At 38.7% G+C, this 144179-nt stretch overlaps 2 protein-coding genes across 2 annotated transcripts; both read left to right on the top strand.

The window, feature by feature from the left end:
* Positions 1 to 3707: 3707 nt before the first annotated feature.
* On the top strand, positions 3708 to 8272 carry SOSTDC1 (sclerostin domain containing 1). Its single transcript, XM_081343058.1, has 2 exons — positions 3708 to 4095; positions 7108 to 8272. The coding sequence occupies exons 1-2, from the start codon at positions 3903 to 3905 to the stop codon at positions 7521 to 7523; spliced, it is 609 nt and encodes a 202-aa protein (XP_081199184.1). The 5' UTR covers positions 3708 to 3902; the 3' UTR covers positions 7524 to 8272.
* Positions 8273 to 33208: 24936 nt separating this feature from the next.
* CRPPA (CDP-L-ribitol pyrophosphorylase A) lies at positions 33209 to 95286 on the top strand. Its single transcript, XM_081345459.1, has 10 exons — positions 33209 to 33549; positions 48552 to 48831; positions 69248 to 69397; positions 77205 to 77309; positions 78691 to 78736; positions 83145 to 83242; positions 83657 to 83746; positions 88591 to 88683; positions 89169 to 89291; positions 95056 to 95286. The coding sequence occupies exons 1-10, from the start codon at positions 33341 to 33343 to the stop codon at positions 95158 to 95160; spliced, it is 1299 nt and encodes a 432-aa protein (XP_081201585.1). The 5' UTR covers positions 33209 to 33340; the 3' UTR covers positions 95161 to 95286.
* The last annotated feature ends 48893 nt before the right edge of the window (positions 95287 to 144179 follow it).

The following is a 144179-nucleotide window of genomic DNA, read 5'->3' on the forward strand; positions in this document are numbered from 1 at the left end:
TCTTGGACCATAAGAAGAGCTAAGAAGGATTAGATCAAAGGTTTATAATGTCTAGCATTCTGTTTAAGCAGCGGCAACTTCATCATCTAGAATGAGCACAATTTGGAGATATCTCCTCAAGATCCTCAACAGCTGATATTAATATTCTACATTGAAATTAATATATAACACCATATATAACACCATAATATTTGTTTCCCACTTGTTGATACACAGAAAAATGAATGTCTCCCTGATTGTATATAACCAAAATGTGGGGAAAGTGCTAAAACCCAATTTCCTATGTAAAGTTCTGATACAGAGTGGATCAGCTGTATCTCTATTATAAGCTGCTGGTCTGTGATTATAATAAAAATTGATTGATTGATTGATATATTTTATTAGACTTTTAGACAATTGCTACCATTGTCTTGAATCCCATTAATCCATCTAGGTATGCATAGACCAGGAAAAGAGTTTCTGTGGGAACGTTTTATTTTATTTTATTTATTTTATTTTTATTTTATTTTATTACATTTTTATTTTATTTTATTACATTTATATACCGCCCTTTCCCGAAGGACTCAGGGCAGTTTACAGGGTGATTAAAAACAAAACTACAAAAGTTAAAAACAATTTTAAAAATTATATCCGTCCCTGAACAAATAAAACCCCAGTTAAAATTAAAATTAAAATTAAAATTAAGATTAAAATTCTCAGCCTGGGCCAGAGAGCTCGAAGAGCCAGGTCTTCAGGTCCCGGCGGAATGAACGGAGGTCGGGGGCAGTCCTAAGCTCCACTGGCAGCTGGTTCCAAAGGGCAGGCGCACCCACTGAGAAGGCCCTATCCCTGGGTGTCGTCCGCCGGCAATCTCTTACCGGTGGCACCCTGAGAAGACCCTCCCTGTGGGAGCGCACTGGACGAAGGGAGCAGGTGTTCCCTCAGATATCCCGGACCCAAGCCATTTAGGGCTTTATAGGTCATCACCAGCAACTTGAATCTCACCTGGAGGGCAACCGTGAGCCAATGCAGCTCGCAGAGTAGAGGTGTTACATGGGAGTATTGTGAGACCCCCATCACAACTCGCGCGGCCACATTCTGCACCAGCTGAAGCCTCCGAGTGGTCCTCAAGGGCAGCCCCATGTAGAGAGCGTTGCAGTAGTCTAAACGGGAGGTCACGAGCGCGTGAGTGACTGTGCGTAGGGCATCTCGGTCCAGATAGGGTCGCAACTGGTGCACCAGGCGAACCTGGGCAAAAGCCCCCCTGGTCACAGCTCCTATATGGTCTTCAAAATTGAGTCGTGAATCCAGGAGAACTTTTAAAATTCTGAAAAGACTGACAACATCTTTATTTGAGCTTCCTCTCAGAGAATGCTGTAAAGCACAATGGAATGATATATAAGTCTAAGTGGTATTGCTATTTAACTTTAGGATCAGAATCCACCTGTTGACTTAGTAGTTATGAATTGTGATAATAACTTACAGCCTTTAAAAGAGAACCCATAATTTTGATGCAAATACAATCAAGCAGGCAGACCATTCCAGAGTGGGGAATAATTTTATAGCAATTGCACTGGCATTTTTGCTTCTCAAACTAAGAAGACAGGAGAAAATTAAAAAACAAAACAAAACACTTTGAATGCAGTGGTGATGACTCCACTGTTGGAAGATCTAAAGGATCAGACTGAGGACTAATCAGCATAGAGAAAACTTTTCTATCACTAAGAGTCAACAGTGACTTAATGACACATAATCAACCACTGAGTTATTGTCAAAAATCAGCTTCCTTCTTTGGCAGGTTGCCACGTTGAAGAAACAGTACATATATTACACTTGCTGTGGAAATTATGTAAACTAGCCTCTGCCAAACATGTAGAAAAGTTACATTGTGGAAGTTGTTGTCAGGAAAGCACTTGGTTAGAAAGAGTTGGTACCCTAGATCAGGGATGTCAAACTCGCAACATCATGTGACATGTCGTGACATATCATGCTTTTTTTCCATTGCTGGCAATGGGGTGGGAGGGGTTCCAGCATGACACATTTGGCCCGTGGGCCGGCAGTTTGATACCACTGCCCTAGATATATTGGTGTCTAAATTTTTTGTTGATGAATCTCATTAACATTTGTGGAAGAGGAAAGTGTGTCCGCAAGCTGTGTTTTCTGACCTTTATTCTCATTGTGCATTTGAAATATACATTAAAATGTGCTGGTTCAAATATTAGCTTGGGCTGCCTTTCTGCAAACAGTTTTCCTCAGCCTGCTTTGTATCCTCAGCCTGCTTTGAGTGATAACAGACTGCAAGTCTGCACATTTGCTTTAAGGATGATATTCCATTTTGACATTTGAATTGACAACTGTAATGGAAACTGCTGTTACCTGGAAACTACTGTGGGAAAGTTAGTCAAGAATCTTTTCCTAAAGTCAATAGTAAATGCCATTCCCAAGGTATACTGGATCTTGAATGGAAAAAATGATATAAAGAATTGGTGTAGACATTCTGTGTCAATATATTTTTTTTTAATTTTAATTCCATTTATATCCCGCCCTTCTCCGAAGACTCAGGGAGGCTTACAAGCTTAGCAGTAGCCTTCATTCTATGTATATGCCTGCTTATTAGGGCTTTCACACACACCCCAAGCGGCATTATTACAAAGTCAGCTTATTGCCCCCAACAATCTGGGTCCTCATTTTACCTACCTCAGAAGGATGGAAGGCTGAGTCAACCTTGAGCCTGGTGGGATGTGAACCTGCACTAATTGCAGGCAGCTGGTGTTACTTAAGGAGGCATTAGCCCACTGCTCTACCAAGGCAGTGTTGTTTATGGTATGTTTAACATGGGATGTGGCAGAAACTTCATTTGTGGAATTGCACAAATACGAAATTACATTGCTATTGTAGTGAATTCACTGGAACCAAGGGAAATGATTCTGATATTAATGCTTAATATATGTAACTTCACTAGTTAAAATAATTCCTCTTCCTTTGTTAAACAGCTTATGGCTACTAAACTCATTATGTGAACTATATTGTAATACTCTTCAAATCTGCAAAAGCAGTTCATGAAGTTTTGGCATGAAGTCAGGCAGCAGCTACCCTAAATATCACTGGATTTCAAATAAAGGTTCTTAGACTGCCAAAGTTGCTCAGCAGGAGAAGCACACAGATATTCTGCATTTTAAAAGGAGTCAGTTCCAACACAAACATTGCTGACAGAATGATGTGTTGATCAAAGCTACATTAGTAACACCTTTCCCAAGGCATTTCTTAAATTAGTTAGAGCAGTAAGCTCTAAATGTCTCCAGTTCCTCCTGTATTCAGAGGAAAAAGCTCAGAAGAAATAAAAAGGGGGAAAAAGACGGAGATATCAGGAAGCAATGGAGATAAAAAAAGAAGGCAGAGAGGAAGATATTTCCTTAGTACATATATATATATGTACTAAGGAAATATGTATATAATACAGCACTGCCTAACTATTTCCAGGTAACTTTCCATCCTCTTTGCCTGCAAATGTATTAGTAAGGGACGCAGCAAAGCAGCTAGGCCTTAGAAGAGTTCCAATCAGACGATGCCTCCCCCCCCCCCATGCAAAGCCGGGCGGGCATTGCTGCCGCCTAGAGCAAAGAGAAGTCATCGCTGTTTTACTTCCAGCCAAAGTTCCTGCGGGAGGTCGCAACTGGCTTGCTCGCTCCTCCTTCTGCTCCTCCTACACCCCTGCAGGCTTCCATTGGTAAAGCGGACCCCATTCCTGTTCCAGGGGATCCCACCCTCGCCTGAGCGGTGCTGTCATCTGGAACTTCACACCTGAATGAGCGCCAAACCCCTGGGACGATATAAAGGCGCTCCGCAAGCACTGGGCGGCACTTGCAGAAGAAGTGGCCGCAGAGAAGCACTACGTTCCAAGAGGCCCCGCGATTGCTCTTACTATGCTTGCTGCCTCTTTGCACCTCCCGAGTTTTCTGCTGGCCTGCGCGCTACTTAAAAGCTGCGTGGCATTCAAAAACGATGCGACCGAGATACTTTATTCCCACGTTGTCAAAACCGTCCCGGCCAGCAGCCACAACAACACCATGAATCAAGCGAGGCACGGAGGCAGGCATGCAGGTTTCGATCGGAACAGTAAGTATATGTATATATATATATAGAGAGAGAGAGAGAGAAAGAGAGAGAGAGAGATAACCTTGCTTTCAACATATGCCCATTAAGACCCTGCAGTGAAGAATAATAAACACATCTTTTCTGATTTCCCAGTAAGGCAGACTGAGTTTCATCTTAGCAATAGGTACAAATGTTTACCTTTGATTCCTTCATCCCTTGAGACCCAAGTCTGAATTCAGACCCGAGGTCAGTTGTGTCACAAAGAATAGCTTTATTAAAGCTATTTAATAATTGATACGGCTACCAAAACTAAGCATTGGGGACTAGCTATACATCCGTTTCTTTATTTTGGAAATAGAAATGCTGGGCGCTTTTTGAGACAAGTATTTGTCTCTAGCTACTTCATAAAGCTAACATTAACCTTCTGCCACAGAGCTTTGGTTTTCTTCCAGTGCCACCCCCTTTTAATTAAAAATCCTGATTTAGCACTGAGTGCTTCTCAACCTAAGCAAGTCTAAGATGTTTGAATTTCAACTCCCCAAATCCCCCAGCCTAAACTTGCTGAAGTTGAGGAAACACTGATCTAGCAGGTGTGCAAACATTTTGGCTCCAACTTGCCTTTAAAAATTATATATTTTTATTTATTTATTTGCTTTATTTATTTAAAGCTTTTATATAGCCATCTATCAACCAACCTTGGGGAGCTGAAAAGTATCTTCTGTTCACCCTCCATCCCAAGGCCCAGCAGACTTGCTTGGTTCTTGCTCAGAGAGAGAAGCATAAGCAGCCAGAATTTTTTTTGTCTGTCTTGAGCCTCACCCTACATCTAAAAATATAAAAGGAACATGCTATGAACACCTTGATCTTTAAAGGAAATAGTTTCCTTTTTCAGTGACAGAAAGGCTTAACTACCTTTTCTAGAAAGGTGACTGGAAGGAAGATACAGGAACTATCATGTCAATGCAAGATTACCGAAATAGCTCAGTAGAGTTGTTCAGTTAGTAAGCTGTCCCAGGAACAAGAAAGAAAGAAATACTAGGAAAGCTTATCATGTAGGCATATATTCAAAAGAACAGTGGTGGAGCAGAATTCTTCAGGCAGGAGTTAAGCATGCAGAAGTCCTCTGAAAACAATCAAGTTGGTATCTTCTTGAAAACTACTTAGGGTATCTGATGCCTTATTTTATCCAGTGATAATCTACTCCTCTCTGCTTAAGAGAAAAAATAATGTTAAATCACTCAGGTTGGCACTTTAGATAAATCCAGTGCATATTTAAGTTTTATTTCAGTAGGTTTTACATAGAAAAACTTCCACATTGAACAAACCTCAATATACACATGCTGATTCTCAAAGTATGATATTGATAGAAGAATCTAAGGACTCAATTTTAACAAATTCAAAAAATAAATTTTGCATATTTGATTTGATTTTCCCCCCCTCACAAATAAGATAGTAGTCCAGAAGGCTGGTGACCTCTTAAGTGTGCTACATATTGATAATAATATCCCTGAATGTTAGCAGATCCAGGAATTTAGAGTTGTAATTCAGCTAATCAAAAAAGTTCCTATTATAAGATAATTATTTCACTTTCTTGTTTCTGTGATAACATTTACTTTAAGAATATGTAAGACTGAAAGATGATGTGTGATGGAATTCATGATGTACATTCCTTTCAAAGGGATAATTATGAAAATAAGGACCGGTCTTGTTTCTATGAGAATATATACAGAGGGAAGCAAGCACAAACATGTCTGCATTTGCTGCTATTTCAGCACCTTGGTACAATGTCAGTTGCCTTTAAAAATGAAATAACATTGCCTCAGGTTGTGCAGGGTACTCAAGTCTTAAGAGAGACACTTGCAAGCAGTGGTATAATTCTATATCGCTGCACTCTAAAGAAAGCTCTCTACATATAAGAATATGTATGAAGAATATTGAATTATAAGAATTGTCCTCAAAGTAGAATCAGGTTCCTTTATAGATAACATGCAAGATTTTAGTTATCATGATTAGATTCATCTCAATATAATGTATTAAACTAAACTAACATGCAGGATAAGATCACACAAAATTTTAAACTAGCATTTTGGAGAAAATCCAGCTTGAAGTGAGATCCAGGATTATTTTCTATGAAAGGCAGAAAGATGAAAGGGAATCTTACAACATAAAGTTATTTCTGATAGTATCAGTAGCTAAGGCAGTACTAACAGCAATCTCCTTAGCTTGGGAGAAAACTACATATATTTCTATATTGTTTCTCTGGGATGGTTTCCTCCAGTCTCAGAAATTCAAATTAGGATTGCAGTGCAAGCAGAACTCCAATTTTCCAAACATGAGTTTTATTGGGTTATTAAAATAAACCCTACCATATGCTTCAGAAATGATAAGGTGGGCTTCAAATGTCAAGTGTATGGTAAAGGCATACCTAGAAGACACCAGAATGTAATATACCTGTATCATGTATAAGGAAAACATGATTATACATCCATGACATTCAGAAATATCTATTGATTGTGGTAACAGATTGGAATTAGCATCCTTATCCACCCTGCCATTCTTCCAAAATGTAGTGTAACATGAACTGGGTGATTTATGTTTTACTCTCAGTTTGAATTCCTTACTCTAGAAAAACGATGCTGAAGGTATAGCATAGCTGTCCAATGTGTGTGCAGTGTGATATGTGATGTGAGAAATCATAGATTTTGCTCTAAATTCTTTTGTAACTGAAGTATCATACAATAAGAATGATTAATTAATGACTAAAAAGACATTGGAAGTGAAATTGATATGGATCTTCTGACATCTATACAGTAATCTAGGGAGGAGGCAACTGTTATACCCAGGGCTTTTTTTGTCATAGAATGCTCAGAACGGAGTTCCGGCACCTTTTTTGGATGGAATCTTGTAGGGTAGGCAAGGCAGATTGTATGACGTGTGAGTTCCGGCACCTATGACTTCAATAAACATGGATGCTATGTCTGTTGCTATCTCTGATACAAAACTTTAAGAAAGGGTTTGTTTTGTTTTTGACAGGTCGAGTTCAAGTTGGCTGTCGGGAACTGAGATCAACAAAATATATTTCAGATGGTCAATGTACTAGCATAAACCCTTTGAAAGAGTTAGTATGTGCTGGGGAATGCCTTCCTTTGCCAGTGCTACCTAATTGGATTGGGGGAGGGTATGGATCCAAGTACTGGAGCAGAAGAAGCTCACAGGAATGGAGATGTGTCAATGACAAAACTCGCACCCAGAGGATTCAGCTGCAGTGTCAAGATGGAAGCACAAGAACCTACAAAGTAACTGTGGTTACAGCTTGTAAGTGTAAACGATACACAAGACAACACAATGAATCAAGTCATAATTTTGAAGGAGCAACTCAAGCCAAGCCAAACCAACATCATAAAGAAAGAAAAAAAAACAGTAAATCCACAAAGCAGTCTCCAAGTTAGAGCTTAATGTATATGTGGGATGTATGTATGTGCGTGTGTGTGTATGTGTGTGCGTGCACATGGATGTATATACACACACAATCCTTATTAATGACTCTCTGTTTTACAGATGTCACTAACTAACACAGGGGTCTTCAAACTTGGCCCTTTTATGACTTGTGGACTTCAGCTCCAAGAATTCCTCAGCCACCCGTGCCTGGCTGATAAATTCTGGGTGTGGAAGTCCACAAGTCATAAAAGGGCCAAGTTTGAGGACCCCAGAACTTATACAACCCCTTTTATGTTGTGGTATATCTACATTTGGGTATATATACATTTGTGATTTTGACCAAACTCAGAAGGGCATTCTTTTCTGAAGGATGTTTTAGATGTGACCCTTCATATTTTAAAGCTGGCCTATAAGTCTACACTTTATTGGTTTATATATACATATCTAAATAAATAAAATGAATATTTGTTGCCATGGGAAGTCAAACATTTTACAGTGCAGACAGCAGCTATTCTGAATTTTTTAGGGGCACTTTCCAGATCACATATTTTATTGGCAGCAGACATCTTGTTTAAAATAAATGTTTTAATTAGATTTTATCAGAGTGAAATTAAGACATTTTTAAAAAGATGTCATTTTCCTGAGATTATTTTTTCTCCATAATATAACTATATAAACAAATTGCTCAACAACAACAACAACAAATAATAAAGCAGGAAAAATGAAATTTGAATAAAACCTATTTATTTGACATTGTAATTATTTAATGAATTTTAATGTGCTTTATATTTTTAAGATGGTTTTCTGATATCTTTACCATTCTTTCAAACATCAAAATATTTTCCTATGATTTGTTACCAAATTAGAATATATCTGTAAATAATGTAAATATTTTAACCTTTATACTTTTTCTTAAAAAAAGAAACAGTTCAAGTAAGAAATTCTAAAAATGTTTTGTAAATACTTTGTAAAATACATTTTTTGCAGTCCATAATTAAATAATTCCAATAACTATGTATTTGTTTTTTTATGATGTAATAAAATAATTGATATGAAGAATTATAGGTTGATAGTATTGATAGCAAAAGAGAACATGTAAGATTCACTCTCTGGTAATGCATAGCCAATGTACTGAGCTACATAATCAATTATTTCATTCATACAATAATCTGGCAATAATTTTTCTTGCATCCTTCCTACATCAGGAGACTTAGGTAGTATGAAAAATGAGCTTTGCCCAACAGAGAAAACATATACTGAACTTCACTTGCCAGCCTTTTTTATGGGATGATGTGCTCAGTGGTAGGAAAAATACATTTAGGAAGATACATCAATAGCCTTCCAGGTCATATGCCCATACACATATGGAAGACAATTGTGCTGGCATTGGCATACCAACAAGTGAACTGAACTGATTCATTGAATGACTGCATGGCCTTAAATCTGACATTCACTCTTGCATTTGTACCTCATTGGAAAGGAACTCAAGCATTCCTGCTTAAAAATAAAGCTATTTTGTCCTGGTAGCAAGTTTAGAGAGAGAGAGAGTCAAGAGAAAGACTGATTTTGAATAATAATTCAGTAACCACTAGATGTATGGATTTCTATACCATTTGGAGTTTTCAACCTGCTGACAATACAAAACATGCCATTTTCTTGGTTTCTTTGTTCAAATTCTTGGGTATGGCCAACATAGTTTTTCTTTTTATTCCCCTCAGTCTCACTACAAAAAACCAGAACTGTATTCCCTGTTTATTCCAATACATTTTTGCATCATTCACCACATATTCTAAGATTTGTGCACACTAAATTTTTAAAAAGGAACATTGCCATTTCTATAGCTGCAAAACAGTTGTGCATTTTAATTATAAACATGATTACCAAAATGACTTGAATCTTAAACAATTACCGTATTTCTCTGTACAAGATACTTCTCAAAGTTACAATGGCAAAAGGTTTTTCACCCTTATGACTGTTGAAGTATTCCCGTGGTCATGTAATCAAAATTCAGAAGCTTGGCAACTGGGATATACTTATGATGTTTGCAGTGTTCCAAGGTCATGTGATCACCTTATGTGACCTACTGACAAGCAAAGTCAATGGAGAAACTAAATTCACAATTTAAATTCACAATTGTGTTACTAACTTAAGAACTGCCATGATTCACATAACTGGCAAGAAAGTTGGTAAAATGGGGTAAAACTCATTTAACAACTGTTTTGCTTAGCAATGGAAATTTGGGGTTCAATTGTGCTCATGGGTTGTAGACTACCTGTAATCCCATTTTCAATAGATTACAAATTGGTTATTTTTACCCACTTAACTGATATTTGGGTGGACCATTCTTAAAAAGTGTACAGAGATTGTCAAGAAATCTGTGTTCTCAAAAAACCTGTTAACATTTTTTTTTAGTTTGTCTTACCTTAATTTTCCAAATATATTTTTTTAAAAAAGAAATTGGCTAAACTACCTCTTTGAACTAGGACAGGAAAGCCTGGAGGAACATTGTCCATAGGGTCGCGATGGGTCGGACACGACTTCGCAACTAACAACAACAAACCTCTTTGAACTAGAAATTTGGCAATAATGTTTAGTATAAAGTAAATATCCAGGCAATTGCTTTGACTTCAAAAAGGTTTTGTAATTCTTTTTTTATTTTTTTATTAAAGAGTTTTACAAAAACAAGATTTTACAATATATCCCCAAATCCCCCCCACCCCAAACCCGCCCACCTCCCCCCCCCCACTTCCCAGAGCTAAATACAGGATTATAGTTATAATAATCTTATTCTAAATAAAAATTATGCATAATATACAATTAACCAAATTCATAATGTGCTTTAACTCCCCTTTAACATAACTACATACAAAGTACCAATAACAATATCCCTCTAAAATCTACTCATAAGCTAAATGGAACTTTTTAATCCCATATTTATTCTGAATATAATCTATCCATCTCCTCCAAACTGAAATATATCTTTCCTGTGAATGATCTTTCAAGTAAGCAAAAATCTTAGACATTTCTGCAAGATTCGAAACTTTAAACACCCATTCTTCTATAGTAGGCAAACTATCCTTCTTCCAATATTGTCCCACCAGTAACCGTGCTGCTGGTATCATATTCAACATCAAATTAGTTTCTTTAACATCACAATCTACAACAATACCCAATAAAATCAATTGTGGAGAAAACTTTATCTTTCTCTTAAAAATCTTTTGAATGTTCCACCAAATTTTAATCCAAAAAGCTTTTATATTTCTACAAGTCCACCACATATGAAAATAGGTGGCTTCTAAACTACCACATCTCCAACATTTAGACTGTAAATTAGGATACATGTTAGACAACGTCTTGGGATCCAGATGCCATCTATAAAACATTTTATAAAAATTTTCTCTTAAGTTTTGAGCCTGAGTAAATTTAACATTTCTAACCCAAATTATCTCCCAAGTGTCCAACGAAATTGGTTCCTGAATATTTTGTGCCCACTTTATCATACAATCTTTAACTAATTCCGTTTCCGAATCCAATTCAATTAAAGCATTATATATCCTCTTTATATGCGCACAATTTAAATCTCTAATTTTTTTACTAAATTTTGATCTATAATTGTGATGCCAACCTTTTGATCAAACTTCCACCTAGCTTTCAATTGGGTATATTGAAACCAAGAGTAACTTATGTTTTCTTGTCTTAACTCATCTAATGATTTAAGTTGCCAATCATTCCCTTGCAATCTAAGTAAATCCTTATAAGAAACCATATCCAAACTCATTCCCATAGATACGCCCTCTATCGCGTGTCCAGGAATTCCCCAAATCAGTATTTTATAATTTAACTTATAATAATACTTTTTCCAGACATGCAATAAAGCACTTCTAAGAATATGGGATTTAAAAGCCCTGTCCACCTTCTTATCGTAAAGCAAATATGCATGCCATCCATATACCAAACCCTCAAGATGAAGTATTCTCTTATTAGTTAAATTAAGCCAATTACTAACCCACGTCAAGGCAACCGCATCATAATACAATTTCAAATTCGACGCCTTGAGTCCCACTCTTTCCCTGGCATCTTGTAAAATCTTAAATTTAACTCTTGGTTTTTTCCCCGCCCAAATAAATTTATTAATACCCTTCTGCCATTGATCAAGGTTGGCATCCTTTTTCAATATAGGTATCATTTGAAACAAAAAGAGAAACTTTGGCAGAACATTCATTTTAACAACTGCAATTCTTCCCAGTAATGATAATTGTAATTTTTTCCAATTATTTAAATCCCTTTGTACCTTCAACCATAGTGTTTCATAATTATTCTTATACAATTTTACATTTGAAGCTGCAATATATACTCCTAAATATTTAACCTTTTTCACTATTTCAAAACCTGTTAATTTAAATAACATATCCCTTTCACTCATAGATAAATTCTTAGATAATATCTTAGTCTTATTACTATTCACCTTGAACCCAGAAACCTTACCATACTGAGTTATAATTTCCATCAAGTCTATAACCGACTGTAACGGTTGAGATACTGACACAACCAAGTCATCAGCAAAAGCTCTCAATCTATAATCATTCTGTTTTAATTTATCATAGAAGACTCTCAAATTTTAATTAATAAAATCTCTAATGTTAAAACAAAAAATAATGGTGATAGGGGACATCCCTGTCTTGTACCTTTTTCAATTTTAAAGGTCTCTGTTAGCCCCCCATTAACTATAATTTGTGCAGTTTGTTGTTGATATATAGCTTTAATGGCATGTAAAAAACCTTCTCCAAAATTCATCTCCTCAACAACTCTCAATAAAAATTGCCAATTCAATTGGTCAAAGGCTTTCTCTGCATCCAAAAATATCAATGCTGCGGAGACTTGGTTGTTCTTATCCAAATATTCAAGCAAGTTTACAATTTGTCTTACATTATATTTCATATACCTCCCAGATATAAATCCTGATTGATCACTATGAATCATTTGTTTCAAAACTTGCATTAATCTATTAGCCAATACTTTAGCAAAAATCTTATAATCTGTATTCAAAAGCGATATAGGTCTATAATTTTTAGGTTGAGTAAGGTCTTGATCCTCCTTTGGAATCAATGATACAAAAGCTGTCCTCCATGATGGAGGAATTGCACCTCCAGTCTGAATTTCATTAAACAAAATCTTTAAGGGTTCAATCATTTCGAGCAACAACTTTTTATAGTAAATTGCTGTTAATCCATCTGTTCCCAGAGCCTTGCCCAATTTCAACTGTTTAATAGCTAAAGAAATTTCTTCTGATGTAATTGGGCAAATCATCTCAACTTGTTGTTCTTTTGAGAGTCTCGGAAAATGAGCTCCCTGTAAATACTTGTCTATATCTAAAGCTTGTATATTTTCTTTAGTATATAATTTCGAATAAAAATCTAAAAAACTCCTTTTAATCAAATTTTGTTGGTAGACTTCTTTTCCTTTATATTCTATTTTGTCTATAGTACGTGATTTCTGTTTCTTCCTTAATTGATAAGCCAACCATCTACCAGGCTTATTAGCGTTACAAAAAGTATTGTGTTTAGCATAGCGCAAATTAGTTGCTACTTGATCAGCCACTATCATGTTAAATTGTTCTTTCAGTAAATGTATTGAAATCCTTAAATTATTATCCAATGGATTCAAAATAAGCTTTTTCTCCTTAGATTTAATCTCTTCCTCAAGATCTAAACTTTTTTGCATTTGCTTACGCCTGTAAGCATTGTTCATATAAATCAAAACCCCTCTCATATAAGCTTTACTAGCATCTCAAACCATTTCCATCGATGTGCCTTTATGCATATTTGTAACAAAAAATTCTTTCATATGTTCTCTACATTTCTGCAAGAACAAGTCATTTGTAAATAAATTCTCATTCAGCCTCCAGGATCTTCTACTACCATCTTCAGCAAAAAACTCCAACCAAACAGGACTATGATCAGACATTGTCCTAGGAAAAATCTTAATGTTCTTAACCGAAGAAAAAAGATCAGTAGTAATCAAAATAAAGTCAATCCTGGAGAAAGATTTATGTCTATCAAAAAAAAAGTAAAATCTCTGTCTCTCATATTCCTTTCCCGCCATACATCTCTTAATTCCAGATCTTCCTTCAAATCAAAAAAAGCTTTAGGCAATTTCGAATTAAAAAAGTTTTTGGATGATCCCTTCTTGTCTTCAGATGGCACCAAAACTCCATTCCAGTCCCCCATCATAATAACAGATTTATAATCCAATTCGATTAGTCTCTGATGTAAAAATTTGAAGAATTTTTGCTGTTGTTGATTTGGAGCATATAATCCAATAAGAAGAACTTTCTTTCCTTGTAGTATTAATTCAATACTAACATATCTCCCTTGTTTATCCGATTCAATCAATCTTGCCAAAAAGTCTTTTCTTAAATAAATGGCCACTCCAGCCTTCTTGTCCGGAGCAAAGGATGCAAAATGTGTTCCCAATCGGGAATTAACCAGATACTTTTGGTCTTTTAATGCAATATGTGTCTCTTGTAAGCAAACAATGTCATTTTTATGTTGTTTCAGATAAAAAAATACTTTCTTTCTTTTCTGTGGTAAATTTAAGCCATTAACATTCCATGTCAGGAACTTCACCATCTCTGGTGACCATGAGCCTTTGGATCATGGCCTGAAGATCAGCTGTTGCTCTCTTCGGACGTGCTCCTCCCACAGGCTCTGAGACAGCCGGGTCTTGCGTAGTTGGACCAGATACAGGCTTTTGTTTTTGCTCTTTTTCCATACGCTTATATGCAACTCTTTTCATCCTCTGTTCTTTTCGGTCTTCCTTTAATGCCAAACTCTCCTCCGTAACCTGCGCCTGCCGCATCTCCTCAAGAGGCAATGACATTGCCCCTTCACTCAATTGTTTATCTTCTTGTTTTGCTTCTGTTCTTTTGATTCGAGGAGACAGTGGTGAGCCTGCTTTCAGGACCTTAGTGTAGAAATCTTTTGCTTTTAAAATTGTATCCAATCTGTATCTGGTCCCTGCGTAATTTACCACAATTCCATTAGGTATTTCCCATCTGAACTGGATTTGTCGCTTCTTAAGCTCATCGGACAGAAAGGCAAAATCTTTCCTTTTTCTAAGAATTTTTGGAGGTATCTCCTTTAAAATCATAATGTCTTGGCCTGCAATTTGAAATTTTTCCCGATAAAAGGCCTGGATAATAGAATTTCTGGTTGATCTCCTGGAAAAATAAATCACTACATATCTAGGTAATTTTTTTTGCCTAGCAATCCAGGAGTTAACCCTAAATGTCTTGTCCATTTCTTTAAGTAATTCTTCAGGTTCACATTTCAAAACAGGAGCCACTGCTCGTGCTACTTCCCATTCCAAATCTTCTTTAGGATTCTCTTTAAGGCCTCTGATATGCAAAGCAAACTCCATGTTCTTATATTGTGATATAGTAACTTCGTCCTCTGTTCTGTCAATCTTAGCCTCTGCTCTGTCAATCTTCTGTTCAGCATCAATGATTTTATTTTCCAAATTCTCCACATACTCCATAACTGAGTCCACACGAACATCCAGGCGTTCCATATGTGCAGCCAAACCCTGGAGTGCAAGCACTATATCTTCCCTCATCTGGTTGTTTTGGTTAACAAATTCTTCCCTTGTTTCCTTTATTTCCTGCTGCAAAACATGTGTTGACTGCATCACAACTCGCTGAATGTCTGTCAGTGTAAATGCAGAAGGTGGGGGGGAGGGTGGTTGTACTGTAGGTTTCATCGAAGTCTGCCCTACAGCTTGTGGTAAAGGTGAAGAAATAACATTCTTGGAAATTGGAGGCCCTCCCCCATGTCTTGCAGCCATCTCTTAAGTTTCGATTTCCTCTTTCACCCAGCAGAATCAAAATTCAAAAAAAAGGAAAAAGAAAAAGAAAAAAAGAAGGGAAAGGAAAGGAAAGAAAAAATAAAAATTCTCCCAATGTTCAATAAACAAAATCCGGTACTGGGTAAAGTCAGTTGCAAATTGTATCTCTTGCTATATAGATTAATCCATTTTCAATAGATTACAAATTGGTTATTTTTACCCACTTAACTGGTATTTGTGTGGACCATTCTTAAAAAGTGTACAGAGATTGTCAAGAAATCTGTGTTCTCAAAAAACCTGTAAACATTTTTTTTGAGTTTGTGTCTTACCTCAATTTTCCAAATATATTTTTTTTAAAAAAGAAATTGGCTAAACTACCTCTTTGAACTAGAAATTTGGCAATAATGTTTAGTATAAAGTAAATATCCAGGCAATTGCTTTGACTTCAAAAAGGTTTTGTAATTCTTAATAGATAATAGTTTAATTAATAGTTCAAGCCATTTATTGTTTATTATTTCTGTCCATGCCCAGTATTTTGTTACTGAACTTTTTCTTTTCTTTTAGTAAATAAAGTAATAACTACAATTTCTTGTAAAGATAATATGGTGGATAATCTCTGTTTATCAGAAGCTAACTATAATCTGCTCTTTGTGGTAGTCCAGACAACAAATCAAATCTGTGAGTATTAACACTACCTTCTTTGTAACGATACAATAATGAAATTCTGAAAATCTGAAAGCATTTCCCTTCTTCCTTGCCTTTATTTTTAGAGAACGAGGAAGAGTCCCTTCTGAGACGATTTCTGTAACTCCATTCTTTCTGTGAGCTGAGATATCATTTGTCTAACTATTGTCTAGCCCAGGGCTTTTCAACCTTTTCACCCATTGTACCAGTTTTAGGATATGGCAACATCCGAGTACCACCAGTCACCTAGCAAGCTGTCAAAAACTTGATCAAAAAAAAAGAAAAGGAAAAAAGTGATCAAGTACAGGTAGTCCTCAACTTACAACAGTTCGCTTAGTGACTGTTCAAAGTTACAATGGCACTGAAAAAAGTGCCCCCCCCAAGCCACAGCCAAGCAAGACACCTGTCCGGCGGCGCTCTTCATCCTGTCCAAGGTTTTCATTGTTGTGAGCATTTCTGCTGAGGATTGGCAGCGGGGGTGGGGGGGGTGTGTTGGTTTTTATTTTCCCCTCCTCTGCTGGGTGTTTGCAGCAGGTTTTGGTCACTTCACATGACCCTGGGACACTGTGACCGTCATAAATATGAATCAGTTGCCAAGCATCTGAATGTAAATCACAACATTCCAGTTGATTGGCGCTTCTTCTGGAGCCTGGCGCTGATCCTGGCGCTTCCACTGAGCCCTGAAGAAGCGCTGATCCTGGCGCATTCACTGAGCCCTGACAGCCCTGCAGCTCCAGCCATCTCTCGCTCAGGCTTATGCGGTGCTGCCACCGGTTCAGCCCATTCCCCTCCCCCACTATCACTTTTCTAGGATGGTCACGTACCACCTGCCAGGTGCCAATGTACCAGAGCTGGTACCCGTACCACTGATTGAAAAGCCCTGGTCTAGCCTGAGGTTCCTCTTCATCCTATTTTCCAAAGTTATTCTGACAGTCCCTTACTACTGTAGTATTGCAAAGGTCACTTAAAGGCTGTCACTTTTTGCTACTTTTTTCCTTCTACATACTGGGAAAAAAGCAGCAAAAAGTGACAACCTTTAAGCAAGCTTTGCAATTGGTGGGAGGTAATCAGATGACTGATCCCCATTTCACAAAGTCATGTGCTGCCATGTATACCTACTGATATATAAAGAGCATTTCTACTTGGAGAATCACACTGGGTCAATCACCCTGTTTGAACGTAGACACTATGTGTCACATGAAAGAGCCCCATATTGTGTTAGAAATGGGAATGAGCCAATAGCAAAAAGGAAAGCTGGATAAATTGTGATTAAATATCTGAAAGGGCTCTTGCTCACTTACATGGTCTGGATCCAACACAGCATTTCTGTTCTTGATTTAATCTTGTGCTTCACTTTTGAGCTTAGCACAGTACCAGAATTATTTATGTCGAGAATTAGTGACTTTACCTTCTGAATCTCAGCTATGTTCTGATTAAAGTAAAATGAGCATTTAAAAAGACATCTTGACATATTAAGTATATTACCTACTGAAAAATACTAGCTTTTATCTGATACATATTTCATTTTTTAATAAAATATCTGGAATATTTGAATGGGTGAGTGGTTTTATAATGTTAACAGATCTGTCTGCAGTAATAGATAAAAAAGTCATGATTAGGCTGCTGTACTGTTTTGAAATAGAAAGTGTGCATTGAAAAGTATTAGTTACATTTAAAGGAAGGAATGATCATTCTTAATTGTTAAAAATCCAGTACTGAAATAAAATTAGGAATTAATGCTGAAAAAACAATGTCATTCTTATTAGTAAGCTATTTTTGTTGATAAAAATGTCCTCTGCTAAATATTGAAAAAAAATCATATATTTTCCTGTGTACAGAAGTTAATCTGACAGCACTATGAAATACAAATATTCAGTGATTTTAACAGGTATATTAGGAATGCATGAAAATATTCTGCATTTAAAACATGATCTTCATGCTATTTTGTTGCACAAAAATTATGAGGTTTTTTCCCCTCTGTTCTGCTTTGTCTCTTTAAAATAATAATAATCATATTGGTAAAAATTGCAACACCTAAAATTCCTTCATTTATAATGATCTGGCAATCTTGGAATGTCAAATCAAGTTCAGTACAGGTAATAGAATAATGCTGACTTTTTAAATAATACTATTGGAAATACCTAAAAGGTTTCTGTTTCATAAATATCATCTCCCTAAACTTGATCTTTGCATCCTTCCTTAAAGAGTGCCATATTAATTGTGTGAGTTCAACACATTCCACTCTGGAATTTTTGTGGCTAATGTGCTAACTTGGAAGGTTTTGAGAAATTAGAAGAATTGGTGAGTGCTGAGAAACATTCTCTTTTCATGATGCATTTCCTTTCCTGCAGGCCAGGCAAGAAAGCTTTGATTTTAATTTTACTGACATACTTATAAATGTAGCTTCGGGTTAAAACTTAAATTTGTCTGCAGATTTATGAGCCAGGCAGACATTCTGTCACGGGGCTTATTCCTTTTGCTTCGGCAGTATCCCTGCAACTAAACCTGCCTGAGTGTTTTCCTGAAAGAGAGCCAACTTTTCAAATAATTTCATATTTCAACTTTGCTTTTTAGCCAACCATCTTCATTACATCAGAAAGCAGCCACGATTCTATGCAAACTTACTAGGGATTGATTCAATCACTCATTCATTCATTCAAATTTATTTGCCGTCCAACTTGTGTATAGTAACTCCATGAAACACAATGGATCTTAGTTTTGAGGAAAAAATTACAATAGGAATGCATTGTCATCTCTTTTTCCTTCCTAAATTCAAAGTTATTTCCTATTTAACATATATAAATGCAAAATGTTTTCAAAATAAAAACAGATGGAACACAAGGCAGTGCACCCTGCATTGTTATTAAAATGCTGTTATGCTTCTCACTTTCCAGTTTCTAAAATGAAAAGCAAAGGATACCCAGATTTTGGAAGATAAAATCATAAAATGCACAATGTAGTTGGGGGTATCTATGCATATTGAATACATGCACATTTTGCACTATAAATCTGGATTTATAGGACTGAGTTTTAAGTTCTACTGATATCAGACATAAGAGGTACAAATAAATTGTTTCACAAATTATTCACATATCTGCCTTATGTGTGGTGCATTCTGAGACACTTGCTGATGCTACTGATTTTTACTTCAAAAAGCACTGCTTCCACATCACTAGTACTTCATGCAATTAAGACATATGTAAAGTTCAGATTTTACAACAGGATTAAAATTAAGAAAAGATTTACCCCAAGAATGCCTTAAGGCTTATAATTTAGAGTTAGAATTTGTGTATACCTACAATTACCTGTGTATCATTTGCCTAGGTTTTCTTGAACCTTGATTTGTGGCCTAATCTACAATTAATTTGATTCAAATTTTGCAGTAAGTCATTGTATTAGAAAAAGAATATGCTATCAGAGAGCTCCATTATTCAATGTAATAGTATCATGTAAAACAGGTTTTGTTTTTTTCTCTGTCCTTGCTTCTATTATTATATTATTGTAGATAGCAGTTTATATTTTTGCAGCAACTATTTATATTTTGATACTTCCAACAACCTGAAATACAGATGGGCAAAAATTAAGATGGCAACTATAACAGTGCACCAAAGCCCTTCTTTTGGGGAAGGGCATGGTAGGCTGGGGAGCTGATTACAGGAACTGTCTTGATGTACCTGATTAAATTACTGTTTTTCCCCTTTAATAGAAATGTTTTCTGGTAATAAATATATGAAAGTGACAGAAAAACACAGAAAGGTGACAAACTAAGACATAGTCATCTGGATGTCCCAAAACTGAGAAAGCATAATTGAATGATAAACACTTATCTAAAATAATTTCTTTTCTTCTAAATATAAAGTTATGTTCATTCTGGATCTTTGAGTCTCTTATTGGTCATAACACCTCAAAAATATTTTGCCACACAAAATATCTACTGAATATGATGGAGATTGTGGGAAAACACATGGAAAATTCATTATTAAACAAAGGTGACAACACAAATATTTCTGCAGTTTACAAACCCTTTTTCCAGACTCCTTTGCCTGTCTGGAGAAAGGTTGATATAAAAAAATAAAAGTACACTTTATCACTTTACCAAAAGAAGTTGCAGATTTGACAAAGATAAAGAATTACAGACTGATATCGTTACTGAATGTGGATTATAAAATCTTTACTTCAATAATGGCAAAGAGACTGAAACAATACTTAACTGAATTTATACATTCAGATCAGAATGGTTTTCCACCAAAGAGACAAATTAAAAACAATCTAAGAGTGATAATGGATGTATTAGAATACTATGAATTACATCCAGGAAAACAAATGGCATTAGTATTTCTGGATGCCCAAAAGGCATTTGATAATGTTTCCTGGCAATTTATGATTCAACAATTACAAATAATGAACTTTGGACAGAATTTTATAAATATGATAAAAGTGATATATAATAAATAAACAGCGAAAGTGATTGTGAATGGAGACTATACAGAGAACTTTGAGATAAGGAAAGGCACAAGGCAAGGATGTTCACTATCCCCGCTGTTATTCATCTTCACTTTGGAAGTTTTGAATAGAAATATTAGACAAAATATAGAAATTAAAGGATTAGAAATAAAAGGTGAAATATATAAATTACAAGCATTTGCTGATGATTTGGTGTTTATTTTAGAAGAACCTTTGGAGATGATTCCCAAACTATTGGGAAAAGATAGAACAGTATGGAGAAATGGCAGGACTGAAAATAAATAGAGAAAAAAACTAAAGTAATAGTTAAAAACCTTACAGATAAGCAAAAAAATATACATATCAGAAAAGACAGAATTGCAGATAGTTAAAAGGTTAAATATCTGGGAATACAGTTAACGGCAAGATGTTAAACAATAAAAGAAGATAATTAAACAAAATTATTGACTCAAATAAAACTGGATTTGAAAAAATAGAAAAACTTGCAACTGTCAATATTAGGAAGAATTGCCACAATGAAAATGAATTTACTACTGAAAATATTATTTCTATTTCAAACAATACCTATAAAATTGGAGATTTTTTTTTGAAGATTTGAACTCACTAATTTTGAAATTTATTTCACAAGGAAAGAAAGCTAGAATTAAGTGGAAATTGTTACAAGATGCCAAGGAAAATGGAGGATTTGGCCTATCAGAGTGGGTTCTATACTATCAAGTATCTGTATTAACATGAGTAAAAGAATGGATAATTCTTAAAAACAAAAGGTTGTTATATCTGGAGGGCATGATTTACAATTGGGGTGGCACGCTTTTTTATGGTATGGAGAAAATAGTTCATAAATATTTCCAAAATCATTATATAATAAATTCACTGTTAACAACATGGGGAAAAAATAAAAAGTAAAATATATTTAAAAATTCCAGGGTGGTTGTCAACAATGGAAGCATTTGTACACCCAAATTTAGTGGACTTTGAAAAAAATCTGGACATATAGAGATATTCTAAATTCTGAAGGAAATTTAAAATCTAAACAAGAAATGGAAAATCAGTGTGTCAACCTAATGTGGTGGACATATGTACAAATACAAATTAGATATGATAGAGATGTTAAAATGTATGGATTTTATAAGGAACAAACTGTTTGATAAGACATTGTTAACTTCAGATGAAAAACTAATTAACAAATTGTATATTTTTTATTAACTTTAGAAATGGAAAGTGAACAAGTTAAAGAATGATAAGATGGGGGAAAAATTTGGCTATAATATAAAGCTAGAAAAATGGCAAAATTTATGGGAAAGAAACTATAAATCGACAATGTTGACTTCCTATAAAGAAAACTTATACAAAATGGTTTATGGATGGCACTTGCCACCAGCAAGATTAGCAAAAATGTTTAAAAATATGTAAATGTAAATATAAGTCAGGCATGTATTATCATGTTTGGTGTACATGTGATAAAGTAAAGAATTATTGGAAAAAGATACATACTTGGCTAGAATAGATGTTAGGAGAACATGTTGATTTTAATTAGGTATAATGCCAGAAAAGACTAATAAACAAAGCTTATATTTGACTTTGCATGTCACAACAGTGGCAAGAATTATATTTGCGCAACACTGGAAAAATGAAGGAATACCACCAGATGAAGAAATAATTAAAAAATACCAGAATGCGCAGAGATGGACAGATTGACTATGAGACTGAAAGAAAAAGAAGAAACAGACTATTATCAAACTTGGATTTATTTTACCACTGGTTGGAGGAAAGAAGGATAAGGAATTAAATATGGATTAGCATGTAAACTAAGATAGCACGTTGGTTGAAAAATTACTATTGTATGTATGGAAAAAATGAATATAAAAAATAAAAATAAATAGAAGTACAATCTACCAATGATGATAATGTGCATGATACAAGGTACAATGAACACCCCTTTCATATCATTTATTTTTTTAAAAACATACAGCTATGTGATGGTAAATGAAATGGAGTCATATAGATACCCATTTATTGTGGTTGCTTGGTCACAAACGTAGCTATTAATTTGAATTAAAACATTCTATTTATTAAATTTCCACATCACTCATCTTGCTTAAGTGATTCTTAGGAGTCATAGGTAGTCAAAGACTTATTTGGTAAATTAATATCAAACATTCCTATATTACTTATCTAAACTTTATCATAGTGATAGCTAACATTTTGACCCTGAGCTTGAGGAAAAAATGCTAGGAAGAAAAAAAAATAAAAAGAGAGAAGGAAGAAATGAAAGAGATAATTAAAAAAGTACTTCAGTGACAAAAATGGGGAAATCAAGTATTCACACATAATGTAAACCAAGCTGCAATATCATTTAATATGTCCCATCAACTTGAACCAGTGGTTTACAATAACCAGTAAACCAAACTGCAAATTTGCTTTGAAAAAAAGTCCCAATTACAATGCTGCTTGAAGAACTATTACGTACCATGTATGGGGGTGGGGGAGCTTTGTAACACATGGTATATTAATTAACAATAGGTTTTTCAATCAATCTTTCTTATGGTCCCAGATCAGAATAGAATAGAATAGAGCTGGAAGAGACCATGGAAATCTTCTAGTCCAGCCTCCTACTCAAGCAGGAGAACTATACCATTTCAGAAAAGTGACTGTCTAGTCTTTTCTTAAAAACCTCCAGTGGTGGAGCACCCACCATTTCTGAAGGCAAGCTATTCCACTGATTAATGTTCCTCACTGTTAGGAAGTTTCTCCTTAATTCCAGGTTGCTTCTCTCTTTGGTTAGTTTCCAACCATTGTTTCTTGCCCTGCCCTCTGATGCTTTGGAGAATAGTTTGTGGCAGCCCCTAAAATACTGGAATACTGCTATCATGTCAGCTCTTTTTCTTTTTTTCTTTAAACTAGCCAAACCCAGGTCCTGCAGCTGTTCTTCATATGTTTTAGTGTCCAGACCTTTGATCATTTTAGTTGCTCTTTTTTGAACTTTTTCCAAAGTCTCAACATATTTTTTGTAGCATGGTGACCAAAATTGGTTGCTGTATCCCAGGTGTGGTCTAACTAGGGTTTTATAAAGCAGTACTAATACTTCGCGTGATCTTGATTCTATGCCTGTTTATACAATCCAGGATTGTATTATTTTTTGGCTGCTGCTGCACACTGCTGGCTCATAGCCAAGCCATCGTCTACTAGCACTCTAAGGTCCCTCTCAAAGTTACTGTTTTTGAGCCAGGTCTCCCCTAATCTCTATTTATACTTTTGATTTTTCCTGCCTAAATGTAAAACTTTGCTTTTCTCCACATTAAAATTCATTTTGTTGGATAGGGCCAGGGCTTTTTTTTGGAAAAAAAAAAAACAACCCAGCTCCCTTATTGGTTTTCCTAAGCCTATTGCAGGGCTAGCAATCTTGGCTCTTTTTTATGACTCGTGGACTTCAACTCCCAGAAATCCTGAGCCAGCCATGCTGAGGGGAAAGGGAGAGGTTTCCAAGCTGAGCCATGCTGGCTCAGGAATTCTGGGAGTTGAAGTCCACGAGTCATAAAAGAGCCTGCACTAAAGGAGGACATTAAAATTATTTACAGGATTACTTATTTAGGAACTAAACTTTTAGAATCTAAAACAGCTAATTCAGAAAAGCCAACAGGAAAGAACCTCACATTTTTCATCTGCTTCTGTCTTTTGGAAGGTAAAATTAGATAACAAAATAATCTATTTCTTATGTTAACATCTCTGCAATGAAATCAAAGGTAACAGGAAAGAAATGAGAAACATTTTTCTCAATGTAATATGTCTAATTTAGCTGATTCTAGAAAAAAAGTATCTTTTGTACACTCTTGAAAACTATTTTGAATCTAAACAATTCTTAAGAATGAAATATTCTTAATTTGGACTTTACTTTTACTGTTTGGGTGGGACGCAGCGGCTCAGCGGGTTAGGACGCTGAGCTTGTCAATCAGAAGGTCGGCAGTTTGGCGGGTCGAATCCAGAGTGCCGTGTAGCAGAGTGAGCGCCTGTTACTTGTCCCAGCTTCTGCCAACCTAGCAGTTCGAAAGCACGTAAAAATGCAAGTAGAAAAATGGGGACCACTACGGTGGGAAGGTAACAGCGCTCTGTGCGCCTTTGGTGTCTAGTCATGCCGGCCACATGACCACGGAGACGTCCTCGGACAAGCACTGGCTCTTCGGCTTTGAAATGGAGATGAGCACCAGCCCCTAGAGTCGGAAACGACTAGCACCTTTACCTTTACCTTTACTGTTTGGACTGTTGTGTGTTTTGAATAATATATTATTTAGAATCTAGTTATGTTGCATTTCAGTCTTTAAATAATTAACCTAGTATATACATAACAATATATGATGTTTTCCCTGGTGAGCTTAACATCAATAATAACATTTATTAAAAAGGCTAAAATAATTTCTGGGGGTATTATCTGTATAGTAAAATTTTGGACAAGCAGTGATCATGTTACATATGTGCATAAGTGTGACAGGAGGGCAGAGATCCGCCCTGAGGCCTCTCATTTGTGGAGTTCCTCAGGGGTCGGTTCTCTCGCCCCTCCTGTTCAACATCTATATGAAGCCGCTGGGCGAGATCATTCGTGGTTTCGGGGTGGGGTATCATCAGTATGCTGATGATACCCAACTTTTTCTTTCCACCCCGAACCAACCCAGTGATGCCCTTGCCGTGATGTCCCGGTGCCTGGAGGCAGTCCAGGTCTGGATGGGGAGAAACAGGCTTCGTCTCAATCCTGCCAAGACTGAGTGGCTGTGCATATCGGCATCTCGGGTCAACCAGACTATTCCATCTCTAACGATGGGGGGTGAGGTGTTACCCCCCGTTGATAGGGCTCGCAACTTGGGCGTCCTCCTGGATTCACGACTCAATTTTGAAGACCACATAGGAGCCGTGACCAGGGGGGCTTTTGCCCAGGTTTGCCTGGTGCGCCAGTTGCGTCCCTATCTGGACCGAGATGCCCTACGCACAGTTACTCATGCGCTCATGACCTCCCGTTTGGACTACTGCAACGCTCTCTACATGGGGCTGCCCTTGAGGACCACTTGGAGGCTTCAACTGGTGCAGAATGCAGCCGCGCGAGTTGTAATGGGGGTCTCCCGATACTCCCATGTAACACCGCTACTCTGCGAGCTGCATTGGCTTCCGGTTGCCCTCCGGGTGAAATTCAAGGTGCTGGTCATTACCTATAAAGCCCTACATGGCTTGGGTCCGGGGTATTTGAGGGAACACCTGCTGCCAGCATCAAGTTCCCTTCGTCCAGTGCGCTCCCACAGGGAGGGTCTTCTCAGGGTCCCACCGGTAAGAGATTGCCGGCGGGTAACACCCAGGGATAGGGCCTTCTCAGTGGGGGCGCCTGCCCTCTGGAACCAGCTGCCAGTGGAGCTGAGGACTGCCCCCGACCTCCGTTCATTCCGCTGGGGCCTGAAGACCTGGCTCTTCGAGCTCTCTGGCCCAGGCTGAGGATTAATTTATTTTAATTGGGGTTTTATTTGTACAGGGATAAATTTAATTTTTTTTAAACTGGTTTTAACTTTTGTATTTTTGGTTTTTAATTCCCTGTAAACCGCCCTGAGTCCTCCGGGAAAGGGCGGTATATAAATGTAATAAAAATAAAAAATAAATAAATAAATAAGTGTAGTCAGTAGCATATGCCTTTTAAAAAATATCAAACATGCAAAGAAACAAAAATAAGTCCAAAATATCTGTATTACATCCAGAAATGCCAAATTTGCAACCAATATTTCTCATCCATAACTATGGCACCCTAAGGATTCTATCCCTCTGTTAATGCAGCCTAGCACTGTGTTGGCTTTTTTGGCAGCTGCAGCACACTGCTGGCTCATATTTAAGTGATTGTCCACTAGGACTACGAGATCTCTCTCACAGTTACTACTATTGAGCAAGGTACCACCTATACTATACCTGTGCATTTGATTTTTCCTGCCTAAATGTAGAACCTTACTTTTTTCACAATTGAATTTCATTTTGTTAGATAGTGCCCAGTGTTCAAGTCTGTCCAGATCCTCCTGTATCTTAAGCCTATCTTCTCGAGTATTGGCTATTCCTGCCAGCTTGGTGTTGTCTGCAAATTTGATGAGTTCCCCATCTATCCCTTCATCCAAATCGTTGATGAAGATGTTGAAGAGCTGCACAGACCTCTTCTAGATTTTCCTCTTGCCTTTCCGAGTTAACTCCCTGGTCTGTCATTGAGCAAGAATTGACTTTGTAGGGAAGCATACTATCATTTAATGTATATTTAACATATGTTATACCTTTATTTACCAATTATATAATATTTGTATGCAATCCACATGGCGAGGTTTGGGGAAACTTACAATAGAAAAAATATATTTTTAAAATCATAAGATTAAAACATCGCCTGGCCCGCACCGCCTCCGCTGCCTGCATTGCGCAGCCCCGCCATATAGAGTGGGCTCTGCTGCTCCCACAGCACCAGCTGCGCCGGCTCCGGCCCCAGGGAGGGGAGCCCGCTGCCAACACCCTTCGCGCTTGTGACTGCAGCAGCACCGCCCCCCACCCACCCCCCGCCTCCTGCGCCCACCATCTTTTTGGATCCTAAACTTGTCTTCTGGGGTGTTTGCTATTCCTGTCACTTTAGTGTCATCTGCAAATTTGATGAGTTCCCCTCCTATTCCCTCATCTGTCATTCATGAAGATATTAAAGAGTACTGGGCCTAAGACAGAGCCTTGTGGTATGCCATTGCTTACTTTTCTCCATTTGGATGTAGTACCATTGAGTACTATTTGCTGAGTATGGTTTTTCAGCCAGCTACAGATCCGTCTGGTGATGATGTTGGCTATCCCACTTTACTAAGCAGCAGGTTGTGGTCTACTTTCCACAGTTTCACTGGTCTACTAATTTAGTCACTTTATCAAAGAATGAAATAAGATTGGTTTGGCATGATCTGTTTTTAACAAACCTCTGCTGGCTACTAGTAATAACTTTGTTTCTAGTTGTTTGCAGATCTGTTTTTTGATTATCTTTTCCAGGATCTTCTCAGAAATTGATGTTAGATTGATTGGTCTGTAGTTTCCTGGGTCTGTTTCCCCCCCCTTTCTTGAAGATGGGAACCACATCAGCCCCTTTCCAATTCTCAGGTACTTCCCTGGTGCTCCAGGATTTTTGAAAGATATGGTGACATCTGCCAGCTTCTTCACAAGTCTGGGATGTAATCTGTCAGGTCCCGGTGATTTATATTCATCAAGGTTGGATAGGTGTTCTTACCATTTTCTAGTTTGTCTTTTCAAGTAGTTTTTTTGGTATGTTGGGCTATAATTTCTTTTTGTATGAAGACTAATGCAAACAATGAGTTAAGCAGCTGTTTTCTCCCTACTGCCTGTTACTTCCTTGCCATGATTTCTCTTTATTGGACCTATAGTTTCCTTGACTTTTTTCTTGTTATTAATATGTTGAAACTTTTTTTTATTGTCCTTGATTTCTGTTGCAAGTCTTTGTTCATTCTAAACCTTTGCTTAGCAAAAACAATAAGTTCAAATATGAAGCTTGCAAAAAAGCCTTAATATTTATTTTGATATTGTATCTTTGGAAAGTTAATGATATTTTGCTCATTGGGTAAAAGCTGCCACATTTTGTACCGATTACTGATAAAGAGAGTTGTTTCTGCTTACAATCAGAGGAATTTGGTAAAATTCATACTTTTCTAACTGGATGCTATCTTAAGTTTATCTTAAATCAAGAATTCACAAACAATACATTAATTACATAATTTTGTGATGTTATAGCAATTTATCATTATTTTTCTTTTAACCTTTCACTTTTCTTGTCATATATTTTCACAACAGAATAGGGAGGACCAGAGATCTTTTCAAGAAAATGGGAGAGATGAAGCGAACGTTTCATGCAAAAATGGGCATGATAAACGACCAAAATTGCAGGGACCTCACAGAGGCAGAAGAGATTAAGAAGAGGTGGCAAAATTACACAGAAGAACTATACAAGAATGAGCTTAACGTCCCTGATAATCATGATGAGGTGATCACTGACCTTGAGCCAGACATCCTAGAATGTGAAGTGAAGTGGGCCTTAGAAAAGCTGAGCAACAACAAAGCTAGTGGAGGTGACAGTATTCCAGCTGAGCTATTCAAAATCTTAAAAGACGATGCAGTAAAAGTGCTACACTCAATTTGCCAGCAAATTTGGAAAACTCAACAGTGGCCACAGGATTGGAAAAGATCAGTTTACATTCTAATTCCAAAGAAAGGCAGTGCCAAAGAATGTTCAAACTATTGCACCATTGCACTCATTTCTTATGCTAGTAAAATTATGCTTAAAATCCTACAAGCTAGACTCCAGCAGTATGTGGATCGAGAACTACCAGAAGTACAGGCAGGATTTCGAAGAGGCAGAGGAACTAGAGATCAAATTGCCAACATATGCTGGATCATGGAGAAAGCTAGGGAGTTCCAGAAAAACATTTACTTCTGCTTCATTGACTATGCTAAAGTCTTTGATTGTGTGGATCATAACAAACTGTGGCAAGTTCTTAAAGAGATGGGCGTACCAGACCTTCTTATTTGTCTCTTTAAAAACCTATATGTGGGCCAAGAAGCAACAGTGAGAACTGGACACGGAACCACTGATTGGTTCAAAATTGGGAAAGGGGTCCAGCAAGGCTGTGTACTGTCACCCTGCCTATTTAACTTATATGCAGAGCACAACATGAGAAAGACAGGGCTAGATGAATCAAAAGTTGGAATTAAGATTTCTGGGAGAAATATCAACAACCTAAGATATGCAGATGATACCACTCTAATGGCAGAAAGTGAAGAGGAACTAAAGAGCCTCTTGTTGCGGGTGAAGAAGGAGAGTGCAAAACTTGGGGTTGAAACTTAACATTAAGAAAACCAAGATCATGGCATCCAGCCCTCTCAATTCCTGGCAAATAGATGGGAAAGAAATGGAGGTAGTGACAGATTTTATTTTCCTGGGCTCCAAAATCACTGCAGATGGGGACTGTAGCCAAGAAATTAAAAGACGCTTGCTCCTCGGGAGGAAAGCCATGACAAATCTAGACAGCACACTAAAAAGCAATGCGTATAGTCAAGCCTATGGTCTTCCCAGTTGTAATGTATGGCAGTGAAAGTTGGACCATAAAAAAGGCTGAGCGCCAAAGAATTGAGGCCTTTGAACTATGGTGCTGGAGAAGACTCCTGCGAGTCTCTTGGACTGCAAGGCGATCAAACTGGTCAGTCCTAGAGATCAACCCTGACTGCTCTTTAGAAGGCCAGATCCTGAAGCTAAAACTCAAAATACTTTGGCCACCTAATGAGAAGGAAGGACTCACTGGAGAAGAGCCTAATGCTGGGAAAGGTTGAGTGCAAGAGAAGAAGGGGACGACAGAGAATGAGGTGGCTGGATGGAGTCACTGAAGCAGTAGGCGTGAGCTTAAATGGACTCCAGAAGATGGTAGAGGACAGGAAGGCCTGGAGGAACATTGTTCATAGGGTCACGATGGGTCGGACACGACTTCGCAGCTAACAACAACATATTTTGACATATGCCACTGAATTTTTGGTTAGTACATAAAGTATATTTTTTTTCATTCGCTAGAATAAATTATGTTCAACAAAGTAGACATGTACCTGGCTTCTTCCACATATGTCTCCTTCAACATCTAAATATTTTCAAAATGTCTCCAAGAAATGATGTAGTTATATTCACTAAGACATGTTCATGGTTATCGCTGAAGTACTTTTTAAAAATGCGTCTTTTTATCTTCTTTGTTATCTTTCTCTCTTTTTCAATTCTTCAAGGTTTTTTTTCTGAGCATTTTTTCTGCAGCTGCAAGATCCAAATGCTGATTTATTAGTTTTGACAAAAAATCACCAACAGACTTGTTAACTGAGTCTGACCTTATGGGCTGACAAAGTCATCCAGACAGCTTTTATGCCTAAATTGGGACTAGAACTCTCTGTTTCCTGGTTTCTAGTGTAGCGCCTTAGCCACAAAGTTCTTTTCTCTCCCGTTGCCTCTTTTTAAAAAAGTTATTAAATCTGTTGTTGAATATACCACAAGTTATGGTCGTTTAGACCACTCCATTTATTTACACTAATTTTGTAGAACTTTCTTGTTTTTAAATATAGAAGAAAGAAGTCTATTGTATAGGAGCCATAATATCTATAGAAAATTATCCTGGTCACAACAGCAAAACTATGCTAATATAATAAATGGAAACAGTGAATAAAACATAAAAATTCTACCCCATTTCTAAAATCTATGTAAACAATGTAAATAAATATGGTCTTTCCAGAGGAACAAAACTGCAAAGCTTGAGAGTGGGCATGTGGAAAATAAGAAACCTGCCAATGTACATACATTGATTAGAATAAAGTATTTTGTCCTTGTCCTTGGAGAATCCTAGGCTAGGACCACCTCATTTCCTACGATCAGATGGACAAAGGGCATCTGCTAGCAGTATATCCCTTTGACCATAATTATGGCACTTTGCCAACACTTTGGAAACTAGGGTCTTGCAGTCACTTTCAAGCACAATAACAGATTTCCACAGTAAAAAACAAAACAAAAAACAAGGCTTTTGTGTAATGGCATAATTTATTTTGGGCAGTAATTAAAATTTTACTAGTTCCCATCTCCATGAGTTCAACTTTGAAAGTATTCAAAATGAATCAAAGGAAGAAGCAGCAATTGAGAATAATTAAAGATATCACCTCTCCTATCAATGAATGGAGACAATTGAGTGCATACTTGCATCCTGATTCTTTCATCAATGCTAAAACAAATTTGAAATAATGCAGTTATTCTGTATGAAGTATCTTAACTAACAAAAATATTATGTACTTCATTAGGTTGATCCTGCTTTTATTGTATTGGTCATGTAAGCCTCTCTTATTCCAGCCCACATCCTGAACCAGCATTGAAACTCTATACAGTAGCATGTTTCTGCACCAAATGCTCAGTTTGCTAAAGCTGATGAATTCTGCATTTGTCTGTCTGACAGAATCTTCAAAAATAACTCTCAGGCATGTTACAAAATTAGTATTGCAGAACAGGCTAGGCTGAATGACAAATGGAGTATTTCACTTTACAGTTCCTTCAAACATTACACATTTAAAAAGAAACCTGTAACTCTAGGTTCAATCTGTGAAAGGTTCTCCAATCTCAGAGAAACATACTGTATAGTTACAGAAATACATTTTAAATAAGAGAGTATACTTGTTTGGACTCCTTTGAATTGATTGTGCCATCCAGTGACAATATCTTAAAAAGCCTATTAAAAGATCAGTTTATCTGTAGTTAAGGAAACATAAATGAAACAACACACCTTCTTCATGGTGAACCCTATTCTTTGGAACTCCTTCCCTCCAAAGGCTCATAATAGCCCCTGACCATATGCACTTAGAAGATAATTAAAAGTTTTATTTTACAAAGCCTTCAGCCCTAATTAAATGATATTAAAGTTCATCTTAGGGAAGAGTGATTTATTTGATATCCTACTAGGTTTTGCTCCAAATATTAGACAGACTGGTTCAGAGTCTAGACAAGCTGTGTTCATTAGGAAATACCTGGTTTTGTTATTAAAGCAAAGCACTGGCTAGCAGTTTACAATATCTCCAGATTATCACCCCTAATTGTCCTAATTTTAGAACAGGCATGCAGTGGCTTATCTTTACTGTCGGGCAATTGGGAGGCAGCAATCAAATTGTCAGTCTATCTGGCATGGACTCAAGTACATCTCCTCAAATATTTGACACAGCAAGGCTACATGATAAAACTTTTTAGTATGAGAATGAAACCAACCCAGTCTGTTGACTGCCTTCTTCACTGTCCCTTCTTATATATGGATATAAATCCAGTGCTTGCTTTTGTCTTTCTGAAGCTTAATGGACATTTTGCTGTGCATTTCTCAGCCATGGTGTTTGACTGGAGTAGGCTGCAGACATAACTAGCATTCCTGCATTTGAGAAGATCTATCTCCAGATTATTCCAAACAGGTAGACTGAAGAGCATGGAGTGCTTCAGAAGGATTCACTGTTCTCAAAAATATGTTCCCCAAGTTCTGAGGAAATACTAAATTCCATTACACGCAACATGGTATCACGGGCACCTTTCATGGTGCCCAATCTGCATTGCACATTTTTAATTTTTTAAGAGTTTTTAATTAAAAAATAAGCATAAAACCCACAATATTCTAAAGTCAGTGTCAATATTTTTAAGCTTTAAGAGGATATCAACTATTCTCAGAAGATAAATACTGAACATGTGTCCACCCGTATAGATTACCTGCATCTGCGATAGTCTATATTTATAGAAAACATAGTTTAACGTGTATTTCATAGTAGAATACAACAGTTAATATTTAAGATATGACTCTCTGGCAAAAGACGAGAATTGGAATCTCTCTGAAACTGTTTTATTTCTAAAAGCCTTTTTCTAGTCAACACAGCAAATATACATGAATAAAAATATTTGAAAGGTACATCATAATCCAATCAGATAAACAGCGGGCCCAGCCTGAATCAAGTAGCGAGACGGCGAGCTTTTGCTATTCCAATCAATTGCTTTCCATCTCACAAGAATGCGCAACGCGTGCGCAGTAAATAGCTTTTTTTCGTCTTCCGCCCGTTCTTCAATTCCACTTCCGAAAGGTCCTTTAAGGGAGCAGCAAATCTTTAAAGAAACGAATTAAAAATGGAGACTAAAATCAATTGTCCCATGAGAATATGGGATAATTAAATCGGGGGACTCTTGCGACTCACAGAAAAGCTCAAGGCAAAGCAATTGAGCTCAGCCTGCTGCAATTCAGTTCCGAGAGGCAGGCACGTAATGGAGCTGCCGGAGCCTGGAGTCGGAAAAGTCGGTGACTTAGAGGAAACAGGGGAGACCGGACTCTGCCGGCGATCACCGCCAGTATCGGTAGCAGCGGTACTACCTGCCGGAGGAAGCGGTGAAAGGTTGGGTGGCAGCACTCCGAAGCAGTTTTGTCTCGTGCTGGGGAGGCCGCTCATTAGCTATACCGTGCGAGCAATAGAAAGGTAAAGCTATACTGTTGCTGCATCCTTCCGTCCCAACACACCTGTATCTTTCAGCACCCCCATTCCCATGTGCTTATGAGGGAAAAAGATGCATGACGAGCCAAGGGTTCTTCCATTGTACGCATGCGCGCAAAGGGAAGCGGTGTACAGCGGGCTTTGCAAAGTTCATGATAGCGCATGGAGGGTTTGGGAGGATGCTGCTTAACACAGTGGGAAGCATGGCAAAGGAAAAGGTTAAGGATGGAATTCATAAATGCAGCTCTGAACTTCTCAAGCTATACCTTAAGCGAGTCGTTGTGCTTTCTGAGTAATAAGGTTCACTGAATGGTTTGAGTGCATTTCTTATTTTCCTCTGTGTCTCTGTGAGTTTGTGTGCTTTCGAGTCAGTATTGCTTCCTTCCTAGGACAGGGAGAGAGTGAGTAGCTTAAGGTCATTCAGTTCTCTTTGCACCTAAGAACTCACAGAGTCTTTGGTTTCTAGCTTGGTGCATTAACCACATCAGTGTTTCTCAAACTTGGTAACTTTAAGATGTCTGGGCTTCAACTCCCAGAATTTCCCAGCAATCCCCATGAATTGATGTATGATCCTTACCATATGCACTTTTGTATTCTAGACCCTGAATGGTCTTTTAAAGGTGACCTGCATATATTTGTATTTTTACCAATAACACACAGATAGCAATTCACATACGTCTACAAAATGGCACTAATTGGCTTTTTAAAATCTTGGAGTATACTTCTCTTGACATTAAGATAATATGTTTAATGGTAAGGATACTTGAGGTGTGTAGTTTGATGTGAGGGATAACTTTAGAGTTGTTAAATCTATTGTGTTGGGTAACTGTCAGGTAATTTTAGGATAATTATTTTTTATTGGTATAATTAAGGTTAAATTTCCTTGAGCTCTGATTACATTTGTTTCAATAATTAGCTTTAGAATGAGTTTTTAGATAACCATATAGTGTTGGGTCTTTATTTTATGGGAGGGTGATTTGCTTACATAGCCTTTAAAGTACAAAAATTATATTGATATTATATAGTGCAGTTTGAATTATGATGGGTTCCCATAAGGTCTGTGTTTACATTTAATGAATGATTGGCTTTTGCATAAGCTTTTTCAGTAGTAGTGGACCTATATTTGTGTTATGTTGGTACTTGAGTTATTTTTAGTCTTCATGATTCCTTGCCAAGGTAAATTTTAAAGTAAGAACGCTAAGGTAACCTTTACTGTAAAACACTTGACATTAGTGTAAAATTCAGCTTGGGTAGGTTTTCTTGAGGTCCAAGATTGTATTTAATGAGGGGGCTAGGTTTTGGATGAGGTGTTGTGGTTAGTGGTAGTCTTATATTCATTTTATAATGTGGGGATTGCCTGCTGTGTTAACTTTTACATTAAAAAATCTCTATTAGTAGTGATTTAGTTTGGCATGATCATTAGTTTTAATTGATATTATTTTATGGTAGAAGCCTGTTATTGGGGGATTTTAGGATAAATTGGTCAACTGTTCAGGGAAAGGTAGGGTTAGGATTTGACTTCTTTGAGGTCTAAGGTTTAGAATATAATAGAGTAGAGCTGGAAGAGACCTTGGAGGTCTTCTTGTCCAGCCCCCTGCTCAAGCAGGAGAACCTATACCATCTCAGACAAGTGACTGTCTAGTATCTTCTTAAAAATCTCCAGTGATGGAGCGCCCATGATTGCTTTTTCCCCCAATATTTTATTAATTTGTTATAGTCACAAATCCTTAATATTTTATCAGCAATATTGTCTGGGTTCCAATGTTTAGTTTACTAATACATTTTAAATTTCTTTCTCTCTACCTCATTTTTCTAGCCATTGATAAAATGTATTCCATGTTCTAAAGCAGGGGTGTAAAACTCAATTTCACTGAGGACCGTATCAGCATTGCGGTTGCCCTCGGAGAGCCAGGTGGGTGTGGCCAGGGAGGCCGGGGCCTGCTGGCTGGGTGTGGCTGGAGTGGGTGTGGCCTACTGGGTGGGCATGGCCAGTTCTACATCGTTTGCATCAAGGGTACGTGTGGGGGCCTGGGCAGGAGTGGGACAGATATGAGGGTCTCTGGCAGAAGGAGGTGGGACCAAGGCAAGTGCCAAGGCATGGTCCACTGGAGGAGCCTTACTGGTCCTCTCAGGCCATGTGGAGGGGGCTGGATAGTGCCTGGAGCCCTAGGCAGCAGAGGTCAAACGCCCAGCCCGGCCCTCAAGCACCCGCGGCACCAAGCCTAGCCCCACTTCCCCAAGGGGGTGCCCAGCTGCACTTACCTCCTCAAGGCTGCTGCTGCTGTGCTTGCTCTCCTTGGCCAGGTTGCTCATGATGGGTATGAGGGCAAAGTCAGGGGGAGGCCTACTCCCTCTCCATGGGAGGAGACCCGGCTTTGTATCCAAAGCTTCCTTAGCAATAGGATGGGGGAACCCCAGGATAGGCCAGGAGGAGGGGGCAAGGGGATGGTGAAAGGGCAGCAGGGCAGGACTAAGGCAGGACTTCCCTCAGACTCTCCCTCCCTTCCTTCCTTCCTTCCTTCCTTCCTTCCTTCCTTCCTTCGAACAGAATGGTGGGAAAATATTTGAGATGAGGGAGGGAGAAAAACAGGCAAGAAATGTAGCTGGGGAGGTGTCACCCTTCGTAGGAATGAAGAAATGCACCATCGCCTGGAAGTGGCAGCACATGGCCCTTGCCTAGTTCACATATCTGGCTTGGTGGGCTCTGGGGGAGGGGACGCCATGAGCAGCGGGAGAGTCAACGTTACCTGCACAATGCCACCCAGCCCCCAGCCTGCCCGATTACAGCAGGCAGCGAGGCGCTCTCCTTACAGTGCCAAGAGGCTGAGCCAGGCAGCACGAATCTGAAAAGTGCGATGCCGCCCGGCCCCCGACCTGCCCAATTTCGGTAGATAGCAGGGCGCTGTCCTCACAGTGCCAAGAGGCTGAGCCGGGCAGTGAATCCAAAACGAAGGGCGATGCCACATACTGCCCGGCCTGTCCAGTTTTGGCAGGCAGTGGGGCGCTCTGTTCACAGCACCAAGAGGCTGAGCTGCGCGGCACAGATCTGAAGAGAAGTGCGACACCACCCAGCCCGCCCGGTTTCAGCAGGCAGGGGGGCGCTTTCCGCACAGCACTGAGAGGCTGAGCCGGGCGGCGTGAATCCGAAGAGAAGCGTGATGTTGCCCAGCCTCCAGCTGAGCCGACTTTGCACCTTGCTGCCTGCTGAAATTGGGCAGGCTGGGGGCTAGGCAGCATTGCACTTCTCATCAGATTCGTGCCACCCGGCTCAGCTCTTGGTGTTGAGGAGAGTGCCCCACTGCCTGCCGAAATTGGGCAGGCTGGGGGCTGGGTGGCGTTGTGCTTCTTTTTGGATTAGCACTGGGAGGAGAGTCCCCTGCTGCCTGCCAAAACCAGGCAGGCTGGGGGCTGGGCAGCATCGTGCTTCTTTTTCAATTCACACTGCCCGGCTCAGCCTCTCGGCGCTGTGAGGAGAGCGCCCTACTGCCTGCCAAAACCCCTCCTCCGGAGCCCATCAAGCCAGATATGTGAAGTAGGCGAAGGCTATTTGCTGGCAACTTCCAGGCAATGGTGCATTTCTTCATTCCTCACAAATGGTGACACCTCCCCAGTGTGCACCCAGGGGGTGGGGCTGACATGGCAGGGGCTGGTCCTTCGCTGTTTCCAGATGGCCTTGTGGAGCTAAGACTGAATGCGTTTCAGCATAGATGGCCACCATAAATTGTACATTGGCTCCTGGCTGGCCTGGGCGTGGGCCAGGGCCAAGGCAGCGTGGGCTGTTCCCTCACTGTTTCCAGGATGGCTTCGCGGGCCACATGAAACCACTTCGTGGGCCGGATCTGGCCCCGGGGCCTTGTGTTTGACATGTCTGTTCTAAAGTAATCTGAATCTTCTTGTCTTTCATTTTTAGTGTCAGTCTGTCAATTTCTGCACAATCTAAAATTTTCTTAATTATCTCTTCCTCCGCTGGTAATTCTTCATCTTTCCAATGATGAGCAAATACAATTCTTGCTGCAGTTAATACATTAAATATACAGATTCCTTCTCATAATTTCCTACAATTATACCTAACAAAAATAAATCTGACTTAAAATCTATGTGTTTTTAGTCATTTTCTCTAACCATATATATATTCTTAACCAAAATCATTTGGCTTTAGGGCATGTTCACCAAAGATGATAGTATGTGCCTGGTTTTGTCTACATTTCCAACAATTGCTAGACATATTTTTTAACATTTTGCTAACGTCACAGGTGTTAAGTGCCATCTGTAGAACATTTGGTATAGGTTTTCTTTGTAAGTCACCGTCTTTGTTATTTTAGATTTCTTTCCCAAAGATTTTACCAGTTTTTAAAAGTTTTTTGCCATATTATCATTATTTCTTTAATTTGTTCTTCTTCCATCTTTACACTTAATATATACTTATACAGTTTCTTAATAAATTTTTCATCTGATGTCAATAGTATCTGGTCAAATTCTATCTTTTCTTTATAAAATCCAGATATTTTAACATCTTTTTCATATCTTGTTTGAATTTGCAACTGTGGCCACTATGATAGATCAGTGCCCTGTTCTTTCAGTTCGTGTCTGGGTTTTAGTTTCCCTTCAGTATTCAAAATGTCTTTATAGGTCACAATTTTCTGATAGTTAATTAAGTTTGGGTGAACAAACACTTCCATTGTTGAAAGCCATCCATGAAGATTTTCGCTTTTACTTTTTCCCTTTCTAGAAGAAGTGTGTTTCTTATGTAGTGGTTTTGAAAGTATCTATGTATTTTGAGCTTGAGCTTAAAGCGTGAGCTTAAATGCGTATTAAGCGTGAGCTTAAATGGACTCCAGAAGATGGTAGAGGACAGGAAGGCCTGGAGGAATGTTGTCCATAGGGTCGCGATGGGTCGGACACGACTTCGCAGCTAACAACAACAACAACATGTATTTTATTCTTCCCATACCATAAGAGGGCATGCCATCCAAATTGTAGGTCATGCCCCTCTATGTATAGTAATCTTTTATCTCTAGGAGTTATCCATTCTTTTAACCAAGTTAATTCAGATGCTTGATAATATAAAGCCCAATCTGGCAGGCCAAATCCTCCATTTTCTTTCACTTCTTGTAGCATTTTCAATCTAATTCTAGCTTTTTTTCCTTGCCAAATAAATGTCAAAATCAGTTCATCAAAAAAAAAATTCCCCAGTTTTATAGGTATTGTTTGAAATAAAAAGAGTGGTTTTGGTAAAATATTCATCTTCACCATTGCTATTCTCCCTAGCATTGAAAGTTGTAGATTTTTCCCCATTTTTCCCGGTCTAATTTTATTTTTTAAAATAATTTTATTTAGTTGTCTTTTATTTTTGCACATCATGTTGTTAAATATGTCCCCAAGTATTTGATTTTCTTAACTATTTGAAGGTCTGTTTTTTCTGACAATTGATTTTTTTGTTTATCTGTAAGGTTTTTAGTTATTATTTTAGTCTTTTGTTTATTTATTTTCAGTCCTGTCACTTCTCGAAATACTTCTATCTTTTTCATAAGCTTGAGGCTTCTCTCAAGTGGCTCTTCTAATACAAAGACCAAGTCATCTGCAAATGCTTGTAGTGTACAGGTGAAACTCGAAAAATTAGAATATCGTGCAAAAGTTCATTTATTTCACTTAAAAGGGGAAACTAATATATGAGATAGACTCATTACACGCAAAGCAAGATAGTTCAAGCCATGATTTGTCATAATTGTGATGATTATGGCTTACAGCTCATGAAAACCCCAAATCCACAATCTCAGAATATTAGAATATTGTGAAAAGGTGCAATATTCTAGGCTCAAAGTGTCCCACTCTAATCAGCTAATTAAGCCATAACACCTGCAAAGGGTTCCTGAACCTTTAAATGGTCTCTCAGTCTGGTTCAGTAGGAATCACAATCATGGGGAAGACTGCTGACCTGACAGTTGTGCAGAAAACCATCTGTAAAAGCCGTCCACGCTGAAAGAACGACGATAACGTGGTACGGGTGACGAGGTTTTCTTTACTTCAGAAAAGCCTAGCAGATACAAAGTCAGCGTTGGGAGCTAGCCGTCCCAACGCGTCTTTTATACATTGGGGGTGATTAGCCCCACCCCTCCCCATGCAAACCAGCATCCGGCTGAGTCTGCTCAAAACCCACCCCCTTCCCAGCTCTCCGCACGTCACCCCACCCTTTGTGCCTGAGCTCCCACACAGCTTCCAGGTGAGTGTATGTCCCTAACCCCCCTTTCGTGCTCCCCCACCCCTCCTCCGTGCTCCCCTCCACCATCCAGCGTGTCAGTGTTACAGTCCCCCTAACAGCTCCCCACAACGCCCTGCTGTCCGGACTTCGTTCTGAGCCGCCCGACGCCCCCGCTGAGGAACAGGTGGCTGGATAATCCCAGGACGAGCTGCGGCTGCCGGTCTGACTACCTGTGGGTCCCTTCAGCAGCTCCATCGATGCAGACACGCCAGAAAGCCCCGAAACAGCTGCCCGTCGGTGGCATGGCCATGGGACTTGTGCAGCTGCCCGTGGTAGCTAGTGGCCGTTTGACTGCTGGATGTGTTGTTGGTGGCTCCAGCAGGAAGGTTCGGGCGGGCGGTTTGCGCGGCGTTTCCCCTGCTCCCCTCGTGATGTCGAGCCCACGGGGCTTGACAGGCGGCCCCTCCTACCAGGGCACCACCTGGAAGGCAAGAGGAAGATGTTACACAGGTACCAATATGGGCGACGGGTTCCATCCGACCCCCCCCGGTTTGTCTGGGTGCCTACGGTGGAATGCCCTACGCAGCCGTGGTGCTTGGACGTCCTGCTCTGCCACCCATGACGCCTCAGACGCCAGATATCCCCTCCACAATAGCAGGTACTGTACCCTTCCTCTCCGCACCCTGGAGTCAAGGATATCCTGCTCTTCGTAGTGCCCATTACGAACAGGTCCGGGGCCCCCCTTCCCCAACCCCACAGGAACAGATGCCGGTTTCAACAGACTGCCGTGAAACACCGGGTGTACCTTGCCAAGGAATTTGGGTAACCTGAGTCGTACCGTTACCGGGTTGATGACCTGGGTGACCTCGAACGGCCCTATGAATTTGGGGCCCAGTTTCTTACTTGGTATCTGTAGACGTAAATATTTGGTGGACAGATACACCCAGTCCCCGACCCCAGGGGTGTGAAAGGGTTGGCGCTTCTTGTCTGCCTGTTCTTTCATAACACCGGCCGTTTTTTGTAGCGCCTCTCTGGTCACTTTCCACACCCCTTCCAATTGTGATATCCACTCCCTGGGTTGGCAGGGAGATGCCGACCCTTGGCCGTACTCCGGGATGGGGGAGAAGTCATATCCTGACACCACCGTGAAGGGAGGGTAGCCGGTGCTGCTGTGCACTGCATTATTGTGGGCTACCTCCGCAAATGCCAGCAGGTCCGCCCAGTCCGTTTGTTCATAGGAGACATCGCTGCGCAGATACCGCTCCACTGCGGCATTGGCTCGCTCAGCTGCTCCGTTTGTGCAGGGATGATACCCAGAACTCAGCCCCTGGGATGATCCAATGAATTGGATGAACTCCCGCCAAAACCTAGCCGTAAATTGCACCCCCCGGTCCGAGATGATACGCCTGGGCACGCCATGTAGGCGGTAGATGTGCGTTATGAACATCCACGCCAGTCGTCGGGCTGTTGGCAATCCTTTGCATGGTACAAAGTGGGCCTGCTTGGAGAATAGGTCTACCACTGTCCATATCACGGTATACCCTCGGCTCTCCGGCAGCTCCACAATAAAATCCATGGCTATGTCCTGCCATGGCCAACAGGGGTCTGCCACTGCTTGTAAAAGACCCGTTGGTTTACCAGGCTGGGGTTTAGCGGTAGCACACGTATGACAGTGGCGCACATATTCCTCAACGTGACATCTCATACCCGGCCACCAGAACTGTCGCTGAGCGAGGTGCAGAGTCTTAACGAACCTGAAGTGGCCAGCTTGTTTGGCATCATGGCACCTGAACAGGACATCTGCTCGAAGAGCTTGTGGCACGTACATCCTGTCCCGGTACCAGGCCAGACCCTCCCGAAGGGTCAGGAGGTGCGGGTGTTGTTGCAACCAGATATCCTCTTTTAGAGCATCCTTTAAGCGTTGCAACAGGTCGTTGACGGCCCTGGATTTCACAGCTTGTATCACCTCTGATTCACACGGGGGAAGAATAGCCTGCACCACCTCCTCCCGCCGGCTATCGTATTGAGGGAGGCACGAGAGCGCATCTGCTAGAAAGTTCTTCCCCCCTGGGACATATTTCAGGGTGAACTTGAAACGCCTGAAGTACAGCGCCCACCGAACGTGCTTTGGAGCCAGCTTCCTGGGTGACTGCAAAGCCTCCAGGTTTTTGTGGTCCGTCCATACCTCAAAGGGCTTCTCCGCCCCTTCCAAGTGATGTCACCACGTTTCCAACGCCCACCGAATGGCGAAGGCCTCCTTTTCCCAGATGGCCCAGGCCCGTTCGGTGGCTGACAGCTTCTTGGAAGCATAGGCACATGGTTGTAGTACCCCATCACTATTTCGCTGCAAGAGAATGGCCCCCACCGCCACGTCGCTGGCGTCCGCTTGAACAATGAATGGTACGGTAGGGTCGGGGTGCAACAAAACGGGCTCTTTGGCAAACAACTCCTTTAGCGTCTCAAAAGCACTTTGACATTCGATGGTCCATGCCACCCGTAAGCCTGGATGCGGTTTCACTGTCAGCTGTTTGGTCTGCAGCAGGTCCGTTAAGGGCAGTGCGATTGCAGTGAAGGACGGTATGAACTGCCTACAGAGGTTGGCGAATCCCAAAAAGCTCTGCAGCTGCTGTCGGGTTCCTGGGGCTTGCCACTGTTGTACCGCCTCCACTTTCTTGGGGTCCATCGCGATTCCGGCCGCGGAGATGCGGTAGCCCAGATAGTCCAAACGGGAGGTATGGAACTCACATTTCGTGGGTTTTACGTAGAGTTGAGCTTCTAGGAGTTTCTGTAATACCTGCCGCACTAAAGTGAGGTGCTCGGCCATGGATTCCGTGTAAATTAGTATGTCGTCGAGATACACGAGGACCCCCTGTACAGATGCTCATGCAGTACCTGCTTTATCAACTGCATGAAGACCACGGGAGCCCCTTGGAGCCCGAACGGCATCACACGAAAATGAAAACTGCCGAGTGGGCAGTTAAACGCTGTTTTCCATTCGTCGCCTTCTTTGATGCGCACTCGATAGTACGCCTCCCGCAGGTCCAAGCGAGTGAACACCCTCCCACTGGCCAGATGGGATAACATGTCCTTCATCAGAGGCAGTGGGTACAGGTGCTCAACGCACACCGTGTTGACCCCACGATAATCCACACATAGTCGTAGCCCACCGTCCTTCTTTTCTCTGAAGAAAATGGGTGCTGCCATACGTGAGCGAGCGGGCTGGATGAAGCCCCGTGCCAGGTTCTTGTCTATGTAACGCCGCAGCTCCAGCATCTCTCGCGGTGCCATGGTGTACATTCGTGGCTTGGGCAATCTGACCCCCGGCTCCAGCTCAATCGCGCAATCCGTGGCCCGATGGGGTGGTAGGAGGTCACACTCTTGTTCACCGAAGACCTCCAGGAGGTTGGCATATTCTGGCGGAACCTGCACCTCCGATCCGGCCCTGCAGCCTTCTTCTGTCCTTCCTGGCTGTCTGTCTTTCCCCACGTGTTCGTGGTCAGGGGGTTGGGACCAACCCCAAGTCGAAGGTGTCGGCACCCCCCCTCCCACCAGATGGTCGGGCCCCACTTGTCCAGCCACGCGAGACCCAGGATCACCTCCTTGGTCATGGAGGGTACCACAATGAACCGTAACCTCTCCCAGTGCTCCCCCATGCCAAGGTGTATGGGTTTTGTTACATGCGTGATGGGCGCTCCCCCCAAGAGGGAGCCATCCACCTGTTGGAAGCGTATAGGGGTTTCCAGTCGCTCCACCCCAACACCCACCTTGGCCACCACCTCTTGACTGACAAGACACCGTGTGCTACCCGAGTCAATTAAGGCCCTGAATCCCAGTGCCTCACCCGTGTTGGGGTTCGTCAGTGTTACTGGGATCGTGAAAGAGCAGATCGGTGCACTTACCATTGGGTCTTCCTCCTGTCCATCACCGTTCCCGTAAACCTCTAGGTCCACGTCCGTTGGGCTCTCAGTCTCCGCTTGGTTGTTTCTCCTGGGCGTCATGTCCAAAGCCTGACGAGTGGCTCGGGAGCGCTCCACAAACCGTGGGGAAGTTACACCCCGTGCTGGGGTTGCTCCCGCCACTGCCCGGGGCGCCGGCATTGGACAGTCAGCTACACGGTGCCCCGGCTGGTCACACCGGAAACAGCGGAAAGCGGCCCGGGGCGGTGGTCCTGTGGGTTTCTGCATCGGAGACGCCGGTTTTTTCCCCTCCCCTTGCGGCTTCTGCGGAGCCTGTCGGGGGTCTGCTGGAGGTTTTGCACACCGCTAGCAGCCCTGTAGGCCGACGTCCAGCTCAACCACGACCCGGAACCATTCCTGGAGTCTGGGAGGGATGCCGCGGACGATACAGGCCCTCTGGAGGTGGTCGTCCAGCCCAGCCCAGAAATGATGGATCAACATCCGCTCCGGCCACGAGCTAAGTTTGCCTGCCACCTCCCTGAACTTCCGAACAAACTCCGTTGCTGGCCGGCCATTTTTTCGGAGCCTAACTATCTCGGCTTCAGCCCGCTGTATCGGGGTAACGTCTTCAAAGTGGACTCGCAATGCCTCGAGGAACAACCCGACATCCCCCAGCTCTCTAGCACGGTCGCTGTACAGGTTAGCGACCGACGCTGCAGCCTCCCCCTGCAGCGCTGTTGTGACCGCCATCACCATTGCCCACTGAGAGGCATACACGGGGCCGTACTTATCCAGATGATGGATCACGTGACCAAGGAAGAGGGCCAGGCAGTCGGGGTGGCCATCGAAAGTCATGGGCAACGGTGGCGGGCCCCACGCTGCTGGTGCTCCCCAGAGCCCTGCTGGAGCACCCGGTCCTTGCGCTATGGGCCCTGGTTGTAGCCAACCCAGCACTCCTGCCGGTGGCCCCGGGCATAGCGCAGCACCACCGCCCCCCATAGCACCTGCCCATACGGGCCCTTGACCTGGTGCGGCCACGGGGCTGGCAACGAAGGTGCAGTCCCCTGCGGGGTGCCAGAACCCTGCGGAGCCCGAAAACGGGGGCTAGCCAGGTGGAAACGGGCCTGGCTCTGTTGCACAGGGCCAGCCCTGTCCTGAGACCAACGGCCAGCGTCCGGTTCGGGTTCGATGGGGGTCCATGGCCGAGGCTCCCCAAACCTGTTCCTCAGGACATCCATAGTATAACTCCCTGGAGCCGTGGAGTAGCTCCACTCCTCCCCTTCTTTGTTGGTAACGCGACGCTCCCTCCACTCCAACAACGGCCCCCTCTGCCTGGGTGGCCGCTCCTGCCTAGTCTCCAGTTGTCCCAGTACAGAACTGAGCCACCATTCCCCAGTCTTTGCTTGAGCAGTCGTCCCCTGGGTCCCAATGCCTTCAGCTGCTGGGCAAGGGTCCCGGACCTTGGGCCGAACTACTGGTGGGGCCTCTGCCAACTCCCCCATGTCCAGAGGTGCTGTAGCCCCAGCCGGCTCCTCTCCCTCCACAGTAAGCACAGCCCCCTGGGTTCCCTCGGCCATGTCAGTTGCCTCGAAGTCCAGAGCAGAACACAGCAACGAGGAAATGCTGTAAGCAACACTGACTTACTGTCAAAGCCGTCCATGCTGAAAGAACGACGACAACGTGGTACGGGTGACGACGAGGTTTTCTTTACTTCAGAAAAGCCTAGCAGATACAAAGTCAGCGTTGGGAGCTAGCCGTCCCAACGCGTCTTTTATACATTGGGGGTGATTAGCCCCACCCCTCCCCATGCAAACCAGCATCCGGCTGAGTCTGCTCAAAACCCGCCCCCTTCCCAGCTCTCCGCACGTCACCCCACCCTTTGTGCCTGAGCTCCCACACAGCCTCCAGGTGAGTGTATGCCCCTAACCTCCCTTTCATGCTCCCCCACCCCTCCTCCATGCTCCCCTCCACCGTCCAGCGTGTGAGTGTTACAGCCCCCTAACAGCTCCCCACAACGCCCCGCTGTCCGGACTTCGTTCTGAGCCGCCCGACGCCCCTGCTGAGGAACAGGCAGATGGATAATCCCAGGACGAGCTGCGGCTACCGGTCTGACTGCCTGTGGGTCCCTTCAGCAGCTCCATCGACATAGACATGCCAGAAAGCCCCGGAACAGCTGCCCGTCGGTGGCATGGCCGTAGGACTTGTGCAGCTGCCCGTGGTAGCTGGCGGCCGTTTGACTGCTGGATGTGCTGTTCCCGGGTGGCTCCAGCAGGAAGGTTCACGCAGGCAGTTTGCGCGGCGTTTCCCCTGCTCCCCTCATGATGTCGAGCCCACAGGGCTTGACACCATCATTGACACCCTCCATAAGGAGGGAAAGCCTCAAAAGGTAATTGCAAAAGAAGTTGGATGTTCCCAAAGTGCTGTATCAAAGCACATTAATAGAAAGTTATGTGGAAGGGAAAAAGGTGGAAGAAAAAGGTGCACAAGCAGCAGGGATGACAGAGGATTGTCAGAAAAAGGCCATTCAAAAGTGTTGGGGACTTTCACAAGGAGTGGACTGAGGCTGGAGTCAGTGCATCAAGAGCCACCACACACAGAGGGATCCTGGACATGGACTTCAAATGTCGTATTCCTCTTGTCAAGCCTCTCCTGAACAACAAACAACGTCAGAAGCATCTTACCTGGGCTAAAGAAAAACAGATCTGGTCTGTTGCTCAGTGTCCTACTCTCATGAGAGCAACTTTTGCATCTCATTTGGAAACCAAGGACCCAGAGTCTGGAGGAAGACTGGAGAGGCACACACTGCAAGATGTTTGAAGTCCATTGTGAAGTTTCCACAGTCTGTGTTGATTTGGGGAGCCATGTCATCTGCTGGTGTTGGTCCACTGTGCTTCATTAAGTCCAGGGTCAACGCAGCCGTCTACCAGGAGATTTTGGAGCACTTCATGCTTCCTTCCACAGACGAGCTTTATGGGGATGCTGACTTCATTTTCCAGCAGGACTTGGCACCTGCCCACACTGCCAAAAGCACCAAAACCTGGTTCAATGACCGTGGGATTACTGTGCTTGATTGGCCAGCAAACTCGCCTGACCTGAACCCCATAGAGAATCTATGGGGCATTGCCAAGAGAAAGATGAGAGACATGAGACCTAACAATGCAGAAGAGCTGAAGGCCGCTATTGAAGCATCCTGGTCTTCCATAACACCTCAGCAGTGCCACAGGCTGATAGCTTCCATGCCACACCACATTGAGGCAGTAATTGCTGCAAAAGGGGCCCAAACCAAGTACTGAGTACATATGCATGCTTATACTTTTCAGAGGTCTGGTATTCTTCTATGTACACTCCTTGTTTTATTGATTGCATGTAATATTCTAATTTTCTGAGATTGGATTTGGGGTTTTCCTGAGCTGTACGCCATAATCACCACAATTTTGACAAATCATGGCTTGAACTATCTTGCTTTGCATGTAACGAGTTTATCTCATATATTAGTTTCCCCTTTTAAGTTGTATTACTGAAATAAATGAACTTTTGCACAATATTCTAATTTTTTGAGTTTCACTTGTATATTTTTCATCTTTTATCTCCGGTCCTTTAATTTCTGAGTCTTGCCTAATATTTCTATTCAGTACTTCCAGTGTTAATATAAATAATATTGAGGATAATGGACATTCTTGTCTTGTGCCTTTTTTAAAATTAAAGTTTTCTGTAAAGTCTCCATTTGCAATTACTTTAACTATTTCTGATAAATTGTTTTAATGATATTTATAACATTTTCTCCAAAATCCATCTTGTTTAGTTGTTGAATCATAAATTTCCAATTTATATTATCAAAAGCCTTTTGTGCATCTAGGAATATTAGTGCCATCTGCTTCCCTGGATGCATTTTATAGCATTCCAAAACATCTAAAATAAATCCTAAGTTAATTTATATTTGTCGCTTAGGTAAAAATCCATTTTAATCTATATGTATAAATTCAATCAAATTTTCTTTAATCTTTCTGCTATTATTGAACACAGGGCCGTGAGCATGCGTGTGATGCAAACAGAGCGGGGCTAACACTTGCATGATACTCAGTAGCCTTGCCCCATTCTTGTGCACAGCCTCCTGTTTCTGCACCCCAACGCATGGTGTTGGCCCGTTTTCACACACCGAGGCATGGTGGCATCCCATTTTCACACCCTGAGACGTGGCGTTGGCCCGTTTTCATGCAGTGTGGTGGCACAGTGTCCCATTTTTGCGCCCTGCTGTGTGGCAGTGTCCCATTTTTGCACGGCATCCTGTTTTCATGCCCCACAGCCGTGGCGCTAGTGGCTAGCAGCCCACGGCCCACTACTGTGCCATGCCCCACAAGTTGGGGACCCCTGAATTAGAAAGTGTGATATCTAAAGTTACCTAGTTAACTAGTTAGGCACAGGTTTGAATGGTACCTAAGTCTCCACATTTCTAATCCAAAATCTTAATCCATATAGGCTTTAAATTTAAACTTTATCTTTGCCTTGCAATTTCTGAGAATTGCAGTTGCTAACAACCACATGGAAAACTCTTAAGGTGAATCCTGAATCATAATTGTGAACTGTGGGAAACCAAGATTATATACCCATGAAAATTAATAAAACATAAGTTAGTCATGACTATAAGAGGTTTTTCTATTCTAGTCACAGTCTTATTAAGGCGGCAATTTCACACTCACTGAATGTATATCATTATATGGTAAATATTTGTGCTCCATCTTTATAAAGTATTATGGTGAAAAATAGCCTATATGCATCTACATGTATAGCCAAAGATTTGGAAGCTATACAATATATTTTCGATTAGAAGAAAGTTTAAACATTAAGTCTCAGGAAGTTTTAGACATTATATTATTTTCTTCAATGTCTTACAGAATCAACTGGATTACTGATGTTGTTGTTGTGGTCTCTTCAGAAAATATTGAAATAATGAAATCTATTATTAGAAAATATGGCCATGAGCGGACAACAGTAGTAGAAGGAGGACTAACCCGTCATAGATCTATTTTCAATGGATTGAAAATATTTGTAAAAGGCAACACATTCTGTGCTCCACTCCACAAACCAGAAATAATAGTAATCCACGATGCTGTCCGACCATTTGTTGAAGAGGATATTCTTTTTAAAGTGGTTATGGCTGCCATAGAGCATGGGGTAAGTAAGTATAATAAAATCACAAATATTTGTAATGTTGCACTAGTACCAATGTATAGTTTACTCTTTAACAACTTTATGTTCTCCATTAATATGCATAACTAAGAATTATTGACTAAGATTAAAAAAAATAGGGTAAAAGTATGCACCCGTAATAATTTGTAATTTGTTTTTCTTGAATGGATAAGAGTCCCAGGACAAAATTGGCACATTGCTTTTTAAAAATGAATGGATTTTAATTGCAGTTTTTAGTAAATCATATGAAATGGGATATTATTGGAAATTAAAACTCTTGTGCTTGCCTTGTAACATTTGAATGTTAGCCATCTAAAAATACAGTAAACTTGAGTAAATATATTAAAAATTCTTTTAAGGGTTTAAGTCACAAATAACTCTATAGCAAAATCTTTTATTGGCTCATCAGATTTCATCTAAAAGTTTAATAAATAAAGATTGTTTAATTTTTTTATCATTTAAATGGTTAAACCAGGGGTCTTCAAGTCATAAAAGGGCCATGTTTGAAGACCTCTGGTTTAAACCAACGAAATACTGAATGTTGAACTTCAATAAGTTAATACAAAATCTAAGTAAGAAATGCCTTACTTTTATTAATTTCTTTAGTTTATTAGCCAAAGAATCACAAGTATGTCATGGATCCCTTTCATGGATTACTGCCTTGTCATGGCGAAGGGGCTTGCGTAATTCAATGAAGCTATGAACTATGTCGTGCAGGTCCACCCAAGACGGACAGGTCATAGCAGAGAGTTCTGACAAAACGTGATCCATTGGAGAAGGAAATGGCAACCCACTCCACTATCTTTGCCATGAAAACCCTATGGACAGTACCAAAAGGCAAAAATATATGACACTGGAAGATGAGCCCCTCAGGTCGGAAGGTGTCCAATATGCTACTGGGGAAGAGCAGAGGACTAGTAGTAGTAGCGCCAGAAAGAATGAAGCGACTGGGCCAAAGCCGAAAGGACGCTCAGCTGTGGATGTATCTGGTGGTGAAAGGAAAGTCCGATGCTGTAAAGATTTTTTCTCCATAGGAACCTGGAATGTAAGATCCATGAATCAAGGCAAGCTGGATGTGGTTAAACAAGAGATGACAAGACTGAACATCGACATCTTAGGAATCAGCGAACTAAAATGGACAGGAATGGGTGAATTTAATTCAGATGCCCATCAGGTATACTACTGCAGGCAAGAATCCCTCATAAGAAATGGAGTAGCCTTCATAGTCAATAAAAGAGTAGGAAAAGCAATACTGGGATACAATCCCCAAAATGACAGAATGATCTCAGTTCGAATCCAAAGCAAACCATTCAATATCACAGTAGTCCAAGTCTATGCTCCAACCACCGGTGCTGAAGAGGATGAAGTTGACCGGTTCTGTGAAGCCCTACAGCACCTTATAAAATTAACACCAAAAAATGATGTCCTTATCATCATAGGGGATTGGAATGCTAAAGTAGGAAGCCAAAATATAACCAGAATAACAGGCAAGTTTGGCCTTGGAGTACAAAATGAAGCAGGGCACAGGCTGATAGAATTTTGTCAAGAGAATACGATGGTCATAGCAAACACTCTTTTCCAACAACCCAAGAGACGGCTCTACACATGGACATCACCAGATGGTCAACACTGAAATCAGATAGACTATGTGCTCTGCAGCCAAAGATGGAGAAGTCTATACAGTCAGTAAAAACAAGACCAGGAGCTGACTGTGGCTCAGACCATGAGCTTCTCATTGCAAAGTTTAGGAAGAAAGTAGGGAAAAGCACTAGGCCACTCAGGTATGAATTAAATCATATCCCTGTTGAATATACAGTAGAGGTGACAAATAGATTTAAGGAATTACCGTAGACCTGAAAGACAGAGTGCCTGAAGAACTATGGACAGAGGTTCGCAACGTTGTACAAGAGGTAGCAACTAAAACCATCCCAAAGAAAAAGAAATGCAAGAAAGCAAAATGGCTGTCTGAGGAAGCTTTGCAAATAGCTGAGGAAAGGAGGGAAGCGAAAGGCAAGGAAGAAAAAGAAAGATACGCCCAATTGAATGCAGAATTCCAGAGAATAGCTAGAAGAGATAAGAATGCCTTCTTAAATGAACAGTGCAAAGAAATAGAAGAAAACAATAGAATAGGGAGGACCAGAGATCTCTTCAAGAAAATTGGAGAGATGAAGGGAACGTTTCATGCAAAAATGGGCATGATAAAGGACCAAAATGGCAGGGACCTGACAGAGGCAGAAGAGATTAGAAGAGGTGGCAAAATTACACAGAAGAACTATACAATAATGAGCTTAACGTCCCTGATAACCACGATGAGGTGGTTACTGACCTCGAGCCAGACATCCTAGAATTTGAAGTGAAGTGGGCCTTAGAAAAACTGAGCAACAACAAAGCTAGTGGAGGTGACAGTATTCCAGCTGAGCTATTCAAAATCTTAAAAGACGATGCAATAAAAGTGTTACACTCAATTTGCCAGCAAATTTGGAAAACTCAAAAGTGGCCACAGGATTTGAAAAGATCAGTTTACATTCCAATTCCAAAGAAAGGCAGTGCCAAAGAATGTTCAAACTATCGCACCATTGCACTCATTTCTCATGCTAGTAAAGTTATGCTTAAAATCCTACAAGCTAAGATTCCAGCAGTATGTGGATCGAGAACTACCAGAAGTACAGGCAGGATTTCAAAGAGGCAGAGGAACTAGAGATCAAATTGCCAACATACGCTGGATCATGGAGAAAGCTAGGGAGTTCCAGAAAAACATTTACTTCTGCTTCATTGACTATGCTAAAGCCTTTGATTGTGTGGATCACAACAAACTCTGGCAAGTTCTTAAAGAGATGGGAGTACCAGGCCATCTTATTTGTCTCTTGAGAAACCTATATGCGGGTCAAGAAGCAACAGTGAGAACTGGACACAGAACCACTGATTGGTTCAAAATTGGGAAAGGAGTCTGGCAAGGTTGTATACTGTCGCCCTGCCTATTTAACTTATATGCAGAGCACATCATGAGAAAGGCAAGGCTAGATGAATCAAATGTTGGAATTAAGATTGCTGGGAGAAATATTAACAACCTAAGATATGCAGATACCACTCTAATGGCAGAAAGTGAAGAAGAACTTAAAAGTCTCTTGTTGCGGGTGAGTCCTAGAGCAGATCAACCCTGACTGCTCTTTAGAAGACCAGATCCTGAAGTTGAAACTCAAATACTTTGGCCATCTAATGAGAAGGAAGGACTCACTGGAGAAGAGCCTAATGCTGGGAAAGATTGAGGGCAATAGAAGAAGGGGACGACAGAGAATGAGGTGGCTGTATGGAGTCACTGAAGCAGTAGGTGTGAGCTTAAATGGACTCCAGAAGATGGTAGAGGACAGGAAGGCCTGGAGGAACATTGTCCATGGGGTCACGATGGGTCGGACACGACTTCGCAGCTAACAACAACAACAACGTTACGGATGTCAAAAATAGTTAACATAAACAGACAACAACAACAACAACAATAATAATAAAAGTAAAGTTGGAAGGGTCCTTGGAGGTCATCTAGTCAATCCCCGTGCTCAGGCGGGAAACCCTATACCATTTCAGGCAAATGGCTTTCCAGTCTCTTCTTAAAAACTTCCATTGTTGGAACATTCACAGCTTCTGGAGGCAGGTTGTTCCACTGATTAATTGTTCTAACTGTCAGAAAATTTCTCCTTAGTTCTAGATTGCTTCTCTCTTTGATTAGTGTTTCCATCCGTTGCTTCTTGTACTGCCTTCAAGTGCTTTGGAGAATAGCTTGACTTCCTCTTCTTTGTGGTAGCCCCTGAGATATTGGAACACTGCTATCATGTCACCACTCGTCCTTCTCTTCTTTAGACTAGACATACCCAATTCCAGAAACCATTTCTTATATGTTTCAGCCTCAAGTTCCCTGATCATCTTTGTTGGTCTTTGTACTCTTTCTGGAGTCTCAACATCTTTTTTTGGTGACCAAAACTGGATGCAATATTCCAAATGTGGCCTTACCAAGGCATTGCAAGTGGTATTAATGCTTCACGTGATCTTGATTCTATCCCTCTGTTACTGCAGCCTAGCACTGTATTGGCTTTTTGGGCAGCTGCAGCACACTGCTGGCTCATTTTTAAGTGACTGTCCACTAGGACTTCAAGATCCCTCTCACAGTTGCTACTATACTATACCTGTGGATTTGGTTTTTCTTGTTAGAAAGTGCCCAATATTCAAGTCTGTCAAGATCCTTCTCTATCTTAAGCCTATCTTCTGGAGTGTTGGCTATTCCTGCCAGCTTAATGTCGTCTGCAAATTTGATGAGTTTCCCATCTATCCCCTCGTCCAAATGATTTATGAAGATGTTGAAGAACACTGGACCCAGAACAGAGCCCTAGGGCACCCCACTACTCCATGTAGATGCAGTTATTACAATTAATATTAGTCGTAATGATTTTTACTTAATCTGTAGCATATTCAGAAAATTCTAAATATCCCAAATTATTTAGTAAAATCCCTTCACTTCTACATGAGGAATCATTATTTAGTTGCACTGGGGAGGGGGCCGGGTTAAAAGCAGAAGGGAGAAATGAAAGAGGCATTTCATGGGTCAGACTAAAAAGAATAAAAGAAGAACAATGTAAACTAAAAGAGAAACACTAATAATCCTTGTGACAAGTTGAAGAATCATTTTGTAAATAAGAATAGATGAAGAATTTTATAGATGTACTTTAAGGAGAATATATTTTTTCCAGATGTTATTGGTAAAAGGAATTATTTAATTAGTCATTTGAATAAATGATAGAATATACCCTCATGTCAGTGGTGGGATTCAAATAATTTAACAACTGGTTCTCTGCAGGGGGAGACGGGGAGATGGGGGGACGCTGCCATGAGGAAGGAGTGGAAAGGGGGAGCTGCCTCAGGCACTCCGCAACTGCTTACCATGCCAAAGGGCTCCCGCAGCCAGGCCTACCACGCTCCAACACCTGTCACATCTCGCCTGTTCGGTAGTGACTTCTCCCACTCTCTCCTTTTTCTTCCTCCTTTGAACAGCCCTTTGCTCTCATTGCTGCTTTTTCAGTCCCGGAGTTTTGTCCAGAGCTTGTGCAGAGGGTCTTTGGAAACGAAGCCCCACAGTGATCTGGTGGGGTGGAACCATTTCCTTTGCTTTTGGACTGGCTCCGAAATGGCCTGGAAGGAGAGGCCCGAGCAAGCAGCAAGCATGCAGCAGGCAAGGGGATTGTAGGCATGTGAATGCACGCTAGTCTGGCATCTAAAAAAACCGGGTTTCCCCCCCCCCATGCTGGATTTTTGCTGCCATTCTGTTTAACTTTCTTTATAGTTACATTCCAGCACAAAGGTTTCACTAATTAATTGTTAAGCTTCCATCCATTACTTCTTCTGTCTTGCGATTAAATACTTTGAAGAATTGGTTATCCCCTTCCTCTCTGTGACAGCTCCTCAAATAGTAGAACATTGCTATCATGTCACCTCATCTTTTTTGTTAGACAAGACATTCCCAGTTCCCACTTTTGCTTGTTCCTGTCTCCTTTATCATCTTTCTTGCTCTTCCCTGCACTTTCTAGTGCACGGACACGGTATTCCAAATGTAGTCTTACTAGTGCAGCATAAAGTGGTACTAACTCTTCATGTGGTCTTGATTCTATCCCTCTTCTGATCCATCCTTTAGACTGCTCATACTAGGACTCCTAGATCCCTTTCACAGTTATTGCTGTTAAGCTAGGTGCATTTAGTTTTTCTTGCCTAAATGTAAAATCTTACTTTCTCATAACTGAATTGCATTTTGTTGTTGAATAGGGCCCAGTCTGTTATATTTTAAAAATATGTTTCATATTCCTGTTTTAAATTTACTTCTGTGCAGAGCCTATGCATAGCTAGTGCCTGTATCCAAAGGAAAACAATATAAATATCCTCTTTTTTGGCGCAATAAACTGGAAGCCATTTAGGAAAAAAATGTACAAAGCCTACTTTAAAGCACAATATGGGATGAATGAGAATCTACCTAAATACTGCTTTGTTAAGCATTTTTATGAAGAGTAATTATTTCCTTTTTACATTATGTGCTTAGTCTTCCTAGTTTTTTTAAAAAAAAACTTGGCTAAAACTTAACATTAAATCACTCATGCAACAATGATACTGTAAATTCACATTCTGCATACCATATGGATAGCATAATTGAAGCCTTAATGTTCTTAAAATGGCAATTGATCAAGTAGGATATTGCGCTTTTTAATTCCACTTGTCAGTAGAATAAATTACATTATTACACTTACTAATCAGTTTGTTATTTGCCTGCAGGATTCAAAATGTGCAGCTTATAAGAACTACTAAATTATGCTCTAGTAAATTAATTGTATGAAACAATCTCTGATTATGTTAGAATATGGCTTTGTAACCAATTAAAATCCATTTATGTTTGAAGCAATTCATAATTAAAATTATAATTTTTAGAAACCTACTTTTTGTTGCCAATACAAGTTGTGGAAGGTAGTGAAAACAAAAGAAGGCAGCATTCCAAAGCTCCTAGCAATTTCCTATTGCCAACAGTTTTAACAGTACCACAAGGAAATGTTTTCAGCAAGTTTTTTTAAAAGAAACTTGTCAGTCCTGAAATATAGGATTAGGAGTCTTCTTAACTTTAAAAAGTCCAATTTTCTTCTGAAATCTTATAACTAAAGCTTCAATTTATTCTGTTGTAACTTCAAGAATAAGTTAACAACATGCTTGTACTTTTTCTTTAAAACTTGGATTCTTACTTTATCAGTGACAAAAAAAAGTTAAAATGGGAACATTTTAGACATTCAGATACAGTGATTGTGTATAATTGAGTCAAATTCAAGGTGCTGGTTATCACCTATAAAGCCCTACATGGCCTGGGTCCGGGTTATTTGAGGGAACACCTGCCGGCATCAAACGCCCTTCGCCCAGTGCGCTCCCACAGGGAGGGTCTGCTCAGGGTTCCGCCGGTGAGAGATTGCCGGCGGGTGACACCCAGGGATAGGGCCTTCTCAGTGGGAGTGCCTGCCCTCTGGAACCAGCTGCCGGTGGAGCTGAGGACTGCCCCCGACCTCCGATCATTCCGCCGGGGCCTGAAGACCTGGCTCTTCGAGCTCCCGGGCCCAGGCTGAGGAGAAAATTTTAACTGGGGTTTTTAAGTGTACAGGGTGAATTTAATATTTTTTAACTGGTTTTTAACTTTTGTATGTTTTGATTTTTAATTCCCTGTAAACCGCCCTGAGTCCTCAGGGAAAGGGCGGTATACAAATGTGATAAAATAAAATAAAATAAAATAAATACATAAAGATAGATTTTGATATGAATGGTGATAATATTTGTTGGTAGGTTCAAAAAAAGTACATTACACCAGTCTCCTAGTTTTACCCAGATTATTTAAGGGATAATACTTGCAGGGATAATACACTGCCAGTCTGATTCTTTGAGCATGTATTAATCTTCAGATTAATCTACAGGCTCTAAATTCAAATGTTTGATATGATTATCAAACTACATATATTTTTATGATAGAATATCATGCACATACACACATAAACACAAACACTCTAATTTCTCTTCCCCACCCTAATTCTAGTAATTCTGTTCCATTTGACTTTAGTGGGGTGTATGCATGTGTTAAATCAGGGGTGTCAAACTCAATTTCATTGAGGGCCGCACCAGCATTGCGGTTGCCCTCAGGGGGCTGGGTGGGTGTGGCCTGGGTGGGCATGGCCTACTGGGTGGGCGTGGCTAGAGTGTGTATGGCCTACTGGGTGGGCATGGCCAGTTCTACATTGTTTGCATCAAGGGTGCCTATGGGGGCCTGCGCAGGAGTGGGACAGATCTGAGGGTCTCTGGGCCAGGGCCAAGGCAGTGGGGGCCGTTCCCTCACTGTTTCCAGGATGGCCTCACGGGCCGCATGAAACCACTTCACGGGCCGGATCTGGCCCCCGGGCCTTGTGTTCGACATGTCTGTGTTAAATAAACCTGCTTTCTTTTAAAATAAACTGGCATTAGTGTTAATCACAGTGTCAATTAGATATGTCATACTGCCACCAATATTCGACACTGGCCCAAAAAGCAGATTTGGCAAAATAGCTGGAGTTGAAGTCTAGGTTGATGCCTTCTTGCCCACCAATCTTTCCCAAGATTGTTGATTCATTTTTGCCTTTGGTGATTGATTTCCTGCAACCTAGCTAAAGGTAGGAGAAAATGGACAAGAGTGTGAAGTTACCAACTTGCATCCCTTAAAGCAGGTCATGGCCCACTACCGGGCCTTGAGTCATTCGGAACCAGGCCACAGAAGTAGCGAGCAAGCTTGTGCGCACATCCCCACTTGTGCGAGCAACAGGTGAACACATGCATGTGTGCTCCATTTGCATGAGCGGTGTGCATGTGTGCTACCACTTGGACAAATAGATCTGTGGGCACACTTGCCTGCCCACAGAACCATCTCCTCCCCCTGCTGATCTGCAAAGCTACAAACATTAAAGACATGCAGACTACTAATTGTATGTTATGATTTTACATAGGATTCTAACCTGAAACATTTACCCATAACCCTTTTAGGCTTTAGTTTGGGGACAAGATTCTGGTATATTTCAAAGGATCCCAGAACAATTTATTTTTCTTAACTTCAGGCTGAAAGAAATCTAGCTAGGAAAACAAACTTTTTTTTGCTTATGTCTGGAATAAAATTAAACTCAAAAAGAGACTTGGAGGTCACTGAAAGAATTTTTATTTAAAAAATGTTTGCAAAGGCTGGTGGATTTCTATTAACACAATCAAGAAGCACACAGAATCAAAATTGGCAAGGGTTTAAATACCTCCTGGTTCTGATGACACACCACATTCCTCCTCCATGGACCCAGTTGATAGGCCCACTTTGGTTACATGCTTTCTGACTGCCTACCATGAGAACAAGTTTTCTGCCTGACAAGAAGTTTTCCACCTTTTAAGGAACTAAGGTTATGTAACATTTAACTAGGCTTTCATTAAAGAATGTTTTTATTAAAAATTACATTCCCTTCACTTACAATTCAAAATCAGGATTTTATTCCATCTCATTCCATTTTAATAGGTCTTGTTTCTTTGAATTCCTAAAATGGTACCTGAGATATATTAACATGTATTACTTGCTGTTACTTAAATAATAAAGTAATTTAGAGCTTCTTATCATTAGGAACATTCAATGAATGTTTGACATGTATGATATTGGTTTTTTGTGATTTTAGGTATAATTTCTTTTTTTACATTGTTATTTTTATTATTTTTAAAAATTTTACTTGCTATAATTGATGTGTATTTGTGTCACATGCTAAATACAATTCAGTTTTCTATGCTGATAAGTTTAAACAGTGCTATATTTTCATCCAAAAAGTAATTAAAATGTTTCAAGTCTAATAGCATTTTACATTATTACAAGAAGAATATTCAAGTTTTGCATGAAGAACTGAAATACATCTTAATTAAACAACTATACGGCTTCCGGTGGCTGCGCGGCGCTGGAGACAGCCTTCCCGGGCTGCCCGCGGCTCAGCTGAGTAATTTTCACCCGAAACAGCGTCGATCAGCTGTTCGGGTGAATTTGAAGCCCCCTCCTCGGGAGAAGAGGAGGGGGTGAGGCCCCAGGTAGGGGTTGAGTTCTCCGGGGCCGCCTGAGCTTGTAGCTTGGGCGGCTGAAGGATCGAACTCCCCCGTAGCCTGGGTCGCTCCCAGCTGGCCAGCGTCTCTGCTCCGGATTTCTTGGAGCAGAGCCAGGCGTTTGCGACCACCCCTGCCTGAAGGAAGGACTATGGAATAAAAGGAGCAGGCAGAGCGGTACAAGAGGAAAGGATGAAGAGGATTATTATATTTTACTCTCGAGCTTGATGGACTTTTTTAAACTTAAAGTGAAAGTGCGTCACAAGTGGAAGTAAAAGATGGCGGCTAAACCTCCCTCAAAAACTCTTCGGAGTGCTGGAACTTCTCCGACGCAACAATCATCATTGCAGGCGTTGCATCCTCCTGATGTATTGACACCGAAGGATCTACAAGATGCTCTTGAAAAACATGCCCAGGTAATTCTGGAATCAATGGGTGATAAATTTGCACGGATGGAGGAGAAATTGGAGAAATTGGAGGAGAGAATGGAAGAGAGGATGGAACAGAAGTTCAGTGTGATGAAGGCAGACATTTTGTCTTCAGTGTATAAAGTGGCTGAATGTGTGGAAGACCTGGATGAAAAAGTGGAAGATTTGACTCAAAAGAATGCCATATTAGAAGCAAAAGTATTGGAGAATGAAGATTTAAGAGACAAAATGGACAGAGAATTGAGTCTTGCTCAATATTATCAGATGCAGTTTGCTGTTAGAATCAGAGGCTTAAAAGAGAATATTAAGGAAGATCTAAAGCAGCTGATTTCTGAGGCTCTGGAAGTGGTATTGAACCAGCCAGCATCTGAAATAAAGGGAGGCATGGATAAAGTGTTTCGTGTGAATTCATGGATTGCTAGACAGAGAAAGCTGCCTAGAGATGTGGTGGTTTATTTTGTAAAGAGGGAAATTAGAGATGAAGTTATACAAGCTGCCTATGATTCTAAAGTTGTGATTGCTGATCAAGAAGTTTTGGTTCTAAAAGAAATTCCTCCAAAGATTTTAAGGAGAAGGAAGGATTTTACATTTCTTGTGCAAGAGCTCAAACAACGAGATATAAGGTTCAGATGGGAGATCCCAGTTGGGTTGATGGTGATGCACGAAGGTAAAAGGTACCGTTTGGTTACTGTGATGCAGGCGCGTGATTTTTACAATAACGTTTTAAAAGCAACCCCATTATTACTTTTGGAAGCTGCAAAGAGATCTGGAGAAGGAGAACATCAAGAGGCTGAAGATGGACAGACAGAGGAGAACGGTGCTGGAGGAGATCAAGCTACAACTTCTTTGGATGATCTTAGAGAGCAGAGGGTGACGCGTGCTGCTTTAAAACGATTAAAAAATAAAAAATAAAAGAACAAGATCAGCAGAAGTCTATGGAACTTTCACAACGTACTTATAGCCAAGCAGTGGGAGGAGCACGGCCTAAAAAAGATAGTCCTATCAGAGCAGCGCTTTAAGAGCTTTGGGATGATATGCATGACAACTAAATTTTTAACTTGGAACGTTAATGGACTAAATTCACCACAGAAGAGGCAGAAGGTTTTTCAATATTTAAAACAATTCAAGATAGATGTTATATGTTTGTAAGAAACGTATATTAGGGTTGTGGATCAAAAGTATTTACTGAACTCAAGGTTGGGTATGCGATCTGTTGCTTCTGCAATGAATAAGAAAAATGGAGTGGTTGTTTATGTTAAAAGTGCTTTAACAGCAGACTTAATTGAAGCAGATAAGCATGGAAGATACGTTATGATAGAGCTGCTGCTAGAAGGCAAAAAAGACGCTTTTAGTTGGATTATATGCTCCTAATTAACAACAAGCTGACTTTTTTAGTTTACTTTATACAAAGCTTACCCAGTTGGATTATAAATCTGTTATTTTTATGGGGGATTGGAATGGTGTTTTGGATGTACAGATGGACAAGGCTGGAGCTTTTAAGCGCGTCCCAAGTCATGCTAGATTGCCTAAATCCTTTTTTTGAAATGAAGATTTTATATTAATAGTGTTTGTAGTTATTCTATATGAGCTAGAGAGTGATAGATTTTAGAGTTTACGGTTGTTAGCATGTGGTTGTTTATGATTCTTTTTTTTTGTTTTTTATACCTTGTACTTAGCTCTGGGAAGTCGGGGGGGGAGAGGGGGGGAGGGGTAAGGAGGGAGGGATAGGGGAGGGGTAGGGGGGTTTGTTAAAGATAAAATGTATGATAACTTTTTAATAAAAAAAAACAAAAAACAACTATACACACACATACAACTATACAACTGTTTTTAGAGCTCTATGTTAATTAATTTATGAGTTTATAGTGGTTTATGAACTGAATTAGTTGCTACTTGAATTAATTTATAGGTTTATTGAAATTCTTTCATTTTCAGCAGTTTATCAACATTTATCTTTTAAAATATTGGATTTATTTTTGGTTAAAAGTGTTAGGGCTTCATTTTGGAAAGAAAATTAGGATACAAAAACATTAAATGTAATGTAAGTATATACTCAAGCCTGCTTTTCATGGATATCCTAACTTTCTCTCTTCTCTACCAGGCTCCAGGGATAAAATATTTCCAACACAATTAGTGCATGTCATTTCATTGAAAAGTGCAAGACCATAAAAGATCAATAGCCTTAAGCCATGCATCTTTTTTATTTCCAATTTGCCTCAGTGTTGTTGTAAAGCAAGCTACTGTTTTTACAGAAACCTGCAGTAACTTGTACCTAACAATAAGTCAGCAGCTTTTCTTATGTATCTCCATAATAGCAAAAAGAATTTTTCTTCTTTGTATTAGCTACAGGAGAATAAATCTTTTTCACATGTAATAATAACCAGAGTTCTAATTTGGGCTGGTTATGATTATAAAATTATAGTTAAAGCTGCTTCATTACTTGCTAGTCCCACTGTCAGGTTTTTCTGACATTGCAACTGGCTAGATAAATCAAAAAGGGTCCATTAATTTTATACTTAAATCAGATTCTGAAAGAAAATCTATAAATCTGCTGCTTGTACTGCACTCTAGTTCCATTCTACCTTGAATTCATCTCAGGATGTTTGATCGTTGGACAAATACTTGTTCTTGTTTATTGCAGTGATGTGCAGCTGTTCAAATCCAAAGAATAAAAATTGCCTTGGATCTGATACGGGTGATGGTACACATCAGTGGCATTTTAACTATAATGACATTTCCTATTCTCTATTCATTGCCTTCTGAACTGACATATTTTCTTAAGATCTGCATGCCCCAAAAGTAGAAGACCTTATTTAAGGCAATTCATCCTTGGATCACTAACCTTTGATATGGCAGATGATGAGATTTACCATCAGACTTTCAATGATCTTTCATTTGATTTGCACTATTGTGCATTGTGCATGTTTACCTCTAACACATTCTAAACAAGATGGATAGATTATCTGGACTCCATCATATCCCATTCAATTCTCTTACTAGTTATAATTAAGTATACTTTTCATTAACCAAAGTATGCTTGCTAACTTGTCAAGATAATAGGGCCACACTGATAAAATTAAAATCCTCATGGGCCCCATACATTGAAAATCAACTGTTCCATGGCTACTGGAGCTGCAGAATTACTAGAGTACTGTAGCACCTGTAATATCACTTTTTAAAACATATTGGTAGGATGCATGTTGTGTAGACCTAACTCAAAACTGGATCTTTTGTTTCAGGTCTTTTATAATATGTCAATTGCTGTGCTAAATTGATATATATATGTATAAAATACAATAGACTATGTCTGTCTATCTTTTGTCTGTCTATGAATCTATCTTCTTTATCTGTTTAGGCCAGGGGTGTCAAACTCAATTTCATTGAGGGCCGCATCAGCATTGCGGTTGCCCTCAAGGGGCCGGGGTGGATGTGTCCTGGGTGGGCGTGACCTACTGGGTGGGCATGGCTAGAGTGCGTATGGCCTACTGGGTGGGCGTGGCCAGCTCTAAATCGTTCGCATCAAGGGTGCCTATGGGGGCCTGGGCAGGAGTGGGACAGATCTGGGGGTCTCTGGCAGAAGGAGGGTCTCTGGGCCAGGGCCAAGGCAATGGGGGCCGTTCCCTCACTGTTTCCAGGATGGCTTCGCGGGCCACATGAAACCACTTCGCGGGCCGGATCCGGCCCCCGGGCCTTGTGTTTGACATGTCTGGTTTAGGCAACATGCTATGTATACAAAAAGCACATCTTAACAAGAGGACTAAATTGATAGGGCTCGCAACTTGGGTGTCCTCCTGGATTCACGGCTCAGTTTAGAAGACCACATAGGTGCCGTGACCAGGGGGGCTTTTGCCCAGGTTCGCCTGGTGCGCCAGTTGCAGCCCTATCTGGACCGAGATGCCCTACGCACAGTCACTCATGCGCTCGTGACCTCTCGGTTAGACTACTGCAATGCTCTCTACATGGGGCTGCCCTTGAGGACCACTCAGAGGCTTCAGCTGGTGCAGAATGCAGCCACGCGAGTTGTGATGGGAGTCTCCCGATACTGCCGTGTAACGCCTCTTCTCCGCGAGCTTCCAGTTGCCCTCCGGGTGAGATTCAAGGTGCTGGTGATGACCTATAAAGCCCTACATGGCATGGGGCCGGATTATCTTAGGGAGCACCTGCTGCCAGCATCATCTTCCCATCCTGTGCACTCCCATAGAGAGGCCCTCCTTAGGGTGCTGCCGGTTAGGGAGTGCCGGCGGGTGATCCCCAGAGGGAGGGCATTCTCTGTGGGCATGCCTGCCCTTTGGAATGATTTACCTGTGGAACTCCGGACCGCCCCCGATCTGCGTTCATTTCGCCGGGACCTGAAAACCTGGCTTTTCGATTTATCAGGCCTGGACTGAAGGGGTTTTAGCTTTTTAAATATTGTTTTAATTGTTAGGCTTAATTAATTTAATTTATTTTAATTTTATATTATCTTTTATATTGTATTTTATGCTGCCCTGTAAACCGCCCTGAGTCCTTCGGGAATAGGGCGGTATAGAAATCTAATTAAATAAATAAAACAAATGAATAAATAAATCCATCCTACCCTGAAGCCTGGAGGATAGCCAGATTTTCAAGGAGTTTTGGAGTGCCATTAGGGTAGAAGCCTAATTCTGTCTATGTACTAAATCCTAGCCTGAAATCTGATTGAAATTGGTCCAAGTAATCCTTTGTTTCAAGATTTCTGTAATACCTGAACAGGATGATAATTGTTCAAAATTGTTGAGTTCAGGAATGGTCTCTTGAGGACAGAAAGACTAGCATCTCACGTGTCAAAGAGGTCAACACAACAACTTGGATGCAACTGCAAGCCACCAGAAATGCAGATATCATAACTTCGCTCATTTTCAGATAATAGTATCCTGAGTTGTATTTGCTTATATTAGTGTTTTGACTCTTTTGCAGACACGAAAACCATAATTTTTTCATGATCATCTATTTTTAATGGTTTGTTTCAATGATTTAACCACACTGTGTAGATAATTGTTCTCTGAAGAGCATCATCATTTTTGCAATGGAAACCTTTTAAAGAAGCTTAATAAATGTAACTAACAAACCAGTTTACAGCACAGACTATGTATTTTATTGAATATCTATTCAGAATATCCTGTTTTTTAAGAACTATACTGTGGGAAAGTTATCTGGATATTATTGTGTGTGGTTGCTGCATCTTTCCAGATAATGATTTAGATGCAGATCTAGTTATTCCTAAAATAAATCCAACAGACAGCCTAGAATAAACGGAAACAGATTAAATAGATTTGCACAGGTCTACCTAAAATACAAAAAGATCTGGATCTAAGCCAAATTAATGTTTCCTGCTAATTTGTTTCTGTCTCACTCTGAACTTTAGTTGTTAAAAAATAGAGGTTATTTCCTTATAAGAAAAAAGCCTAGAAATTTGGGACTCTTTAGGGAAAAGGCAACTGGGGAGATGTGTACATAAAATCAGGTAAAAATAGGAATTTTTTTTCCTTTCAAATTACTTACTGTATATCTAATTATTAGCAATAAAATGCTCACATAATTGTTCATGGTATTTGTTCTTTTCATTGCATTGAGACAATGGTCACTGAAAACATATGCCCACAGTAATACTAGAAGTTAAAAGCAAGTAGCTATACAAAAAGTGTCCAAAATAAATATGGGTCTGATGCCAATGAATTAACCAAGGATTTACTGATTAGTAATATGACAATACATAAATATTGGTTCTCTAGTTGTTACAAATTAATTTTCAGTTTTGTTGGAAATTAAAATAATTACATGCCAATTTAATGCCAAAGAAGTGATATAAATCCAGTGTCAATTTAATGTTCATTATACAAAACATGCACTTTCTGAAAAATAACTGAAACATTTAAATTACATAATTGTGATTGGGTTTTTTTTAATGTGGCATTTCTAGAAATGTAAAAGAGGTAATTCTTTAAGATAATTTTGCTAACAGAAGAGGTAATTACAGTTATGGGTAAAGCATGTTGACTATTAGATATAAGTATAATTGGTGAGAGTATGGATGTCTGAACAGAAGTACATGCTCCTACTTGTTGGAAAAATAAGTACACAGTTAATTCTGCTTGAATGTAGAATTTGTAACGTGGTTATGAATGCTGTCAAATATAAGTTCTTCCAGTTATGTAAATATTCACAGTATAGTAATATGTAAAAATATTTGTTAGGATAAAAAGGAATTAATCATATTGATTTATACAGCTATAGAAACATTTACAGCACCTCTAAGTTAAATCATATACATACTGGGCAAAGTAAGAAATTATTCTGCATATGCAGCCCTGAAAATAGGCTGGAGCAAGTTTTTGTGACCCTAACACTAGTTCCACTTGACAGAGTTCTATCAATAAGAGGGACAAATAGTGGGCAGAATTGGATAAATAAGGAATCTGAACAAATATTGGTAAATTAAAACCTTTCCAACAAAGGCAGACGATTTTTCCCTCTTGCTTTTGATCTTTGTGTTATGGTTGAAAGCCAGCTTAATATGAATATTATTTTTAGAAGTGTTAATATTTAATTTGATGAAATGGACAATTGATGATACAAATTTGAAAATTGTTACATAGTTTTAATATATTTAAAAAACCCACACAGATGTTAACTTTTTATTTATGTTTGTAAAAATAGAGCTGAATTTTAGATACAGGAAAAAGCTTTTTCTCAAAGTTGAGTCTTATTACTAAGTACAATTTCCTGTAATTGGAGGATTTTTAAAATACCGTATATACTTGAGTATAAGCCGAATTTTTCAGCCCACTTTTTGGGCTGAAAAATTCCACTTCGGCTTATACTCCAGTCAACAAAAAAACTTACCGAGGACTTGTGCGCGGCCGAGGCTTTGGTGCTTCCGGGATTGCACGCACCTCTCCCAAGCCACCGCCGTCCGGAGACCTGCCGAAGTTTGGGAAGGTCTCCGGACGGCGGCTTGGGAGAGGTGCGTGCGATCCTGGAAGCACCGAAGCCTCGGCCGCGCGCAAGTCCTCGGTAAGCTCCGGGCGGTCACTTGCTTTGCGTCTCCTGAGGGAAGGGGGGACGACTGGAGCGGGCGTGTTTCCTCGCCTGCTGGGCGCCGCGATTTGCCCGGGGAATGCGCGGGCCCCGAATGGCAGCGTGGAGCGAGGAAGCGGACAGCCAGGGCTTCCCCGAGAGCCGCGGCCACACAGGGTATTCCTGTGTATTCAGGCTTGCAAAATGGCGGATCGAGCCTCTGCTGGCGGCAGAGGCTTGCAGAGCGCGGATCCAGCCTCCGCCAGCGGCGGAGGCTTGCAGAACGGCGGATCGGCTTATACTCGAGTCAATAACTTTTTCCAGTTTTGGGGGGTGAAATTGGGGGTCTCGGCTTATACTCGAGTCGGCTTATACTCAAGTATATACGGTAACTTGAAAATTGCCTTATTCAGGATGAAATTGACTGTTACGTTTTAATTATTTGAAAGTTGCAGCCCTAAACATATGGAAAGTACTAAGCAAAATATAGCTTTGCCAGAAGGGTTTGCTGGAGTGGTTGATAACATTTTATCTGCTTAAGGATAAGCTTTTCCAACTTCAGGTGCTTTAAATGTCTGTGATTTTATGTTTTGTTTTATTTTTATTTATTTATTACATCTATTTGCCACCTATCTCACTGTGGGAATACTCTAGATGATTTACAACAGTAAAAATTAGAAATTAAAAAAAAGCGTAAGCATAACAGTAGCAAAGTAATGGAACAATAGTATAAACTATGAAAAAGCAATGAGAATAAAAGATGGGCAGGTGGGGAAGCAGGGAGTGAAATGGAAGAAGTAGGGTTTACTATCAGTTCAGTAGCCATTGCCCATGTGATGGTCTTATTTAGCTTCCTAAGCCAAACAAAGAAACCATGGTTGAAATATTTTACTCTAGAAAATTATCTTGTCCAAATAGGGTCTTCTCAGGGTGCCGCCGGTAAAAGATTGCCAGCGGATAACACCCAGGGAGAGGGCCTTTTCTGTGGGTGCTCCTGCCCTCTGGAACCAGCTGCCCGTGGAGCTCAGGACTGCCCCTGACCTACGCTCATTCCGCCGGGACCTGAAGACTTGGCTCTTTGAGCTCTCTGACCCAGGCTGAGAATTTTAACTGGGGTTTTATTTTCAGGGATAATTTAATCTTTTAATTCTCTTTTAACTTTGTATTTTATATTGATGTGATTTTAAAATGCCCTGTATAAACCGCCCTGAGTCCTTCGGGAAAGGGCGGTATATAAATCTAATAAAATCTAAAAAAATCTAAAAATTTATTAATTACTGCTAAAATTAATTTTAGATTGCACCTTCAAAGATTAATTTTCAAGATATGCTTTACTTTATATAAGATAAGATAATCTTTATTGTCATTTTTTACTGTGGGCACAATGGCACATATCAAAAATGAAAATTAGTTGCCCACTCTCAAAGTGAAACACATACATGACATACACCTATGGAGGAGCCGTGGTGGCGCAGTGGTTAGAATGCAGTACTGCCGGCTGTCAGCAGTTTGGCATTTTGAATCTCACCAGGCTCAAAGTTGACTCAGCCTTCCATCTTTCTGAGGTCAGGAAAAATGAGGAACCAGATTGTTGGGGGCAACAGGCTGACTCTGTAAACCACTTAGACAGGGCTAAAGCACTGTGAAGCGGTATATAAGTCTAAGTGCTATTGCTATTGCTGTTATAAAAATGATAAATAAATGTTTATTATTTATATTAATCTATTTTAGAAATTCATTTGCCATTTTCATTAATGCTTAGCATAGAATATAAGTGTATCCTGGTGACAGAATTTGTGTATTCAGTGGAATTATAAATAAAGGTCTGTTCACCTGTTATGTTTTAGCACCTTGTGTTACATGTTTTATGTCTAGAAACTGTCATGTTTAGAACACGTATGGAACTTGTCCAAATATATATACAGACGCTTGTCATTTAAAAACAAGTAATGAAAGTGTATAAATGTTTCAAGCACTATCCTTTAAATAAGTTAAGCTTATCTAATGCTAAGGTACCCCTATAAACAACTGTTAAATCAAAGTTATATGAAAACAATTAACCAGAAATGAAATGTATAGACCAGTGGTGGTGAACCTATGGTATGCGTGCCAGAGGCGGCACTCAGAGCCCTCTTTGTGGGTACACGTGCCATGCCCTGGAGATGGCAGCCGTCCCTCTTCAATCAGCTGTCTGAGGTTCCATGTGGCCAGATGCATCCTGGCACGGCTGGTTTCCCTTCCCCCATCCCATTCCTCCTGGCCTCGCATGCTGTCCTTTTCCCAGGCATGACCCACTGCATTGTCTCCTCAGCTGTTGGCCAGCTGTCCAGCTCAGAGGTGGCTTGTCTGAACTGCTGGTGGTGGGCTATGAAGCACCAGAGTGCGCCGGTCAAGAAGCCGGCATATGCTCACTGGCCTCTGTGTATGGGGGCCGATGGTGTCAGGCAGCAGCTGCCCCTGCCTCGCCTTGCCCTGTGATAATGGCACCCTGCCCTGCCTTGCCTCGCCTCGCCTCACCCCGCAGGATGAGCCTCCTGCCCACCACCCCTCCTGCCAGAGACCTCCTGGACCTCCCCCAACCCTGCCTGGCCCCCACAGGCGTCACTCCCTGAGCAACATCGAGGTGACCATGCCCACCTTGGCCATACCCACCCAGTCTGCCATGACCACCACAGCCACGCCCAACCAGTGGGCCACACAGCACCCAGCAATAAATAAGTGGATTTTGGGTTGCAGTTTGGGCACTCGGTCTCTAAAAGGTTTGCCATCACTGATATAGACAATTAAAGGTTGTTGGTGTAAGTAAACTGTTTCACAATGATCACCGGAACATGTTATTTTTGGAATAGGTTGATTCACATTTGATTGTTAATCTGATTCCATTTGAAGGTATAGTCATCTGGCTAATTTTCAGTATTTTTCAGAAATACAAATTCAAAGAAACTTTGCCATATATTCATAACAGAATTCAATCAATATGATAGAACCAGATTAATAAACTATGTCAATTTGCTGATCAGCTTCATTATCAAGTGATGATAAATGAATTTTCCATTTAGAAAATTAAGAGTTTAGATTAATCATTTGTGTATCACTGAATAATTAATTTTGTTATATAGTGCAATTAGTTGATCATGCATGAACCTGATATATGAACATTTTGTTTAATTAATTCTGTTATGCAGTTTATTCACAGGAAATTAATCTGTGTCTATATTAGGTTAATGTAAATAAAGATTAAATTCTTTAATTTGTTTTGACTTGTTTTAAGGCTGACATTTATTTTTGTATTCTAGGCAGCAGGAGCAATCCGTCCTCTTGTTTCCACGGTTATTGCTTCCACCACAGATGGATGTTTAGACCATTCACTAGATCGTGCCAAGTACAGAGCAAGTGAAATGCCTCAGGCTTTCTTATTTGATAAAATTCATCAAGCATATCTTCAGGTAAATATTCTGGTTTTTGCCCTCAGTATAATAGTAAGAACAACTGAATTAGTTGTTTAGTATTAAATGCTTAAGTATTAAAAAAGAAAATAAAAATAAAAATATATAATGATTTTGGCTGTTTTAGGGAAGCTCTCCTTTCTTATGTAAGGAACACAAAATAAAAATTCTATGTCAAATATTTTTTATCAGAAAAATGCCAAAAAAGGCAAGCAAATATAACTATATTGTTTTTTCAACACTTGTCATACAAGCCAATCTTATAAATCTTTTCTGATTTTTTAAGATATATTTTTAAATATATTCTGCAACTTTTTCAAAAAGAAGTTTCATTGGTAGTTTACCACTCATCTTTGTTTCAAAGGGAAAATCTTTCAGAATTTTTAACAGATTTTTTTGTACCTATAATCCTATACTTTTCCTTGTCACTTCTAAAAAGATCATTGCAAGTCTTAGCAGGCTTCTTAAATCAATTTCCTGATTCAATCTCTGTTCATCTTTGATAGGAATAAGTGATTTATACTTAAGTCCTCTGAAACCAACTGTGTGACTTTGGGTTTTTGGTGGAATGTAGTCTGGATTTTCAGGGAGAAGAGGCTGTATTCTGGAGTGTAAAGAAGTAGCAAACCTTATGTAGTTTGGGAGAAAGTTAAGGCTCCTCTCTATAGTGATAAAAATAGTTGATTTAGTTTGGCAAGATTTATGTCTATAGATGAGGAACAATAAAAGAGACTGTTCAATAGTAATTCTACATGTTTTTTTGGTTCATAGGGCTTGATAAGCCAGTAGTCTCTTCACCCAACTTATCTCATAGGGCTCTGGTTGTTGTGAGGAAAATAGAAGGAGGAAGGAATATTAGGTATCTTCACCACCTTGAGCTATTTATAAAATAATAAAGGCAGGACATAAATCATTTTTCTTTTATACATATATGAAGCTAAACTCACCAGGTAACATTTCATTCTTGTGGAAGATCTCTAAGATAATTTTTGAAAGTGACTGGAAAGTGAGTTAGCGAACTCAGTGAGCTTTAAAAGGCTCTGCCATGTTTGAGAGTGTGATGATTAATATCACTCAAACATGCTGTCCTGCAATCTCTTTTCAAAGAGCAGCCATCTAGACAACAAGTGGACAATATCCTGTACCCTTTTTATCTAAACAGATTCTGTGGGACTGGTCTACTTCCAGTCTTAACGTAATTACTGTCTCCATTCATCTGAAGACATCTTAGCTCACCTTTCCTCACCTCAAATCTATTCTGTAGTGTTCCCCCCCCCCTTCGCTAGGCATTTAGCTTGTGAGTTAATGCTTGATAGATCCTCACAGCCTTGTTCCCCTGCTATGATAGCAGGCTATTACTTCCCAAAGATATGTCTACCTGTTACCAACTGTATCTCATTATCCATCTGTAACTGAGATAGCTCGAGGATGAAGTTTTTCTCTGGAAGTGTCATTTTATCTCTTAACCTACCTTCCAATGCTACAATTTAGAATGAATGAAATCAGTGGGGATGGAACTAGAAATGACATTGGCAAATTTGCAGTTCCAATTAATTCTGCTTGTTTCCCATGGAAGATTTCCTTCAATCCACTTTCTGCCCTGTTTTTCTGCTCCACAACCCTCTTTTGGCTGAGAGAGACAGAGGAATCCTGGTTTTTACAGACCTGGTTTTAATGATTGCATACATTATGATTGCGAGTTGTGATGGGAGTCTCCCGATACTCCCGTGTAACACCTCTTCTACGCAAGCTGCATTGGCTTCCAGTATCCCTCCGGGTGAGATTCAAGGTGCTGGTGATGACCTATAAAGCCCTAAATGGCATGGGCCCGGATTATTTTAGGGAGCACCTGCTGCCAGCATCAACTTCCCATCGTCCTGTGCGCTCCCATAGGGAGGGCCTCCTTAGGGTGCCGCTGGTCAGGGAATGCCGGCGGGTGATCCCCAGAGGGAGGGCATTCTCTGTGGGTACGCCTGCCCTTTGGAATGATTTACCTGTGGAACTCCAGACTGCCCCCGACCTGCGCTCATTTTGCCGGGACCTGAAAACCTGGCTTTTCGATCTAACTGGCCTGGTCTGAGGGGGTTTTTAGTTTCAAGTTTTTTAACATTGTTTTATTGTTGGGCTATTAATTAATTTAATTCTTTTTAATTCTATTTTTTATCTTAATTTTATATTGTCTTTTAAATATTGCCCTGTAAACCACCCTGAGTCCTTCGGGAGTAGGGCGGTATAGAAAAATAATTATAAATAAATAATAAATGAATGAATGAATGAATGAATGAATGAATGATAGCCTTTCTATCCTGTACAAACCTATAGATGTAAATTGCTTATAATGGTGAATGATTTGTGCCTGACCTTTTTAAATTTGTCTTAGTGAATATAACATTATTTTAACAATATGTCTCATAAAGTAAATACCATAGATCTTCCTCACTCAGCTCAAGTCAAGAGCTCAATTTCAAAAACTGAAGAAAAAACTGGAGTAACTTATACAGTGTTTTGATATGCCACAGAAACAAGAAGGAATGACGGCTCCTTCTCTAATGGACTGAATAGAACTGTATTATTTCCAGATCTATCACTATCTCAAACTTTGAATTACTAATGAAATTCCAACCCATTCCTACACAAATTGATATTGAATTTACAAGTTTGATAACTGGCGTATCTGGAATCTGTAGAGATCTTAAAATTATGGAAGGGTTGAAGACATTGCTATTTCTCTAAAATTAAGACCTGAGACAAATGATCAATTTCATGATAAAAATAATTACAAAATTACAATCAGAACTAGTTAAAGTATGGGGCAACTTAGTAGAAATAATTAAAAAATAATTAACCTATCATTGAATGATGAGTAGTGGAAACCTTTATTGAATTGCACAGAAGGATGCCTTCAGGAATGCTTCTTATTGCCAATTGATTTTAAAGTAAGATAGAGAATGCTTACAGATTAAGAGCAAGAGGGAATCCCTCACAGAGAATCTTCCTTATAATTTTTAATTTGTAAAGTCTAGTACTAGAGATCATATTTTACAGCTTTCAAGGCAAGCTACTAAATTGAAACACCATGGATAAATTATGATTTATCCATATTTGTTTACAAATGCTTTAGTTATAGAAAGATTTTGATTTAGTTCATGCACCTGCAAAAAGTTAAGTATTGTTTTTAAATGAACATTATACTGAGTTAATTGTATATTTTAAAGGAGATTCTAGAGTTACCTTCTATTAGCTACATTAAATGGATAAGTTAATGAAAAAGTTTTTATGGCAAGCTAAAACTCATTTGAATATCAGCGAAATTGAAGTTATGTTAAAATAATGGTAGATTAGCTATCTCATTTTCATGAGGTTTTATTTTAACATTATATATATATTGGAACAATATTTTTATGAGTATTCTTCTCTTTGGCCCCTTTTGAAGAATAGACTTACTCTAGAGGTGAAGGATAGCAGTGTTCCAATATCTCAGGGGCTGCCACAAAGAAGAGAAAGTCAAGCTATTCTCCAAAGCCCCTGAAGGCAGGACAAGAAGCAATGGATGGAAACTGACCAAAGAGAGAAGCAACCTAGAACTAAGGAGAAACTTCTGACAGTTAGAACAATTAGTCATTGGAACAACCTGCCTTCAAAAGTGGTGAATGCTCCAACACTAGATGTTTTTTAAGAAGAGACTGGGTAACCATTTATCGGAAATGGTATAGCGTTTCCTGCCAGAGCAGGGGGTTGGAGTAGAAGACCTCCAAGGTCCCTTCCTACTCTATCATTATCATTACCATTTGAAATCTTGACAAGTTTTGTAGTCTAGGTACACTAAGCAGATCTGTATCTAAAAGCTTCAAGGCTTGTTTTTTAAAAAATAGGAAAATAGTTATTTGATTCTGAATCACAAGAGATATTGACCTATGGCAGGGGTCGGCAACCTAAAAAAGAAAAAGAGCCACTGGGAACCGGTTCCATCACAAATTAAAAAAAGAGGGAGCCGCGTGCGTGTGTCCATGCACGCGCATGCGCAAAAAGGTTTTTTGCGCATGCGCGGACGCACGCGGCTGCCATTTTTTTTAAAAATGAGATGGAACCGGTTCCCGGTTGCACGACGGCGACGGCCCGTCTGCAAAGCTGCCGCTTTCGGCAGCTTTGCAGATGGGCCGTGGCAGCTTCCTCAAAGAGCGGCGCCCCTGCCCATTCCGAGAGGTGCGCGCGCACCTCTCCGAACGACCGGAGGTGCGCGCGTATCTCCGCGCGAATGGGCAGCGGTGCCGCTCTTTGAGGAAGCTGCCGCGGCCCGTCTGTGAAGCTGCCGAAAGCGGCAGCTTAGCAGACGGGCCGCGGCAGCTTCCTCAAAGAGCGGCGCCCCTGCCCATTCCGAGAGGTGCGCGCGCACCTCTCCGAACGACCGGAGTTGCGCGCGCACCTCCCCAAACCTTTGGGGAGGTGCGCGCGTACCTCCGTGCGAAGGGGCAGCGGCGCCGCTCTTTGAGGAAGGTGCCGAAAGCGGCAGCTTCCTCAAAGAGCGGCACCGCTGCCCGTTCGCGCGGAGGTACGCGCGCACCTCCCCAAAGGTTTGGGGAGGTGCGCGCGCAACTCCGGTCGTTCGGAGAGGTGTGCGCGCACCTCTCGGAATGGGCAGGGGCGCCGCTCTTTGAGGAAGCTGCCGCGGCCCGTCTGCTAAGTTGCAGCTTCCTCAAAGAGCGGCACCGCTGCCCGTTCGCGCGGAGGTACGCGCACACCTCCCCAAAGGTTTGGGGAGGTGCGCGCGCAACTCCGGTCGTTCGGAGAGGTGCGCGCGCACCTCTCGGAATGGGCAGGGGCGCCGCTCTTTGAGGAAGCTGCCGCGGCCCGTCTGCTAAGCTGCAGCTTCCTCAAAGAGCGGCACCGCTGCCCGTTCGCGCGGAGGTACGCGCGCACCTCCCCAAAGGTTTGGGGAGGTGCGCGCGCAACTCCGGTCGTTCGGAGAGGTGCGCGCGCACCTCTCGGAATGGGCAGGGGCGCCGCTCTTTGAGGAAGCTGCCGCGGCCCGTCTGCTAAGCTGCCACTTTCAGCAGCTTCACAGACGGGCCGCGGCAGCTTCCTCAAAGAGCGGCACCGCTGCCCATTCGCGCGGAGGTACGCGCACACCTCTCCAAAGGTTTGGGGAGGTGCGCGCGCACCTCCGCCCATTCGGGGAGGTGTGCGTGCACCTCTCCAAATGGGCGGTGCCACTCTCCATTTGGAGAGGTGCGCGCGCACCACTGCCCGTTGGAAGAGGTGCGTGCGCACCGGGCGGCTGGGAGCCGCAAGAGACGGCTCAAAGAGCCGCATGCGGCTCCGGAGCCGCAGGTTGCCGACCTGTGACCTATGGCATTACACTAATTTGAAAATAGTAGGGAAGATATTTTATTGGCATGTTTATGCTAAACAAGGGATCATCACTCTAATGATTATTGTAAAGATTTTTAAAGATTCCATTTCAAGTATAACCTATCTACAATTTTCATTTGAGAAAATATGTAACACAAGAATGTATTAAGCAGTACAGGTAGTCCTTGTCTTACTACCGCAATTGATCCCAAAATGTCTTGCTAAGCGAGACATTTGTTAAGTGAATTTTTCCCCATTTTCCGACTTTTCTTGTCATAGTTGTTAAGTGAATCACTGCAGTTATTAAATTAGTAACATGGTTGCTAAGTGAATCTGGCTTTCTCATTGATTTTGCTTGTCAGAAGATTGCAAAAGATAATCACCTGAACACAAGGCAGTGCAACTGTCATAAATATGAACCAGTTGCCAAATATCCAAATTTGAATCACGTGACCTTGTGAAAAAGTCACTTTTTTCAGTACTACAGTTTTAAATTCATTAAAAGATGTATCACTTGAATGTAAAACAGATGAGAAAGAGAAAAGCAGAGAGACAAATGAAAGGGATTCCTTTTTCTGCTTATCTCAACTCCTAAAGACATAATTATCCCTAAAAAAGAATAGACAAAGGCTTTATGATTCTAGGTTTGTCTCTCTTAACTATATGTTCTTTGTATTTCAATAAACTTGAGACTTCAACATAATCTTTGTCTGTAAAGAGAAGTAGAAGAATAAAAAAGCCCAAGCAATTTGGCTTTTACAAATGAATGAATAAAAATTTAAAAAATAATCTCCTTTCAATTTTATTGCTTCATGGCAATTTTATTGATACTAACATTCCACAAGAACATTAATGAGATCTGAGCACACATTCTGCATTCCCCACTGTATTACCAGAAAGGAAGAGTTTAAACAAGTTCTGTTCAGTTTTGATTAATGATTTGTATGAGACTTCAGTCATATTTGAATTTGTTAAAACATTAAATCTGAATCAGGATTGGGAGTCTGAGTGAACCTGAATGTTTTAGATAATTCTATGTTGGTTATCTCTTTGGCACACTGATTCGTTATAAAATTTGCTGTTGTATAATAAGTGCATGGACTGGGCTATTTTTAAACGGCTACAAAATACTGAGAAGGAAAAAATTCATCATTTCACTAACAGATAATCTTAGTTTTATAATTTGCTTATCATCTTGCAAGAATTTCTTTAGCTTCTGCAGAACATCTGCGAGCCTTTTTAAAATAACTTGTCTAAAACATTCATTTAAGGTTTATATAATTTTTAAATGTTGCCATATAGGCAGCATACAAATATTGCAAAAGAGAGAGCAGTACCATTTAATGTTATATCAGTTAATGATTACTGATTATTTAATCAAACCTATTTGAATTCCTTCATTGCTTTAAATTAACAAGTTAATTGGATTATTTAAAAGCTGCAAAATGAAGAGTACAGCATTTTTCATAACTAGGTCACTAGATCATGTATATGTGTATCGCTACACAGACACAGACACACACAGTACAGTATGTTTTCTTTGCTATAAAAGCAATCAAGCAATAGAAACTGCATTGTGAAAAGACTAAATGCCAGTATCTACTTCTTCTTAGTGCAGGATCCTTTGATATTTTCAATAAATCTTTATTTGATACAGACATAGATTCCAGCATCACCCTGCTTTGATTCCTTCCATGATTTCTATTACATAAATACTTGCTGTAACTTAATAAGAGATATGAGATTCTAATTTGCTTCTGAGTAAATTCCATAATCTAGATGCATATTTATCCTTATCATACATTTTGGTACTTTACTAGTTTTTTTGGGGGTTGCCTTAAATTCTTTATCTTAGTATTGTGATTTATTTACGTCTAACATGATGCCAATTTGCAATCTTGATACAATACTGCTAGTATATCGGGTATGAACAGAGACTAAAGGTAAATCCTCAATTTACAACCACAATTGGAACTGGAATCTTTCTCTTTGAACAGTGTGGTTGTACATGTGACCACTTTGCTCCTGGTTGCAAACTTCAATCATCTCCTAGGTGGACAGAGCAGAGGAGTTGCCTCCCTGGAGGATATCTCATTCCATGACATTACACCCACCCCCACACCCCCACACATAAACACACAGTAAATATTTAACTGAAGCACAATGATAATTGTGGAGCAAAAAGAGATTGGATTCCAAAGTGATAGCTCAACATTAAAATTGTTATCAATATCACAATAATTATGCTGTATGAATATAAAAATATTTGAAATACTACAGAGTTTACCTCTTTTCCGGCTGTGTGTGAGGTATTGTATTTGTAGCAACATTTCTAAAGGATTAACCAAACATAGAGCAATACAATCTATTTGCTTGACATTCTGTATATCCATTGAAGATCAAATGCCATATTTTATTTTTAAAATATTCTATAATTTGTTCTTTTTGTTTTCCACAGTGTAGTGACTATGATCTGGATTATGGAACAGAATGTTTGCATCTAGCTCAAAAATATAGCAAAATAAATGCTAAGCTTATTGAAGGATCTCCTGATCTATGGAAGGTAAGAGCATTGCTATTGCTACTTATTAATAGTGAAACCTTTTCTCATGATATGGAATTTTTTACAGGATGTTAATGGCTAGGTGTTAACTGCACTAATTATAATAAAAACATCTAGTCATTGAATTAAATTTAATAAATTAATTATATTGTTTAATAATGCTTGTGGTTGTATTACTAAATACTTTAATAAATAATACTTGTGGTTATAGTTAATAAAATCAATAGTGAAATCAATAGTAACATTTAAACATCTTGAAAGAGAAAGCATAGAGAAGAGTGGAGAATATTCTGGTAATATCAAACATAGCGGGTACTCTCTTGCACAATTTGCATAGGCAAATTATGCCACTTCAGCTGCCCAAATGAACCTACCAGGAATAACCCAATTGCTTAGGCAATTTACATTCCAAAAGTAATTAAACTTGGATTATAAGGATACATCTTGCCTCATATATAAACTTAAGATCTCATAAATTCAGTTGAATTTCCTAGGATTTTGTTCATTACCCCAAAATTCACCCTATAATGCAGTCTTGACGCTTGAAGTTAATGTGTCAAGTATTAAGACCTAGGTCTGTTCCTGGATTCTAATCTGAGGATTCAGAATCGTATTTGACAGTATTGGCCTGCTACCTCTGCTGTTGTCAGATAGCAACCAAATTTTATTGGCATCGTACCTATATAGGGCATTCCTTCCACCTTTTAGCTTGCCTTTTAAACTGTTTTATTCTGTCCTTCACTCTTCACTTTGTTTTAATATTGCTTTTAATTATGTCTCTTTTATGGTGTCCTTTTTCTGATGTCATAAGACATATTATGATCTCTCTAAATTTGAAATTGTCTCTAAATTTGAAATCATACAAATAAATGCTAGATTTGTTACTTTTTAAGAGATGTTAAGTCATTTACCAGATGTCAGATACTTTTCCATCAAGTAATGCAGTTTCACAAACAGATATCTTGTTTTACTGTCTTTACTGTTTTTACAATAAATACAATAATGAATTGCTTTATTAAATTACCCTCTTTTTTACTACATAAACATAATAAAGATATTTTATTTGATGATATTGTGCACATTAAGATTATAATTTTCAGGTATAGAGTTGTTATTGAATGAATTATAACTATTTTATTAATTGTAAATTATAATAGTATTGTTAAATGAAATACTTCTTTGCAAGATGTCAAAATTAATGCTTAGTAGAGTTTAAATGCTGTAAAATCTATCTCAAATCTTTTAGAAAAATAAGATTAAGAAATTAAGAAATACTTAGAGGTGCTTATATATAAACAGCTGCTTTTGGATACTGTTCTGTTCGCTATTATAGATTAATATATTGATTGCTCTAGAAAATCAAATCTTATTTATCCTTTAGGTAACTTACAAGTGGGATCTTTTTGCAGCTGATTGTTTAATCAAAGGTATGTGTTTTTTCTTGTTCCTGCAATTTATGTATTATCTTCTAGGCCAGGGGTGTCAAACTCAATTTCACTGAGGGCCGCATCAGCATTGCCGTTGCCATCAGGGGGCTGGGTGGGCGTGGCCTGGGTGGGCGTGGCTAGAGTGCGTATGGCCTACTGGGTGGGCATGGCCAGCTCTACATCATTCGCATCAAGGGTGCCTATGGGGGCCCAGGCAGGAGTGGGACAGATCTGAGGGTCTCTGGCAGAAGGAGGGTCTCTGGGCCAGGGCCAAGGCAGTGGGGGCCATTCCCTCACTGTTTCCAGGATGGCTTCACGGGCCACATGAAACCACTTCGCGGGCTGGATCCGGCCCCCGGGCCTTGTGTTTGACATGTCTGTTCTAGGCTGTGGACACAGTCCTCAATTGTTTTGGTTACCTTGCCGTTCCTTCTACCTGAGACTTCTTTACAAATAATGGGAAAAGCTCCTATATATAAAAAAGAACAGTAATTAGAATAAAATATTTCTATAATTATACTTGGCAAGTCTGAAAATATACTAATCACTAGGGTTGCTGTTGTAGAATGTAAATTTTGCTTAATATGTTAAATTAGGAGGAAATGGTCAGTGAGTGTGAATAGCTGATGAGTGATATGATGAATATGTATATGTATACGTATATGTACTGCCTTTGTGAAGAGCAGAAATGCTATTACAATTATTTTTATTCCAAATAGCAAATATATTGCTGTCATACGCAGAGGTGCCCTTTTTGAGTTTTTGAACAAGACAGCATTGTAGGTTTTTCTTTTCATTATTTCTGCATTATTATTATTATCTGTATTTCCCCATTTCAAAAGAGGGTTAAGTTTAGAGAAAGATAAAAGCAGACTGGTATAAAAGTTTATTTTTGCAATTTTTTATAAAAGTAAGCTACTGTACACTTAGGAGTATTTTCTAAATACAATATGATCATCTTTCATTTGAATAGAACAAAGCAACTTTGACCCTTCAAATACTGTTGAATTATAACTCCTAGCATAACCCATTAGGTTACCATTGGCTACAGTATCTGAGGGTTCAGCAGCGTTTGAAGGCATATATCTTCCTTGTTTCTACATTAGAATAACCCGGTGATCATCAGATATTTTGCTTTACAACCTCTGTTGGCAAATTGTCTAGTTCATTAAACCTAAGCCACATTGTATTTGTGTTTATTCAGATACATGAATAAAATTGACTGAACTGGCAGAGATGGCAAAATTAACTATATTGATTAGAAACAATGAATTAGATAAATTTGTAACAGATTGGCAGCCATTTGTGGATTTTCTGCATGTTAAATATAATAACGTATTTAACAGAGGTCTTTGAAAATTATTTTTACTTTTGGGGTTCCTGTTGATTGCTTTCTTTATATAGTGAAAAAATGCTGGATCAATTGGATTGATAGATAAATAGATTTTCACATCAAGGACATTGTTTTATCTAACATAGTATTTTTATTAGATATAGATGGGGAAATTTATAATTACTTGTAGACCTCTTATGTTAAGGGGAGGACAATACATCATATATTTTTGATATATTTTTCAGCATTCAACCAGGGTGGACATTTATGTTTAATGTCAGTGTGAATGATGTATTCATCATTTATTATTTTTTTGCCCTTTTTATTAGTATTCAGTGTTAATTTGTTTCTTCTTTTTTCTTCCTGTTTTCTTTATTTTGTATTTTAACTTTGAAATAAAATAAAAATTTTGTAAACAAGATATATTAACATTCTACTTTACAAAACAACATTGCATTTATTGTGCAGACTTGTTGTGCCCACCCATGATTAATTGTACAAGCTCAGACTTACAAGTTGTTACATCAGCCAAAAATGCCAAGACTGAATTTAATTTATATAAATAAACTATTCTAAAACAATAATGATGTTTTTTCTTCTCTCAATGTACATTCCTGGGGAAATGATCTACCAGTTATCTTATATTTATGTTTTTAATATTTCCATTTAATTTGTGTGTATTTGGAAACAAGTAGTTTTTGACTTGTGACCATAATTAAGCCAAATTATCTGTAGCTAAGTGATACAGTTGTTAAGTGAGTTTTGCCCCATTTTACAGCCTTTATTGCCACAGTTGTTAAATGAATCACTGCAGTTTTTAATAACACCGTTGTTAGGTGCATCTGGATTCCCCATTTACATGTAGATATTTGCTTTATCATTAGGGTGTATGAAAGCCCTAATAAGCAGGCATATACATAGAATGAAGGCTACTGCTAAGCTTCTAAGCCGCCCTGAGTCTTCGGAGAAGGGCGGGATATAAATGGAATAAAAATAAAAATAAATAAATTTGTCTTAATTATAAATGCACCATAAATAGCATGATGTGAGGGATTGATGCAAGTTATATCATACGTGATTGAGGGGTTGTTTGCTTATTTCAAATGGTTTTTTTATATATATTATTGCCTAGGGTTTCTACTGGTATATGGGTGGCCATATATGTTTGTTAAATAAATATTACAGCTAAATACTAAACAGAACGCTTGCATAGATATTTTTACAGGAGTTTCAAATAATAGTTTATAATTTATCCTATTGATCTTTAAATTAATTGATCAAGTCAACTGGAGAAATATGGCCTAAAATAATTTAAACGAAATTAATATATCACTGTTTAATTATTTGAGCCCTATTTGATACTTTGTATTACAAATGTAATCCTACCAATGCAAATGCATTTAACAGTTTTCAAATGCTTCAGGAAAAATTCAGGTTTTTTTCCTGTAGGCAGAATAAAACTGTTGATAAAAAATACATTCCATTCTATTAAACTGAACACTGATGTAGGTAAGAAAAACAAACAGTTTTATATATGATGATTTGAGTAGTTGGGTAATGAAACATCTGCAAGCAAACAACCAAGTTCAGAGAACAGCAAAGATTGCACACAAAAAACCCATAATATGCATTTTTTAGTTTTTTTATTTCTTTTAAAATGTAGATTGTAAAATAATAAATACTGATTTAATAAAAATAAGTCTTAATGTGTTTGAAATAAAGCAGGTAGCAACTTGCTGGATGTGCAGACAATGTGGCGCATGTCTCCCCTTTTTCTTCTTATATTATTAGTCTGAAAATAGGGAAACCTCATCCTGCAGTTAGGATGACTCATTTATAAAAGTAGTTAGAACCTGGATAGCATAAAAACATCCTGAAAGAATCTCTTTAAGGATTTCTTGCCCCGGGGTAACTATATCTTTGAACCTCTAGTTGAAACATGTAAGCTTGAAGATTTCAGTCTGCCTTTAAGGTAGTCCCTAAAATATATTTAAAATTAGATGAAGAATTAATATTTTTGGAACTCTGATCAAATTCTTATGGTGATATGACCTCCTGAATTTCAGTTTCAGCTTACATTTTTTAAAATTAAGCACCAAGTTATTATGTTCACAGGGGAATTGCCAGCAGGCACTACATAACTTTGTATGTCCTGCTTGGACTTGTCACCTAGTCAGCATTTTGATGATGATGATGATGATGATGAAAATAAAAATGCTCTGTTTACATTAATGTTATCTGTAGTTGGTCTATTTCTCCCTGGTTCCAATTACTGTGTTTTAACTCGATAATCCAGAAGAACATTATCCAGAGGTGCAGATAGCACCTTAATTAATAAAGTACCTATCAAAGAAAAATTCATATATTTATTTTAATGCTAAAACTCTTGGGTGGCAGGTAGCAAAACCTTTTATTAGTAGTTATTCTTCACACATAGCATAATTCAGAAGAGTCATAGGGCAGCTAGTGGAATTTTTGTGTACAGAAACTTAAAAACAAATTGTAGTTGAATGGTTGAATAAGTATAATATTCTTAATTTAGTTGTTGCAAAAGAAGTGTTGAATAAAACCTCTGAATCTCTTTTGTTTTTATCTACAACTGTAAGCACACAAGTATCCTTTTAACTCATTTATACCTTATTATATAAAGAATAGTTTTTTTAAAAAAAAGTCCACTACAAAGTAGCCTATAGAATATCTTTTAATATGAAAGTCAGTAACCAATTGAACTTAGTGAAATACAAAACTGTCTTATGAATATCCAGGAATAGCAACCAATTTTATGGATGAAAGACAAGATAATCGTGCCCAGAACTGATATCATTTTGACTCCTGAAACTTTGTACAATTTATCATGAACAATCCACAATATATTCCCCATATAAAAATTCAGAAGTTTAGCCAAGATCTTAAGCTGAAAATGTCATTAATAATAATGGTTGTCATCAACAACTTTCTGTTTTCTAAATACACAGTGATTTTATAGAGTGAGACTAAAGGATCCTGGAAAGGAGGTAATAGTGAAGAAAATAATTCTTCCCCCTTCTTGTTCTTTTTTTTAATTGTCTTTGCCAGATACTATATCACAAGAAGTTTGCATTATTACTGACATAAAGGAAGATGCTGTGCAAGTGGGATTTCTCCTTAATGAAAAAATGAAGAATCATGTGAAAGTAAGTATTCTCAGCAACAGGTAAAGACAATATATAAAAGTTGCTGTTGGTCAATAACTCTTTGTGTTCAACAATGCTTAATATATTACCTCCTCTACAGTATTAGGTTTTATCATAAAATATCACAAGTTTTTTGAAATATTAGATGTTCCTTTTGGGTGGTTATTTACATTTATTTAATAAAGAAATAAATGTTGACCAGAAAACAGTCTGTAAAATGCTTTTTCTCTTCTGCAGGGTGATACTTTATTTTTCTTTCTCCTTTGTGAATAATCAAGTATTAATTATTACTTAAAAATTATGTAAATAATACTCTGGATTCTTTAGTAAATAATTGGTATGTCATTTGAAACATGCAGTTTTAGCAATTCATTACTAAATAATTTATTAAGTAATCTCTATTTTTATTTTCAGCATGTTAAAAATGTAGCAATCACCCTTCATAAAAATGACAACCTACAAGATATTTTCTTAGGACAGTGCTACAACTTTATTTGTATAAAAGTAAGTATTACAGAAATAAAAGTTTATGGGGGGGAGACAATTTATGTAATTTTAAAAACAGTATTTTAGCCATATAGTATTACTTAAATAGCACTTAAGCATTGCTTGAGTAGAATCCGTAAGATTGTTTGGAACTGTACATCCTCTTCACACTTGTTTTCCTTGTTACCTTCTGGGAGAGGCTCTGTGGTATCCGAAGCAGAACATTCAGATTCAGCCACAGTTTCGTTCCATACAGTATAAACCTTGTGAACTGCAAAGCTTCCTCTTTCTGTTATGTATTCAAGATGGACAGTGATTAATATTTATATGTTACTTATATGTAAGGGTGTATATTGTATATAGTATACATATGTTATATATAGTATGTTTAAATGTGTGTTATGTATGTGTACACTTCAAGAGCAAGCAACTAAATTTGATTTTTACTGTGTGCCATTGTGCTCACAGTAAAAAATGTCAATAAAGGTTATAAAGGTTAACCTTTATTCTATATGTTCACCAAATTGTCACATTCATAGATATGTGAAAAATAACTTAAATTTGATCTGATGCATTTTAGAGTAAAATCAACTGTGTTGATCATTCTGGAAATATTTTGAGCTGAAATTGTTTCAAACTTGAAACAAGGCTATTATGAGTTGAAACACTTTCAAAGTGATTGGAAAATCTGTTTTGCGCTAGTGACAGTCATTGTGCACTGGAAAAATGTACTGGTATTTTGATTTCATAATGTTTTGCACACAATGCAACTAGATATAAAGTTTTCAAAATATGTGCTTTCAGATTCAGAGGATATAAGTAATTTGTCACATATGGGAAGACATCAGATTTGTTAGCAACGTTAGGTTTTTGTTTTTTGTTTTTTACATAAGTTTGCACTTTGCTTACCTGGGCAAGTTTATTATGATCCAAATTATCTGAAGCTTTTAAAATAACGCTGAACAACTTGGTCACAAAAAGGCTTTTATAGCCTATGTAGGTGGTGTATTAATGATGCTGAAGGTATCTCATGTTGTTGTTTTTAGCTGCAAAGTTGTGTCCGACCTATCACAAGTCCATGGACAATATTCCTCCAGGCCTTCCTGTCCTCTACCATCTTCTGGAGTCCATTTAAGCTCACACCTACTGCTTCAGTGACTCCATCCAGCCACCTCATTCTCTGTCGTCCCCTTCTTCTATTGCCCTCAATCTTTCCCAGTATTAGGCTCTTCTCCAGTGAGTCCTTCCTTCTCAATAGGTGGCCAAACTATTTGAGTTTTAGCTTCAGGATCTTCTTCTAAAGAGCAGTCAGGGTTGATCCTCCTCTAGGACTGACGGGTTTGATCACCTTGCAGTCCAAGGGACTCGCAGGAGTCTTCTCCAGCACCATAGTTCAAAGGCCTCAATTCTTTGGCACTCAGCCTTTTTTATGGTCCAGCTTTCACAGCCATACATTGCAACTGGGAAGATCATAGCCTTGACTATACGCACTTTTGTTGACAGGGTGATGTCTCTGCTTTTTAGTGTGCTGTCTAGATTTGCCATGGCTTTCCTCTCCAGGAACAAGCATCCTTTAATTTCTTGGCTACAGTCCCCATCTGCAGTGATCTTGGAGCCCAGGAAAATAAAATCTCTCACTACCTCCATTTCTTCCCCATCTATTTGCCAGGAATTGAGAGGGCCGGATGCCATGATCTTGGTTTTCTTAATGTTAAGTTTCAAGCCAACTTTTGCACTCTCCTTCTTCACCTACAACAAGAGGCTCTTTAGTTCTTCTTCACTTTCTGCCATTAGAGTGGTATCATCTGCATATCTTAGGTTGTTGATATTTCTGCCAGAAATCTTAATTCCAACTTTTGATTCAACTAGCCCTGCCTTTCTCATGATGTGCTCTGCATATAAGTTAAATAGGCAGGGCGACAGTATACAGCCTTGCCGGACTCTTTCCCAATTTTGAACCAATCAGTGGTTCCGTGTCCAGTTCTCACTATTGCTTCTTGACCCGCATATACATTTTTCAAGAGACAAATAAGATGATCTGGTACTCCCATCTCTTTAAGAACTTGCCAGAGTTTGTTGTGATTCACACAATCAAAGGCTTTAGCATAGTCAATGAAGCAGAAGTAGATGTTTTTCTGGAACTCCCTAGCTTTCTCCATGATCCAGCATATGTTGGCAATTTGATCTCTAGTTCCTCTGTCTCTTTGAAATCCTGCCTGTACTTCTGGTAGTTCTTGATCCACATACTGCTGGAGTCTAGCTTGTATGATTTTAAGCATAACTTTACTAGCATGTGAAATGAGTGCAATGGTGCGATAGTTTGAACATTCTTTGGCACTGCCTTTCTTTGGAATTGGAATGTAAACTGATCTTTTCCAATCCTGTGGCCACTGTTGAGTTTTCCAAATTTGCTGGCAAATTGAGTGTAGCACTTTTACTGCATTGTCTTTTAAGATTTTGAATAGCTCAGCTGGAATACTGTCACCTCCACTAGCTTTGTTGTTGCTCAGCTTTTCTAAGGCCCACTTCACTTCACATTCTAGGATGTCTGGCTTGAGGTCAGTGACCACCTCATTGTGGTTATCAGGGTCGTTAAGCTCATTCTTGTATAGTTCTTCTGTGTAATTTTGCCACCTCTTCTTAATCTCTTCTGCCTCTGTTAGGTCCCTGCCATTTTGGTCCTTTATTCTTCTATTCTGCATTCAATTAGGCATATCTTTCTTTTTTTCCCTTACGTTTTGCTTCCCTCCTTTCCTCAGCTATTTGCAAAGCTTCCTCAGACAGCCATTTTGCTTTCTTGCATTTCTTTTTCTTTGGGATGGTTTTAGTTGCTACCTCTTGTACAATGTTGCGAACCTCTTTCCATAGTTCTTCAGGCACTCTGTCTATCAGATCTAATTCCTTAAATCTATTTGTCACCTCTACTGTATATTCAACAGGGATATGATTTAATTCATATCTGGGTGGCCTAGTGCTTTTCCCTACTTTCTTCAGTTTAAGCCTAAACTTTGCAATGAGAAGCTCATGGTCTGAGCCACAGTCAGCTACTGTCTTGTTTTTACTGACTGTATAGAACTTCTCCATCTTTGGCTGCAGAGCACATAGTCAATCTGATTTCTTTGTTGACCGTCTGGTGATGTCCATGTGTAGAGCCATCTCTTGGGTTGCTGGAAAAGAGTATTTGCTATGACCATCGTATTCTCTTGACAAAATTCTATCAGCCTGTGCCCTGCTTCATTTTGTACTGCAAGGCCAAACTTGCCTGTTATTCCAGTTATCTTTTGGCTTTCTACTTTAGCATTCCAATCCCCCATGATGATAAGGACATCATTTTTTGGTGTTAGTTCTATAAGGTGCTGTAGGGCTTCATATAACCGGTCAATTTCATCCTCTTCAGCACGGGTGGTTGGAGCATAGACTTGGACTACTGTGATATTGAATGGTTTGCCTTGGATTCGAACTGAGATCATTTTGTCATTTTGGGGATTGTATCTCAGTATTACTTTTCCTACTTTTTATTGACTATGAAGGCTACTCCATTTCTTCTGAGGTACCTGATGGGCACCTGAATTAAATTCACCCATTCTTGTCCATTTTAGTTCGCTGATTCCTAAGATGCCGGTGTTCAGTCTTGTCATCTCTTGTTTGACCACGTCCAGCTTGCCTTGATTCATGGATCTTACATTCCAGGTTCCTATGGAGAAAAAATCTTTACAGCATCGGACTTTCCTTTCACCACCAGATACATCCACAGCTGAGTGTCCTTTCGGCTTTGGCCCAGTCGCTTCATTTTTTCTGGCGCCACTAGTACTAGCCCTCTGCTCTTCCCCCGTAGCATATTGGACACCTTCCGACCTGAGGGGCTCATCTTCCAGCGTCATATCGTTTTGCCTTTTGGTACTGTCCATAGGGTTTTCATGGCAAAGATACTGGAGTGGGTTGCCATTTCCTTCTCCAGTGGATCACGTTTTGTCAGAACTCTCTGCTATGACCTGTCCGTCTTGGGTTTGCCCTGCATGGCATAGCTCATAGCTTCACTGAATTACGCAAGCCCCTTCGCCACGACAAGGCAGTAATCCATGAAGGGGAGGTATCTGATAGAGGCCGATAATTCTAATATAAATCTTTTATTTTTTGACTATATAAATTACCTTTGGAAGATGATTGCATTTTATGTTTATTTCCAGGTGTTCTGATTCTGTGGCTCTGAATGGCACAGAGAATGGGAAGACAAGTGCATAATAATTTATAAACAGGACAGTAATTTATAATATAGTTAGGTAAAGGTAAAGGTTCCCCCACACATGCGTGCTAGTCGTTTCCAACTCTAGGGGCCAGTGCTCATCTCCGTTTCAGAGCCGAAGAGCCAGTGCTTGTCCGAGGACGTCTCCGTGGTCATGTGGCCGGCATGACTAGATGCCAAAGGTGCACAGAATGCTGTTACCTTCCCACCGTAGTGGTCCCTATTTTTGTACTTGCATTTTTTACATGCTTTCGAACTGCTAGGTTGGCAGAAGCTGGGACGAGTAACAGGCGCTCACTCTGTTACGCGGCACTCGGGATTCGACCCGCCAAACTGCTGACCATCTGATTGACAAGCTCAGTGTCCTAACCCACTGAGCCACCGCACACATACATAATTAGAACATGGATGGTTAAAAAAGAGTACCAAAGTTGGTTGGAAAAAGAAAAATTTAAATCCTAATAGTAAAGTTCATACCTTAAATTCAGTGTAGGTAAAATTAAACTTACTGTATATACATTATCTGATTCAGCGTATGGCAAATACCCATATTTCTAACAGAAAAGGAACACCATATATCACAGGTTTCCAAAATAAATCTTATTTCCTTTTTCTTTAGAATAAACTGCATGGCTTGGAGGAAATCTCACTGCTGGTAGACAAACTTGAAAACACAGGTGCTTTGGTTTTGTACCCTGTTGTTCTCATCTTGGTAGGTTGGGAAGTTCTTCAGCTTATAAAATATTTGATTTATCCAGTGCAATACTATTGCTTTATTTTTTCAGCATTGTTGTGACTTTGGTAACAAGTAAGAGATATTGTAAAAAGGAAGCCAAACTAATTCAACAAGTTATTTAGTTTTTTTAATTTATTGCTCTTCTAGAAGAGTTTTTCATTTTGTTGGATATTTTATTTGATTTCTTATTCCATAAAAAAGCAATGGTTTAAAATGCAGACAGACAAAATATTAAAGAACTTATAAAATATGGGATTCAGTTATGCATGCTTGTTTAGAAATAGATTAATCTGTTGTGTTTATTTTCTGGTTAGCAACTGCAAGGAAAATATACATAAGATTTCAAGGGAAAAATATTTGGTCAACTGTTAAATAGAAATCAATTATTTTTCCCCTTTGCATCTGCAGAAAATATAAACATTTCTTACAATCAATAATTTGTATGTGCCCTTCCTTTGCAGGTAAACATGGGCGCTTTAGAAAATACATCTTCTAACACTGGAAGTGAAAGCTTAACTACACTTGCAAAGGAAGTGAAAAAGAAAAATATCTTACTTTATGGTCTCTTTATACAGTATAAAAAGGTATGTGCGATAATGAGTGGGGGAAAAAATCTGTCAGTTTTTTGTAACATACAAATAGTCCTCGGGTTATGACAACAATGGGATTGGAATTTCCATTGCTAAGCAATGTGATTGTAAAGCAACATGTCATATGATCACATCATTTAGCAACAGCAATCCTGGCAGTGGTTACATCATAAACCCAAGACCATATGGGTCATTAAGTGGGCATCACATGAATGCAGTCTGGGAAGTGCAGGTTGAAGTTCCTGCAAGCAAGCTGACAGAGGAGAGCTATCAACTGATGCTAGGGAGTGGGTGAGTTGGAGAAACAAGTGCAATAACTTCATCTGTGCTTCCTACCAGCTTGGAACTTAAGATTTTCTACCTGTGATTGAGGACTCAAGTAGCCATTCATAGAAATAAAAAGGAAGAAAAAATGCTGAAATCCTAGAGATATTATAGGAGAGAATCCATAGAAGCAGGCAATGGAGAACTAGAAGAAGCAGGACATGAAAATGTGATGGTGAAAAAATTTAGCAAGTAGACACCTTGGAAAGTCTGGTAGTAGAGGTCTCAGGTGACCAGGAAGCTTGGCTTTAGTAGCAGTCATATTAGCCACCACAATATTTTCAGTGAAACAACAGGACATCAGTGGCAGGAAATGTAGCAGAAGAGTTAAGAAGCTAGCAACTTGTAAGAGCCCAGGAATACTAAGACATCTTTCAGTTCCAACAGGAACTGGGTTCCGACAGGAGAGGCCTACACGTACCCACAGAAGATCCCAGGAGCTTATCTTACTTGATAGGTGACCTGTAGCAAAAAGTGAATTACTTCAATTCATAATACACTCTGGCTACACAAGTAACCTTTGGACAATGTGGGCTAGGGAGCAGGGTATCAAGACATTAAAGACAGAGTAAAAGCTAGATATAACACAGGAGAAAAAAAAGCTATAATATGTGGAACCATAAACAATTATTTCTATATAGACTTGTACTAAAGGACTTCTAAACTTCAGATACATGTATATGGATACAAAAAAGAAGTCATGGATAATATAGAATATTGGTTAGTAGATATGATAGAGCACTGTATCTAAGTTTAATAAGTTAAATAACAAAATCAAGAGGCAACAATTTTGAAGGTGTTAAATGTTTTATTTTGTATAGTTTTTATAATAAAAATGCAATCTGGTACTATCTCACAACCAAACCTCTGATATACAAACTTAACATCCCATGTTGTGATTAGAAGGATTACTCTAAGCACAAAACATCTTGGAATCATTCAAAAACAAGAATCCTTGTGTTAACCAAGTTTTTACAAGTATAGTGTGCAAGTAGAATAAATGTGATTGGTATGGTATATTAGGGGCCATCAATCTTTTGAAAAATAAACCCATATAGTTTATACATCTGTCTGTGATTTTTAGTTATTGAGAAATGAAGTATTAACTTACTGCAACTACTTTGATTTAACTTAATTGGAAAATGGTTTACCTGCATTGAACTATATAAAATGCATAATATTACTTCATAGCTATCTTTGATAAAATATAATTGTGAACAAGTAAGTCAGTAATTCAGATGACAGTGAATTGCTGATTCATGTTCAAGAATGACAAAAGTTATCCAAGTAGAATTTGGAAAACAAATTACACTTATCTTTGTGGTAAAAATCTCAACCAAAATGTAATTGCTCAAATATTTTGACCCTCAGTAAGTTTTCCTTTCTTAACCCTCAAGCATAAATATTACATGTCTTCATCAGTCAACAGTGATTTTATTAATATAATTAGAGTAACCGGTAATAGATCTTCATTTTATCCTAATTCATAATTATAAATTTATTGCCAAAGTTCTAACACTTTATATTGACATAATACATTCATTTACCTGCTCATGCATGCATCCTGACAATGCAGATGTTCAAAGCATTTTTCAGTGAACAAGAATACAGTGAAATATATTTAAAAATATATAGTTAATATATAAATAGTAGCCACCTTATTTTCCAGAAATGACAGATTCCCAATAGAAGTTTGAAGTTCATATAAATTCTAAGCAGTCTTCCCAAGCAAATCCCAATGAATTTCACTAATTTCTTCAGTGGATAAGATTATTGCTGCACCCATTATCTCTATTTTTTTTTACTGATTATGCATGTGTAGAAGAACAATCTTTTTTTTCCTTTTTTCCAAATAGAATATGTATATTAATATATACATAGCTACATATGGATAGAGCAGATGCATTGATTTAATATGCAAATTAAAGCCAATATAGTATGCTGTAAAAAAGAATATGTATTATGTGCATTATGGCCAGCCTTTCCCCAAAACATGATACATTTGTTGCCTGCATATGTACTGGAAATGATAGGGGCAAGCCATTTATAATTCTGTGATATATTAACAAATTTTATATTTTCTTTCATGAAATTCTCCTGGTATAACTTGTTAGCTAATATATTTGAAGGAAGAAAAATTACGGAGAGCTGTATATTAGTTTTCTGTTTTAATTTGTAAAACAAGTTATTCTTTTTAGATAAATCATGAAACTTGATTAATTTTAATTATGAAATCTTAGCATAAACCAACAGTCCTTCTTTATTAAATTTTTCATTACAATTAAAAGCACTAATCATGAACAGAGCAAAGAAATGAATTAATGGATATAACAAGAAAAATTGGGGAAATGCTTTTGTTACCGTATATTTGGCAGTTGAAGAATAGTGTAGAGAAGCAAGAAGTTATAGCTGAATAGCTGTTTTGCTCAGGAAAAAAATCCTGCTAAAGAACTGAGTAATTTCTGAAGAAAAACTCCATAAGTATCCCATTATTTAATTCAGAAAGTATTCTCTCTGAATTAGCATGTTTATTTGGCAGAAATATCACTGTTCAATAAAAAGAATTTTGTCATAAAAGTCTTTCTTGGCTTTGTTTTAAAGTGATCTTACTTTATTTAGTGTAATTTTCTTTTGTGTATTTATTGAAACCAACACTCTTTAAGATTTTGGTAATGTGAATAGTGACAGAAATATAAACAAGATTTGTCAGTACATAATATTTCAATCTTTAAATTGTAGAAAGATTTCTCTCAAAATAATGCTTCCATGTACATTTTTTTACCAAGTAAGCAGAGAATTATACAAAGAATTATAGCCTATTGCATAGAAAATGTAGTGCTCACATTGTTCCATATATATATATATATATGTGTGTGTGTGTGTGTGTGTGTGTGTGTGTGTGTGTGTGTGTGTGTATGTATGTATGTATGTATATATTTGTGTGTAAATTTTTTGGCTTGCTAACAAAAAATAAAGGGAGACCGATATGATCATTTCAAACGTATTTGTTCTCATCAGTCAGCCAGAACAAATAAGTTTGAAATGATCATATCGGTCTCCCTTTATTCTTTGTTAGCAAGCCAAAATATTTACACAAATATGAGCTGCCACTGCTGTGGCTACTGCCTGTAGATGGCCTTGGGCTAGGCTGAAACAGGAAAGAAGATTTGTCCTGTGTCTGGGACCAAGCAAGTGTATTCTGAATGCTTAACAACGTCCCCTAGAGTCGGAAACGACTAGCACGCATGTGCAGGGGAACCTTTACCTTTAATACACACACACACACACACACACACACACATGTTTTAATAATAAGTTTTACTTTCAGGGATATGAGCATAAATGTTCAACTTTAGTAATTCAATTTACTGCTTAGATTGCTTATAACTTTAAGATCATAAATATTTTATCTGGATTTTTACTAAAAAAATTAAATTAGTTTAATAATAATTGGAGTGAGTCTCAGAATAAATGCAAGTATAAATGTAGTATAATTTAAGTTCCAGAGATTCCTGTGGCTCTATTTTAACTATGGTTAAATTAAATCCAAATCAATTTTGTCTTCCTACTGAATTTAAAAATGCATTAATCTAAATCTCAGACATCATAATCAAATACTGAAATCACTTTGGTTTAAAGTTATATATTTAATTGATATTTATTTGGGCTTTGGTTTCCTCAAATCTTCAGAGCAATAGCTGGGTGTCATAAATATAATATAAACTAGAAGATCCTATAATTATAATTATTATTTTGTGATTTAACAAAACAAATCCTGTTATTTTTCTTTTCAAAAATTAATTTGAACCAACTAACAGACAGGAATTTAGTTTAGAAGCCATGATGCATAGATTATGGATTAGTAGTTCTAATGTATGTTATTGTTCCTAAAGACAGATGAATTAATGTTCTGTGATAACAAAAGTTTATATTTAAACTGTGAAGTTTAAATATATTCAGCTTGGAGAAAATCATTGTGGGCATGTGCATGAGAAATATTAGACATATTTTAATATATTTTGCCACTTTTTAATTGAAGACATCAGTATAGTTCCCAATGAGATCTAAATATAATAATGGGTGGTGAAAATGATATGCATTTTTAAAAATGTTTAATTCCTATATATCACTAGATAACCCATGCCCCTATTGGATCATTGTTTCAGAGATGTTTGCTTACTTAAACAGAGAAATAGAATGACCATGGGTGGGCAAAAAACCCCCAAACCAAACAAACAACAAGAGCTATCCACTGGCTTCCCCATTGAATTTCCTTGTGGGAAGCTGTCAGCGCATCAGAAAACTTCCTTCCTTCCTTCCTTCCTTCCTTCCTTCCTTCCTTCCTTCCTTCCTTCCTTCCTTCCTTCCTTCCTTCCTTCCTTCCTTCCATCCTTCCTTCCTTCCTTCCTTCCTTCCCTCCCTCCCTCCCTCCCTCCCTCCCTCCTTCCTTCCTTCCTTCCTTCCTTCCTTCCTTCCTTCCTTCCTTCCCTCCCTCTCCCCCTGCTCCTTTCTCAAATTTCTGCTGGCTTCCCAAATTATTTTACTTATGGGAAGCCAGGGAGAAAGTCAGTGAAGAAGCTGATTGTAGTTACAAATCCAAGGCCAGCAGGTAAGGAAATGGCTGCTACTGGCAGGGTAAGGAAGCAAGGGAGTCTCTGGGTCAGGAATACTATGGGTATGTGTGTGAGGAGCCATGTGGACTGGATATGGATGGATGGATAGATATTTGCGCAGATTCAAACTTTGTAATATGAATTTATACTAATGATATTGGCAGGGTTTGCCAATTTTTTTCAGATTTGCAGTTTATAATATATATTATGGAATTTGATATATGCATATATTAAAACATCAATTTAAATAATAACTATTAATACAACTCAGGAATGTTTAATTAAACATTGAACTGTATTAATAGTTTGATTAATATTAATATCAATAATTGATTAATAGTTCAATAATATCCAATTATTTTACATAGGAAGAAAGATTGTAATTACTAGATCCTTCCTTGTTCAAGTTTTGGTAATGAGTAACAATATTTCATATCATCTATAAGCATGAAGGTAGAATGCCAGCAATAACTGCAGAAACGGCAGCTGTTAGATGATTCTGTGAAATATTTAACATGTCAACAACAAATAGCATGTTTCCTATTCTGATATATCTGATAATTTATTGTATATAAGCTTATTCCTTACAAATGAGAAAATCTAGTCTAGAATAATTAGAAAAAATACAGTCCTAGGTTGCAAATACTATTTGGACTTTGAAGGAATACTCTTACTTCAATAGATAATGTCAGTCTAAGAACATTCAAAATGCAGATCTGAAATACTGAACTAGTGACTTGCTTTCAAATATTGCTGTTGTGCAGAAATTTTTATATTTAAAAATGTATCTCATTCTTGAATAATTTTTCCTTCTTTTTCAGGAAAGTCTAAAACTTCAAGAGACCATGGATTCAGCAGCTTCACTTATTACTACATTAATAAGAGAACGAAATCCTGCATTTGTTGGTCAGCTTCTAGTAGCATGAAAAAATAATATTTTCAGTTATTTGTGTTTGAAAGTACAGATTTTTTTAACAATTAAAAACTAGGGTTTGTCACTATTATATTTAGCATGAAATAAACATATTTTAGTAAATATATTTATAATAAATACAGAAGATTCAGTTGCACGTTGCCTCAAGTGCCTTGAGCAGAGAGGAGTGTTATTAAATAGGCTAAATAAAATACTTTTAACAAGATATAATATTTTTGAAATATTCTGGTTTTAAGTCTGGTTCTAAATCTGGTTCTGTTGAACTCTAAATTTAGGAAGCTATCAGAAGTTATTTATGAAAATGCATATGGCTGTTATTTTATAGAAATACTGTATATTTATATGCTCATAGTTTTGCTGTTTTTGTAGATAGGAAAAACAGAAAGGTCCATGTGAAAAATATAAATGTTGTTACAAACTTTGTTTTTCTTTATATAGCCTCTATAGTTGATATCATCTTAACATATAATGGAGATAGATCAGCTTTCCAAAAATGATTTACCTCAGATGTCCTGGATTTCAGTTTCCATAATGTCTAAACATATAGGGACGCAGTGGCTCAGTGGGTTAGGACGCTGAGCTTGTCGATCAGGAGGTCGGCAGTTTGGCGGGTCGAATCCCGAGTGCCGCGTAACAGAGTGAGCGCCTGTTACTCGTCCCAGCTTCTGCCAACCTAGCAGTTTGAAAGCACGTAAAAATGCAAGTACAAAAATAGGGACCACTACGGTGGGAAGGTAACAGCGTTCCGTGTGCCTTTGGCGTCTAGTCATACCGGCCACATGACCACGGAGACATCCTCGGACAAGCGCTGGCTCTTCAGCTTTGAAACGGAGATGAGCACTGGCCCCTAGAGTTGGAAATGACTAGCACACATGTGCGGGGGAACCTTAACCTTTACCTTAATGTCTAAACATCATTGAGAATTTTAGAAATTGGAGAAGACTAAATTGTAATTTGTGAACACAATAGTAAAATTTGTTGTATGGACAAAATAAAACAAAGTACTACAAATTACATTTATGAAACAAGTTACATTATAGAATAATACCTACATGATAGGATTAAACATAATTCCATCATCACCAAATGAAATTCTGGAAGATAGAAGTAGTAGTAGTAGTATTGCCACTACTAGAGTTTTCTTCATTTCATGAGCAGCCTGATCTCCTGTATTAAAATTAATCAGAAATCTTCACATTGAAAAATGTCTCTGTAAATCTCCTGAGCTGGAAATAAAAGACTAATTCAAGTGACTGTTAACAAGGCTCACTTATTCCACTACAAATTTTTCAGCTTTATTTTGGCCTAGCAAGTTGTATCAGCCCAGCTGTTAGGGTTTGTTGATCATGGTTGTGAGCTTGACATTGCACATGAATGCATCTTCTGTGAATAATGGAACCAGCACTTTGCATTTTCATATTTTTGAGCAGCTAACATATATCTGTATTGGTATGTAAGAAAGACCTCAGGAGATAAGATGAAAAAATGCTGCCTAGGAAATGGTAAAATAAGCTGCATAGCCAGCAGCTGCATAATGGGCAGAGAAAAAGAAGAGTCTCTTTTATCTCCTTTACAGGCTGTTAAGGAGACAGTAGGATATTTATACTTTTAAAGTTGAAACGTTCTGTTAATGTAGCCTTACAATATAGTAGAATCAATTCATATGAGCATTTTTCCTGCCTGGTTTACCCAGGAAGTCTGACATTATTTTAGGTCATCTCCTTTTTATGCAGAGACAGTTTACTTACTACCTTATTTTTATACAGCCTTTATTTTGGAACAAGTTGAGGGCCTATATTATATTCCTGCCTTCTATGATCCCCACAACAATTCTGTAAAGTGGGTAGGACTGAGAGGGTGATTTCATGTCTGAAGGAAAACTAGATGGTTTTTATGTCAACATCTTGACCACTGTACCACTTGTGTTCAGCAATAAATGCTAAACATTTAGATTGCATATTTATAATTCTATAATATTAGTAGTAAGGATTGAAAGAGCTTAAATGTTTTTTTTAAAAATACTAATGCATTGTTTATTTACTACCGGTATATATTATTTGTGGAAAACATTATTTTAATACTAATAATAAACCACTATTTAAATTAAGATGTTATGTTAAGAAATGATATAATGCCCACTTTATTGTCCCTTATTATTCATATGGAATAATTTGTGTTCTAATACCCTTATGTATGCATGAACATGCTCCAGTTGCATTTATGATCCTCAACTGCATGATTTCATGTAATACAGTATATGTAAAAATACTAAATATGTTTGGCTGATATTAGATGAGCATTAAGCAATTTTATACTATATTGTGGATATTCATGCATATAGTCTTTGAGGTTGAGTAGATCATTAATCATCTCTTACATCATTTCATACATACTTGAGGTAAATAAAAATGCTTATAAACTGACACCTTGAATATCCCCTTAGGTGCTCTTTGCTTCATGAAGTTAAAGCTTACCATTTATGTTAGAGTTAATAGATCAATTAGAGTAGTTTGGTGCAGAAATTCTATTTTCAAGTAATTCTTCTGAAAATGTTATAGCTTCCTTCTGAATAGTGCAGTAGGGATGTAATCAATACTAAGTAGGTCATGCAAATTGTTAAAAGCAAAAAAATAATATGGTGAATGTTCGATAATTCTGCGAGTTCTTCATAGGAAAGTGTTCAATTTTGTATTTTCATGTGAGCCAAGCACTCATCATAAGATGCCAATTGGAAAGAGAAGACTGTGGTCAAACTTATCAAGGAAAGGGAAAGAAAAATAAAAAGATAGTTTAACTTTTCTAAATATCAATATTAGAATATTAAAATGTGATAATAGTGGTTAACTAAATAAATGATAAAGTTAATAATTTTGTGCAAATGGTAGAAGCAAAAAGTAGTTTTCTTATTTACAGAATGGAAATAATCTTATTTGGCTATCTTATAGGGCTGCTGTTGCTTGATTTCTAAAATGATGTGTGAAGTGCTTTGATTACTGATTCAAAATAAAACCAGTATTATTAACAGGATAATAATAGGTTCTGCAACATACATTTGACTGGAGTATAAATTTTACAATCTTGAATCAAAAATACTGAAATAGCATATATAGCTTGAAAAATATGTCTATGCCAACTTTACTTTAAAGGGCCAAGAATCATTATAAATTTATAGTACTTCAGCCAAATCTCATCTTAAATTCATACACAAAGCAATACTGATACATTTTAATAGATAAAATATTCTCTGAACTTCAACTGTCCTGATTTTCTGCAATGGTGCAAATGAAGAGTTGGCGATTTGTAGAGATAAAAGCTGTAATCAACTCAGTTTTAGATGAGATCTAACAAAGAGTTGAGATAGAGTTAACAAAGAAGTAGTTGGCATGATAATTTTAAAAAATAATAAATAAAACTGATGTTAATTGTGTAAAAAATGTTTAGGATAATTGTATGCTTTGTTCCAGAGTTTGAGATCTTGGAGAACAGCACAAGGACATTTAGTCCAAGCTTGCTGATTGGAAAATAATAATAGAATATTTATTTATATTTATTTATATTCCGCCTTTACTGAAGGCAAAGGACATCTTTAATGCAATAGATAAAAGTAGCAATAGAGAAACCTTGGTATATTCCTCAGAGCTATTCTGTGGGCTATCCTTATAGACTCCCAACTAATGTCTTAATTCTATAGTAAAATTACTTAATTCTAATCTCATAGATTAAAAATGTATGATTTGATATTCATCCTGTCTTGAAATATATGGTTTGTTGAGTAAAATATCCATCTTGAAATATACGGTTCATTGTGTGTGTGATTTTGAAAAAAAATGCTATTAAAAAGTATTTCCTCTTGCTTTTTTCAAAGATCACTTTCTTGAATCACATTTTCTTGTTTCTGGATTAACTTGAACAGATGCCAAGACATGCAAAATAAGTATCTCTTGTGGTACTTTAGTTGATAACATTTTTCATGAATTGCTGCTTTTTGTATTGTGTAATATAGTGAATCTAGCTGAAAGATCTGTTTCATGGCCATCTTCTTGAAGCTTGATTAGTGCTGAACTTGCAAACATAAGGATAAATGTAGTTGTATCTGATTCTGAGTTTCATGTTTCCATTTGCACATTCATTGAAAAATTATTTTGATTTGATTCAAACTTTACAGCAAAAATGAAGCAAAATCATTTAATTTTGGAATCTATTGATGAAAGCTATAGTTGGAAATTCTTTGTTTTGTTAGTGACTTTTATTTTGTCCAGGTTGTTCCACCAAAGCTCAGCCTTTTGAGAGGTACCATTTGTATTTCCTGCCTGAGCAGGGGATTGGACTAGATCAGGGGTCGGCAACCGGAAAAAGGAAAAGAGCCACTCAGAACCGGTTCCGTCGCACAAACAAAAAAGTGGGAGCCGCAAAAAGTGCACGCGCGTGCGTCCACGCACGCGCATGCGCAAAAAACATTTTGCACATGCGCAAAATGGGAGGCACCTGCGCGGCGACGGGTCTCCCCTTTGGAGAGGTGCGCACCGTCCCGTCCGGAGACCTGCCGCGTTCGTCAAACAAGGCCAGGCCGGTGTGCGCAGGGGGGAGGGGGCGACGGGGGCTTTTCTCCTAAGAACAGCGGCTTTTAAAAGTGGGAGGGTCGGAGTGCCGCGGGAAGGTCCGGAGAGGCGGGGGACGAAGCCCCGCTTGCCTGGAGGGGGGCAGAGAAGCGAGTTGCTGCAGCCCACCTTGGGCGGCTCCCGCCCTTTGTTCAGGTGCCAGCATCCCAAAGAAGCCCGGCCAGGAAGCCCGCCCCCCGCCCGCTTTTCCAGAGGGGGGCAGAAGGAGGGAGCACATCCTTCCCTTCTTTGTCTGCTCTGCGGCTGCCCTGTGGGAGGGGAACAACGCCTTGCGTGCCCACCCTGGCCCCGGCGCAGGGGGCGAGAAAGGCAGCGTTTGGGCCGGGCCAGAGGACGAAGCCGGACCGTGTGAGCTGCGCTCCCCCTCCCTCCGAGCAGAAACCCGGTCCTTGCTGCTCCTGAGGATCTGCGAGGCTGGGGGAGCCGCCCTTCCCCTCGTTTGCCCCGGCGGACGCTCCTGGCGCGCTGCTAACGGGTGCGATTCCAGCTGGAGGCATCAGAAAGCCGCCGCCGTCCTTGGGAGAGGTGCGCGCGCACTCCAAACCGCCGCCATCCCGTTTGCAGGTCTCCGGGCTTCCTTCGGGGGGCCTTTCATTCCTGTACAAGGGGGAAGGGGAACTCTGTGCTTTTGTGTGTTTGTGTGTATGTAAAGCACGAGAGAGGGAGGAAGAGGGGGGGAAGCGAGATCTCAAGCCCCGATGTTTCCTGCCTTCCACTGCTGGCGGCCGCCCCGCATTCTTAGCATTCCTAGGCTGTGACTCCTAGGTCGTCGTCGCCGTCTCCGCTGAGCAGCGCCGCTTGGAAGAGAAAGGGAGCAGGACAGGCACGCTCGCCCCAGCGGAGTGGCCGGCCCTCGTTTTAGTAGCGAGACAGTAATCGCTCCCCTCTGCCCACCCCAATGCTCCCGGTTCTCCCGCCCACCTTTCGGGCTGAGTCTGGCGGCCGGGGACTGTGCTTCCCCTGTTTGGTGGAGCGGACTCGCTCGCTCGCTCGCTCCATACCGGAGTCTAGCCGAGGCGAAGTGGCGTCAGAGCCAGGCTTCAGCAACCTGCGCGGCAAGGAATACCCTGTGTGGCCGCGGCTCTCGGGGAAGCCCTGGCTATCCGCTTCCTCGCTCCACGCTGCCATTTGGGGCCCGCGCATTCCCCGGGCAAATCACGGCGCCCAGCAGGCGAGGAAACACGCCCGCTCCAGTCGCCCCCCTTCCTTCAGGAGACACGAAGCAAGTGACCGCCCGGAGCGCGGGCTCTCCAGGAGCCGCCTCCGCTGCCCCAGTCCTTGCGGTTCCCGCTTGCTCGGTAGGGATCTTTCCCGGGACTGGCTCGCTGGCTTTTCCCTCTTAGCCAGACATTGTGGAACTGCTTTCCTCAACCTCCCCCCCGCTCGGTTCTGCTCTCTCCATGCCTTCTCTGGAGAAAGTGAGGGGAGGGGAGCATCTAACCTTAAATCCTTAACCCTCCCCATTGAATCCACCCAATAAGACCCCCAATCGGGGGAGGGAGGCAGCCGGCCAGAAACCAGGAGCTCATAAAATAATAATTTCCAAAAATTTTTTTTTAAAAAAGGGCGAGAAACACCCTTTATAGCACAAGCGAGTCAGTCAGCCAGTCCTCCCGCCGTCCCTCCCCGAGTGAAGGACAATAGCTCTCTCCACCACCACCACTACCCGCAGCCCCTTGACACCAGAGCCCCGGGAAGGAGGGGGAGGAGTCCATTGTGTATGCCCGGGCTTGAACATTTAAGAAACAAAAACAAAACCACACACGCACACACACACACACAAAAATACAAGAGAGGGAAATGAGAGAGTGGCTCCTCCTCCTTCTCCTCTTCTCCAAAAAGGCCTGTTGGAAAACTGCACAGAGCAGAAGCGGCAGCCAGGAGCCCACCATCTCTCCTCTCCCGCTCGCTCTCGCCGCTCCAGCCCTGGCGAGCCAAACAGACGAAAGGCCCCGAGCGATAGGAAGGGGATCTCTGCCCTAGAGCAGGGGGGGGAGGTAAAGGGGGGGGAGGAAAGGCCCGATCGCTTTGTGTTACCTGCCGTGAAACCAGTCCTTGCAGGCGTCGCACTCGATCATGAAGCGGGTTACGTCGTAGGGCAGCCTACAGATGCAATAGATGGGCACCGTCGCCATGTTAGCTCCCTTCAAAACAACACTGGATCCCAAGGCAAGCGAGCCGTGCGGGAGAGTCAGCGAGCCCAGCCAGCCCAGCCAGGCAGCGGAAAGAAGCAGGCAGGCAGGGCGCGGAGGTATGGAGACCTGCCGATGTTTGGGGAGGTTTGGGGAGGTGCGTGCGCACCTCTCGGAATGGGTAGCGGCCCCGCTTCTTGCGAAAGCTGCCGCGGCCCATCTGCAAAGCTGCCGCTTTCGGCAGCTTTGCAGACGGGCCGCAGCAGCTTTCCCAAGAAGCGGGGCCGCTGCCCGTTCGCGCGGAGGTACGGAGACCTGCCCAAACTTCGGCAGGTCTCCGGATGGCAGCGGCTTGGGAGAGGTGCGCGCGCACCTCCGCCCTTTGGAAAGGTGCGCACGCACCTCTCAGAACGGGCGGTGCCACTCTCCATTTGGAGAGGTGTGCGTGCACCACTGCCCGTTCGAAGAGGTGTGCGCGCACCGGGCGGCTGGGAGCCGCAGGAGACGGCTCAAAGAGCCGCATGCGGCTCCGGAGCCGTGGGTTGCCGACCCGTGGACTAGATGAAGTCTAAGGTCCCTTCCAACTTTATTATTATTATTATAATAAAACTTTTATTCATAAAACATGAAACTCAGTCAACTGAACACTCAAATTGACTGGCACTAATGGTTGACACGAGTTGCTGCCAGCATCCTAGGTATCAACCAGGTATCTCCTTAAAATGTAAGATGTTCCAAGTAGCGCAGTTGTTTGTAGCTTTGCAGGAGTTATTGCAGGAAGCTGCAATTTCTTGATGTGTTTTGCAAAGTTTTTGGACATAGTTCCCAGTGCCCCGATGACAGTGGGTATCACTGTTACATGTTTCATCCATAATTGTGCAGTTTCGATGGCCAGGTCACGGTATTTCATAATTTTTTCCAGTTCTTTTTCTTCGACTCTGGCATCTCCTGGTACAGTGATATCAATCGACTGTACGCTTCGGTTCTCTACAACTGTGATATCTGACATGTTGTGTTCCAAATGGCAATCTGTCTTTATTCGGAAGGCCCACAGGATCTTCATCCTCTCATTCTTGATAACTTTTTCCACCCTATGTTCCCACAACTTTTCAGACACAGGCAAGTTGTATTTTTTACACAATGCCCAGTGGATTAGTTTAGCAACTTGTGATCTGTTTGCGCGATTTTGCTGCACTCACATATTAAATGTGAAACAGTTCCAACTTTGTTGTTGCAAAGTCAGCAATTTGGATTGTCAGTAGATTTTTGTATCTTCACTTTCATGGCATATGCAGTGCTTGTTCTTGAGCAGCCAGTATTAAGCCTTCCGTTTCTTGATGGTTCCCATCTTAAGCCATGCCCATGTCAAGTTGTTATCACATTTTCCTTCAATGTTTTTCAAATGTTGTCCATGCAAAGCTTTGGTTTTCCATCTATTTAATCTATCATCCAGCCATTTTTCCTTATATTCTGCCTTTGTTTCTGTTATTTTGATAATGCTCTCTGTTTTCACAGCCTGCAGCCATTTTTCTGTACTTTGATTCACATAGTCATTCAAACTTTGTTTTTCTTCTTCTACAGTTTGGTGGATTTGCAGTAGCTTTCTCCCCCCTATTCTTCTTGGCAGGTACAATCTGTCGATGTCACTTCGTGGATGTATGTTCAAACATTTACATGTTTTCCGGTCTAGGTGTTCCAGTTTGGCCAATGTCCAGTTGATAATTCCAGCTGGGTAGCCTATCACTGGGACTGCCCATGTATTAATGGCTTTAATTATATTTCCACCATTCAGCTTTGATTTTAGTATTTTGCGGACTCTTCTGATGTATTCCTTTTGTGTTGACTCTTTGACTTTTCCATTCAAGATGTTATTTGCTTCCAATATGCCTAGGTATTTGTAACCGTCATCCTTTGCTATTGCTTTCATAATACTTCCATTTCCCAGTTCTATTCCTTCTATTTTTCCCATTTTTCCTCGTTACATGGATAATATAGCACATTTTCCAAGTCCAAAGTCCATTCTGATGTCGCTGCTAATCAGTTGAACTGCGTTGAGTGTTGATTCAAGTTCAGTGTGGCTTTTCGCATACAGTTTTAAGTCATACATGTATAGTAGATGGTTTATCTTGCCATGCTGGCTTGAGATGTGGTATCCCAGTTTTGTGTTTCGTAATATTATTGTCAATGGAATTAATGCGATATTGAACAGTAGTGGTGAAAGTGAGTCCCATTGGAAGATTCCTTGTCTGATGTTGATTTCACCAATGTTCTCCCCATTTGCTGTTAGAACTGTTTTCCATTTTTGCACATTTGCTTTCATCAAACTGAGTGGCCATGCAGTTATGGAGGCTGGTGAGGTGTTTCAACCAGTATCCATGCAGCTCGTCCAGGCCAGGTGCACTCCAGTTCTTGACCTTCTTTACTCGTTTTGCAGCCATATCAATGGTTATTACAATATTCTCCATTTTGTTTTGTGTTGCATGTTTTTTTAATATCTTTGATCCAGGAGGCAGTTTTATTATGTTCCCCTGGGCTTTCCCACAGTTCTTTCCAAAAGTTTAAGTTTTTTTCTTTTTATGGTAGAACAGTAGTTTGGACTTTATTTTCATCAAGTGAAATAGAAGAGGCACTGATTTCTTCTGAACTGGACATTTTCACGATATTGTTTTATTCGTCCTTCATATCTTTCAATTTTCTTTGCTGTTGCTATTACACACTGTTTTAGGTTTTCCATTATTTCTGTTATTGTTTTTTCCTCCAGGTTATTTTTTTTAAAAAACTATTTTTCAGCTTTTGGTTCTTTAGTTTTTCTTCTTTCAAGTATTTCAGTTTGCTGACATCTCGTAGTTTTTTTGTTTTATTTTCAAGTCGATTTTTCCACTTTGGTGTTCCAGTGGGTTTCTTTTTTGGCATTTTATAACCCAATTCTGCAGTTATAATGGCCGCTGTACTGTACATTAGTTGGTTTGTTTCATACAGTGTGGTGGATGGGATGGAAGTTAAAATGTTGTTCACAGCATTTGTTTGCTATGCAGTTCATGGATGGCAGGAAGTTTTTTCTTTGATGTGGTTTTCAATCTTTTCTTTCAGCATTTTTGCTAGATTACTTAGCTCTACACTTTCGAGTTGCTGCACAGGGGAATCTTCATCCTGTGTGGTGACTTCTTCTGCTGGTTGGTCAGTTTGTTGGTCAGTTGGTTCAGGTATTGGAACAATTTCTTCAGCCTGTTCATCATCATTGCTTGTTATTTTCTTTTTAGCCATTGTTCCTAGGTGTTGAATTTCTACATCTGTAAATTATTATGGATGATGAAACGTCTTTGATCCATTAATCGTTGTTTGGTTACATCACTTTCCGGATGTTTTTCCTTCCACAGTTGCATCATTCTTTTTTGAAATCCCCTGGCTGATGGTTCTGCCTGGTAGTAGCATTAGATGATTTCTCGATTTTCTTCGGTTGTCCAGGTTTTGCGCTTTTGTTCCAGTCGCTTTATAGTTGTACGCTCTGGTTCCCCAGCAGTAACAACTGAGCCCTGTGGCCTGTTTTTCAACACATGTCCAGGAGCCATAGCATCTGACGTGGTCCTTGTTGACCCGGGCAACGACCGATCCGATATGGATTTTTTTTCTATTTCTTCGCATCATTGGTGATGGGAGGTGCCTAGGTTGGTTCACGGTGGCTAAGCCACTACCAATCAGAAGACCGGTAATCCCATAACCATAGGGACCGCACCTGATAGCTGTCCAGGCCCAGCCATGGGTTGTTGTTGTTGTTGTTGTTGTTGTTATTATTATTATTTTCAAACAGAACACATAGCATATGTGTCTTTACAGATACTTCCTGGCAATTTTGAACATGGAATTATTGCTGTGGTTACTTCAACACATGATTATTATTATGGCTAATTTTTAGTCCTTTTGCTCAAATTAATCAAAACACATTGGCCTTAATTGAAAATAGTTATACAGTTAAAAATAATTAGTACAGATTGTCCTATAAAATAATATTGTGTGAATTTTATGGAGAATTTGAATACTGGAATATTTGCAAAACAATCTAATAAAGAGCAGTTTATTAGAAATGTGTCCGGCATGAAAAACATTGTTGCTTTTTGGGAGTTTTGCACTGATTCATACATTGTTGCCCTATGGAAATACAATGTTAAAGTTATTTCCTTCAGCTTTCTGTAAATATTAATTTACTTGGCGTCAAGGAAGTCCAATACTATGGCTTGTGGATTAATACTAAGCAGAATCTATTTAGATTCTAAAATAATATTGAATTTCGTTTTTGTAAAACTTGATTTACATTAGAAAGCTTGCTACTTAAGGGATTTGAAATTTTTTGCCACAAAAAAGCAGACACTGTGCTTTCTACATTAATCAACTTTTTAATTCCTGTTCATTGTAATTTGTTTCCCCATCTGTTCCTTTGAAATAGAAAGAAAATCCATTCCTTTAGGCTTAGCGCTTCCTGTCTTAATACTCTGTTGACACTTTTGTTGCCGTAGGCAGAAATAAGCACCCTGGTGTCCTCCAGATTTTTTGAACTCCCACAAACTTTTGCCATCTGCTGTGTTGCTCAAGTTGATGGAAATCATTGTTCAAAATAATCTAAAGTACACTGGATTACTTAACCTGGATTGCCAAAGCTGTTAGCCATCAGTCTTAGTCGAAATGGCTCCACTTTACTCAGATGCCTGAGTGTAAAGAGGGAGGCAAATCTAAACATACTTTCCTCCACTCATGTTGAATTCTTTCCCACAGAACTTGCACTCTGCTATAGATCCATATTTGACCAATTTTGTCAACTACAAATGGATCAGAAAGAAAGGGGAAAAAAACCAGTTGCCTCAGCAATGGGAACTATTTCTAATTTTTTGATATTTACTTTTTTAAGAACAGTTTTGCATCCTTTACCCAAGGGAGGGTTGAAAATTGCCCAAAGCCATTTTTACTTGGCAAAAGATAAAAATGTCCTGAAAACACACAAAAAGTCAAAACTTTGTGGGAATTAAAAAGTTGAGGATATATATCAGTCTGCTTGCAAAAGTTAGCTTTCTGCAATGTGTCTGAGGAAAATAAAATGGAAGCAATTAAATAAATTAGAAGTGTTCTAATCATATCAAATTGGAGTCAAGATAGCAAGTTAACAAAACAATCAAGGATTTGTAAGACAATGAGTCACAGTTGGGTGTGTCCATTTCCATTGTTGCTACAGGATGTGAAGTGAATCCAAGCATTGTTTAATCTGCATAACTGGAAGGGAATATTAATTCCACATGACACATGTTTATTATAATCAAAAAGGAAAATAAGTATAGCAGGTAGTCCTTGGTTTATTAATTTTCCATCAGATAATAAGCAGAGTAGGGTTTGTTGGTACCAAAGTACCTGTAAAAATTTCCTTTGATTAATCTTGACTTCTTATGATTTTATTTTAAAGATATCTGCAATAAAAAATAAATGTAATTACAAACCAAAGTGTAAACCAATGGAAGTATTTTTATTTACAAGAATAGGCATTCTTTAAAAATTGAAATGGGTAAATGCAGCTTAATATGTTGTTTAGAAACTTGTTCAACTGCCTTCAAAGAACAAAACTGAATTAGAAGTTAGGAATCTTGTCTTCTGATTAAATGGACTTTTTTATCAATCATGGCCACTATGGCTATTTTGTTAATAGAGATCACATTTTGGGATAATTTTTACCAGCACAAAATAGTGCTTTCAGGCACTGTATACTGCACTTGCTATGATTGCAGTCAGAAATATTTAACATGTTTATTTAGTTCTATTCATGTATTAAGAAATCTGGACATACCACCAATTGATAGACATTTTCTTTCTTAGTGACATTGCTCCAGTAATGTTTTTCTACTGGAGAAGTTTGTTTTCACGTGAGTTAATTCCTGATAGTGCAGATTTCTCTGTTATGAATAAAATAGCATATGACATTTAAGAGTGATATTAATAGTGGTGGCTACAGTGGGGCTTTAGGAGAAAAGAGGCAGAAAATACTATCAGTGGGAATGCCATTTGATCTGAAACTTTGCATGATTCTCCCGCAATGAGAAGAGCTAGTTCAAATAGTCTGGAGTCTAAATGTGGTAATTACTTGTTTGTTTCTGCCTTTTTCTATTTTCTGTTTTCCCTAATCACAGTGGTTTAATTGCCATTGGTTAAGACCGAAAGAGTTGCATTTTATACACATGGTCTTAAGTTCTTGCCTCTGAACCTTCATCATTGCTGTAGGTACATTTCCAGCACTGTACTCATAATTTCATTCAGTCTGTTTCTCCTGACTGTTCAGGCTGTACAGGAAAAGGACAAGTATACACAACATCACTCATTCTTGATCATCTTTTCCAGAATGTCTTCAGCTTTCAGAGCATTTTGTCCTTAAATGGTTTTTAACCAATCCAGCTTTCATGATCTCTATGTTTCTCTTGGCCAACTTTGTTTGTTGTAAGCCCACCCTGCTTTGATTTTAAATGGTCCTCTTCTACAATCTGGCACAAGAGTTCTTCCCTTGCCTCTTTGGATCAGGAACTGAGGCTGTTATTCTTTGGCATCTTTCAGCTTTGCTTGGTGGGGTTCAGAGAGCAGATGGCGCTTCTGCAGCCAACAAACTAGAGATGAAGAGCAGCTGTGGAAAGGATAACCAACCACTAAAGCAGTTTGTTTGTTGCTGAGCTACATGCATACCAACTTAACTAAGTCAATCCATTCCTTCCTTGGATTGTTCAAAACCCATTTCCATGAAAATGCAATAAATGAATAGACCGATTTCAATGCACTTCACTTTTTTCTAAAAATTGCCATAAAAATAATATTTAAAAAGATTTAAGGATTGAGCTGTGGGGTTTATGTTTTGTTTTGTTTTTTCATATAGGCAAAAGAAAAGAGAGGAAGGAAACTTAACTGTCTGCAAAAGAACTGGGGAGTGGCTGCTTAACACCCGCTCAAGAAAATCATACTAAGCTGGAAAAAAACAAACTTCTCCTAATGCCTTGAGTCAACAATGCAAAAATTACCTTTTCCCTGTTTCTTGAAATCATAACAATCCCTCATTAATCCAGTGTGTGTTTTGTATAGCTTCATACAAACTGCCACCCAGAGACTCCAGCAACATTTCTTTCCTTCCCAGAAAGGTTTAAAAACAAAGGCAAGAATAATTATAGTAAAACCGACTGGCAGTCAGTAATTCTCAGCCAATTAATTTTTTAGAGGAATTTCTTAAAGAAAAAAATTATATTAAAATAGAATTAAAGCAATAAATTTAGTGTAATTTACCACTGTTTCTTTAAAAAAAATTAGCTCATTTTGTGAAGAGTTAGTTTCTTCCATGGTTAATTTGAGCCAGATTCCTAGGGGATATTGAAAACAGCAAGCTTGATTATGTAACCATTGGCCTCTCTGAATTAACAATTAAATTTCCAAATTATTGGTTTGGAATTCTTAGTGGCCTAGAACCACTCAATCAATTAAGTGTTGAGTAATTTATATTAAACAACAAGTTTGTTCTCCAAGCTACTCCAGATTCTATTTAACTATTCATTATAGTAACATTTCACTTCAGTTATGCCTAATGCATAGTGACTTCAGGAAAATGTAGATACCTGAAAGACAGCATAACAGATTTGCTATTGCCTTTTCCTAGAACATTCTTCCTGCTTTACCATATGGTCTACAGCCCTGGGATTTCTTGGTGATTTTCCATCTAAGCGATGACCAGCCTAACTCTTAGCTTTTTTGGATCAGATAAAGTCAGATGTATGCCATTATATGCTAAAACTTCCCTAGACGCAAGTCAGTTCCTATAAGTCCATGGATGAAAATCAAATGCCATTGTCTTCCAGGATATTCTAACTGCCACTTTAACCTATATTCCTGGCATTTTCAAATAACCCCCACAAAACTGTAGCTTCAACTCATCCTATTTACTTTTTATAATCAGTGAACTGCTGCCACCTGCTGTAGACCATCATTCATTGGTTCTATACCTTAATTCAAAATTATTTTTTTTAATAATGACTTGTACCATGTCTGAAATTAGCTAGGCTTTGAGAGTTCTCTTATCTATAGTTGAAAAAATTCTGAACATTAAGTGCAGCTCAATAGATGGTAATTTTGTTATGAATCACAATTCCCATCTCAGTAGAATACTCAGAAGAATTTGAAGCAATAAAATTTCCCTCAGTATTTTATGCCCACATAGTGTCAAATCACAATCATTATAACCAATAATTAGAAGTCTAATTCTTGATAAATTGCAGTTAAACTCTCACTTTGGAGAGACTAATTGAAAACCTTATTTCCTTTAAAATAAAATAAAATGTAAATAAACTTCCTATAAGTGGGATAAATTCATTTTGCACAGTAATACAGAGAACATCTTATTCCCCTGATTTGCATTCTGCAACAGTCTTCTGTGCATTTCCAATAAAAGGCAAGATCCTCCTAGATATTTTTAGTGATAAAGATATAATTTGTAACACATAGGAACTTCTTCCTGTTTCCTACAGGATTATTCCCAGCTGTTTCATTTTAAGAGTAAGCAAGAAACTAGAAACTTGCTCAGTTATCTTACAGGCACATTTTTGCATCCAAATTTTCCTCATTGCTTCTGTTTTTTAGGATTTTGTATCTATTCATCTAAATTCACTATTCCTGCATATTTCACTTTTGATTTTATTGTGTACATTTGGATTCTTCATAGGATTATAGCAAATCCAAACTTTCAGATCTTATGCTTAGATTTTTTGCCTTTCTACTTATTTCTATATGTGAACATGATATTTGCTGTATGACAACAAATACTGATGATAGTAAAATGGTAAATTTCAGATAAAGTCTAATTTTTCTTTATCTTTGGAGAAAGCTCTTTATACAGAAGACTTGCTCCTAATGACCCTTAGTACAGCCATTATCTTCTTTCTCATTCAAATTTAATTTCAGTAGCAAGAACAATGAGGACTTCATACACAAGAATCTTGACATCTAAATTACTTGTGGTTGCAGTTTTTAATGCTATATTCTGCTTATTTGTTTACTTGCTTTGTGATCTTAATTTTCAAACTAAAGCAAAGCAAATGCACAAGAAAAAAAGTAAACAAGATGGGTTGCTCAATATCTTCATTTTGGGCAAAAGTCTTGCTTATAAAGATTATTCTTAAACTCCAATCAGAATGGCAGAATGATTGAGCCACCTGTATTCCAGGGGCAATTAAGCTTGTTAATTGATGCTCTTGGAAAATCAGAATTAACATAAAGAGATACCATTCATATTGATAAACATTTTGAAAGTTAGAGATCTGGAATACATTTCCATGAATAAAATACATTTAATTATTCAGCAATAGTAGTTTCATGCCCTCTACCATTGAATTTTATTTTTATTTTTTTGTAAGCTTTTTATTGTTTTTTTTCTCTGTACATTGTTGTTGTTGTTAGTTGCGAAGTCGTGTCCGACCCATCGCGACCCTATGGACAATGTTCCTCCAGGCTTTCCTGTCCTCTACCATCTTCTGGAGTCCATTTAAGCTCACGCCTACTGCTTCAGTGACTCCATCCAGCCACCTCATTCTCTGTCGTCCCCTTCTTCTATTGCCCTCAATCTTTCCCAGCATTAGGCTCTTCTCCAGTGAGTCCTTCCTCCTCATTAGGTGGCCAAAGTATTTCAGTTTTAGCTTCAGGATCTGGCCTTCTAAAGAGCAGTCAGGGTTGATCTCCTCTAGGACTGACCGGTTTGATCGCCTTGCAGTCCAAGGGACTCGCAGGAGTCTTCTCCAGCACCAGAGTTCAAAGGCCTCAATTCTTTTGCGCTCAGCCTTTCTTATGGTCCAACTTTCACTGCCATACATTGCAACTGGGAAGACCATAGCCTTGACTATACGCACTTTTGTTGACAGGGTGATGTCTCTGCTTTTTAGTGTGCTGTCTAGATTTGCCATGGCTTTCCTCCCGAGGAGCAAGCGTCTTTTAATTTCTTGACTACAGTCCCCATCTGCAGTGATCTTGAAGCCCAGGAAAATAAAATCTGTCACTACCTCCATTTCTTCCCCATCTATTTGCCAGGAATTGAGAGGGCCGGATGCCATGATCTTGGTTTTCTTAATGTTTAGTTTCAACCCAAGTTTTGCACTCTCCTTCTTCACTCGCAACAAGAGACTCTTCAGTTCCTCTTCACTTTCTGCCATTAGAGTGGTATCATCTGCATATCTTAGGTTGTTGATATTTCTGCCAGAAATCTTAATTCCAACTTTTGACTCTTCTAGCCCTGCCTTTCTCATGATGTGCTCTGTATATAAGTTAAATAGGCAAGGCGACAGTATACAGCCTTGCCGGACACCTTTCCCAATTTGGAACCAATCAGTGGTTCCGTGTCCAGTTCTCACTGTTGCTTCTTGGCCCGCATATACATTTTTCAAGAGACAAATAAGATGATCTGGTACTCCCATCTCTTTAAGAACTTGCCACAGTTTGTTATGATCCACACAATCAAAGGCTTTAGCATAGTCAATGAAGCAGAAGTAGATGTTTTTCTGGAACTCTCTAGCTTTCTCCATGATCCAGTGTATGTTGGCTATTTGATCTCTAGTTCCTCTGCCTCTTCGAAATCCTGCCTTTACTTCTGGTAGTTCTCGATCGACATACTGCTGGAGTCTAGCTTGTAGGATTTTAAGCATAACTTTACTAGTATGAGAAATGAGTGCAATGGTGCGATAGTTTGAACATTCTTTGGCACTGCCTTTCTTTGGAATTGGAATGTAAACTGATCTTTTCCAATCCTGTGGCCACTGTTGAGTTTTCCAAATTTGCTGGCAAATTGAGTGTAGCACTTTTACTGCATCGTCTTTTAAGATTTTGAATAGCTCAGCTGGAATACTGTCACCTCCACTAGCTTTGTTGTTGCTCAGCTTTTCTAAGGCCCACTTCACTTCACATTCTAGGATGTCTGGCTCGAGGTCAGTGACCACCTCATTGTGATTATCAGGGATGTTAAGCTCATTCTTGTATAGTTCTTCTGTGTAATTTTGCCATATCTTCTTAATCTCTTCTGCCTCTGTTAGGTCCCTGCCATTTTGGTCCTTTATCATGCCCATTTTTGCATTGAACGTTCCCTTCATTTCTCCAATTTTCTTGAAAAGATCTCTGGTCCTCCCTATTCTATTGTTTTCTTCTATTTCTTTGCACTGTTCATTTAAGAAGGCATTCTTATCTCTTCTAGCTATTCTCTGGAATTCTGCATTCAATTGGGCGTATCTTTCTTTTTCTCCCTTGCCTTTTGCTTCCCTCCTTTCCTCAGCTATTTGCAAAGCTTCCTCAGACAGCCATTTTGCTTTCTTGCATTTCTTTTTCTTTGGGATGGTTTTAGTTGCTACCTCTTGTACAATGTTGCGAACCTCTGTCCATAGTTCTTCAGGCACTCTGTCTATCAGATCTAATTCCTTAAATCTATTTGTCACCTCTACTGTATATTCAACAGGGATATGATTTAATTCATATCTGGGTGGCCTAGTGCTTTTCCCTACTTTCTTCAGTTTAAGCCTAAACTTTGCAATGAGAAGCTCATGGTCTGAGCCACAGTCAGCTACTGTCTTGTTTTTACTGACTGTATAGAACTTCTCCATCTTTGGCTGCAGAGCACATAGTCAATCTGATTTCTTTGTTGACCGTCTGGTGATGTCCATGTGTAGAGCCGTCTCTTGGGTTGCTGGAAAAGAGTATTTGCTATGACCATCGTATTCTCTTGACAAAATTCTATCAGCCTGTGCCCTGCTTCATTTTGTACTGCAAGGCCAAACTTGCCTGTTATTCCAGTTATCTTTTGGCTTTCTACTTTAGCATTCCAATCCCCCATGATGATAAGGACATCATTTTTTGGTGTTAGTTCTATAAGGTGCTGTAGGGCTTCATATAACCGGTCAATTTCATCCTCTTTAGCACGGGTGGTTGGAGCATACAACCGGGATTCTTGCCCGCAGTAGTATACCTGATGGTCATCTGAATTAAATTCACCCATTCCTGTCCATTTTAGTTCGCTGATACCTAAGATGTCGATGTTCAGTCTTGTCATCTCTTGTTTGACCACGTCCAGCTTGCCTTGATTCATGGATCTTACATTCCAGGTTCCTATGGAGAAAAAATCTTTACAGCATCGGACTTTCCTTTCACCACCAGACATATCCACAGCTGAGCGTCCTTTCGGCTTTGGCCCAGTCACTTCATTCTTTCTGGCACTACTAGTACTAGCCCTCTGCTCTTCCCCAGTAGCATATTGGACGCCTTCCGACCTGAGGGGCTCATCTTCCAGCGTCATATCGTTTTGCCTTTTGGTACTGTCCATAGGGTTTTCATGGCAAAGATACTGGAGTGGGTTGCCATTTCCTTCTCCAGTGGATCACGTTTTGTCAGAACTCTCTGCTATGACCTGTCCGTCTTGGGTGGACCTGCACGGCATAGCTCATAGCTTCATTGAATTACGCAAGCCCCTTCGCCACGACAAGGCAGTAATCCATGAAGGGGTCTCTGTACATACATATGTTAATTTTTCAAATAGCGTGTGATCATAAAACGCTAATACATAATCAAGTCCTACTCTTTGGTTCTCTCTTCTAGCAATTTGTAGAATAAATTCCAGCTTTGGTAGTATTCTGTTTCTTCTTTATCTTTCAGCCTCATAATTAATCTGTCCATCTCCGCGCATTCCAGTATCTTTTTTATTACTTCTTCTTCTGAAGGTATTTGTTCATTCTTCCAGCATTGTGCATAACTTATTCTTGCTGTGGTTATAATATGTAAAACCAAATATAAGTTTTGCTTATTAATCTTTTCTGGTACTATACCTAATTAAAAAAAATCAGGATTAAATACTACATGTTCTCCTAATATTTTTTCTAGCCAAGCATGTATTTTTTCCCAATAGCCTTTTACTTTGTCACATGTCCACCAGATATGATAATACGTACCTAAATTATGTTTACATTTCCAACATTTACCTAGTATATTTTTAAACATTTTTGCTAATCTTGCTGGAGGCAAGTGCCATCTATAAAACATTTTATACAGATTTTCTTTATACGCAGTTGACATTGTCAATTTATAATTTCTCTCCCATAATTTTTGCCATTTTTCTAATTCTATATTATAACCAAAGTTTTTCGCCCCCCTTATCATTCTCTTTAGTTTGTTCACTTTCCATCTCTAAAATTAACAAAAAATTATACATTTTCTTAATTAATTTCTCATCAGAAGTTAATAATAACTTATCAAATACAGTTTGATCTTTATAGAATCCATACAGTTTCATATCTTTTTCATATCTATTTTGTATTTGTAAGCGTATCCACCATGACATGTTGATACCCTGATTTTCCAGCTCCTGTTTTGAATTTAATGTCCCATCAATATTTAAAATATCTCTATATGTCCAAGTTTTTTTTTTTAAATCTAACAAATTTGTGTGTGAAAAAGCTTCAATTGTTGATAACCACCCTGGAATTTTTACATATATTTTCGTTTTAATTTTTCCCCATACTGTTATCAAAGCATTTCTAATACAGTGATTTTGAAAATACTTATGGATTTTGTTTTTCCCATACCACAAAAAAGCGTGCCACCCCAATTGTAAGTCATGTCCCTCCAAGTATAACAACCTTTTGTTCCTAAGCATTATCCATTCTTTCACCCATGTTAATACAGATGCTGGATAATACAAAGCCCACTCAGGTAGGCCAAAGCCTCCATTTTCCTTAGTATCTTGCAAGGTTTTCATCTTTATTCTAGCTTTCTTTCCTTGCCATACAAACTTCAAAATGAATGAATTCAAGTCTTGAAAAAAAAAATTCCCAAGTTTTATCGGAATTGTTTGAAACAAAAATAAAATCTTAGGCAATATATTCATTTTAACTGTAGCAATTCTTCCTAATAATGACAGTTTTAAATTCTTCCACTTTTCCAAGTCTAGCTTTATTCATTTCAATAACCTTATGTAATTATCTTCTTTTATTGTTGAGCACTTAGCTGATAAATATATACCCAAATATTTTACCTTTTTCACTATCTGTACCTCTATTCCTTCTGACATTTGGCTTTTTTTTTGCTTATCCATAAGATTCTTAACTATTATCTTGGTTTTCTCTTTATTTATTTTTAATCCTGCTATTTCACCATATTGTTCTATTTTCCCCCACAATTTTGGGATCATCTCCAAGGGTTCTTCCAAAATAAATACTAAATCATCAGCAAATGCTTGTAGCTTATATGTTTCACCCTTTATCCCCAACCCTCTAATTTCTGTATCTTGTCTTATATTTCGATTTAAAACTTCCAAAGTGAAAATGAATAACAGAGGAGATAGAGGGCATCCTTGCCTTGTGCCTTTCCTTATTTCAAAGCTCTCAGTACAATCTCCATTCACAATCACTTTGGCTGTTTGTTTATTATATATTGTTTTACCATATTTATAAAATTCTGTCCAAAGTCCATTATTTGTAATTGATGAATCATAAATTGCCATGAAAGATTATCAAATGCCTTTTGAGCGTCTAAAAATATTAATGCCATTTGTTTCCCTGAATGTAGCTCATAGTATTCCAATAATAATAAATAATAATAATAAGCCTTTATTGTCAAAGTACAACATGTGTACATTGAGATTAGCTGAGCCTCCCCCGTGCTCTCTCCCCCCAACACACAGTGACAACAAACCCTCCATCCCACCACACTATGTGAACCAACTACACCACACACCGGCCTCCCAAGTCAATTCTGCATAAGATTATGTCCCATTTAAAAGCCTAACAGCCCACAGATAAAAGCTATTTTTCAGCCTGTTGGTACGGCTGGCTATATTCCTATATCTCCTACGGGATGGTAGGAGAGTAAAGAGATACCGTCCAGGGTGTGAGTCATCCCTGAGAATCTTCCTCACTCTTCCAAGGCAACGAGCCCTGGCGATGTCATCCAGTGGTGTCAGGGAACAGCCCACAATGTCTTGTGCTGTGCTCACTACCCTCTGTAATACTTTCCTATCCGCGGCTGTCAGACCAGCATACCAAACCACAATACCATACGAGAGGATGCTCTCTATAGTAGACCGGTAAAAGAGGGTCATTAGCTGTTGTTCTACCCTGTTCTTCCGCAAGACCCTAAGAAAGTGAAGCCTCTGTTGGGCCTTTCTAGCCACCTGAGTTGTGTTAACATTCCAGGTCAGATCTTCACAGAGGTAGACTAATTTGTCTGTTTGGTAAAAAGCCATTTTGATCCAGGTGTATAAATTCAACCAAGTATTTTTTCAATCTCTCCGCCATTATTGAAGTAAAATTTTTATAATCCACATTGAGCAATGAAATCGGTCTATAGTTCTTAATCTGAGTCAAATCTGAATCTTCTTTTGGTATTAAATAATATTTGCTTCAATCCACGTCATTGGCATTTTAGCTTCTAATAAAAGTCCATTACAAACATCTTTCAACGGTTCACTTAATATCTCTTGTAAGTTCTTATATAACTCTGCCGGAAGTCCATCTGGATCAGGAGTTTTCCCATTTTTTTGTCTCTTTATGGCCTCTGTTATTTCCATCATTGTAACACCTTCATCTAACATATTTTTAAATGTCTCTGAAATCTTTGGAAGATTACTTTCTTCCAAGTATTTTACAGTTTTCTCTCTTGAAGTCTCCTCTTTATCATACAGTTCCTTATAGAATTCTTTATCTTTTTAATTTCTTCATTTTTATATTGTAAATAACCTTTCCCATCAAGTAAATTATGTATCATCTTTTTTTCTTTCTGTTTTTTAAGTTTATAAGCTAACCATCTTCCTGGCTTCTTGGCATTTTCAAGAAAAAATTGTTTCGCTCTTTTTATCTGTTCTGCCACTTTTTCTGAGTCTAGCAAATTTATGTTTTATTATGTCCATTTCTCTTTTTAAAGTCTTTTTTTTGTGGATTTCTTTGCAGTTCTAATTCTAACTTTCCAAATTCTTCTTTTAATAATACATATTGCTGTTTTCTCTGTTTATTTTTTCTTGCCATATATGTTATCGCTATACCTCTGAAATATGCTTTAGCTGTATCCCATAGATTTTGTACAGAAGTATCTTATTTTCTATTTTCTTTGAAGAAGAATTCCATTTCTTTTTTTATTAACTCTATAAATTATTTTTCCTTTAATATGGAACGATTTAAAGTCCATCTTGGCGCTTTTTGTATTCCTTTCCAGGTCATTTTCAAGGGATTATGATCTGCCCATATGCCTTTTTCTATTTCAATGTCCTGAACATTCATTCTCAGATCAGCAGTCATCCAAATTATATCAATCCTTGACAAGGATTTCTGGCTATTTGAATAAAAAGTATATTGCAATTTTTGTGGATTCACTTCCCTCCAAACGTCTTGAATTCCAATTTCCTCCGCCATATCAAAAAATGTCTTAGGTAATCTTCCTCTTCCATTTTTCCCTATTTTGTTACTTTTATAATCAATTTTTCCATCTATTATTGCATTGAAATCTCCTAGTAAGCATTGATACTCCATTTCTATTATTTTTCTATGTAGGTTTTTGTAAAAATTTTCTTGATTATTATTCGGTGCATAAATTGCCACTAATAATATTTGCTTTTGATGCAGATAAATTTCTACCATTAAAATTCTTCCTTCTTCATCTGAATATACCATTTTAGAATCTATTGTCTCCTTAATATACTGCTCAAAAAAATAAAGGGAACACAAGATAAGACATCCTACTATTAAATACAGTACATTGTGTTGTTTAAGTGTTCTCTTTATTTTTTTGAGCAGTATATACAAAGCGACTCCTCTTTTTTTCTGTTGTGCTGATGCATAATAAAGTTTCCCATTTTTTGGATATTCCAATAATTTATGATGCTGTACTTTTATGTGTGTTTCTTGCAAACAAATTATATCCAAATTCAATTTCCGTAATTTCCTAAAAATCTTATTTCTTGTAATTGGAGAATTCAGTCCATTTATGTTTACTGAGAAGATTCCATTTTCTGTATCCATTTCTATTTATTTTTATTTCAGTCTAGTAGATTTAGTAGTCCTTTGTTCTCTAGCAAGTCCTTCATCCTCACCCTTTTAGGCTACTGCTAAGTTTGTAAGCCGCCCTGAGTCTTCGGAGAAGGGCGGGATATAAATGGAATTAAAATAAAATAAAATAAAATAAAATAAAATAAAATAAAATAAAATAGTAATATTTGATGAAGTCATTTTACAGCTTACAATCTAAAGCCAAAACAACGTCTGTTTAAATTTAGCCAAAGTCAGTAAAAGTAGCTTTGAATCTCAATCTCACAACAAGGCAGTCTTATCATTGCAGGTGTCTTTTGTCAAGGTTAACTTCAATCAACAACAATATATTAGAAATTTAGTTCTTCTTTCACCACTAAATGTCCTCCTTGGCTTATTTATCAATGTCCGATATTTTTAACAAAGAGTCTTTCCCCCTGTTTATATAATCACTGCTCTTAAATCTTCTGGGGGTCTTTACTTTCAAGCCCTTTCCAATCAGGGGCTCAACATTTATAATCAAGGAGAAGGAAAGAGAAAATCTTGCTCACCCAGCTTCAGCACATAGTTGAAATTCCGCTGATTTATAGTCCTTCTGCTTCCTGTCGGAGACGGCTATGGCTGATAGATTTTAACAGCCTTTTCCTTCATTTTTCCAGAGGGTCCTACAGTTCGCTCTGATTGGGTGCCCCCTGATCTGAGCTCCTGAAGTATCCCTCCTCCTTCATTGCCCCTCCAGGGCAACTTTCCGACCCTTTAAGGGTTGCTAGACAAAGAAAAACCAAGCTGGAAAGCCGAGCACCAGCTTTTCCCAGTTGTCCCAATGGCTGCCAAATAGGAAGTCTCCCTCTACCATTGGATTTTATTAGGAGTACATTTAAATGTCCATATGCTACTAGCCTATGTAATTTTATAAATTAGGTTGCAGTACAGAGGATTTCAAGATATAACTTCTCTTGCTAAATCTCTGACATTGTTGAAATTGTATCTGAGGTATTCACACTGTTGTAACTAAAATTCAGTATGTTACCATAGATCAATATTGCAATGTATTCTATTCATAATTAAGAGCAAAAATTATTTTTTACAAAACATGCTGCATATAATTAGCATATCATGTACAAATCTTTACAGATTCCAATGTGCATATACCATTCAAAGCAGAAGGAAAGATTGGAACCTATTAGGCTGAATTCGAAGAATCTCCAGAACATTTGTTCTCAAATATTTTGAGAACAGTTCACTGAAATAAGAGCAATCCAATGAAGTGTGATTGATTTAATTGTCAGCAACATTAACCGTGGTTCTTGAATGGGATACAGCTTGAGAATTCAATGCTCTGGGTTACACTGGGAAATCAACACAACTACCTGGAAGAAGGCACATTTCCATAACACTGTCAGAAAAACTACTGAATGGAGTTGCAAAAGGTGCTTTTGCTAAAAGCACTCCAAGAAAATAGTTTCCTTTTGGAAAAAGCACAACAATCAAGGGGCAATCATGACCTGGATGATTGAGAATGTCCATAGAATAGATACATGAATGTATGAGAAGTGGAGCTCAACTCAAGAACATCTTTGTGTATTTTATGTTCTTATGCTTTGTGTACTTTATGTTCTTATGCTCTGGCCTTCCAGCAATAAATAAACAGTAAGATGATGTACTGAGGTAGCTATTATTCAGGCCAACACCACACCTTTTGAATATTGGATGTTAAGATGGTGGTGCCTTGCTTGGCTGTGGCTGCTTCAGCTCTCAAAAGTGTTGGGTTTATGGACGGGAGTGAACGATCCAGACTGAAGTACTTTTCAAAAATAGCAACAGGTAAGCAGAGTTGGATTGCTAAACTTTCATATGAACGTCAGTCCATATTGGAGATGAAGTTAGCAAGAGAGGAACTGTTGAAACTGTTCTGAAGAGTCTGCATGGCCTTGCATTACTACAGGGGAAAGAATCAACAACAGAGGTGCCAATGATTGACACAGAGGGTGAGAGATTGGCTGCAATGTCTGGAGGAGCGGGGAGGAAGAAAGGGAATTACTAGAGGTGGAATCAGCATCGTGCTCAGAGTTTTGGGCAGCAAAGGCAGCGTTTCGGGCAGCAGAGTGGGGTGGCAGCCATTGCAGCTGGGAAGTTTACCTCCGTTGCTGACCATCTTCAGAAGAAGAGGAGGAAGTGTGACCAAAAGAGGAAACGTGGCAAATGCGGAGGCCTAACATCTAGGCTAAAGCTAGACCTTACAGAGTGTCACTTCCATCTAGTTTGTTTGCAAATGCTCACTCCTTAGAGCCAAAAATAGATTACTTGAGGCTAGATTTAACAACAAACTGGGAGGTGAGAAACTACTGTGTCATCATTGCAACAGATAATAATAATAATAATAATAATAATAATAATAATAATAATAATAATAATAATAATAATAATAATAATAATAATAATAACAACAACAACAAAACAACATAATATAATAATAATAATAATAATAATAATAATAATAATAATAATAATAATGATGATGATGATGATGATGATGATGATGATGATGATGATGTTGGAAGGGACATTGGAGTTTATCTAGTCCAACCTATACCTATACCATTTCAGACAAATGAGTATCCAGTCTCTTCTTAAAAACTTCCAGTGTTGGAGCATTCACAGTTTCTGGAGGCAGGTTGTTCCACTGATTAATTGTTCTAACTGTCAGGAAATTTCTCCTTAGTTCTAGGTTGCTTCTCTCTTTTATTATTTTTCACTTGGTTAAAGACCTCTGTCCCAGATAGTGCTGATAGCTTGATGGGATTTTCAACATTTCAGCTGGACTGGAATTTGGTCTTAATGGCAAATCCCAGAGAGGAGATGTCTGTTTTTATATAAATGATAGATGATATAATAACGCCAAGGTGGTTTCAAGTCTGTGTTTCCCTGATGTGGAGCTTTTGACCATCAAATGCAGACCCATCTATCTGTCTAGAGAATTTTCTGTTATCATTATCATTATATCCCCCCGATGCAAACAGAGAAGTGGCCCTGAAGGTTCTCTGTCATACCATCAGTGACTTACAAACTACTCACCCAGAGGGTGCATTTATTGCAGTGGGGGACTTTAATCAAGTTGGTTTGAAAGCTACTCTGTCACATTTCCATCAATATCCAGTGCAAAGGGGTCAATAGACTGTATCTTGCTTATTCCAACATCAAGAATGCTATCCCCCACCCTGATCTGGGCCCCTCTGACCATCTCCCAGTGCTGCTTATTCCAGCATTTACCGGTAACTCTTTATTAGTCAGAAACCTACAGTAAAGCAGGTGAGGGTTTAGACAGAGGGAGCTATGGAAGCATTACAAGACTGCTTTGAGTGCATGGATTGGGGCATATTTAAAGAAGCAGCAACTGATAACCAACATATAAATGTTGAGGAGTATGCCACTACGGTGTCTGCATATATCCAAAAGTGCTTAGAGGATGTCTATGTCCTTAAAGCTTTGTTATGAGGGCAAATGAAAAACTGTGGCTGACTTATGAGGTCTACAAGATGCTGAAAGCACAGAATGTGGCTTTTAAATCTGGTGACATGCTGGCACTTAGAACAGCCAGAGCTAATTGGAAAAGTGTCATAAAAGGTGCAAAGCAAGTCATTGCCAGAAAATTCAGAACGTTTTTCAGAACCCCAGAAACACCTGGCGAATGTGGCAAGGAATCCAGGGCATTATGGAATATAAGATGGCTCCATTGAGATGCAAGGATGACACAGACTTCCTAAACAAGTTGAATACATTTTTTGGAAGCACATCTTCCTTCCCTTATCCTTACCACTTTCTACAGCATCACAGTCTCGTTTGGAAGCATCACTGCATCAGACAGGAAGGCAGTGCAGAGAGTGATGAGGATGGCTGAAAAGATTATTGGCAGTTCCCTCCCTTCCGTCCAGGACATAGCACATAAGCTTGAGCAGGGTCATAAGATTGTCTGGGACACGACTTCTGGTTTGCTGACATGGCTGCCGTGGATGTTGGAAGGTGAGCTCGGCTTCCACGTTCGATTTTGTACCACTGGGGACTCTGGAAGGGGTTGAAAGTTTCCCTGTAGGAGTGATAAGCAAGGAGGGGACCCGTTCTTGATCACGGAAAGGCAGTAGCCCTTCCGCTTGATTCAGGGCAGCCCTCCAAGCCAGCAGATGAAAGACCAGCCATAGAAATATGGCCCATCACTAGGCTGTAGATGGCTGAAGTCAAACTTACCACCAGGTACTTATAAAGCAGCGCAGATGAGACTGGGTGAGATCTGAACCTCTCTTCAATCCTAACTATTTTTTCTACCTGTATAAGCTGCCCAAAGAATCTTTCCCTCCTGTGGAGAGAGGGAAGGGAAACTCTATCTCACCCTCTAAAAACAGTGGTGACTGACTATCCAGGGGAGTTTAAAACACTGAAAGTATAACCTGATTTTAACTGAATTTCTATCTTTCTAAAATTTGAGGACTAAAAGATTTCTTATTCTTGTTGAAGATTTGGGTTTTTACCTACAAAAAAGAAGTAAAACTGGAAAAAGGATTATAAAAATTTTGGACTTAAAAAAAAATCTTAAATGGTATGGGTGACATTTTGTGGCTAAACCTGATATTACAACTTGTTAATGCCTAAAAGAGACTTGGCTTGAAGCCCAGACTATAGATAAGACTTTTGCAACCTTGGCAGATATCAGCTGTGAGAAGCCCAGCTGTGTTTTATACTCAGTGACAAAATTATTTTCATTCTTTGGTTGTTAAGCTTTTAATTTAACACACCACTAAGAGAACATGATGAAGATCAGGAACAGATTCTCTTTATGTTGAAAGCAATTTATGAAACTACTTATAGCTTCTGATGAAATAAGAAGCTACAGAAAAGAACAAGATGTCAGCCTAGATATACGAACCCAAACTTTGATTACAACTAAAGAATCAACTACACAGAATATAATAGAAGTGGAACAATTAAATACTATGATAGAAGATTCAACTGATCAACAAATACAGTTAAAGGAAAACCCAGAAAGGGGACTGACAACACTGAAAATAGAAAAGACTTTCTATATAAACCAGAAGAAACCTGAGGATCAAGAAGAACAGACCGAAGACAAGATAAACATTTCAGGACAACTATGTTGAGATGGAAAAATAGAGAGACAATTTGTTCGCCCTTCCAAAAAATGGCGACCGGATGGCCTCTTTTATTTCAAACAATATTATAATAAGAGAGGGAGATCTATTTGATGACTTAAAAACATGGGTATGGAAGGCGAGTTGGCAAAGAAAGCAAGCTAGAATAAGGTGGAAGAAAATTGGGGTTTTGACTTATTAGTGAGGATTAAAATAGAATATACTCAAATAGACATGTGTACTTTGAATACTAGATTTTGTTATGAACTGAGATAAAGAAAACTTTGGTCATTTAAAACTTGCAAGTATAAATATTAAAAGTTAAATTTGAATATTGATTTGTTTATAAAGGTTGAATGTAAAAGTAATTAAGATATATATAAGCTAAAAATCTATTGATAAATGTAATAAACATGTTTTACTTAGCTGATATAACAAACTGTACTAGCTTAAAAATGAGGTAGTAGACATTAAGAGAAAAAGAGGAAGTATTTGATGTTGAAACAAGAGAAACTTTGGTTTCTAAATTTAAGACATTTGGAAATTAATAGAAAATAAGGATGTTATACTGTATTATTAATTAGATGATGTAAGATGGTGAGAAATACGTAGAATATATTTAAATAGATAAGATGTGTTTCCTAAATATTAGACCATAAATTATATTTCCTTATGTTCAGCCATTTTACACTGCTGACCCAAAAACATATTTTTAGTTGTTGTGGTATAGAATCACAGTTATATACTACTATCATTATATACCTGTATAACACTTATGGTATTATTATTTTATCTCATATTTAAAGTAATTTAATCTAATGCCAACCATCTCATCTTGTGGCAATTAATTGTTTATTTACCTTTATTATTTCTTTATTTGTGGCTTGCTTATTGGTTATTTATCATTTAATAAACCATCTGTTTTGTGGTTGCATTGCTTGAAATTGTGCCTGCAATTCAGTGTGTGTTTTTATCTAGAAACACACATAAGGTGTGTTTTTATTTAGAAAGTCTTAAATGGCTTGGTATCTATTACCTGACCTGACACTAAGCTATGCATCTCCTCATCGTCTGCTGGTAATACCCAGGCCAGAGATAAAGTGGGCAATATTTTTCAACTACATTTTCACACTTTGCAGTATTCTCTTACTCTCTCTAGATTAGGCTGCCTAACTGTTTACCTGCCAGAAACTGTTTAAGTCTGAATAGTTCCAGTGGGTAGCTGGCAAATAACTACTGCTTTTAATTGCATCTATTACCTTTTATATTAGATTGTGATTTTCTTATACCTAAGTTGATATATGTTGATATTTTGATTGTATGAAGGACTGGGAGTCACCAAAATATAAAATCAATAAAACAATCAAAATATATTTGTGGGACGGAGTTCATGCAACTAGTATATATCTGGAGCAACAGTAAAATTAATCTTATTTTAGGCATTTTAAAAATTCTTAGTTGCCTTGTTATGTAGCAAATATGTTTAACAGTAAACTTTATAGGTGACATCCCAAAGTCATAAGACTCATAGGCATGTTGAACCATTTGCAATATGGCTTAGTGAAGGAACTGCTGGACATCTTTGCATAGTCTTGACCAAATTATGTTCCTTCATCCTTTGATTATTCTTACTATTAAAAATGTAGAAAAATCACATTGTTTAGATATTTTGGACCAGAACTCCTATCATCCCTCAGTATGGATTTGCTTTCTTGATTTAATGGCAGTTGGAATCTAAAGACATCAGGAGGATCACATGTTCCCAGTTCTGATTTAAGTACACATTCTAATGACATTATTTCTCTTGATACTTCAGAACCAATGTGGGAAGACAACTTGTTCATGAACATGGATTGCGGATCTCATATGATGCCAATTGTGTACTATCGTGTGTAGATTCCACTTTCCGCTTCAGATGCAAAATACTAGGCTGAGTAAAACAGTACTATAGCTAACAATTAGTTTTGTCCATTGTCCTTTGAGAAACGATGGAGTGAAGCAAATCTGAGGTGTATTGAAAAGGCAACTTAGCAAACAGTCACAGTATTCATTAATTTAATTCTTATTCTGCTACTATCAGGGATGGAAGTGTTTAAGGACTTTTTCATGTACTGAAATAATTTGATTGGCTTAACAATCAACAGTCAACTATGCATTGACAGGGCTGTATAAGTCTTACACTGGTTTGCACTTAGGAATTGCAAAAAAAAAAAAAGTCAAGTATCTGTTATTTTTACTTGGTCCAGCAGAGGGACTATAGCATAATAAATGATACTGAAATAGTAGTTCAACATTCTCCAGCAATTATGTTAAGGAGGGGTTATCAGTTAGACTTTTTATATTGACATATGGGTAATTGCTGAGAAGGAGAAGAAATGAGAATAAATAAAAAAATAACACTGAGTAAATAATTGTTTTGAAGTTGGAAATAAATAAGAAATCAATTACTTGTATGATGACCTGTAAAGTCAAAGATATTATTGATTAATTTCAGACCTGGAACAGTTTGCTGTTGTGTGACAGATCTTCTTATAAAATTATTTTTTAAAAGTGGAATTTTATAGTATAATCTAGTCATCACTGCAGAGTTGTATAGTTAATCTGCATTGGTTACATAAGTTTCAGTGTGAATCTCACTTTGGATCTACATGGGATACAATAAACTTCTGCAGTTTTGATAAAGGTTAATAAAAAAATTGATTTTTTATCCTGTAGATTTTTTTTAACCTTATATGCTTGGTTGTATATGTGAGTATGTACACATATATGTAATTTATCTTTAAATCTGCTCTATTTTAATTTGCCAAAGCCTATTGTGCTTACTCTAATGGCAGGAAGTGAAGAAGAACTAAAGAGCCTCTTGTTGCGGGTGAAGAAGGAGAGTGCAAAACTTGGGTTGAAACTTAACATTAAGAAAACCAAGATCATGGCATCCACCCCCCTCAATTCCTGGCAAATAGATGGGAAAGAAATGGAGGTAGTGACAGATTTTATTTTCCTGGGCTCCAAGATCACTGCAGATGGGGACTGTAGCCAAGAAATTAAAAGATGCTTGCTCCTTGGGAGGAAAGCCATGGCAAATCTAGACAGCACACTAAAAAGCAGAGATATCACCCTGTCAACAAAAGTGCGTATAGTGAAGGCTATGGTCTTCCCAGTTGCAATGTATGGCAGTGAAAGCTGGACCATAAAAAAGGCTGAGCGCCAAGAAATTGAGGCTTTTGAACTATGGTGCTGGAGAAGACTCCTGCGAGTCCCTTGGACTGCAAGGCGATCAAACCGGTCAGTCCTAGAGGAGATCAACCATGACTGCTCTTTAGAAGGCCAGATCCTGAAGCTAAAACTCAAATACTTTGGCCACCTAATGAGAAGGAAGGACTCACTGGAGAAGAGCCTAATGCTGGGAAAGATTGAGGGCAATAGAAGAAAGGGACGACAGAGAATGAGGTGGCTGGATGGAGTCACTGAAGCAGTAGGTGTGAGCTTAAATGGACTCCAGAAGATGGTAGAGGACAGGAAGGCCTGGAGGAACGTTGTCCATAGGGTCGCGATGAGTCGGACATGACTTCGCAGCTAACAACAACAACAACATTGTGCTTACATTGGAAAACTAAATTTAAATCTCTATTATTATAATGCTTGTCACACTTCACCTTTCTTCACAAAAGCTCAGGAATCTACCTAATTTCTTTTATGCAGCCTATTTTGATTGCCACAAAAGTTCTAACAAAAAGGCAAATGACAAGAGGCTCAGAGTCAGCGCCGAAATTTACCTTACTGTGAATTTGCCAGAACTTAAACCAACTTAAACCACTATGCATATTAGTTAATGTCACTCAAGAATGGCTGATGCCGGGTTTATATATTTGGTAATGAGCAGACTTTGAAGTTCTGATTTTATTGAGAAGTTAACATGCTTTTTTCTAAAAATGATTGTAGTAGTAGACACAGACAGTCACAACAACCATTTCATTTATTTGGTTTATTCAGTTGATACAGATTTAAATTTTCTTTTAAATTTATCAAAAGGGAAACTGATAGGATTTCTCTTCATTATATCTTCACCCTTCTAAAATGCTATCACTCTTACTTTGATTTACTTTTTTCTGAACAGAACATTTTAAGACAAAGCACTATGCTTTAACCACAAATCATTCTAAGAATGCCTCTATGGCAGTGATGCAAAAAGTGCATGACACATTGACCATTTGTAGTTTTCAATGAGGTAAGACAATTCCTTTCCTGTTTTCAGATCAGAACTCTGCTTTATGAACAGAGTTGCCAAGTTCTTATCAGCAGCTATTGCCATAAGAAGGATTAAGGTGGAATGATACACAGGGAAGTCCTTTTATGCTTTAACTTAATTTTATTTTTACCTATTTTATTCTGCTTTATTATATTTTGCATACTTCTTATAGATGTACATTTTAACTGGCAGTTATATGGAGCTTTTATTCCTGTTGTATGAGCCAGCTTTTATGCATTGTTTTAGTGTTATACCTACTTTGGTGATCATTGACTAAAATGGAAATATTGATAAAAATCCCAATACAGGGGTTTTCTTACCTTATAATTTGATACCCACCTTCAAGCTACTACTATAAATTATTGTAAAGTTCTAATAAATCACTTTATGTTTCTATAAACATAAAATATGTTTTCGTATTGTTTACCTCCTGTATCTGATTAACAACTAGATTTCATGACTCAGGTGATCAGTCAAAGTGTAAAAATAGTAAATTGGTTGAAATGAAGGCCAGTGTTGACAAACAAGAAAAACAAAACCCCTAATAAAACAATGAATAGTGCATGATAAAATCCTACAAGAATGAGATGTAATTATGAGGGCAATTTGGAAATAAACCTCATTTGGTTATCAATGACAGACACTCACAGATACAGAACTTTGTTATACACATTAGGAAACTACAATTTTACATTACTTTTTGACATAATCGCCATTCAAATTGAGGCGCTTGTCATAATGTCTTACAAGGTTTCAAATTCCTTAGTAGTAGTTGCTCGGTGTCAAATCTCGGCTATGGGGGTGTGTGATCAAAAACATTCCAACAGAACTGCTTCAAAAGTTCTTGGATGCATCTAGCTGTGTGTGGGCATTATCATGAACCAACACCACACTGGAAGTCAGCATGCCCTGATGGTTGTTATCATCTGAGTTTTTGTTAATGTTTCACAGTAGACTTCTGAACTGATGGTCGAACCATGCTCCATAAACTTCACTAACAGTATTCCTTTGGCATCTTCACATTTGGTGGGATTTTCTATAGCACCACTTCCAGTGTGGTGTTAGTTCATGATAATGCTTGCCTGCATGCTGCTAAACACACAGTTCCATTGGAATGTTTTTGATCACACACACATACACACACCTCAATAGCCCAGATTTGGCGTAATAAAGAATTTGTATTTCAGGGGATATTCTTGTTCTGTAATGTAATGTAATTCTGTAATGTAATGAGACATAGTTTTGGTTTCTATAAATGTGGAGGCAATAATTTTGGCTACCTTGATTTATGCCAGCTGGCCATAAAATTATTAAATGCCAACTGGTTATAAAAATACTAAGTTATTAAATATTTAGTGATAAAATTACTAAGTATTTTTATTTAGTATTAATTGGCTGTGGAGGGTTTTTAAATTTATTATTACTTGTTTTCTGCACTGCCACTTGAATAAATCAGTCTTTAACTCATTGGTGTCATGAGTTGTTCTGAGCAGTCTCAGTTTTAAAATCACTTCTGAAAGACACCAGATTAGGAAGGCTGCTCTGTATGTTTACTGGGTTTAATGTAGTTTAATTGGACTGGAGAACAGTTCGTAAACTATTTTTCTAAGGTTAAAATAGAAATAAAAGTGAAGTAAGGGAGAGCATCCTGAAATATTCCTGTTATTTTTTTCAGTACAGGTTCAATTTACCTTTCAGTCACTGCCACCTTAGTAGTATTGAAAAGAGATTCACCACTGATTAAACAAAAGGAGATTGTTTGTCATTTTTCTCTGATCCTTTAAAGACATGTCAAATACTTTGTGTGGGCCTACTGAGTTAAGACCTTGTTTTGGTTGGTAAATTGGAAATAGCTTGTGAACACATATGTGGATGGCAGGTTTATGCCACAATAGTTAAACTTCAGATATTTTTTTTTAAAATTCCATTTATATCCCGCCCTTCTCTGAAGACTCAGGGCGGCTTACAAGCTTAGCAGTAGCCTTCATTCTATGTATATGCCTACTTATTAGGGCTTTCACACACCCCCAAGCGGCATTATTACAAAGTCAGCTTAATTGCCCCCAACAATCTGGGTCCTCATTTTACCTACCTCGGAAGGATGGAAGGCTGAGTCAACCTTGAGCCTGGTGGGATGCGAACCTGCACTAATTGCAGGCAGCTGGTGTTACTTAAGGAGGCATTAGCCCACTGCTCCACCAAGGCTCAACTGTATGTTACCACTAATCAGTGTGATTTAATTTTTGCTTCTTGAAAACAACAAGTGTAATGATCCAAGTAATTCAAATTCCATAAGACACCTACAACCATCAAATGGAATTGGGCAAAGTTAGGTGTTACGATGACAAAGTTAGGTGTTACGATGGCATTTTTGGTAGGGACCCAATTTATTTCAGAGCAGCTTGAATAAGGATTTATTTTCTTCTTTATGGTGCATTTGGCAACAATCCACCTGAGGCAGATTCTCTCCTCTCAAAGGAATCATCTTCCCACTCTGTCCATTTAAGCAGGACATTCAGCCTCAAAATCTAGCCACCCATCACACATGTTAGGCAGATGTGTGAGCATGTGGAGTATTTTTTTAAAAAAAAATCTGCAATCTATGGGGGGGAATATAGTGTTACTGCTGAGAAACTATCATAAAATAATGAATATTAAGAAAGATTTATCTTCTGTTGTTTTTTGAGGGGTTAAGATAATGGTAATCTGTTTTAGAAAAAGTACGCTTATTGAGCAATAACGGGATTTTTCTGCCCAGCTGACTGAATAATAGTAATCTTCCAAAGTAAAAAAAAAAATCTAAATCAGATTATCTTTGAGTCCAGGCTTCTCCAGAAATTAGTGCTGGAAAATCTCTACTGGAAGCACACACACTGCCCACAAATTTATGCACATTAAAAGAGAGAGAACTAGTTTATTTTATTTATTTATTTTATTTAGTTATATTTATATACCGCCCTATTCCCTGAGGACTCAGGGCGGTTTACAGGGAATTAAAAATCCAAAATACAAAAATTAAGAACCAAATTAAAAAATATTAAATTAACCCTGTAGTCAGTTAAAAAGAACCCCAAATTAAAAATTCCTCCTCAGTCTGGGCCCGAGAGCTCGAAGAGCCAGGTCTTCAGGCCCCGGCGGAATGATCGAAGGTCGGGGGCAGTTCTCAGCTCCACCGGCAGCTGGTTCCAGAGGGCAGGCGCTCCCACCGAGAAGGCCCTATCCCTGGGTGTCACCCGCCGGCAGTCTCTTACCGGCGGGACCCTGAGCAGACCCTTCCTGTGGGAGCGCACTGGGCGAAGGGTATTTGATGCCGGCAGCAGGTGTTCCCTCAGATATCCCGGACCCAGGCCATGTAGGGCTTTATAGGTGATAACCAGCACCTTGAATTTCACCTGGAGGGCAACCGGAAGCCAATGCAGCTCACGGAGTAGAGGTGTTACATGTTGTTTTTGTTTTTCTCATGATGAATCAGAATTACTTGGGGAAATATAACTTCCTGTTTTTACATGGATGGCTATATTCTTGCAATGCCAGTTAATTTTGGCTAGGTCAATAGAGCATGTTTCATTAGTAAAACTTTTATTTCCATTCAAGATATATGTTGTCAGAGAGCAATATAATTAAGACAGGAGAGAAAGAAGCTGCATTTAAATAACTTATGAAATATGGATAATGCTAATTTTAAGGCTAGATAGGCTCCTAGCTGTTCCTAAAGTCCTCCAGTATAGAATTATGGAAAACAGAATTCAGCATACAGTAGTTCTAGACATCAGTACAAGATTTCAATCATTTCCTTTGCAGCTATATATACAATTATACATTTATACAATGGTGGGATTCAGCCAGTTAACATGGGTTCAGTAGAACTGGAAGCTAAATTTTGCTGAGTTTGGAGAACAAGCTGAATGCACACTGCTTGCAGAAGTCCAGTTTAGGTCTCAGAAGCTGGAGGCAGCCTCCCAGGACTAGAACGGTCAACTGGAAGTTTGTGGATGTCACTTCTGGAAGTCCGTTCTAGGCCTCAGAGGCCAGGCCTGCATCTAATAAGAGAACCAGTTGTTCAGGTATTTCAATCCCATGACTGCATTTATAAATGCATAACAGCAGAGAATTACATTTAACTCTCTGCTGTTGTAAGACACATAGGGTCTTGAACTTTGACACTGATTAAATCATCCCATTTTCAAATTTTACTTTCAACTTCTTAGTAAGGGTTCCAAATTAGCTAGTTTTCCCCTTTTCTTTCTTTTATATTGCTTCAAAGGTTCATTATTCAGACAAATTATTTCAAGTAACCAGCTTATTTAAAAGGAGAATAGAAATAGATCATACTGGCTCAATTTTAATTGAAAAAGCCCTGTAATATTTTAGTATTATATTATTTGTATAATTATATATTTAGCTAATCACCTCTCATGCTTGTAGGTAGCATCTCTTCTGCCAGCTTATGAAAAGAGATCTTTATATTTTGAACCATTGTAAGCCACAGGTTTTAGATTGAACTCATGAAAATGGACCAGGGGAAATTTTGGATATATGGACCTCACTGGAACATTTTCATAAATAAATCATAAATCACAAAATTAGAGAAGTGGCAATCATTTCCTGATCTTTACAAGAAGCTTTTACATATATATTTTTAATAAAAGGGTCATGTTGGAAACTATAATAAATATCTTTTTTATTCTTCTGTTGGCCTATGTTAGCTCTTCTTTTTCAAAGAATGGATCTTTAGCAAAAACTGAAATTTAAAAATATTTATTATATCAGATCAATTAACAAAATATTGTCTCTTTCGGTGAGTAATACAGTGACATTTTAAAAAGAAAATGCTTGAAATTCCTCTTCTTCATCCTTTTGTTAGGGTATATATGGACAAAAAACCACACATGATCTATTCATTGCTACAAATTGGTGATAGTTTTTAGGGCTATTCTACTGCACTGAAGTGCCATGCTGACATTCTTATATATTCTGAAGTACTTTTTGGAAATTAAGTCCAAAGTGTCTATAGTCCTAGTAGATATATTGTTTAATTGCTATTCTTTTGGCCGCTTTCCAGTATGAAAACTTTACAGTTCTTGATTTCTTGAAAAATTCCAAATACTGCAAATATATTAAGAAGAATATATCAAAATCAAAGTGTTCTGTAAATTTCACACCAAAATAACGTCAATAACCTAGAGGCAACCAAAGAAACAAAAGTTGGCATTTCTTTAATTTTAAAATCAAATGACCCTATTTTCACATGAAGGAAACCCAGATCAATAGGTTTTAGTATATTGAAGGACAAAGAAGGAGTGTTATGCCAAGAGTAATTAGTATGTTGTAAAATAAGTCCAAAAAATTGTGTGAAGAAGTTACAGTATACAAACTGTTGTTTCAAGCCATTTAGATGTTGCATTTAATAAAGATGGTTAATGATCAAGAAAAAAAGGATGACACATTAATTTTTGGAAAGGCTTCAACATTTGCATATAATTACTTGTATTAAGGTTATTCTGGTTGTTAAAAGGTGGATCTGCTCCCAGGGAAAAAGTGAATGACTGGATGGGTACAAAGGACAAAGAAGTATGGTGGACTTCTGTTTTCAGAAGAAACATTTAACACAAAACTTTTTTATTTCAAATGGTGAGATAGAAAAAAGATTTCCAATGAGACTTTGCACCATTTCAGTTCTTTTTTAGATATATGACTGCTCTACTATATCATCTTCCTTATTTTCTCTTTGCTACACTTAAAATCTTCCAAAACCCAAAGGTGATTTTTTTAGTGATAACTGTGTTCTTTGCATTATTGGAAGACAGATTAAAGTTAAAAATGGAATCTACTGATATTAAGAAATGTTCATTATATCTAGTTATTTAGCAAAGGTGAGACAGTATCTGTTAAAGATGCTTTTATTTATTGGTCTATTAGTGGATGAAAGTGGCAAGAAGGTGACAAGCAACAGGGAGAAAGCAGAACTATTTAACTCATTTTTTTGCATCTGTCTTTACACAAAGGGAAAAAACAGACCAGCCTATCAAAAATAGTGCCATAAAAACCAGAATAGAAACACAAGTTAAGATAGGCAAGAAAATGGTAAGTGAGCACCTGTCCAGCCTAGATGAGTTCAAATCACCAGGACCAGATGGATTACACCACAAGTTTCTGAAGGAACTGGCAGATGTGATCTCAAAACCACTGAACTATATTTTTCAAAGATCCTAGAGCACTGGGGAACTACCAGAGGACTGGAAAAGAGCTGATGTAGTTGCCATCTTCAAAAAAGGGGGAAAAATGGATCCAGGAAATTACAGACCTATCAGCCTGACCTCAATACCTGGGAAGATTCTGGAAAAGATAATCAAACAATGAATCAGTGACACCTAGATGCAAACAAAGTCATTACTAAAAGCCAACATGGGTTTGTCAAAAACAGATCATGCAAGACAAATCTTATTGCATTCTTTGACCAAGTGACAAAATTAGTGGATCAGAGGAATGCTGTGGATATAATTTACTTGGACTTCAGTAAGGCATTTGATAAAGTAGATCACAACCTACTACTTGATAAGATAGAAAAATGTGGATTAGACAGCATCACCACCAGATGGATTCATAGCTGGCTGACCGGCCATACTCAGCGTGTGGTCCTCAATGGAACCGCATCTACATGGAGGAAGTGTAGTGGGTGCCCCAGGGCTCTGTTCTGGGTCCAGTACTCTTCAACATCTTCATCAACGATTTGGATGAGGGGATAGATGGGGAACTCATCAAATTTGCAGACGACACCAAGCTGGCAGGAATAGCCAACAGCCTTAAGATACAGGAGGAGATGGACAGACTTGAACACTGGGTGCTATCTAACAAAATGAAATTCAGTGGTGAAAAAAGTAAGGTTTTACATTTAGGCAAGAAAAACCAAATGTACAGGTATAGTATAGGGGGTACCTTGTTCAATAGTAGTAACTGTGAGAGGGATCTCAGAGTCCTAGTGGACAATCACTTAAATACAAGTCAGCAGTGTGCTGCAGCTGCCAAAAAAAGCCAACATAGTGCTAGGCTGCATTGACAGAGGGATAGAATCAAGATCACGTGAAATATTAATACCACTTTATAATGCCTTGGTAAGGCCACACTTGGAATACTGCATCCAGTTTTGGTCACCAAGATGTAAAAAATATGTTGAGACTCTAGAAAGAGTACAGAGAAGAGCAACAAAGATGATTAGGGGACTGGAGGATAAAACATACAAGGAACGGTTGCTAGAATTGGAATGTCTAGTTTAATGAAGAGAAGAATGAGGGGGGGGGACATGATAGCAGTGTTCCAATATCTCAGGTGCTGCCACAAAGAAGAGGGAGTCAAGCTATTTTCCAAAGTGCCTGAAGGCAGGACAAGAAGCAACGGATGGAAACTAATCAAGGAGAGAAGCAACTTAGAACTAAGGAGAAACTTTCTGACAGTTAGAACAATTAACCAGTGGGATAACCTGCCTCCAGAAGTGGTGAATCCTCCAACATTGGGAGTTTTAAAGAAGAGACTGGACAGCCATTTGTCTGAAATGGTATAGGGTTTTCTGCCTGAGCAGAGGATTGCACTAGATGACCTCCAAGGTCTCTTCCAGCATCATCATCATCATCATCATCATCATCATCATCAAACTGAACACAGAGTCAGATTCACAAGTGTCATACTCGATTGCGTCATGTGATGTATCATAATGTGTTGCAACATTTTTTGCCTTTGTGGAACCGGGGTGGGCATAGCCTGGGCATAACTTATTCAGCCCGCGGGCTGCAAGTTTGACACCCCTGGTCTAAGTAGTTAAGTTATATATGACAGCATTTCTGTTATTTTCATGTGACTTTCCTATCACCAGTTTAGCAATTATTTTTTTACATACGTACATCTATCTACAGATAATAATTTGCCTCTTGCTGTCTTGCAATGCTTTAGGGGATAGAGGCTGATTTCCACCCATTTTTATGTTCACAGTAGCATGGTATTACATAACTTCCAAATATAAAATGCTATAACTAGTATTTGAAAAACCATTGTAACTCTTTTTGGATGAAATGATCTTATAGCTAGAGCAATTTTTTCTTGTATTCATATTCTTGTTCTTAGTACACATTCCAAAGGTAAAAAAATTCAGCAGCAGCAATTTGTAACAATGAGCCAAAAAAATGCTAAAGTACATTAACTGAAGGAAGCTTACGTGAAAATCCTGGTTGTATCTTCCTGGTTACAGACAACAAACAAAACCTTTGGACGTGCATGCCAATGAAAAGCTGCCAAATAAAATATTGCTTTATAAAGTCAGGAAAAAACTAATTTTAAAAGGTTATTGTAGGTTATTTGTGGTCATGTCTTGTCCATATTAAGCATGATGTCATCTTGAGAAACTTCATTATCTTTTTATTTCTGTAGTATACATTTGAGGTGCTTTCTCTCCAATAATACTGTATATGTACAAAATTCTCTTATAAAAATTTAATCAAAGTCATTTCCTACAAAATGAAGAGGGAAACACAACTCAAAAATATAGCTAAATAGCTGAATGCTTCAGAGTGAAATCCCAGGTGCCATTTGAAATAGGAGGGGGAAGGAAAGGAAGAAATAGCTTTTGCTATTTTAAAGCATAAATTTAATCCCTGTGGTTACTAAGAGGATAAAAGGATGAATTCACAGCAGGTTATAACTGAAGATATTAATTGTTATAAACTGTTGTAAAGTTTAATAACAGCTAATAATGATAATCATCAAAGGGCAACAAGTTTATTGCTTTCCATTTGAGTCCCATTATTGTGTATCAGAAAATTATGAGATAAACAAAAAGAAATAAGTTCAACTTTATAGGTGGTACTGAATTCATATGTATACATAATTTTCAGAAGTAAGATTTGTTTAATTATGGCTTTTGAATAAACCTCACGTCTGAATTCATATGTAATGCTGAGTCATGACATATATTTTATAAACCATGTTTTTAAACCACTGTTTGAATTCAGCCATTGTCTCTAGTGGATGTTATTCTTATTTCTCTTTCTTAGATATCTCTATAAAGATGAAGTGCTCAGAAGAACATCTTAAAACATTTTGCTGACTGAGAAAAAGCAGCAAATGTATACATATAGTATATTCTCTCTTTTTGGCTTGGGTGAATGTTTACTTCTAGATGGGCCAAGGATGACTTAATTGGAACTATTTGTGTTGGCAACTTTTAGACCTCACACAAATATACCCAATAATTTAATTTGCCCTTTTGGCAACTGTGTCTTGTCAGTGGGTCTTTGTCAGCATATAATCAAGCAATAAACCTGTATCTCTTAAGTTATCTTCAATTAATAAGCCTTAGCCAGTAACAAAATACATATTGCTTGATCTCATATTCATGATCTTACTTTTCATACTATTAAATTGCATTCCATTTATATTGTTCCAATTCATGAGGTCATCCCAATTCATTCTGCATAATTTCCTGCTTCTTTTCTTATGTTAACAATACCTAGCTTGGTATTATCTGCAGATTTCATTAAACCATGCCTATTTTCCACACACAACCCTTTTAAATAAATAAATAAAATAGGACCTAAAGAATTTTTTTCCTCCCAATTCTTTTTTGTCAATTAAGCAAGTTAATCCTTTAACCAAACCTGATATATTATCCTCTTCAAAAAAGTCTGGATATGAAACTATGAGATGTAAGGAGTGGGGGAGTATAGCACACAATGGAATATGTGTTGCATGATATCATTACACACATTTCATCAATTTTTCCTCAGCATAGTTGGTACCAGATGATGCCTCTGTTATGAAAGACTGTAAGACAGATGAAGCCATATTCTTCAGGCAACAATTTTTTATAGATATGTAAATTCAGTTGTATTTTGAGATGATGAGATGCAAAAAACCAATAACCATACATATGATTACATACCACAAATCTCTGTTGATTCCTAGTGGCCACATAGATTTCTCCAGGACAATATGCCCTAAGTTGATATCCTGTATTTTTTATTTACAAAAGAATATGCTGTCCATTTCTTTCTATTGATAAAGATGCTATAAATGGCCCTGAATTTCACAGACCATTTTCTTACCTGAGAAAAAAATATCTCTATGTCTTTGACTTCTGTAATTAAATTTTTTATTATTTTAACTGGAACCATGAATATTCTTATGTCTTGGTTCTTAGATGGCCAAGAAAGTCTGACACCATTTCTTCCTTATTTCTGCAACATTGTCCTTTCCCCTGAAAAGATCAAAAGCAAAGGTAATTTATCCATCAGATCATATAAGGTTGACAGGTTACTGAACTTGCTTCCTGAAGTTTCTCACCATCCAGGAAGAGGGTGGGGAAAATGTACAAATTCTGTGAAAAGGTACAACAGGCCCAGAATTAGGAGGAACAAGAGTAGCTACTAGATCGTCTACAAATAACACATTTGCGCTGCCAATTCTGCCAAAATTTAGATCTTCTAGACAGAGCTTTTGGCAAATTTGAGCAAGATTTATAAAGTAAGTGATTGCTAGAGTAAGTGTACACTGTTCAAAACAGTGAATTATTCGTAGGAGTCTATTTACCCATCACTCCTATGAAGACAAACTCAGCTGCATTTTTCTGATAAGGTTTTGAAAGAACTGTTTTCCACTTTTGCTGCTTCAAATCCTGTCTATTTTGCATGTTACTTTCTTCCTACACTTTGATTAGCTATACGCAGAAGAATGAATGAATGCCCCCTGACTCTGACATATTGTGGCTGCCATAGCGTCTTCCGCAGTTACCATTAAAAACAATGCTGCAATAGTGTAGTAGTTATAACATTGAAATGAACACTGATATTTCAAAATGTTCAAAATCTAAAAATGTTATTATTTTAAATTACTATTTTACTTGCTCTGCATTCATAAGTCATTATAATAGTGCACTAGGGCAACATTCTCTCTGTGAAGCATTTATAATCTCTTTATTACTCCACTATTCATAAAAGAAACTCCAGAACAAATTAGAGACCAACAGGCTGGCAAGAAAGGATTGTAAAGCTGCTATTTATGTCAGCAATGAAGACTGACTAATTTCCAAGTGGTTTTGCAAAGGAATAAGACTTGTTCTAGCTAATAGATGACAGTGTTTTGCTTAAAAACTTCCACAGTGACTTAATAAATGGTTTTTATATTCACTTCCTATTAAGCAAAAATATATAAATCTTACTTATGAAGTAGCTTCAGTTCATTTATTTTAACTGATCACTTTAAAAATGCATTTGTCTATCTCAGCTACAATTTTAAATGAATAGATTTAAAATCTTGGTGTTCCTCCAAAGTATCACTTTTTATAAGCATTTAAATACAGGTAGCAATTTAATTTATTAAGTTGTAATTGTTTTGTTTAGTTACTCAACAGTGCAGGATTACATACCATTTCCCTCCATCAATATTAATATCAGTTTTGCCTGAAAACAATTCCAGATTTGAGGCAAGAAGTAATTTAGTTTGTTACCTTTCACTTGCAGGAAAACAATCAAGTGCTAAAGGATATATTTCTTCAGTTGTAGAGCTCCAGTTTCCTTGTAAATTCAGAAGGAAGGAACTAAAACAGCCTTACAAAATGAATCTATATTGTCAAAGAAGAAAGTATAGAAAAAACTTTCTCTTGCATTTGCCATTTACCAAGTTGATTGCTCATTTGCTTGCTTTAAAAATACTTTCATAATATGAATTTTGTAAATGACTGATAGTTTGATTAACTGATTGTTTAGTGTCACCAAATCATTGTTGACTCCTAGTGGTCAGATAAATAGATTTCTCCATGACAACATGTCTCTACCTTTGTCTTTAAGGTCTTCTGCTGATGTGCCCATGACCACTGCAACTGACTCCATCCACCTTGTTGCTGGCTGTCCATTTATCTTTTCTAGCATTAGAGTCTTTTCCAGCGATATCTAAACATAATAGGCCTTCATCTTAAATTTGGTTCTGATGTCAGCATAAATTATACTTTCATGTAAAACTAATAAAGATAGTAGTTTTGCAGTAACAAAGAGCAACCATAAGAATAAAATATGGATTGGCAGAATTTGCTATCTTTATTGTCATTCTTATTACAGTACTTCCTATTTCTACTTATTACTCACATTCTTCATAACATAGTCAGAGGGAGGAAATGGTGGTACCATTTAAGAATCATTCATTTCAATACAAAATATTCTAAATTATCATTTTAGAGGATGGGTGTTCTCATGGCAAAGCCTGAGAGAAAAACATCAAAATTGTGTCACTTAGATGGTGTATTCTAAATAATTATTTACTCCCAGGTAAAAGAATGCTACTAGTAACATTACATTTAATTTAAAATATATGTTTAATTTGGGCATGATTTCAGCAAGAGAATTTTGATCCAAGTTCTTTGGTAAATGAAATTTTGAAATAATTTATTTCAAGACAAATTGCAAAGAGAGGAGTCATGCCGGCCACATGACCACGGAGATGTCCTCGGACAAGCGCTGGCTCTTTGGCTTTGAAACGGAGATGAGCACCGGCCCCTAGAGTCGGAAACGACTAGCACGCATGTGCGGGGGAACCTTTACCTTTACCTTTTTAATGGTTAATTTGTTGAACTAGGGGTTGTCATAGAACCATTGAGTGGAAAATGAACTTGGAGGTCTTCTATTCAAATTCCCTGCCCAAGGCAGGTGTCCTGATACCATCTCAGACAAATGGTTGTCTAATCTTTTCTTGAAAATCTCCTGTGGTGGAACACCCACAACTCTGGAAGGAAAGATGTTCCACTTCTTATTAGTTCTCACTGTCATGAATTTCTCCTTACTTTCAGATTGGATCTCCCTCTGATGAGCTTTTACCCATTGCTTCTGGTTCTACCCTTAGGAGTTATGGAAAATAAATCGAACCCTTTTCTCTGTGGCATCTTTCAAGCCTTGGAAGATTGCTATTATCTCTCCTCTCAGCCTTCTCTCCATTAAACTAAACATAGGAAGTTCTTATCAGAATATCAGAACATCAAACTTAGGCTCTTCCCTGTCAAAATTCAACACTGTTCCATCATATTTAGGATCACTGAAGTCTATCCAACTATATTAATTGTTATCTACTTATCCATATCTGTTTTTCTTAAAGTTTCAGTTAGGGTGGACAGAGAACAAATTAAATAGTTCTTTGTGTCTCTATGCCAATAAAAAGATTGAAAAATGAAACTAGGCACACAAGTTGAGATTTCACAAAGTCAGAAAATGGGATAGCCCTTTCTTGTTTGACCTTTTGAGAATATTCAAAAACTATGTATTAGCTATCAAGAACATGAATTTCTAACCTGATATGGATGATACCAAAACATTGAAGAAACATTGTTCAGTTTTTGGTAAAAATACATTAAAATCAATTCTTGACTTTAAACAATCAATGTAATTTGATAATATAACTTTTATTGTCATTTTTTTACTGTGGGCACAAGAGCACACATCAAAAATGAAATTTAGTTGCCCGCTCTCAAAGTGAAACATACATGACACACACCTAAACATACTATATACAACATATGTATAGACCCACACTTCTACATATACATAACATATACATAACAAATAAATATTAAATACTGTCCATCTTGAGTATATAATGGAAGGAGGAAGCTTGAGAGTTCACAAGGTTAATGCTATATGAAATGCAACTCTGGCTGAATCTGGATGTTCAAGCCTCCACCCAGAAGGTAATAAGGAAAACAGGTTGTGAAGAGGGTGTGTAGTGTTCCAGATAATCTTGCAGACCCTTCTCAAGCAACACTTCTGTGCTATGTCCTGGATGGGAGGGAGGGAACTGCCAATGATCTCGGCCATCCTCACCACTCTCTGCACCACCTTCCTGTCTGAAGTAGTGATGCTTCCAAACCAGACTGTGATGCTGTATGACAGGATGCTCATGATCATCCCCCTGTAAGAAATAAGGATAGGAGAAGGAAGATGTGCTTTTCTCATGTGATGCAGAAAATGCAGGGGCTGCTGTGCCTGCTTCACCAGTGTCTTACTGTTGAGTGACCAAGCCAGCCTATTCGTTAGCTGCACACCCAGGAATTTGATGTTGGTAACCATTTCCACAGGTGAATCATTAATGCACAGAGAAGTGTGGATGTGCCTGCCTTTTCTGAAATCAACAATGATCTCTGTTTTTTCCAGTATTTAAAACTAGGCTGTTTTCTTTATACCAGTTCTCCAACCCCTCAACCTCCTTGTGATAAGTTTCTACATTGTCATCATGAATAGGGCCTACTACTGTTGTATCATCTGCGATCTTCACAATATGATTGGTGGTAAACCTAGCAGAACAGTCATGGGTCAACAGGGTGAACAGCAGCAGACTTAGGGTGCAGCTCTGAGGAGAACTTGTGCTCAAAAAAATGGTATTAGAGGTATTTGTTCCAACTCTCACAAATTGGGGCCTGTTAGTAAGAAAATCAAGAATTTCATTCATGCCTACACATCTATGACCAAATAGACTGAGATAAAAGTTTTAAAAGATTTTTTTAGTGACATGTTTAAAAACAAACCACAGCTCTGCTCTTTGTAGATGCTAGGGCTGACAGTGGGATACTGATGAGTAGACAGACTCTGTCCACACTCTTAAAATAAAAAGAGAAATATGGGCTTCAGCAAATAAGTTTATAGAGGTGGATTAGCTGAATGTATTATGAATTCTGGCTGCACAATACCTGAATTTCTTTGGTCTGTTTAACATTATACCAGATTCAACAGACAGTTTAATGGATGATCCATAGCATTGCACAATTTTCTTTTGTGTTTTCTTTCCTTTCCCCTTTTATTGGACTGCTGTATGGAATCACAGTCCAAGAGGTTGATTTAATGGTCCAAGGTCAGGTTTTCTTTCCCACCCTTTACAAGTATTTTGCATTCTTATTGTCAATACAATGCTCTACCTGTCTGCTGAATGTGTTTACTTTGGGATATAATATACTTTTACTTTCTTTTATTCTCAGAGGAGGAAGAAGGGCATGCCTCAAATACCGGAGGCAATTCAGCATAGGAGATGAAGGGAGTTGTTTTCATCTGGCTTAAATGAGAAGAAAAGCAGATCCATAAATTTTAGGAAGTACAGAAATTGATGCCTTTCTTGTCTACAGTGTGATTTGATAACATCCATCACATTTTATATTAGGTTTCCATTTTCAGTTCCAAATTATTGTCATAGTCTCCAGGCATGAAGAAAATAATGATTTATATTTAAAAGATTTCTATAATGAAATTTAGAAAATGGTGATTCCTTTCATTTTTTTTTAATTTAATTGATTTGACTGGCCAAATTACTTAAAAACATTTTTGGGGTATAAATCTATTATGTACGGTAGCTTATTAATTATGGAGTACACAAAATAGTGAGTGACCCAACATGTCTTAAAATTATGCTTGTCATTGTGGTTCACTGAGTAAACTATAATTTAAAAATCTTGGCTTAGTATTATGTGTGAACTTAGTCTGGACAAAAGTTCAATAGAGACTCATGCCACTCAGTCTTTATCAGCCAGGCATTCTTCTTAGAAAAAAAAGGCCAAGTACAAATGAAAGAAACCAAGCCAAGTCATAGTCAGCTGTTGTACATTGGAATATTATTGTTATGGGTTGATTAATCATATTATTGTTACTATATTACCTTAAGCAGTTTGTAGTATTTTTTTCAGATTTACTGGAGGTTTTTTCTAGATGTTTCAGTAAAGCCAGCCACCAAAACAATTATTCCTGACTCAAATCCCATTGCTTCGTCAATAAAAAAAGACAAAATGTAAATGGCTAACTTTGATATATTTTTTAAAAGCTATAC

Source organism: Vipera berus (assembly GCF_964194415.1).
Source record: "Vipera berus genome assembly, chromosome: Z".
Classification (NCBI taxonomy): domain Eukaryota; kingdom Metazoa; phylum Chordata; class Lepidosauria; order Squamata; family Viperidae; genus Vipera; species Vipera berus.

Coding starts and splice junctions, on each gene's coding strand:
- SOSTDC1 (XM_081343058.1), top strand. CDS start 3,903: ATGCTTGCTGCCTCTTTGCACCTCCCGAGTTTTCTGCTGGCCTGCGCG. Junction 4,096..7,107: donor TGCAGGTTTCGATCGGAACA/GTAAGTATATGT, acceptor TGTTTTTGACAG/GTCGAGTTCAAGTTGGCTGT.
- CRPPA (XM_081345459.1), top strand. CDS start 33,341: ATGGAGCTGCCGGAGCCTGGAGTCGGAAAAGTCGGTGACTTAGAGGAA. Junction 77,310..78,690: donor GATCTCCTGATCTATGGAAG/GTAAGAGCATTG, acceptor TTTATCCTTTAG/GTAACTTACAAGTGGGATCT. Junction 78,737..83,144: donor AGCTGATTGTTTAATCAAAG/GTATGTGTTTTT, acceptor TGTCTTTGCCAG/ATACTATATCACAAGAAGTT.